We start from the raw sequence: 144,179 nt of genomic DNA on the forward strand, positions 1-144,179 counted from the left end.
GTACCTGGATTGTTGGAAAAAGAGTTAAAGACAACGGGTTTGATGAGAGATACGTGGAAGGAGTTGGGAATCCGTAAGGTGGCCGGGAGTTTTAATTTGTAGGCCACTGGATTAATTTGCCTGAGGATTTCGAAAGGACTGATGAAGCGAGGACCTAACTTGTAGTAGGGTATCTTGAGCCGTACATGTTTGGAAGAGAGCCAAACCTTGTCTCCCGGACAGAATTGAGGCGGATCCAGACGTCTCTTATCAGCATATCGCTTCATCCGCTCGGAGGACTGAAGAAGTGCAGACCTGGTATTCTCCCATATGGTAGAAAACTCGCTGACAAGAGACTGCGCGGCAGGGTTGTCCACAGAGGCGGAGACGGGAAATGGAATCCGGGGGTGCTGGCCAAAGACAATAAAGAACGGGGACTTGGAAGAGGATTCGCTCTCGTGGTTATTATAAGAGAACTCGGCCCAAGGAAGGAGGTCCACCCAATCAGAATGGTGGGCATTAACAAAGTGCCAGAGATAGCTGGTAAGGATCTGATTGATCCGCTCCACTTGACCATTGGACTGACGGTGGTAAGCGGAGGAGAAGTCCAGGGTGACGTCCAGCAGTTTACATGTGGCTCTCCAGAAGCGTGAGGTAAACTGAACCCCTCGATCCGACACGATGTGGAGGGGTAGGCCATGGAGACGGAAGATATGGCGAATAAAGTCCTTAGCTAGCTCAGGTGCAGACGGAAGACCAGGCAGGGGAATGAAGTGGGCCATTTTAGAGAAGCGGTCCGCGACCACCCAAATGACAGTACGCCCAGCAGAGACAGGAAGATCGGTAATGAAGTCCATAGCGATGTGTTGCCACGGGGCAACAGGTATGGGAAGCGGCAGGAGATGACCAGCTGGTAAGTGTCTGGGAACTTTGTTGCGGCCACAAGATGAACAGGCAGAGACGAAGTCTACCACATCCTTACTCAGGGTAGACCACCAGTAATGCCGGGAAATGAGTAGGAAGGTCTTCTTTTGGCCGGCATGGCCAGCTAGTTTAGAAGAATGACCCCAGCGAAGAACCCTCTCCCGGTCTGGAGGTGCCACGAACGTCTTGCCAGGTGGAAGACGAGTCAAATCCAAGGGGGCCACATTCATCACCTTGGAGGGGTCGATAATGTGCATAGGCTCCTCTTCTTGGTCGGAGGACAGGAAGGATCGGGACAAGGCATCAGCTTTGACATTTTTGTCCGCCGGGCGGAAATGAAGGATGAAATCGAAGCGGGCAAAGAACAAAGACCACCGGGCCTGACGTGGATTAAGTCACTGGGCATTTTGGAGATATGGCAGGTTCTTGTGATCTGTATAGATGATCACCGGGTATAGAGCCCCTTCAAGCAGGTAACGCCACTCCTCCAGCGCCAATTTAACGGCAAGCAGTTCTCGGTCTCCTATGGAGTAATTGCGCTCAGAGGAGGAGAAGATTTTAGAGAAAAAGCCGCAGGTTACCATTCTCCCGGAGGAAGACTTCTGGGTGAGCACCGCTCCGGCTCCAGAGGAGAAGGCATCCACCTCCAGGTAGAACTGTTTGTTGCAGTCCGGACGGTGCAGCACAGGGGCAGAGGAGAAGGCTTGTTTCAGGGAAAGGAAGGCCTCCTCAGCTTCGGATGACCATACCTTGGGATTTGCTCCCTTATGAGTGAGCGCAGATAAGGGTGCAGTCCATGACGAGAAGTGAGGAATGAAGAGACGATAGTAATTAGCGAAGCCCAGGAATCGCTGTATTGCCTTCAAGCCCTCCGGACGGGGCCACTTTAGGACAGCAGAGAGCTTCTCGGGATCCATTCGCAAGCCTGTCTGGGAGATAACATAGCCCAGGAAAGGAAGAGAGGTCTGCTCAAAAAGGCACTTCTCGTATTTAGCATAGAGGTGGTTCTGGCTGAGCCTAAGCGGGACCTGACGAACATCCCTCCGGTGTGTGGGAAGATCCGGAGAGAAGACCAAGATGTCGTCCAGGTATACCACCACGCAGGAGTAAAGAAGGTCACGGAAGATGTCGTTGACCAGTTCTTGGAAGACGGCGGGAGCATTGCAGAGACCAAAGGGCATCACACGGTACTCATAGTGTCCGTCCCGGGTATTAAATGCTGTTTTCCACTCGTCTCCCTGACGGATACGGACGAGGTTATATGCTCCGCGTAGATCCAGCTTGGAGAAGATCCTGGCGCCTTTAAGACGATCAAATAACTCAGAGATGAGCGGAAGGGGGTATTTATTTTTAACCGTGATCTGATTGAGTCCTCTATAGTCAATACAGGGACGAAGCGAGCCATCTTTTTTTATGACAAAGAAGAATCCGGCTCCAGCCGGGGAAGTAGACTTCCGGATGAATCCCCTGGCCAGATTCTCCTCTATGTACTCAGACATGGCCTGGGTTTCTGCTGCAGACAACGGATAAATACGCCCACAGGGTGGAGTGGCACCAGGTACCAGGTCGATCGGGCAATCATATGGCCTATGAGGAGGCAATGTCTCTGCTTCCTTCTTACGGAAGACGTCAGCATAGGGCCAGTAAGGAGCCGGAAGACCGGGTAAATTAGCTGGGATAGGTGGAGGACGAACCGGACGAACCGGAACCAGGCAGGTCTTATGGCAGGCCGGCCCCCACTGGAGTACTTCACCGGAATGCCAGTTCAACACGGGTTCATGTGTCTGGAGCCAAGGTAGACCTAGCAATAGGGAGTGGGAGAGTCCGGACAACACATGGAAGGAGATTACCTCAGAGTGCAGAATTCCCACCTGCAGGGTTATGGGTTCCGTGACGAGCAGGATGGTCACCGGAAGGAGTCTTCCATCCACGGAGGCGACTGACAAAGGTTCAGCCAGAGACTTGGTGGGAATACGGTATTTCTCAACCAGGGACTGAGAGATGAGGTTTCCAGCGGATCCAGAGTCCAGGTGGGCGAGTTCAAAGTGACAGTTCTCTCCCCAGGAGATAGATACAGACAAAGTCAGGGTTGGAGAGGACTTATTTTTGTCTAGGGCGACCTCTCCGAGCGGTCCTAGACACTGGAGTTTCCCGACCTCTCCGGGCAGGAACGAATCAGGTGCTCCTTACTGCCACAATAGAAGCAGCTCCCCTCGGCTCGGCGTGACTCTTGGCGAGATTTGACCAACTTGGTCTGGTCGATCTGCATGGACTCGGGTGAGTGCGCCTGGGCAGTGACAGAAGAGGAGACAGGTTTCTGGCAAGTAGGAGCTAGGCGGGGGAACCTTCTCTCACGGGTGGTCTCTTTGGTACGTTCTTGAAACCGGATGTCAATCCGGGTGGCCAGAGACACCAGGTCATTCAGGGTGGTAGGAATGTCCCGACCGGCGAGCTCATCTTTAATCCGACCGGAAAGACCCTCCCAGAAGACGGACACCAGGGCCTCATTATCCCAGGCAAGCTCAGAAGCGATGGTGCGGAACCGTATGGCATATTGACCCACGGTGAGACTCCCTTGGCGGAGACGTAGCAAAGAGGAGGCAGATGAGTTCTTTCGTCCCGGTTCATCGAAGACCCCTAGGAAAGCAGTGAGGAAAGACGACAGGTCGGACACCAGGGGATCCCCTCTCTCCCACAGAGGGTTAAGCCATGCCAGTGCCTCCCCAGCGAGATGGGACATGATGAATGCCACTTTGGCTCGGTCGGAGATAAACTGGTGGGCCAGGAGTTCAAAGTGCAGGGTGCACTGGTTTATGAAGCCCCGAGCTTGAGCGGGGTCGCCTCCGAAGCGAGGAGGTGCAGAAAGCCGGGGACCGGGGCAGGATGCCATGGTATTGGTGGGCAGCGGCGCTGCCGAGTTGCGAGTCATGACACTAGCGGTGGTTGCTGGTGGAGCAGTCAGAGTGTCCAGGCGAGAGTTGACATTCCGCAGGTGGCTCAGGATGGACTCCTGTTGGGACCCCTGACGGGACAGTTCATGGCATAGGTCCGAGAGCGAGGGAGATTGGGTGCCACCGGGTTCCATGGCCCGAGCAAACTGTAACGGGTCTGGGAGGTGGAACCTCTGAGCAACTATACAAGGGGGCAGTCCTTGTAAGGAAGCGGGTGGCTCCCAGGGTAGACGGGCAGGTACTCACGGCAAGTGACAGGGACAGTCTCTGGGTAGAAGGGCAGGTAGTCACGGCAAGTGACAGGGACAGTCTCTGGGTAGAAGGGCAGGTAGTCACGGCAAGTGACAGGGACAGTCTCTGGGTAGAAGGGCAGCAGACAGGTGGCTGGTGAGCGCTCCCAAGTGAGCGGGCGAGAGTCTCTGGACAGGCAGGTGGTCACGGCAAGTGACGGCAGAACCTCCAGGTAGACTAGCAGACAGGTAGCAGGTGGACGCTCCCAGGTGAGCGGGCAAGAGTCTCTGGACAGGCAGGTGGTCACGGCAAGTGACGGCAGAGCCTCCAGGTAGGCTAGCAGGCAGGTAGCAGGTGAACGCTCCCAGGTGAGCGGGCAAGAGTCTCTGGACAGGCAGGTGGTCACGGCAAGTGACGGCAGAGCCTCCAGGTAGGCTAGCAGGCAGGTAACAGGTGAGCGCTCCCAGGTGAGCAGGCAAGAGTCTCTGGACAGGCAGGTGGTCACGGCAAGTGACAGCAGAGCCTCCAGGTAGGCTAGCAGGCAGGTAGCAGGTGAGCGCTCCCAGGTGAGCGGGCAGGCTGGTCCATAGACAGACTGACAGGTGTCGGAAGGCAGACCGTCGGACCGCAGGCTTGCAAGCAGGTAAGCGGATAGCAGGCAGGTATCAAGCAGGAAACTGGCAGGTGACTTTCAGGTAACAGGCAGGAATCTGGCAGGTGACTGGCAGGTAACAAGCAGGAATCTGGCAGGTGACTGGCAGGTAACAGGTAACGGGACCTGAGGGCTGAAGCAGAGTGAAGGCTTTGCAACAACATTGCTCGAGCACCTCCATTTTGGAGGAGGTGCCTTATATATGGAGAGGTCCTCCGGCCATTGGCCGGGGACTCCTTAGGACGGCGCGCGCGGCCCCTTTAAGAGAGGGGGGGCACGCACGCGCGCGCCCTAAGCACAGAGGCCGGGAAGCAGCGCGCGCTGCCAGCAGAGCGGGAGGAAGCCGCCGGGCACGGAGCAGAGAGGTGAGGGGAACGGCGTCCCTGCCTAGCAGGGGGCAGGGACGCCGACGCTACACCAGGGCTTATTCATACTTGTGTTTGATTTTATCATGTTTCCGTATTGTGTTCTGAACTGTCTATTTCTCATCTGTATTTTATCTGTTTTCTGGATTGACTATTTTTTGCAATCTTGGAGGGATCCAGATAAAACATAATAAATACATACAACACAGACCAAAAGTTTGGACACACCTTCTCATTTAAAGATTTTTCTGTATTTTCATGACTATGAAAATTGTACATTCACACTGAAGGCATCAAAACTATGAATTAACACAGGTGGAATTATATACTTAACAAAAAAGTGTGAAACAACTGAAAATATGTCTTATATTCTAGGTTCTTCAAAGTAGCCACCTTTTGCTTTGATGACTGCTTTGCACACTCTTGGCATTCTCTTGATGAGCTTCAAGAGGTAGTCACCAGAAATGGTCTTCCAGCAATCTTGAAGGAGTTCCCAGAGATGCTTAGCAATTGTTGGCTCTTTTGCCTTCACTCTGCGGTCCAGCTCACCCCAAACCATCTCGATTGGGTTCAGGTCTGGTGACTGTGGAGGCCAGGTCATCTGGCGTAGCACCCCATCACTCTCCGTCTTGGTTAAATAGCCCTTACACAGCCTGGAGGTGTGTTTGGGGTCATTGTCCTGTTGAAAAATAAATGATGGTCCAATTAACGCAAACCGGATGGAATAGCATGCCACTGCAAGATGCTGTGGTAGCCATGCTGGTTCAGTATGCCTTCAATTTTGAATAAATCCCCAACAGTGTCACCAGCAAAGCACCCCCACACCATCACACTTCCTCCTCCATGCTTCACGGTGGGAACCAGGCATGTAGAGTCCATCCGTTCACCTTTTTTGTGTCGCACAAAGACACGGTGGTTGGAACCAAAGATCTCAAATTTGGACTCATCAGACCAAAGCACAGATTTCCACTGGTCTGCTGTCCATTCCTTGTGTTCTTTAGCCCAACCAAGTCTCTTCTGCTTGTTGCCTGTCCTTAGCAGTGGTTTCCTAGCAGCTATTTTACCATGAAGGCCTGCTGCACAAAGTCTCCTCTTAACAGTTGTTGTAGAGATGTGTCTGCTTCTAGAACTCTGTATGGCATTGACCTGGTCTCTAATCTGAGCTGCTGTTAACCTGCGATTTCTGAGGCTGGTGACTCAGATAAACTTATCCTCAGAAGCAGAGATGACTCTTGGTCTTCCTTTCCTGGGGCGGTCCTCATGTGAGCCAGTTTCTTTGTAGCGCTTGATGGTTTTTGCAATTGCACTTGGGGACACTTTCAAAGTTTGCCCAATTTTTCGGACTGACTGACCTTCATTTCTTAAAGTAATGATGGCCACTCGTTTTTCTTTACTTAGCTGCTTTTTTCTTTCCATAATACAAATTCTAACAGTCTATTCAGTAGGACTATCAGCTGTGTATCCACCTGACTTCTGCACAACATAACTGATGGTTCGAACCCCATTTATAAGGCAAAAAATCCCACTTATTAAACCAGACAGGGCACACCTGTGAAGTGAAAACCATTTCCGGTGACTACCTCTTGAAGCTCATCAAGAGAATGCCAAGAGTGTGCAAAGCAGTCATCAAAGCAAAAGGTGGCTACTTTGAAGAACTTAGAATATGACATATTTTCAGTTGTTTCACACTTTTTTGTTAAGTATATAATTCCACATGTGTTATCATAGTTTGGATGCCTTCAGTGTGAATGTACAATTTTCAAAGTCATGAAAATACAGAAAAATCTTTAAATGAGAAGGTGTGTCCAAACTTTTGGTCTGTACTGTACATGTAGACTATGCAAACTTGGCACATGCATTTTTCATTTCCATCTATTGACTTTTATAAGCTCAAAATTGTACCCATGGGATCAGTTAGAACATTTTGCATATTAAAGAAGAAAGCATCTGAATAAAAAAAATGTGCAATAAAAAAAATGGAAATTTTAATAAAGCCATTTAAAAATTATCAGCTTTATCAATGAAAAAAGAAAAACAATTAACACTGTTCTCTAATATAAGCAGTGTGACGGCCCCTTGTGCAGTAACAAATGAAATGTTCCCCTTTCACTACATAACTAGAGGTACCATTTAGGAATTCGGAAATCAGAGCCCAAGAGTTGTGGCCATAGTTGTGGTCATCTACAACAATTTTACTAAAACAGCTCAGCGGAAGTTTTAACAAGAGGGATTTTTTTATATTTTAGAGGGACTAACATTTTAATTAGTTACATCATAATAGTAGGGATACAATTCTTAAAAAATATATATCCAGCCCATAAACAGTCCAGAATACAAAAACTTTGCATATTTTATTTATTTATATTTACAAGTAAAAAGATACAAAAATATTTTGGTAACAGCTTATCGTGTTTCGCATTTAAAAATATTGTAATCTTACAAAAGATTTTCAAGGCATCAAAAAGGGAGGCAAAAATACTGCATTTATTTTTAATTCAGATGCACATGGAAGCAGAAGGGGTTCTATCTATTTTCCGTTATATGTCTGTTTTTTAATGGAAAAAGTCACTTATCAATTACTAATACCTCGACAATCATCTACATCAACCAAGGAATACTTTGTTTCATGTGTCTTTGACTTTTGCATACAGTTTGTACAAAATTTTGCCTGGATTTGTACAATGCAGAACTACTGTATCATGGTATAAGCATATTTGTTCTGTGCTGCGATTAAACATAGCGGGACCGATTCATCAAGACTGGCATAGAGCAAGCTAGCGCTGCACAAGTCTTAGCAGAATACAGGGCGCCAAGTTCGTTAAGAGGTGAACGCCACTTAATAAATTTGGTGCATCTTCTAAGTGGTATGTACCTCCATGCATTGTGCCAAAAATCCTACTAGTAGCATTTCTGGCATCAAAAACACTGGCCCATTTAATGAATTTGGCTGGGACGGGGCCACTCTTATCTCCCACCTAGTCTACTTCCCAGCGAAGCTGATCCAAAGTGGCGTGAAAACGTCAAAAGTCGCAAAATTTTTGCACAACTCCGTTTTGTGCAAACAATGTTGGGGCTTTTTAAAGCTTTCTAAAGCGGCCCTAACACTTTATGTATAGTCACATTCTTCTAGTTTTATTTTTGTGACTATGTAAACTTTTTTATGACAGTTTTCGGCTTCAGATTGAATATAGTGTCTGAACGTTCATTAGGCCTACCAGGGCCGGACTGGCCATTTGGAAAATGCCAGAAGGGCCTATACGGTCGTGGGCCGCATTGGCTGCTATGCTGTTAACAGTATCGGCATCCTCAAGATGCCGATACTGTTAACAGTTGTGATGGTGCAAAAAGCCGCCGCCTCCATCACTTACCCAGGAAGGTCACAGGCTTCCTCTCTGTTTGCGGCCCGTCGGAGGCCAGCACCAAACAGTGTATGTTGGCTGTGCAATAACGTCACATTGCACTGCCAGCAACCACTGCGAGAATAGATAGAAGAGGAGACAGATGCTGAGGAAGAGGAGGAGTCTGGATTAGGTGAGTATAAGGATTTTTATTTATTTTTAGGGTGCTGTGGGTTGGACCATCATATTATATAAGGGGCTGTTGGGTGGACGATCTTGATTTCTTCCAGGCAGGGTAATATTAGTAATATATCCCCATCTGGGGCTCGGGGACAGGGACTGCATGGGGCTGTGTGTTTTCAATTGCCAGAGCTAAATTTCAGTCCCAGTCCGTTCCTGAGGCCTACTAAACACCCTATCAAAATACTTACATACAGCCTATGTGGCACACAACTGGCAGCACACAGGGAGAATTCCAGCAGGTAAGGAGGTGTTAGACGAAAAGGCTATAGATTTGTAGACAAAAGGGAAACTTCTAAAATATATATTATATAAAATTTTACATGAAACCTTTGATATATTTTTTGACATACATTTACCTGGATACTTGTGTTTTATTACATATCTAAGTACAAATACAGAAGGTATTTTCCAGCAAAAGTGCAAATGAAGATGTAAAACGAGTCTAATTATTACCAGGTGAATAAAGTGTCACTGGCTCTGAAAGGCTTCTGAAGACCCCCACACACATTAGACTAATGTAGGCTGAACTCGGCAATTTCATTGCAATTGTCCAACAGTCTATTATGTATGGGGTTTTCCCGAGACTTCCCAGACAGATGATGCCAGAGAAGAGAAGGATCCTTTCGTTCTTCCTGAAGAAGCCATCAGAGGAGTCTGGCAGCTGCTCTCATGTATGGATGCTTACATTTTACCACAAGCACATAGCATTCCTTATACAACCCTGTATGTCTTCCTTCTTCGAAAATAAGTAATCACACTGTAAGGATGATTTTCTGTGATTTTACATGACTTACTGTATTAAAAAGGGATAATATCTAATATGTAACAAAATATATAAAAACTAAACAGCAAGCAGATAAATATTGTACAGCAGAATAATATCACGCTTTGATAATAGGAAGGAATATAGGCTGATATTTGTGGTCAATATTTATTTTCCATAGGAAAGTAAACTAACCAGACCTATAAAGATAATGGAGCAGTCACAATACAATAGCGAGTAACTTGTCAGTTGTTGATGTTGAAGGGTTAAGGTATATAAGTATTACTCGATTTACAAAAATTCCTAAGAATTTATCCTATTCATTAACAAAAGAAGAATAGCATCACCGTGACATAAATAAAGAGGCAAGTGATTCTGCCGTCAAAGCACGCCATAGCTCCTTTCTCCTTAAAATGAGCTTTGGACGAGCCTTCTTCATATTGCCTACTGGGCCATATGGAATGAATAAAGGACACCTCCTGTGACCAAGTTGTTACATTGGGACTTACTTAATTATATAAAAGAAAGTCCTTTAAGGCTTTTCATATTTTATGGCGGTACATAAAACATGTAGTACCATGGCACATAAATGTAAGAATATATTACTAAACTACACCTCCATACCAGTCTCCAGTTTGCTAACACATATGATAATAAACATTTCCAGTAAACATGAATGTGACTCGTACTACTTGTTACTTCTGAACCTTATAGGAGTTTTGAAAAAAAAATCTGAGAAAAACTTTATTTTTCCCAGCTCCTAATAAAAGTTTCATAAATATAAAACATCTCTTTATTTTCTGTCTATCTCCAAAGAAATATACTAAAGGTGGGCTCCAATTCCACAAATTTATGTTGAACCCTATTTTGTTTAAGTTGCTTGGTGATTGATCTATTCAACTATATGAAAGGACTGATGAAATGAAATTGGCCGATGTCTTAGAATGCTCGGTAAGGCACATAGGATCTATAAAAAGTACTAAATATACTTTGTGCAGGAGAGGTACTTAAGGATTCTGAGCCCCGGTGTAAAATCTTTAATAAGACCTTTCATCAATCACGAGCCATTTATAATACTGGTGTTTTCTTATGTGGCAGAGGAGTTTCAGACCCTACTCAGGCACCATGTGTATGACTGTTACTTCTGCACCCCTTACTCATTTTGTGCAATATTCTGTATTCCAGAGTCTACTTCCAGACAAGAAGCTAAGGGCTCATGCTCATTTGCGTTTAAATCTGACGAGTGTAATCCATTAAAAAAAAAAATCAGATTGCACTCTGACTAATGTTATTGAATGTGTTCATCTACAATTTTTTTCTCAGCTCGGATCGGATTGAGAAAAAAAAAAATCGCAGCATGCTGCAAGTGGCTGCGTATATCAGACGAAACTCGGCAATGCAAGTCAATGGGTGAGAGAAAAAAAACGCACGACACATGGACCATGCAATTTTTACGCACCCATCTCATAGGAAACCCGACATTTCATCAGCTGAGTACAGTAAATTCACAGCATGAACAGTCAGAATAGATATATAGATAGAAAGATGTCATTGAGATATATAATTAGCGCAGTGCGTGTGTAGCTTACTGTACATGTATTTAGCTAATAATTAAATAAATAAAAGAAAAAAATGGTGTGTGGTCCCCCTTATTTTTATTAACCAGCTGAGAGAAAGCAGACAGCGGAGAGCTGGTCTTAATAGTGTGGGAAAGGGGCAATAAACATGGAGCTTCCCAGGCTATTAATATCAACTTACAACTGTCTGCTTAGCATTTACTGGTTATTAAAAAGTGGGGACCCCTCCAAAAAAATGAGATGGGGTCCCCTCTATTTTTAATAACCAGCAAAAGGCTAAACAGACAGCTGCGGGCTGATATTAATAGGCTGGGAAGGGGCCATGGATATTGGCCCCCTTCCAGACTAATAACACCAGCCTGCAGCCACCCCAGAAATGGCGCATTCACTAGATACGCCAATTCTGGCGATTAGCCTCGGCTGTTCCTGTTTGCCCTGGCTGGTGTGTTGGCAAGCGGGGTAGTGGTTTTGAGGTTGATGTCAGCTTTGTAATGTCAGCTGACATCAACCCCAGGGATTAGTAATGGAGAGGCGTCTATAAGACACCCCCATTACTAACCCCGTAAATTTAAAGCAAAAAATACATAGAGAAATGTCCTTTATTTGTACAAAGTACTCCCGACACCCTTTACACATTTATTACCTTTAACAAATCAAATATTCCAAAGGGGTCCACCGTAAATCCATCCCATGTCCCACGACGATCTCCAACTCTGCTATATCTGGATGGTGTGTCCTCACACTGCGAGCAGTGACGTCAGTAAGGTTACCACAAGCTCATCGGATATGAACTGCGATAATCTTAGTGACGTCAGTGCTAGTTACTGTAGGTGCGTTCTCATGTTACTGTCAGTGTGTTTTGGATGGCATGCTGAGCGATCACATTACTCATCTCACCGCTCACATCATCAGGATGTAGCAGAGTTGGAGATAGTCGTGGGATGGATTTACAGCGGACCCCTTTGGAATATTTAATTTGTTAAAGGTAATAAATGGGTAAAAGAGGGTCGGGGAATGCTTTGTGCAAGTAAAGGACTTTTCTCTGTGTGTTTTTTGCTTTCACCTTACAGGGTTAGTAATGGGGGTGTCTTTTAGACGCCTCTCCATTATTAACCTTTGGGCTTGATGTCAACTGACATTACAAAGCTGACATCAACCCCAAAACCATTATCCCGCTTGCCAATGCACTACGCAAGTGGGAGGAGCCGAGGCTAAGCGCCAGAATTGGTGCATCTAATGAATATGCCATTTCTGGGGCAGCTGAAAACTGGTGTTATTAGTCTGGGAGGGCCTATTAATATCAGTCGGCAGCAGTCTGTTTAGCCTTTGCTGGCTATTGAAAATAGGGGGGGGCGCGACGTCATTTTTGGGGGGGTCCCCCCTTTTTAATAACCAGTAAAAGCTACGCAGACAGCTGTGGGCTTTTACTAATAAGCTATTAAGATCCACGGATCGTGGCCATTCCCGAGAATAATAACACCAGTCCCCAGCTGTCTGTTTTCCCTCAGCTGGTTATTAAAAATAAGGGGGATCCCACGCCATTTGTTTTTTTTAATTATTTATTTAATAGGTTTAAAAAGGCTAAACACCCTTTAGTGCCACATGACAGGCAATAAAGGTTGCTAGTTTATTATACGTAGGGGGCTTGTGACATTAAATATCTACAGGACATCTATCTACATATAAGATTGCTTTATTACTTAGAAAACTAGCTTGAAATGACAGAATTACTGTATGTAAAAGGTGATGTTAAAAATGGATTGCATACGCATGTCATACAGATGCTATTTCATAAAAATCGTATTGCACTTGCATGACACTCGTCCTACTTTTCAGGAACAACATCTTTTATTTACGCTGATAAGTTTGAACCCTTAGCAGAAGTCTAATGGGTACCATCTTTAGTCAGACACTAGTATCACATTTCAACTTGCCCTTTTTATATATTTCTCAAAAAATTCCATTCCACTTGGGGCAACAATATACTTGCACTTTACATAATAAATAATCGTCCTGCAGAACATCTTCCATAAAAGTAGGTAGAAGAGTGCACTGCATAGCTGCTTTGTGAATGAACAGTAAAAACAATTCTGTCCACATTGTCCTGATGTCTAATCCCTGTCATCCCAGACCGTCTCATGTTCATAGTCTTAGATGTAAAGCCTTTAAAATATATTCCGGTTCAACCCTAATATGACATCTGCACGTTTCCATCTCTATCAATTGTCAGTCGGCACAAAAGGATATAAAGGGCCCAGCCTGCAACTAATATCCAGTCTAAATTATTGTACTTCAGCAAAAGTTTTTGTAACATGTCTACTTGTGCCTAGAAATCAGAATCTGTATCCATTAGCTCTGCATCCATCAGGTTTGCCCTGGAATGCATTGGGGGAATCCCTGCTCTTCTAGTTTGAGTTCTGTCAGTATGGTGCCCGTTCCCCATATTATATGGATGGGGATTCCCATTTGAATACTGAAATTTTCCATCATGCTTTGGTTGAGGGATGAAGTGAACATTGCTATGCTCAGGAATGGGAAACTCATCAACCGAATAGGGATGAGACATTAAATTAGTGTGAGCATATCTTCTATATCCATGGCGGTCATCATCTATGTTCTCAACATGGTATAGACTACCCTGTAGAGGAGGCCATCTCCTGAATTCTCTGTATGATCCTGGAAGAACCTTTTCAATTTCTTGAGGTTCTCTAGACCTAGTCACTAGACCAGGTTGAGCAGGAAGCTTTGGAAGACGTGGCACAGCGGTTGATGTTCGAGGTGGATAGCTTTCCATGCCCCTTGTTTCCTCTACTGGTCTGATCTCTTTCTTCCTTCTCCTTTTCTTCTTCTTAGTCTTCTTTTCTAGACCGTAAGGATTATCTGCCTCTACCAGCCACATGTTTTCTCTCTCTTCAGGAGGTACTAAAAAAATACAAATGTTTTTAATCACCTATAGAAGGCTGGAAAAATATTTTATGGTTGGAAATACTAAAAAGTATGATTCACATAAAGATAATAAAATTTTATTTTAGATTAAAAAGTGTAATCACAAAAAACTAAGCTAGAAGAGAAACAAACATTGCAAATAAAAAAAAATAGTGTTAATATTATATAATACGATATCACTATAATGTTTGATGTCAGAATATCAAAGTTTAAAAAACTGAGAAACAGTGAAACCACTTTGAGAAAAGTGCACTGAATATTGGTATTTTATAGAAAGGCTATCTAAAAGAATAGATCAGTACAATATCTACAATCCTATATCTTTCCAAAAGATAATCTGCTGCCTCTATCAGACAGCTGTCACCTAGCCAACCAGTTCTCCTGCTTTGCACTGATGAGGGGCAAAAAAACTGAAACATGTGTCTGCAAATAGAGTTATCAATTTGGTTTCTTATCCTAAAGGCCCCCATACACATTAGACTAAAGTCGTCAGAACCCGGAGAGTCCGGCTGACACTCTTGATCATCGGGAACGATGTCGATCGAGCATGTCTGATTTCGGACTGCCGAACACTTTGTTGTCTCGGAGTTAAGCTGCCAGCAGAGGTGAAAAAGGAGGAATTGACACCAGATAAATACATTTTTAAAGTTGTCGTCTAAATCTGCACTTGCAGCATTCCAAGAAAGTGATTGTAATCACTTTCTTTATGGAACACTAAAGGCTAAGATTAAAAATGAACAATGATTTAAAATAGGCCTCAAAAATCTAGACAATGATAATTCTGGAAAGATATCAATCTTTCTGGCACATGTAGCTGTGCATGCAGAAGCTACAAAATAGCGATAATGAAAAAAATTGTAGAACAAGTAATAGTTGTTTATTACCTGGCGTTGCCACTGGAGTTACAGACACGTCCTGTGGTAAAATGGCTCCTCTTCTAGCCACCATCTTTGTGACATGCTGTGCCCATGCAGAAGACATGTCAGCTGATGGCTCATTGATATCAAAGTTCAAACCAGCTGAGGAATAAAAAAATAAAATAAAAAAACCAGAATGTTAGTCTAAAAAAAAAACCAGTGGCCGGTGTTAAAGTTGCAAGATTTCTATTTTTTTAATTGCATGGCAAAAATAAAAAAATATATATACAATTAACACAAAAATCAGATATTTGATTTAAACAACAGGTTATTTTCTGATAATAGCTTCCCTTCAAGACCAGACAGTTAAGCAATTTTTACGCTGGTAATCACTACACATTTCTCGTTTGCTAAACTGTAGAAAAATTTTTGGGCCATATGCCATTTATTATGTCTTTTTTTTTAAAATACTAACATAACATAATTTACTCTTTCTCCTTGTAATCTTTAAAGGGGTTGTCCACTACTAGGACAACCCCTTCTCAATCTGACTGTTTGCCCCAGTTAAAATAAAAACACTCACCTCCAGTGGTGTCGACGCTCGCGTTCCGGGGGCTCACATGAGGTTGGTACATCACGAGAGCCCTGCGCCCAGTCAGCGATGGCAGCATTGTCCCTGCCTTCAGACGAATAAGTAATGAAGAGGAAGTCAGAGCTGTGGCTGGCCACTCACTTCCTCTTGATTACTTATACGTCTGAAGGAAGGGCCAATGGCGCCAGCGATGATTGGGCGCAGGGCTCGGTGTCAACACCGCTGGAATGGCGCCAGCATTGGAGTCGAGTAAAAAGGTACACTCACATGAGCATATAACTCGGACAAGTGCTATGCCGAGCATGGGAGCGTCCAAACATTGGACTACAGTGCAGTCTGACATCCGCGGCCTCAGACAACAGAGAAGATGGAGAAATTAAGTTCTCCATCTTCTCTGCACCTGTGATGCGATTCTCACATGCAAGAGAATCGGATCACAGTAAACTGACACTCCGCTCAATCTCTGATCAGAATGTGGTCTGAGTGTCATTAGCACAATCGGCCCCATTCTCTTGCAGAGAGAAACATCGCTCCTGTGACCTCAGCCTAAGTGTTTGTACTTTAATCGGGACAAACATTCAGATTGAGAAGGGTTGTCTTAGTAGTGTACAATCCCTTTAATCAAGGGGTGAAGTTCAAGTCTTTTGACTGACTGACTTACATAAAACCATGAAAATGGTGTACTTACCAACTGGTCCTTCATGGGATACTGTATGCAGACTAAAGGAGAGCTCCTTCTCAGGGTTGTTAAGTAACTCCTTCCGTTTGGAAAAAGCCTTTGCAATCATCTTACTTTTCTTGATTCGCTTGGGTTCATCATCACTGCGTCCCAAAATCCTGGCAAGCATTGACATAAAAATCATAAGTATTCCAACCAAACACCTATACAAATGTTACATGTGGTTATATTGCTTCATAAACAGCTTTCTTTATGTAATGTTATATAGCCAAGCTAAAAGGGGTTTACCGACTGCACTCACCTATTCACAAGATATCCCCTGAGGGTACAACCATTGGAACCCCCACCGATCTCAAAATCCCGTTTGTTCATATAGGACTATTTGCTTCTATGGGCCTGAGAGAGATAGCCAGAACGCGGTGCTAGAAGTGAACGGAATGGGGGCTACATATGTGCACTTGTGCTATATTCACACAGGGGACTTTGGGACACCGGTCTTTGAGGGATTCATGGATCATACGCTTATCAACTATTCACGCAAATGTATAAAGTGGGAAACAGTTTTATCTCCATTTTTACCTAAATATCAGACAAGCAGAATGAAATAAAAATATGTACTTTCTCTTAGGCCATGGCCCCACTATCAGTATTTGGTCAGTATTTTTTCTCAGGAGTGGGAGCCAAAACCAGGAGTGGGTGATAAATGCACGGTGCTGAGCCCACATGTTTTTGGGCACATGACAGCTGACATGTACCCCTAACAGCCATGGGTGGAAGCGCGATCCACCTGCGGCTGTTAACTAGTTAAATGCCGCTGTCAATCTCTGACAGCGGCATTTAACTCGCGCTTACCGGAAGCTCATCACTATTCCCGCCCATCAGCGACCATGTCACATGACCGCAGGCCAAAGATGGGTTGGCATGACAACCCAGGGTCTACAGGAGACTCCTGCGGATGTCATTGCCTGGATGCTATGGGCACCGCCCAGCAGTCAGCACTCATAGCAAGTGAGCATTTTTGCTACACACAGCAGGGCTGAAGCCCTGCTGTATGTAGCACAAGCGATCTGATAATCACAGCTTCTAGTTTCCCATGGTGACTATTGAAATGTGAAAAGTAAAAAAAAAAGTTTAAAAATATTAAAAAATGTAAACAAAATATAAAAGTTTAAATCACCCCCTTTCACCTCATTCAAAATAAAACAATAAAAAAATCAAATATACACATATTTGGTATCGCCGCGTTCAAAATCTCCTGATCTATCAATGTATAAAAATAATTAATCTGATCGGTAAATGGCATAACAAGAAAAAAAAGCAAAATGCCAGAATTACATTTTTTTGGTCGCCACAACACTGCAATAAAATGCAATAACAGACGATCAAAAGATCGATCCCACCCCAAATTGGTATCAATAACAAAGTCAGCTTGGCACGCAAAAAAATAAGCCCTCACCCAGTCCCAGACCCTGAAAAATGGAGACGCTATGGGTCTCGGAAAATTACAATTTTTTTTGTTGTTGTTGCAAACTTTGGAATCTTTTTTTCACCACTTAAATAAAAAAGAACCTATACATGTTTGGTATCTACAAACTTGTAATGACCTGGAGAATCATAATGGCAGATCAGTTTTAAAATTTAGTGAACATGGTAAATAAAAAAAATTGTGAAATTGCACTTTTTTTGCAATTTCACCGCGCTTTGATTTTTTTCCCCCATTTTCCAGTACACAATATGGTAAAACCAATGGTGTTGTTCAAACACAAATCGTCCTGCAAAAAAACAAGCCCTCACATGGCCATATTAACGGAAAAATAAAAAAGTTCTGGCTCTGGGAAGAGCCCAAGGTTGTAAAGGGGTTATAATCTATTTGTGAGCCCATTGCCAATCTTACATTTACATCATTTTGAAAACATGAGAAATTGAAATCTGTATGTGTTTCAGTAAACTTCTGATCTCACCTGCACCAAGCTCTCTTCCAGATAATTATTGTGGCTTTGGTCCACACCCATGTACTCATAGATATACCAGTACCAAACATGGCAAAGAGGTTAATCTTCTCTACAAGGAGGCTGGGCCTGTTCTTGATTTCACACTCAGGAATTGGCTTGTTGGTCTGAGCAGCAATGGTCACATTGGCTTCACATCTGAAAAACCGTATATACAAGCATGGGAAAAGCCGCCTTAACGGATGTCATATGAAGTCACCTGAGTGGCAAAATCCCAAATATATTGTGAATTGACTAGCTAATTTCGATACTTACAGGACATATTCACGGAAGCTCCGTTCCCACTCAGCTTGATTGAAGAAGTCATAGAAATGACAGCTAAATGTAATGAGCACAAAACCAAATGCCAGAAATCCAAATATTCCTAGATTAAAAGAGATACGGAAGTGCATTAGGTATGGGACAATGCTGGGATATATATCCAGTCATTCCACCACAATTATCCCAATTTCCTATGAGGTGGAGATCCCAAGTCTGCTAAATAGCATATCCACTCATGACACTATTAGCCCCTGCTCAGAGGGGTATCATTATGAACTTCATGATCTTCTATATTTAAAAAAAAAAAAAGTCCTTGTAAAGAATTAACTGGGGCACTTTCATAACATCCCTGTGCTTGTACGGGTGACGTCATAAGTCATCTATATATGACAGAGACCTCCAAATCACAGTAACTAGGCAGACATGGTTGTGGTGTTGGCAGACATGGGTGTGGTGTTGGCAGACCATGATAATGAACATTGAGTATTTAATGAGTATTTGGTCAGTATGTTACATCAGTATCTGAAGCCAAAACCAGGAGAAGAACAATCAGAGGAAAAGTATAAAAGAAACAAGTCACCACTTCTGTATTTATCACCCACTCTTATTTTTGACTTACAAATACTGATGTAAAAAACTCAAATACTGAACGTGTGCCCAAGGCTATGTTCCCACGATGAGCTTTTGGTGAGTTTTTGGTGTTGCAGATTTTCTGCACCCATTAAGTCAAATGGGTTACTTGGTTGTCATTAAGATTTAAAAAGAGAAAACACAGTAGTTTGACAATAAATGGCTTCACCCAACCAATAACCATGAATGGAGAAAAAGTTTTTTCGTTATCATTCATATTCTCTGAAACAAGGCCAAGAAAGGAAAAATTCTGCCGGGGTAAGTAAACTTTTGAGCACAACTGTATTTGGCACAGCTCCAGGGTTACAAGGTTTATGTAATGGAAAAAATGTTACGAAGTGAGGGAGAAATGGCCAATTCACAGCTGTCTGGCCTACTAGCAAGGCAATAGTCCCATGCAATAAGCGATGGGAGGTTTAGTTATACCAAACTTGAGCACTTGGCCATGCCATATTTTGTACAGCAAAACTTTGGAATTTTTGTATTAGAATATTTTTAAGTCAATCTAAAAAGAAAAAGATATGACAGAAGGAAATTAGAGACACTACTACCCTACTGCTAAACCAAGCTTTCTTATACATTAAGATATCTGCTTTCTGATACAGAAAGAAACAACTATATTTTAATATACTGTCTACTGCAAATGTGTCTGCCTGTAGCCGCACTTCCAGTTAGACCGCCAAACTTGTTTTAAAGAAAATCTTTATTCCCGCTGCTTCCTTGAGTATTTAATTTTTTTGTTTGTTTTTTACATCCACCCTAAGGTTCCAGAGATATGGCCCTTTATATTCAGTGGTTCTTTTTATGGTCTTTACCAATGAGGCGTTGCTCACAGGATATTTATCCAGAGACTTCAGTGAAGCACACCCCCTTGTAAAAAACATAAATAAAAAAAAGTCCCATATCTCTGGAACTGTACTGCCGAATTAGAAAAAGAAAAAAGAAAAAGAAAAAAAACCCTATTATTATATATAGCATGTTTAGAGGAGCAGCAAGAACAATCAGCAAAAACTGGTCAGATTTCACCTGGTGACAGGTTCTCTTTAAATGGTATTTACCTACTGATTACCCCTATTGCTGACAGGTTCCTGTTATTCTGCAGCAAGAGGCATGTGGTACTTATAACACGTACTCTCCGCACAACACCACATCTCTGCATGAAAATTTACTGTAACAGACCATATATTAATTGAATTTAAAAGGAAAAGCATTACCTAGCCGCAACATGGTTTCATTGATTTTACTGGCCGCTTTCTCACTAAGTAGTCCAGGGTGCTTACTCTTAATGGAAAACAGTGTCATCACACCTAGAAGAGAATGGATGTCCAGTAAACAGAAAATCTCCATTATCACATGAATATCTCTATACAGTCCATTAAGAGACAGGCTATATAATATATTATATAAAAGCATATATAAAAATGCATACATATATATACATATATATATATATATTATATATATATATAGTTATACATTATGTTCTTTCCATCCGCAGAGCATTTCCATTAAAAATCAGCAGAAAATATCAGTTCTCAAGTCATTAAATCTGAACAACAACCAATATTGCTCCTAGTTTCCTTATTTATTTCTTATTGCTTATTCATTATTCGCACAATTGATTTTTCGCAGCTTTACCTGTTCTATTTCATGTATTCTTACCTCTGATAAGGAAGTAACCTCCGACAATTAAGACAACCCCAATTGGAGCCAAAACAAAGCCAGCTCTATATCTATAGTTTTTGTATCCCACAAAGCAAATACCGCTCACAGAGTCACCATCCACCTGTAAGGCACAAACACAAATATCCCAAGTGTCTTCTTCAGATATTTTTTACTGTTATGGTTAGTATTTTATATCTGGCTTCATTATTATTTAGAAAACAATTATATATCTATTCTATGTCTGTAGTCTTTGTTTAAAACTTGCATCATGGAATGTCTGACTAAGATACTGGTTTCCTTTGAATTCCCTGACAAGAAGGTTTACGATGGGCCACGGGAAGTGTGTTATCACTGATAGTCTATTTCGGTTCCCTGTTCAGTTGTATGTAACAATTGTAGTTCCGTTTTGTCTAGCTAATAAATATGGTGAGTCTTAGCCGTCACAAACAGACTCTACCTGCTGACAATGCATGTCACATGTATTTTGTCTCTCTCCCTTCATCGATTAAGTATTTTAATTTGAATCTCACTAGCAATGTGAAGACCCTTTGCTGTCTATTCCAAAGTTCTCCCTAAGAAAGAAGGGTCAACACAACATTACTTAACTCTAGCATTTTATTACTATAGTATACAAAGATATACATATATGCATAATTAAAGGGAATCTGTCAGTAGTATCAGTTCTCCTAAGTCGTCTATATTGGCATGTAGGTCATAGGAAGCTGAATAAAATGATATTTAATAGTAACTGTGAAGACACGGGGTCTTCCGTGGGCTGAACACTACTCAGACAACACGGTGAGGGTAAAACAGTGCGGCAATACTTTTTTGAACCACAGAACAGGCAATAAACAGAACAGTCCCAGCAAACACTCAAGATGGTACAACATTACACAGTCTCACCCTTCCACTGGCAAGCCGAGAATAGAGCAGCTGCTACTTTGGGACTTCCAGGGCCAACTACCTCAACCAGTGGGCCCCCGCTTTTGGCGAGCCTCCACAGACAGAGGGTAGCGGTAAGCATAGGAAGCTGACAGTCCATCAAGGTACAAGGCCAGAAGACCCGAGGGTCTGACCCTGGCCTCTTTGAGAGTTTCCCTGGCACCAGATGACCGGCTGGTCCCAATCTGGATTCTCCAAATGTCTCCATGGGTTTCAGGCGACCGGAGGGTCCCACCTGGCAACCCCAAACAACATATCCATGGGGCCAGGTGACTTCATCGTCCCAACCTGGTCTCCCCAAATGTATCTACGGGTTCTCTGATGGTCAATGGAGCAGATCTGTATCCTTCCAGTCAGGGCTGTGTACCCTTAGGCTGGAATAATGTAGAATCCAAATCTGTGTCTCTCTGGATAAAACCATGCTACCAAGCTGATTTCCTGAAGAGTCTGTCTGATCTTTGATTCTCCTTGTAAAGTTTGTCTGTTACAGAGGCCTTGTTCCTTAAATAATTCACATTTGTTCTTTCAAGTGCACATCCACAGGGCAAGGATTAGGGATGATATTATTCCACAGGACTCAAGTCTCATTGTTTGAGCTTTTTAATAAATTTACATAGTTAGTATAACAGGGGCTCTTTAAATCAACATCTAGATGGCTTTAGTACAATATGCAATTAACATAGTAACAAACATCATTGTTTCACAACCAAGAGAAGTCAACATTCAGGTTTATACACATAATAGTATGTCCTTCTTGACCAGCCACAGAAAAACACATACTTTGAAAAGTCAACACAAACACAATAGTGTATTTCTCTTGACTTAACAAATCTAGACATCTAGCTGATTAGGATAAGAAAGCTGTTTTGTCACAGTTTATTATAACTTTATTTAATAGTAAGTGCCACAAAATCATGTCCCCAATGCATATGTTAAATAAAGTTGAATAAAATGATACTTTGATATCTGCGATCTGATGTTTTATTCCCAAGGAATCCACGTTTTTCTTAATATGTAAATGAGCTGTTAAATTCTAGGACACTGATCTCCCTGAGAATCTTCCTGCAGAGCTTATTTTAAATGAAAGGGAGCATTACCGGTGTGAGACATTTAATGACTGACAGTCTGCTGTCCTAATCTACATGCCTCACACTGGTAATGCCCCATCTAATTTAAGATAAGCTCTGCAGGAAGATTCTCATGCAGATCAGTATCTGCCCATAGATCTTAATGGCTCGTTTACATATTTAGTAAAATGTGGAATTTCTAGAATAAGACATCTGATCGCAGATATTAAGGTGTCATTTTATTCAACTTCCTATGACCTACATGCCCATATAGACGGCTTAGGAGGGTTGATACAACTGACAAATTCCCTTTAAAACAGAAAAAAAGTACTGACAACTCAGGATTCCATAAATGTGACAATGTAGTACATAGAGTACATATGACACCATAATAGCACATGTGCTAGAGCATGCCATGATGGAAAAAAACATCTATGAGGATCTTATATGGGACACATAGAGCATACAGTAGATCTTGTGTGCAGTCCTGTTGATGAGACAGAAAACTGTATGTTTGTGATTATGATTCTACAATGCCATCTTGTGGTCATTGTGGGAAATACACATTGATACTTAGGAACTCTAGTGCACCCAAAAAGGGAAGTTGTCCTTAGAAATGAATAAAGCATTTTGCATCACACTTATGTCAAAGAAAATTATAATTTGATTGATTTGCATTATTTGTTTGCACTACGTTTTTTATGCTTTTAAAATTTGGTGGAGAATGCATTTCCCTTAAATTGTAGTCTCACACTTTGTGAAATAGAATAGTGAAATAGATTAGTGGTCTCCAAAAATAATAAAATCAAAAGCAACGTAGCCAGAAGAACTCATCATTTCCCTGACTGTACCCCACATACTGGAAACCTGCACATAAGGAATATTTGTGTGAAGTCATTACTGCTCACTTTGTGAGCACGGGAGTATACTCAATCCATGTCAGGCCTCATTCAGACGTCCGTGTTTTCTACATGGTATTTATGGATAGAACATGTGCCTGTTATAGTCTTTGGGACTGTTCACGTGTCCGTATTTTGTTTTGCAGACTAAGCATTAGCAAAAACAGGGACATGTCTGTCACCGAGTCACCGATCAAACTGACCCATTCAAATCAATGAGTGAAGAAATGGACAACACACAGATGTCTTCCTTCAGTTTGTCATCCAAGAAATTTCTGTTTTTCACTGTTTAATGGATAAGAGGAGTTTGAAAATGTATTTATTTTCCATTCTTATATTTCAATTTGTCCATGTTTTTTTTTGTGGACCAAGTGTCCACCAAAAAAAGGTAACAGGAACCTGTCCAATTTTGATCCAAGACACGGAACAAAATCACATGTTCAAGCTTTTGGGTTGGTGAAAATCTAGGACCGAACGATGGTGCCGTCCTAGTCACATCTGTGTGCTGACTGTTTTCACTGTTTGCTAGGAGAAGCTTGAGGGACCGCCAGCGATGTTAATTGAGTAAGAGATACCTCCTGCAGCGGAGCAGTTGGTGCCACTGTTCTAGCGATGTTGGTGCCGCTGTTCTAGCGATGTTGGTGCCGCTGTTCTAGCGATGTTGGTGCCACTGTTCTAGTGATGTTGGTGCCGCTGTTCTAGTGATGTTGGTGCCGCTGTTCTAGCGATGTTGGTGCCACTGTTCTAGCGATGTTGGTGCCACTGTTCTAGCGATGTTGGTGCCACTGTTCTAGCGATGTTGGTGCCACTGTTCTAGCGATGTTGGTGCCACTGTTCTAGCGATGTTGGTGCCGCTGTTCCTATGTGACCAGATCTGTCCATCAGTCTTGACCCATTGAAAACCTCACATGAGGAAACTGCTTTCTTATTGGAGGAGACTGATGGACAGGTCTGGTCACATGCTCCTCAGCAAAATCAAGTACCAATGGTATTTCCGGGAACCATCCCAAGGACAAGTTGTTCACCAAAGTTTGACACGCAATTATGTTTGATATAAATGTCTGCCAAGTACCATATATTGTTTTACGTAAACTTATCCCTTCCAACACAATATAAAAACCCAGTATGTCTATTAATAAACAGAGATTCTGCTGAGACAGACACGTGTGTCTGTCTTACTGAAACTTCATTCCTTGAGATCTCAAGCAAATCCTAAATCTACCTGAGAGACGTAAGATCCCATCTCTAACACAACACATCTGTTAAAGTAATTATAATGTGGCTGACCCCGTTATCTCATTCTGCAGCCAACAATAGACAGAGTAATGCAGAAGCCATAGGAGGAAAATGGTGCTAAATGTTTAATTAAACCCAATTGCTAAAATTATTTTCAGCCCCAATTGCATGCATTTAAGAAAATAATATTGTCCCCAAAGGTGGACAACCCCTTTAAGGTAAAATCACTACAGTCGAAATCCCACCCAACTGCAGCCAACCCACTGGCAGCCCGCCAATTAATAAACTGAGTTGGCGGGGTTTCAGTCGCTTCAGTTGCCAAGAACATTATTTTACCCCCAGTGAGCCATTCAGAAACTGCAACGGCTCTCACTGGGGTGCGAGGGCCCATCATTCACAGAACGGAGACAACTCTTTGTACCAGGTCATTCATGAACGACCCATACCTAATTATCTAGTCTTACCTGAGCTACTGCTAGAATAGCCACAGTCAGCACAAAGGGAATGGACCAAGTGATCAAATGGAAGTATGAGGTCTTGCCAGAGAGTGGCTGGTGAGTGGTGCCCAGGGCTTTGAAAGATGTATGCCAAGCGTATGTCAACATGACAAACCAGATCACCCCAGACATCATGGAGTAGTAAACAATGACAAATATGATCACACAGGACAGAGTTTCATTCGATCTAAAAAAAAAAGTTACAAAGAGCATGAGATTTTACACTTGTTCCACTTTCTAGTCGCATTCATGTAAAATATCACAGTAAGATGAAGTTCTAGACCAGTAATATGGCATCACACAACCACATAGACCATGCGAACATCAGTGACTTGTTTTCTCCAAGAATCAAGGTCGTTAACTCAGAAAACAGAATATTGCTCTCCAGCTGTTTTTTTGGGACTACAACCTAAATTATGCCACTGTGTGGGCATACATCTCCCATAGTGTTTTTTGCTTCCATTAGGTAAATTAAGCCGTATAAACACCTTTGCTGTACAGTGGCTTGCAAAAGTATTCACCGCCTCTGCATTTTTTGTGTTGCGCTACCTCATAACCTGGAATTTCCCTGTTTTTTTTAAGGTTTGCATCAGTTCATGGAAAGAACATTCATACAACTGTGAACATTTGGTTTTCTTTTTATTGTGAACCAAACAACAAATAAGACAAAATAACTGAAAACTTCAGTGTGCATAACTATTCACTCCCTAAAGTCAGTACTTTATTGGGCCTCCTTTAGAGGCAATAACAGCTGCAAGCCACTTTGCATAAGTCTCTATGAACTTTCCACATCTTGCCACTGGGATTTTTGCCCATTCCTCAAGGCAAAACTGCTCCAGCTACTTCAAGTTGTATGGTTTCCTCTGGTGTACAGCAATCTTCACTTCTGACCACAGATTCTCAATTGGATTAAGGTCTAGGCTTTGAATAGGCCACTCCAAAACATTTACACGTTTTACCTTAAACCACTCGAGTGTTGTTTTAGCAGTGTTCTTTGGGTCATTGTCTTGTTGGAAGGGGAACCTTCATCACAGTATCAAATCAATGACAGACTGAAACAGGTTTTGCTCAAGAATATCTCTGTATTTTGCAACATCCATCTTCCCCTCGTCTCGGACCATTTTCCCTGTCCGTGCAGCTGAAAAACATCCACACAGCATGATGCTGCCACCACCATGTTTCACCGTGGGGATGGTGTTCTTGGAGTGATGAGCTGTGTTGGTTTGGCGCCAGACATAGCGTTTACCTTGGTGGCCAAAAAGTAAAATTTTGGTCTCACCTGACCACAGCACCTTGGGGAGTCTCCCACGTGTCTTTTGGCAAACTCAAAACGAGCCTTACAATTTTTGTGTGTAAGTAAAGGCTTTTTTTCTGCCCACTCTTCCATAAGGGCGACCTCTATGGAGTCTACGGCTTATAGTGGTGGTACGGACAGATATTCCAGTCTCTGCTTGGGAACTCTGCAGCTCCTTCAGGGTTACCTTTGGTCTCTGTGATGCCTCTCTGGCAGTAGTGTTGAGCGAACGTCCTCGGATGTTATCCGAGTATCTTGGGTGTGCTCTGATAATATGTTTGAGTCCCTGTGGCTATATGTTTTGTGGCCATAGGCAGCCGCAACACATTCAGAGATTGCCTGTTTGTTAGGCAATCCTGGCATGTGCTGCGGCTGTCTACCACCGCAAAACATGTAGCCGCAGGGACTCAAACATATTATCAGAGCACGCCCAGGATACTCGGATAACCCCCAAGCAAGCTCGGATAACACATTATCCGGGCATGTTCGCTCATCACTATTGGGCTGACAGACTGTGTGACACTTAGATTGCACACAGGTGGACTTCCTTTCACTAAACGTGACTTATGAAGGTTACTGCTTGCACCAGAAATTTTAGGGGCTCCATAGCAAAAGGGGTGAATACATATGCACATGCCAATTATTAGTTATTTGATCCCATACATTTAATTTATGCCTACATTTTTCTCACTTCACCAACTCAGACTATTTAGTGCTGATGCATCAAACACAAATTGGATTACAAAAATATTTCAACACAGGTTGTAATGTACCAAATAGATATAAAGCCAAGGGGAGAGGGTGAATACTTTCACAAGACACTGTATATGCCTAGACCTTTTGTACACTCTACCTAATAAATTTGGTACAACCCACTAAAAGTATTATGCCATTTTTTTTGTTATCCAAACATACGCATTTAACATTTGAGAGAGTTTTTTTCTCAGTTTGAACATATGTGAGCCATCACTTGATCATGTTAGAGCGTAAACTGATTCCTGAGGTCCCCAATAATGAGAAGCCCTCCAATCACTAGGACAGATTGGTCTTAGTACATTTAGAGAATAATTGAAGCAGCAAGTACATATCTGCTGTGACACTGGCACTCTATTCAAAGTCTATGGGATTTCCAAGTGCTGTACTAAATATCTGTCCCAGCCCAAAAGACATTGAATGGAGCGGCAGGGTACAGCACAACCAATTCTTCTCTATTCACTCTATGACTATACTGATTAATTTGGGTCCCAGCAGTGGGGCCCCAGGCAATCAAGGATTTATCACCTATTTTATGGATCAGAAGAAAAAATCAGGAGCGGATTTAAGAAAAAGAAGAGGTATAAATGTTTCCATTATATAGGTTACTCCTAGTTTTGGATTACAATATTTCTTATAAAGTACTGATCCAAAACTGAAGTGCAAATGATGTCTAGTACTTTATATTGATAGCTTATTCTTAGTATAGGTCATCAATATCAGATTGGTTGGGGTGCGACACCTGGAACCCACCGATTAGCTGTTTGTGGTGCCGGTAGCGACCAGATGTGATAAGTTGTGAAGCGGAGCAGCATAGATTCCTCAACTGTAAAGTGGACTGCAGTCGGATGCTGTAGATCCACCACTATTCATTCGAATAGGGGCAGATGTGCAGTCCCCGGCCATGGTCACTATACAACTGATGGACCTATGCTATTCCGCTCTTCAACTGATCACATCTGGTCGCTACCGGCATCACAAACAGCTAATCGGTGGGTTCCAGGTGTTGCACCCCCACCAGTCTGATATGGATGACTTATACTAAGGATAAGCCACCAATATAAAGTACAGGACAACCCCTTTAATCAGTTTACCATTTATCCTTTCCAATTAGAAGTGTACTGAATTAGAAAACATTGAAAAAGAAAAAATAAACAGAATTAATCTTACGTGGGTTCTCCAAGTCTCATGGTGCCATCTCCACGGCAAACTATTTCTTTCCGGGCACCATCCATGAATTGTGCTAGCCACCCAATACTGCCCATGAAGAAGCAGGCATTGACATAAAATAAGATAACTGCAGGGTATCTGTTGGAATTTTTCCAATCTGAAAGAAATGTAGCCTGCCAAAAAAAGAGAAATAAATTAGGAATTTTATTCTCAATCAATGATGATGAGTACTGCAGAAACCTGTAAATCTGGAGTATGAATAAAGCCTATTTCACACAACTGTAATATGGCCATATTTTAGCATCTGCATTATGGCCACAAACAAGACCTTCCCGTCCACAGTTTTTTTTGCTGATCTAGCTTGGTTCGGTAGAATATTGGTTCAGTCCGTCCAGGTCTTGTGGCTATAATATGAATGCAGCTGCATTAGAGCCACATTAAACTGGCTTTAGTGTGTAGTAAAAAAGGATCAGTGGGTTCTACTGACCATCAGCTTACCAGAGTAAAAAAGGTGAAAAATATAGTGAAGGAGCTGAATATGGCGATGTAGACGTGCATCTCCCGATGCTCCTTCTGAGTAAACAGTGGGTTCTCACACTGAATACCACAGCCTTCCACATCCTCGTACCAACTTTTAGGATTGTCTGTGCGGACAAGTGGGGCCTCACAACGGCCAGAGCTGTTGAACTTGATGTTTAACACCTCGTTCTACAAACAAAGGAGCAGAGACGTTAAAGCCAAGCAGATGCACATACATTGTGTGCACAATTATTACGCAATTTGTATTTCTGAAAATTAATGTTACTATTGAACAACTACAGTGCTGTCAAACAATCCAAAAAGTTAATAAACCTGATTTAAGAAAATAAAATGTAGGTTTTGTTTTTATTAGGAGAATATCTATGTGTGCAGAATTATTGGTCAACTAATATCATTATTCTTTCATCTTTAAGGCTTTTACTGGCTAGCCAAGCAGTGGAGACTTCTATTCATGCAATGGAGCATTGTCCTGCATAAAAATCATGGTTTTCTTCAAAGATGCAGACTTTTTCTTGTACCATTGCTTGAATAAAGTGTCTTCGAAAAACTGGTAGCTGGTTTGGAAGTTGATTTTGAGTCCCTCTTTAACCCGAAATGGTCCAACTTGATCATCTTTAATAATACCATCCCAGAGCACTACCAACCTCCACCTTCTGGCATCTTAGTCGAAGTTAAGGTTTACTGATAAAGCCACGGTCTCATCCATCTGGTCTGTCAAGAGTCACTCTCATCTCATCAGTCCATAAAACCTTTGAAAAATTTGTCTTCAGATATGTCTTGACCCTGTATTGACATTTCCACTTCTGTGTCTTGTTCAGTGGTGGTTGGGTTTCAGCCTTCCTTACTTTGGTCATGTCTCTGAGCACTGAACACCTTGTATTTCCGGCGCTCCAGGGAGGTTGCAGATCTGGACTAGGACAGCACTGGGTTACAGGCCGTTTGACATTTGATTCTTCTCAAATCTTGTTTTGCAACCATGTTGACTATTTTAATACAACTTTTGATGGTTCTGTGATCATGCCACAATATCGTAGCAAATTTCAAGACTGCTGCATCCCTCTGTAAGATTTTTAACAATTTTTGACTTTTCAGGATCAGTTAAACTTTTTTTGTAGTGCATTTTGCCTAAGGAAAACCAGCTGCCTAATAATTCTGCACACCTTGATAAAAGGAGTTGTATCCTCAGGTCTCATCTTCATCTTCCCTTTAAACCACAAATACACATCACCTGATCTGCTTCATCCAATAGCCATTCAAGTTCATACAGCTTGGAGATGGAAAATATGCAGAAAAATGAGGATATGGTCAAAATATTAAATTGCCTAATAATTCTGCACACAGTGTAGATATGATATCTTACGTCAATGCATCAGACTATCATTAAATATAATAAAGATTTCAGCAACATTTTATAAATAATTATCAGTAGGAAAATTAGCAAAAAAAAGGTATTTTGTATATTGGATGTTCAGAGACTTAAAACATCTCATGTTCCTGGAGATTTAATTTTTTACATTTTCTTTCTTTTAGCTCCTGCATTTTATTGTAGTGCTGCCTGTCCAAGAGATGGAACCCTGCAAACACACTGAATTAATCTTCTCCATGCACTGATTTTGCTGGAAGGCCATCACTTTTGATTGGGATCCTAGTGGTCACATCCGCACCAACTATGGTCTCATTAAGATGTCCGTGGGTCATGCACGTGTTCTGTGTTTTTCACAGGTGGAACACATACCCATTATAGTCTACGGGGCTACTCTTACATCCATGTTTTTCTGCAGACTGAGCGGTCCGCAAAAAGGTAACATCAACATCTCTGTTTGTGATCTAAGTCTTGGATGACAATTACCAATACAAGTCTATGGATCCATGAAAATCACAGCACTCGGATGGCATCAGTGTACAGTCCATGTGCTGCCCGTGATTAACATAGTAATGAACAGGAGAAGCTTTGCAATTTTTTTTTATTTCATTACTTTATTTTTTTGTAATTTTATTTATTTTTTCATCATTGGAAATCACTGATGAGTCACTGATGATAAAAACTGACATACTGACCAAACACTGATGAAAATGTGATCCAAAACACTGATGAACAACAGTCCATGTTTTTACCTGGGACATCTGAATTTGGTCAAAGGGTGAATTTACACTTGCCAATTTTCATAAATGGGCTTTCCCATTTATTTATAAAAATAACTGTTTCCCAATAACCAACCAACTAACAAATAAACAAAACACTTGTTCGTTGGGTGAAATGATTTTTAAGCTTCTGGGCAGTGCATCATCTTGTGTAAACATCATCCTGTGTTGCGGAGAACACTGACAGTCTATGCACTCATCTATTACAAGTGCTTCTCATTAAATTAGAATATCATCAAAAAGTTAATTTATTTCAGTTCTTCAATACAAAAATTGAAACTCATATATTATATAGAGTCATTACAAGCAGAGTGATCTATTTCAAGTGTTTATTTCTGTTAATGTTGATGATTATGGCTTACAGACAATGAAAACACAAAAGTCACTATCTCAGTAAATTAGAATAATTAACAAAAAAACACCTGCAAAGGCTTCCGATGCATTTAAAAATGCCCCTTAGACTGTTTCAGTAGGCTCCACAATCATGGGGAAGAGAGCTGACTTGACAGATGTCAAGAAGGCAGTCATTGACACACTCCACAAGGAGGGTAAGCCACAAAAGGTCATCACTAAAGAAGCTGGATGTTCATGACGCGCCCCCTGGGCCTGTGTTGTGCAGGGAATACCCGGAGCCGGATCGCTGGGGGTTGTAGTCCTCGTGGCGATGACCCGGTCCGTGCCCAGGGTGGTCAATTCAGTGGCAGTTTTAGTATTGTGATAACAAATGTCCGACTACGCCACCCGTGTATTGCGGTCAGTGGGGACCGCAGCTGCGCTGCAGACCGCTGAGGCTGATGTTGTATGCGCAGCCAAGTATGGGATAAATCCCCACGGGAGAAGTATTGCCTCAGGGCAGCTAGTGTGGATGATGAGAGTGATGGTGTGAGCGTCCCAGTACTGATGGTGCTGGTGCGGCGATGAAACACAGAGACGTGTGGTTGCAGTTTCCAATGCTTTACTCACAGTTGTGATCCGAGTCACTTCTGCAGGGAATGAACAAATAAAGTAGCACACTGTAACACTGAGTATATAGATATGAAATATGAATAGCTTAACTGCTGTAGAAAATAGAAATAAATGAAAAAAATTTTTTGAAAAATTTTTTTTGCGCATGTAAATATGAAGTATGGAAAATGAATAGCATTACTGCTGTAAATAAATGAGAAATCTTAGCGCATAAATTGGCCAATTCATGTGTACCTGACAGCCGCGGTAAGGCGTTTCTCGATGTCAGGACCTATAATGTGAATACCTCTCTAAGAGACCTCCGTCTGCTTATGTATGGGAAAGACAGACCCTGATGCATTTAAAACCACCTGCGGCATGGGGGTGGGGGTGGAGTGCTCAGTCAACGCTAAATCTAGTAACAAAGAAAACATGTCAGGACCTATAATGTGAATACCTCGCTAAGAGACCTCCGTCTGCTTATTTGGGGTGGAGTGCTCAGTCAACGCTAAATCTAGCGTTGACTGAGTAAGCGTTGACTGAGTAGTAAGCACCTGTTCACACCTAGTTTTTGTAGTGGAAGTGCCGTCATTTTCTTTGTTACTAGATTTAGCGTTGACTGAGCACTCCACCCCCACCCCCATGCCGCAGGTGGTTTTAAATGCATCAGGGTCTGTCTTTCCCATACATAAGCAGACGGAGGTCTCTTAGAGAGGTATTCACATTATAGGTCCTGACATCGAGAAACGCCTTACCGCGGCTGTCAGGTACACATGAATTGGCCAATTTATGCGCTAAGATTTCTCATTTATTTACAGCAGTAATGCTATTCATTTTCCATACTTCATATTTACATGCGCAAAAAAAATTTTTCAAAAAATTTTTTTCATTTATTTCTATTTTCTACAGCAGTTAAGCTATTCATATTTCATATTTCATATCTATATACTCAGTGTTACAGTGTGCTACTTTATTTGTTCATTATATATGGAGGTAGCTGCTCTTAGTAAGCACCTGTTCACACCTAGTTTTTGTAGTGGAAGTGCCGTCATTTTCTTTGTTACTTCTGCAGGGAATGACTGCCCAAGCCGTGCTGCGTCCACCAGGCAAGGGGCTCGACCAACTCCCAGGCAATTCCGGAGCGTGGCACAGGGCTCCCTTCTCTTCCCTTCTCTGGCCGTCCTCACCAGTGACCCACCTTTGTCCAGCTCCCTCGGGCCTTCTCTTGGCGAAACCTACCTCCAGTTTCCTTGACCCTATGTGGTTTGCTTTCCTGGTGGATGTAGTGAGGGGTCGCACCAAGATGTGGTCACAACCTCCGGTCTTTGGCTGAGGAATCTGTTGCCTCCACCAATTTGGGTTCCGGTACCCTGCTCTGCCAACCCTTCACCCACAATCTCCTGGGCCTTTGGGGTTCCTTCTGCCTTCGTGTCTCTGGGCCTTTCTCTGTATTCCTGTTCCTTGTTTCCTTTCTTTCTTCCTTTGCTGTTCCTTCTCCTCTCTCTCTCTCTCAGGCCCCGGCCTCCTGACAAGGCCTGCCCGTGGAGCAGAGCCCATGCAGCAGCTCTGCTCCCTGTCACTTCTCCTCCTGACTGGACTGACTACTCTAAGATGGTGCCCACCTTATATACCTCCTTCTAACACCCGAGCCCAGGTGACTAGCAACCAATGGGCTCCTACCTATGCCCAGAGACCCACCCCTATCTGCTCCTACACCACTGGGTTTTCCTCCCCCTCCCCACTCCAGCCAGGGACAGAAGCTGTCGTGCCTGCACTTCTGTGGGAGCACCGTTGAGCTGTCCCTCGGAAATGGGGTGTGTGTGGTGCATGCAGCTAAACGAGTCCTGGTCCACACTCCATCCTTACCCGGGAGTGGAATATCACACCTCTGGTTTGAGGTGCAATACCCCTGTAGCAGCCGAGCCCTCGGGGTGCTACATTCACAGAGTGCTGTATCCAAGCATATTAATGGAAAGTTGAATGGAAGGAAAACGTGTGGTAGGAAAAGGTGCACAAGCAACCGGGATAACTGCAGCCTTGAAAGGATTGTTAAGAAAAGGCCATTCAAAAATTGGGGGGAGATTCACAAGGAGTGGACTGCTGCTGGAGTCATTGCTTCAAGAGCCACCACACACAGATGTATCCAGGACATGGGCTAAAAGTGTCGCATTCCTTGTGTCAAGCCACTCATGACCAACAGACAACGCCACAATCAGTGATGGTTTGGGGAGCCATGTCATCTGCTGGTGTAGGTCCACTGTGTTTTATCAAGACCAAAGTCATCGCAGCCGTCTACCAGGAAATTTTAGAGCACTTCATGCTTCCCCCTGCCGACAAGCTTTTTGGAGATTGAAATTTCCTTCTCCAGCAGCACTTGGCCCCTGTCCACACTGCCAAAAGTACCAATACCTGGTTTAAAAACAACAGTATCACTGTGCTTGATTGGCCAGTAAACTCGCCTGACCTTAACCCCATAAAGAATCTATGGGGTATTGTCAAGAGGAAGGTGAGAGACACCAGACCCAACAATGCAGACGAGCTGAAGGCTGCTATCAAAGCAACCTGGGCTTCCATAACACCTCAGCAGTGCCACAGGCTGATCGCCTCCATGCCACGCCGCATTGATGCAGTAATTGATACAAAAGGAGCCCCGACCAAGTATTGAGGGCATTTACTGAACATACATTTCAGTAGGTCAACATTTCGGATTTTAAAAACATTTTTCAAGCTGTTGTTATAAAGTATTCTAATTTACTGAGATAATGACTTTTGTGTTTGCATTGGCTGTAATCCATAATCATCAACATTAACAGAAATAAACACTTGAAATAGATCACTCTGTTTGTAATGACTCTATATAATAGGAGTTTCACTTTTTGTATTGAAGAACTGAAATAAATTAACATTTTGATGATATTCTAATTTAGTGAGAAGCACTTGTATTAATCATTCTGTGTGCATGGGAAGTGCGGTTGGCCTGTGTCAGCAGACGACTGTAAACCCACCCTAATCCTGAAAATGATCGGGTTGCCGCACAGTGGGCACGAGATTTCTATAAATCTCATCCACTTTGCTGGAACTCTAAGGAGACGTGTTATTTGTGCAGCAACAATATGCAGTGGCAAAAACTCACCCAAAACCTCATCGTGGGAACTTTACCTTACGCTACGCTCCCACAATGAGTATTTGGTGAGTTTTTCATGTGGCAGGTTTTCTGCACCAATTAGCTAAATTCCATTACTTGCATTTATTTTATTGCGTTTTTATTACTTTTTTGCAGTTGCAGTTTTTGTCTATTGTTGGCGCGTCATCTTTTAAATTAAGCTGCTTTGCTTTTAATACTTCCTGGTATTTGGCTTTGACAGAACTTGATTGATACAGTTATGTGTTAATTACATGCACTTTTAGCGCGTTTCAGCAGCAGAAACGCCCCAAAAACTCATGTGTGTTTTACCTGCATAAGTATGGCTTTTCTGCATAAAAAAGAAAATTGTCTCTTTTGCGCCAGTTTTTTCTATTTCATTTGTCATTTTAATTATTTTTCTTTCAATGAAAATCACTGATGATAAAAATTGAAAAACCGACCAAACACTGATGAAAATCAGATCCAAAACACTGACTAGTAACAGTCCATGTTTTTACCTATGCGAAAAATCAGGGACGTCTGAATTTGGGTGAATCTGGGTGAATTTATACTGACCAATTTTCATGAATGAGCTTTCCTAGTAATGGCTTTAGGAAATCACTCTTTAGGTTAAGCTTCCACTATCATTTTTTGGTGAGTTTTTGACGCTGCGTATTTTTGCTGAGCAAAAACGCAGCATCTTACACTTCCAGCAAAGTGGTTGGGAGTTACAGAAATCTCAGGCCCACTGTGCTCTTCATTTAATTCAGCGTAAACTGCCCTGCGGTGTGTGCTTGGAATCTGTAACATCGCAGTTCTCTTGTGGGCACGCTGAGTTTGATGCACAGACTTTCCCCATAGAATTGCATTAGATGCAGAAAATCCGCAGGTAAAAAAAAAACTCATGCATTTTTTGTGTGTTTCCACTGTGGAAACTCACTAAAACCGCCTGTAATCAGCACATGACTGCATCAATGAAGTTTTGTCAAAGCCGTTACTTGGAAGTATCAAAGACAAAGCAGCTTTATTACAACATGACATACCAAAAAGAGGTAAAAACGGCAGCGTCAAAACCGCACGCAAAAAAACGCAAAAACCTAATTGGTCCAGAAATGCTACAGAAAATCTGCAACAACAAAAACTCACCAAATACTCAATGTGGGAAAGTAGCATAAAGAGACTTGAAACCCCCATTTGTAGACAGCACTTGGTCAGATATTATCCTCACTTATAGGTGGGACTGACGAGACAGTGGTCCTCCCTCTGGAGCAGTGCTACATTGCATTCTTGTCACATAATGCAGGGGGAGATATGGAAGCCTATCAATGTAATCTACTTCTTTTAGTATGGATTTGGCCAGTAACGAGGACCTTTCACTTGCCAGAAATATATCATTTCTTTACCTAGTCTAAATGCCATGATTCTCCTGAATATGACATTGCTGTTTTTATTTTTCTTGCTTCATCCCAGAGTTATGACTCCATCTTTTCGGTATGTAAATTGTATCTTGTTAGCCACATGGCATGTTCCTCAAAGAAGTTTTGAGGATCACAACCCCTTGGTTAACAAGGCTACTTTACATATAGGTAAGATGGGGCCATACTTCGGGAATGGAGAGGCTCAAGAACAAAAGAAAAACAACACCAGATTCAAGTGCCAATTCCACCAGGTTAAAAAAAAAATTACATATTTATGGAAAATGACATATCCGCCCTAAACATCTTTCATTTATTTTTCTTTGTACATTGTGGTTTACTAAAATTGCAATGAAACATGTTTGGAAATATACATATACATAACATTTAAAAGGTAATCTGTGACCAGCGACACATCAATGGAATCAGGGTCTCAGCCCCTACATCATGATGCTGTCAGATTACATAGAAAAAAAACTGCTGACAGATTCCCTTTAAACAGCTTATAAGTATTTGCTTACCGGACATCCCTCAGGAAATCGATCCGTGAAGCACTTTAGAAAATCAGGCCAGCCCCTTTCACGTTCCACAATAGCGCAAGGTCCACGTGTAGCAAGACAAAGACCTTGACTTGGCAGCTCCACTTTGCCCGCTTCGCACTTCGGCATGTACACAGCACATAGCAGGGGTTGTATGGCCTCCCAGCAGCGAGGGGCGTTCCGTAGCCCTGTATACAACAGGAAGGAGGGGGTTCAACTGGAGACCGGTGCACGGACTCAATACGGCATCGCGAGTGCAGAAAAGGAGGAGGTGTCCAGCACTCAGGTGAGTAACAGCCAAGCTCTATTCTTCCATTGAAAGCAAGTACAGAACAAACATGGACAAGAGCAATTCCAATCCGACGCGTTTCGGATACACGTGGTATCCTCAGCTGTGCCTACGACTGACAGCACCACGTGTATCCAAAACGCGTCGGATTGGAATGGCTCCTGTCCATGTGTGTTCAGTACATGCTTTCAATGGAAGAATAGAGCTTGGCTTTTACTCACCTGAGTGCTGGACACCTCCTCCTTTCCTGTATACAAGCAGTACACATTTATACATAGCTCAGTGTCACCAAAGAATTGCATATACTTTTCATGCACAGACATTTTACTCACGTCATGTCCATACACTGAGGTACACTCAAAAAAAAGCGATGCAAAGTTGTAGATAGCAACGTGCAGAAAAATACTGTTGTTTTGAGGTGTGACATATGGAGAAAAAAAATTATATATATACAGTATATACACACACACATACATATTTAATACGGATAAAAACATCCAGGAACAAAACATCTTCATTTAGTGGCGATTTGATTGCAGACACATTGGGTGGTTTTACCAGGATTGTATTTTATTCCAGTTCTGGCAGAGGCGCATGCCAGTTGTAAGAAGCACTTAGGTCATTAAGTGGTGTGCGCCTCTTAATGAATTAGGTCCATCTTACTCCAGTGGTCCCTTCATTAATACTAGCATGCACAACGGGCCTGAATGCCCCAGAATTCTAGCTTGATTTGTGCCACCTTTAATGGCAAATACCTTGCAACACGTGTAACGTGTGTTAGACATGTTTTTCAACCTGCTTGACCATTGATGTGGACTACCTTAAAAAGGTATAGTAGAGCAAAAACAGATCATATGCCAAAAACTAGCATCATTTTCAGTATGTGAACAGGGGTGAGATAACACAGATGGATCCTCAGCCGTTTAAGAGATATGTAGGAGAGATTCAAGTATATCCATAAATGCAGATGAAGCAATTTCCATCTCTGTAGAGAGCAGAAGCAAAGGAGATTTTTGTATGGATAAAGTGTGAATATGTGCCAGAAAAATAGCTGTAAGAATCTTGGGTGTGGTGCAGCAGATCATCAGGTGGATTAGATATGTTTCAAAAGTCAAAAGATAATTATGTATAACTAGATGGTGGCCCGATTCTAACGCATCGGGTATTCTAGAATAGGTATGCGGCCGACCGGGAGCAATCAGCAGAGCGGTATTTAAATTTGGCGCCAAAATCGCTGATTGGTCGAGGCCGGCAACCGCGACCAATTAGCAAAGCGGTGTTAAATTTTGGCGCCTATATCGCAGATTGGTCACGGCCGGCGGTCGCGACTAATCAGCAGAGCGGGGTTTAAATTTGGCGGCAATAATGCTGATTGGTTGCAGCCGGCGGTCGCGACCAATCAGCAGAGCGTTATTTAAATTTGGCGCCAATAATGGTGATTGGTCACGGCCGCGACTAATCAGCAGAGCAGTGTTTAAATTTGTCGCCAATAATGCTGGTTATTCGTGACCGGTAACCGCGACCAATGAGCAGAGCGGTGTTTAAATATGGCACCAATATCGCTGATTGGTCACGGCCGGAGACCGCGACTAATCAGCAGAGCGGTGTTTAAATTTGGCACCAATACTGCTGATTGGTCGCGGCCGGCGACCGCGAGCAATCAGCGGACCGTTGTTTAAATTTGTCACCAAAATTGCTGATTGGTCGCGGCCGGCCACCGCGACCAATCAGCAGAACGTTGTTTAAATTTGGCGCCAAAATCGCTGATTGGTCGCGTCTGCCGTCCGTGACCAATCAGCAGAGCGTTGTTTAAATTTGGCGCCAATCTCGCTGATTGGCCGCGTCTGGCGTCCGCGACCAATCAGCAGAGCGTTGTTTAAATTTGGCGCCAATCTCGCTGATTGGTAGCGGTCGGCCGGCGGCCGCGACCAATGAGCAGAGCGGCGTTTAAATTTGCCGGCCATCTCGCTGATTGGTCGCGGCCGGCCACCGCGACCAATCAGCAGAGCGGCGTTTAAATTTGCAGCCTATATCGCTGATTGGTCGCGGTCGCCGGCCGCGACCAATGAGCAGAGCGTCGTTTAAATTTTCCGCCGATATCGCTGATTGGTCGCGGTGGCCGGCCGCGACCAATCAGCAGAGCGGCGTTTAAATTTGCCGCCCATCTCGCTGATTGGTCGCGGTGGCCGGCCGCGATTAATCAGCAGAGCGGCGTTTAAATTTGCCGCCCATCTCGCTGATTGGTCGCGGCCGGCCACCGCGACCAATCAGCAAAGCGGCGTTTAAATTTGCCGCCCATCTCGATGATTGGTCGCGGCCGGCCACCGCGACCAATCAGCACAGCGGCGTTTAAATTTGCCGCCCATCTCGCTGATTGGTCGCGGCCAGCCACCGCGACCAATCAGCGTCGTATTAGTGTGGGCCCGGGAGCGGCGCTGCTTGTGCGGCTCCTTCTGCTGCGAGAAGCCGGGAGATGAGCGGCTACTCGCAGCAGAAGCATCCCGACAGGCGGCGCCGCTCCCTGGTCCTCCGTTCACACTAGCTGTCGGGAGATCAGCGGGCCAAGTCGCTGATCTTCCGACGTTAGCCGCATGGAGGTCAGCGGCGCCGGTCGGGGTAGTTGTGCTCATCTCCCCGCTGCATCGCCGCTGACCTCCGTCCGCCAGATGAGCCGCTAAAAGCCGCCATCTTTTTTCAGAAATCCCGCGGCGCCGATAGGCCGCTGCCGGACCAATGAGCGACGCGGGATTTCCAGGACAGACAGACAGACAGAAAGACAGACAGACAGACGGGATAAGACAATTATATAGTAGATTCCCCAGTCTAAGGCTGTGTTCACACGATGCGTATTTCATGCGTTTCCGCGGCGTTTTTGCAGTTGCGTAAACGCCGCGGAAACGCATGAAAAACGCATGGTAGAAGGGCAGCAATGTTCCCCAATGGAAATCCGCATGTGCTGTGCCCATGATGCGGATTTTTCCGCAGCGTTAACGCTGCGGTCAAAAATCCGCAGCATGTCAATTAATTTTGCGGAAACGCGGCGATTTCGCCGCCATTGACTTGCATTAGAACGCGCCAATTCCGCAAGACAGCATTTGTACTTGCGTAATTGGTGCGTTCTAATGTGCGGATGGTACCCGGGTGTGGAGGAGAGGAGAGTCTCATCCACACCCAGGTACCATTGAAAAAGCTGTAAAAAGAAGAATAAAATAAAAAATAAATGTATTCTTACCATCTGTCGGCCCGCGCTGCGCTCCCGCTTGGTTCCCGGCACTTGCAGTGAGTTGTAGGACCTGCGGTGACGTCAGAGTCATGTGACGGGTCACGTGACGCTGACGTCGGCAGGTCTTTCAATTCAAAGTTGCCGGCAGCCGGGAGAACGGAGTGAGCAGGACAGCGCGGGCCATCGGAGGTAAGTATATACACTCTCTCGGTTCACACTGTATAAATCCATGCTGTTTGCATGGATTTATACAGTGTGACCTAGTTATCAAGCACTTTCCAGGTGATGCTAACATCGCCTGGAAAGCGCTTGTCAATCTGCATGCGGAAACGCATGTGAATCTGCATGTGGATCCGCATGTATTCTGCAGGAAAAACGCATGCACAATCTGCATGCGTTTTTTCTGCCAGGGAGATGCAGAAATGATGCAGAAATTTTCTGCTTCATTTCTGCATCGTGTGCACATACCCTAAGGATAGTGACATGAGGAAGGTGGGAGGGGGACAGGGTTCTACCAAAGGGGCATATCAGCAACAATATAGCTGTAGGAAGGAATCATCTCAGCCAGCTTCAAAACTTGAACAGATCATTTATGGATCGTTAGTATTTACTGGAGTATAAAACAGGCCATTTCAGCACAAACCACAATGTACGAGGGCCTAACCAAGAGGAATTCTGTATGAGGGCGCAGGTCATTTAACAATCTAAATTTAAAATAGTACCTTAAATCAAGCCATAAAAGGTGTGGGGCTTAGTAAAACTACACTTAAAAGTGGGCGTTTTTGCCTGCATTTTTGGCAGTTTTCGGGGACAATTCTCGGAAGTCCTGTCAGTGGGGCTTAACTTTCCCAAATTTTGGTGGTTAACTGTTTGCAAGTATATTATTTAAGGAGAATTAGAACAAGCATGTCAGGGGTGATGTCAAATCCTCTTTGATACCAGGATTTGTTTGCTTCTGTGTGGATTTTGTATCATACTATACATATTTACTGTATGGATACTGTACAGAAAGCCCAACATTTTACAGATTAATTCAATAATTTGTCTTTACAATTGACTCAGATACTGAATCAGCTCTGATCTTTGAAAATACAATGCTATAAGAGCTGGAATAATAATAATCTTTTTATTTATATAGCGCCAACATATTCCGCAGCGCTTTACAATTCAGACAATTTACAGACATTATGGACACTGTCCCGAATGGGGCTCACAATGTAGATTCCCTATTAGTATGTCTTTGGATGATCGATGATCGCTATTTCTAGAGGCAAAATGAAAGCACTGCGCGGACTTCCCCCCTGAGTAGCAGACCTGTGCGTTGTGAATAATGTTCGCTGCAGTACTATCGGGAGCCAAGAACTCCAACCCATCAAGGAACGAGCAACTGTGGATTCAAGGATGTCACTTACAGGAAAGTGCAGCAATGTTTGCAGATTAGACTGAACTAATTGGTTGAAGTCTTACTTTGAAGGATTGTATGTATTTATAGGGATCAGCAAATTGTGGTATATTTGTGTGTTTATGACTGGTATTCAAATAAGCACTCCAAAATTTTATGCTCAATAAATGACAATTTCCATAAGCCTCGTCATCACTTGTAGTAAAAGTGGTATCAATTCAGCCAGTGATACGAAAAGAAAAGTCTTCTCTGCTCGGCAGTAAGGCTCAAAGCCGCTAGTCAAAGGTTAATGACCGCAGCACTAATTGCAAGCATGGCAATCAACAGTTTGGGAGGAAGTAAGCCACATCTCCTTCAAGGTGGATCTCTAAGTTGACCTAAAGGTGTTCTCAAAGGGAAGATAGGTGCACTAGAGTTCTAGTCCTCTTCCTCGCTGAAGAGGCAATTTGCTTATTCGAATTCCAAGAAGAGCATGCATGGCGTATAAGTCTCCTCACTCTGACATGCCAGGCCTGGCCTGTCTCCACAATGAGAAACGTGAGCCCTTAGATCCCAAAGGGAATTAGTCACAGAAAGAGGTATTCTCTGTGTTAGCCTGCACAGGGCCAAATGTCTGTGTCTGTAGACAGTCATGAAGCAAGAGCGGTGGCTGAGTGTAGGTTCAGGCCACTGTATCATACTGATAACAGCAGAAGTGCAATGACGAGTTCTGTGGTCATATTGAACGCTAAGCATGGCTCTTCACTGCAAAAGACGGCAGTAAGGAGTGGGTTACACTGTGAGAGGAATCTAACTGGTAATGTTTCTCCTTGTGGAGAGTGACAAGCCTGGTATGCCAGTGTAAGGAGGCTTATAAGCCATGCAATGCCCTTCTGGGAGAAATATGCAAATTGCCTCTTTAGAGAGGAAGAGGACTTGAACTCCAGTGCCACCTATTGGAAGTAGCAATCCTAAAAGTCAATATTGACTCTCTAATGAGCCTTGCCATGACCCTTTGCTAGAGTAAAAAGCCTAGTAAAGAGCAAGGGGTCACCATAGTATAACCTTACCCAACAAGAAATCAATACTTTAAAATAAGTAATACATGCCACATTACACATACTCTCACATAATGAGAGAAGAAAAAATAATCTTTTCAATAATGATGTTTCGTTTGGCATCTGAAACTCCTATGTACATAGCCATATACAGTAGGGAAAATAAGTATTTGATACACTGCCCAATTTGCAAGTTTTCCCACCTACAAAGAATGGAGAGGTCTGTAATTTTTATGGTAGGTACACTTCAACTGTGAGAGACAGAATCTAAATAAAATCCAGAAAATCACATTGTATGATTTTTACATAAATAATTTGCATTTTATTGCGTGAAATAAGTATTTGATACAATGGAAAAACAGAACTTAACATTTGATACTGAAACCTTTGTTTGCAATTACAGAGGTCAGACGTTTCCTGTAGTTCTTGACCAAGTTTGCACACACTGCAGCAGGGATTTTGACCCTCTCCTCCACACAGATCTTCTCCAGATCTTTCAGGTTTCGGGGCTGTCACTGGGCAACATTGAGTTTTAGGTTCAGGTCATGAGACTGGCTAGGCCACTCCAGGACCTTGAAATGATTCTTACGGAGCCACTTCTTATTTGCCATAGCTGTGTGTTTCGGGTCATTGTCATGCTGGAAGACCCAGCCACAACCCATCTTCAATGATCTTACTGAGGGAAGGAGGTTGCTGGCTAAAATCTCGCGATACATAATCCCATCCATTCTCCCTTTAATATGGTGCACTCCCCTTTGCAGAAAAGCACCCCCAAAGTATGATGTGTCCCCACCATGCTTCATGGTTGGGACGGTGTTCTTGGGGTTGTACTCATCCTTCTTCTTCCTCCAAACACAGCGAGTGGAGTTGATACCAATAAGTTCTATTTTGGTTTCATCTGACCACATGACCTTCTCCCATCATCATCCAGATGGTCATTGGCAAACTTCAAATGGGCCTGGACATGTGCTGGCATGAATCGGGGACCTTGCGTGCCCTGCAGGATTTTAATCCATGACGGTGTAGTGTGTTACTAACGGTAATGTTTGAGACTGTGGTCTCAGATCTCTTCAGGTCCATTGACCAGGTCCTCCAGAGTAGTTCTGGGTTGATTCCTGACCTTTCTCAGAATCATACTTACCCCACGAGGCGAGATCTTACATGGAGGCCCAGACTGAGGAAGATTGACTGTCATCTTGTGTTTCTTAAATTTTCTAATAATTGCATCAACAGTTGTTGCCTTCTCAACAAGCTGCTTGCCTATTGACCTGTAGTCCATCTCAGCCTTGTGCAGGTCTACAATTTTGTCCCTGGTGTCCTTAGAGAGCTCTTTGGTCTTGGCCATGGTGGAGAGGTTGGAGTGTGATTGATTGAGTGTGTGGACAGGTGTCTTTTATACAGGTAACAAGTTCAAACAGGTGCAATTAATACAGGTAATGAGTGCAGAGTAGGAGGGCTTCTTAAAGAAAACTAACAGGTCTGTGAGAGCCAGAATTCTTGCTGGTTGGTAGGTGATCAAATACTTATTTCATGCAATAAAATGCAATTTAATTATTTAAAAATCATACAATGTGATTTTCTGTTGTTTTTTTTTTCATTTTAGACTCTGTCTCTCACAGTTGAAGTTTACCTACAATAAAAATTACAAACCTCTCCATTCTTTGTAGGTGGGAAAACTTGCAAAATCGGCAGTGTATCAAATACTTATTTTCCCCACTGTATGTAATACCATTACAGTGAAATCTGTCATGGCTCATTTGTGGCTTGGGATCTCCAGTTTCTCTCTCTCCTATATGCAATGATCTTTTAAGCTGATTTATGACCCAATCAAAGTTGGACTTTTCCTTACCATCTATTTTTTGTGGTAACATGTAGCTAACAATACTTTTTTTTTACCTGCCCCCCTCCCAAAAAAAAAGAAGTTTCCTGATCTAAAGCTGATAGATATATGAAAAATGGACAAGTGTGTGCCCAATAGAAGTTGGCCGATACTGTACAGCAGTTCTTCACAAATTTATAGGCACCTATATGCCACATAGCTTGTAATGTAATACTTAGTTGCTGAAGGGAATTTTGTTGATACACTTATTCAGACAGCTATAAGAATTTTTTTGTTTTCATGGTCTCACACTCATAGCCACAACAGCCATACCTTTTTTATTTTCACATAAGCATAGGTACGTGACTTCTTGTTTTTTGAAAAATTAAGCTATACGTTTATACTAACTTTTAGTATGTGTTAAATGCATTAAAAAACCTGTTACACTGTTTTTATTTATGCCATTTACCAATCACCACGAACAAGCTGTTCATTGTATTGTATGAGTTGTTACAATACTAGGGATACCAAATATATCTACTGTATGTTATTACCAGTTTGTCATGTTTATTTAAAAAGGTTTATTACAAAAATACATTTATTGTAATTGTTTTTTGCACCATTATTTTGTCAGGGTAAGAAAGAATATATATTTTTCCACTTTTATACTTTTATACTTTTATACGCTTTGCTTATGTACTAACCACCATTTTGTGTCCTATAACAATAAGCTTTCCTTGCTACGTGTTACTTAGATCGAAACTTATGCTAAGATGGTGCCAGTATCAGCCAAGCACCTGTTTCAGAGAAATGAAACCAAAACATCAACTGACTGTTGTCTGCCCAGAGACTGAGTTAAGGAGTCGTGGACCAATCAGGAGTGGCTGGATACTAGACATTTATGGCTTACCCCGCCCCGAACACTCCCTTTCCCCTCCCCATTATGTAGTGTATTTAGGTTTGTGCATGCGGAAATAAAGACAGAACATTGCTGAGATCGTGGCTTGCCAGTAGCCTCTGAGCATGCTCTGAGTTTGAACCAGCTTGTTGTCTGACTCATTCTTTGAATGGTTGACCCATGCTCATAGCCTTAATTTGGAGTGACTGGAGGACGAGTGGAATGTCGCTACGACCCCGACAATTTTTTCTATTTAAACTTTTACCGACTTCTTTTTTACCTATAGTTTTAATTCAGGGGTGCATAAAATTTTTTGTTCCAAGAGCCAGATTGCCATACTGAACCAATCCCAAGAATTTTTTAAAGGGGTAATTACATGAATACATCACCAAAACCACCATCACTGCATTAATATATCATCGGAATCAATTTTTGAGTATTTGGAAAGGATTCGGAGAGTTTCTGCTCCAAAAAAATCAGTTTGAACAATCATCCCCATAATCTCAAATCTCTACGTTCTACAGTGGTGGCCAAAAGTATTGGCACCCCTGCAATTCTGTCAGATAATACTCAGTTTCTTCCTGAAAATGATTGCAATCACAAATTCTCTGGTATTATTATCTTCATTTAATTTGCTTGCAAGGAAAAAACACAAAAGAGAATGAAGCAAAAATCAAATCATTGATCATTTCACACAAAAAACTCCAAAAATGGGCCAGACAAAAGTATTGGCACCCTCAGCCTAATACTTGGTTGCACAACCTTTAGCCAAAATAACTGCGAACAACCGCTTCCGGTAACCATCAATGAGTTTCTTACAATGCTCTGCTGGAATTGTAGACCATTCTTCTTTGGCAAACTGCTCCAGGTCCCTGATATTTGAAGGGTGCCTTCTCCAAACTGCCATTTTGAGATCTCTCCACAGGTGTTCTATGGGATTCAGGTCTGGACTCATTGCTGGCCACCTTAGAAGTCTCCAGTGCTTTCTCTCAAACCATTTTATAGTGCTTTTGGAAGTGTGTTTTGGGTCATTGTCCTGCTGGAAGACCCATGACCTCTGAGGGAGACCCAGCTTTCTCACACTGGGCCCTACATTATGCTGCAAAATTTGTTGGTAGTCTTCAGACTTCATAATGCCATGCACATGGTCAAGCAGTCTAGTGCCAGAGGCAGCAAAGCAACCCCAAACATCAGGGAACCTCCGCCATGGTTGACTGTAGGGACCGTGTTCTTTTCTTTGAATGCCTCTTTTTTTTCCTGTACACTCTATGTTAATGCTTTTTGCCAAAAAGCTCTACTTTTGTCTCATCTGACCAGAGAACATTCCTCCAAAACGTTTTAGGCTTTCTCAGGTAAGTTTTGGAAAACTCCAGCCTGGCTTTTTTATGTCTCGAGGTAAGAAGTGGGGTCTTCCTGGGTATCCTACCATACAGTCCCTTTTCATTCAGACGCCGACGGATAGTACGGGTTGACACTGTTGTACCCTCGGACTGCAGGGCAGCTTGAACTTGTTTGGATGTTAGTCGAGGTTCTTTATCCACCATCCGCACAATCTTGCGTTGAAATCTCTCGTCAATTTTTCTTTTCCGTCCACATCTAGGGAGGTTAGCCACAGTGCCATGGGCTTTAAACTTCTTGATGACACTGCGCACGGAAGACACAGGAACATTCAGGTCCTTGGAGATGGACTTGTAGCCTTGAGATTGCTCATGCTTCCTCACAATTTGGTTTCTCAAGTCCTCAGACAGTTCTTTGGTCTTCTTTCCTTTCTCCATGCTCAATGTGGTACACACAAGGACACAGGACAGAGGTTGAATCAACTTTAATCCATGTTAACTGGCTGCAAGTGTGATTTAGTTATTGCCAACACCTGTTAGATGCCACAGGTAAGTTAAAGGTGCTGTTAATTACACGAATTAGAGAAGCATCACTTGATTTTTCAAACAGTGCCAATACTTTTGTCGACCCGCTTTTTTAGGTTTGGTGTGGAATTATTTCCAATTTGGCTTTAGGACAATTCTTTTTGTGTTTTTTCATTGATGACAAATTAAATGAAGATAATAATACCAAAGAATTTGTGATTGCAATCATTTTCAGGAAGAAACTGAGTATTATCTGACAGAATTGCAGGGGTGCCAATAATTTAATAAGTTAGACATTATTCCATTTCATTTGAAAAAATGTATTCACTCAAAAATGTATGGCAGCAACACATCTCAAAAAAGTTAGGACAAGGGTCATCTCTACCATTATGTAGCATCTCCTCTTATTTTTATAACAGTCTGTAAACATTTGGGAAATGAGAAGAACAATTGCTTGAGTTTTATAGAGGAATGTTTCTGTAGGATTCTAGATGCTTAACAGTCCTGGATAGAGATGAGTGGATTGCTTTGATGGACCCCGGTCCATGGTGCAGGGCAGTAGTCTCTAGTCATGACAGGAGCTGTGCGAATTTCCTTACCCAAACACCACACAGATGAAGTCTGCCAGCCTGAATAATCATAAACCAAGCCTGAGATACCGGAAAGTAAGCAATCCGCTCATCTCTAATCCTGGCTCTTGTTTGCTGGATTTATCATTTCATAATGCGCCAAATGTTTTTTATTTGTGAAAGGTCTGGACTGCAGGTGGCCAGTTCATCACCCAAACTCTTCTACTGCGAAGACATGCTGTTGTGATGGCTGTAGTAGGTGGTTTAGTCTTTTCTTGCCATAGGCACTAATGCAGCCCCATCCTATCAGAGATGCAAGTTTTTTTACGTATGCTGATAACAAGCTGAATGGTCCCTCTCCTCTTGTGTTTGCAGCACTTGTGGTGCCATAAAGAATTTCAAAATTTTGATTCATCTGACCATAAGACAGTTTTCCAATTTGCCTTGTGGCTTTCTCAGCGAACTATGTCCACAATGATTTCTAGAGGTATTTCTGACTCCAAGCAGTGATTTGCACAACCAAATCATGCCTGTTTTTAATGCAGTCCTGCCCAAGGGCTCGTAGATCATGATCATCCAATAGTGACCATCAGTTTTGTCTCTTGTGCACATGGATTTCTCCAGAAACTCTGAATCTTTTGATGATATTATGTGCTGCAGATGGTGGGACATTCAAAGTCTTAACAATTTTACGTTGAAGAATATTTTTTGGAAATTGTTCCACAATTGTTAGATGCAGTTGTTCTTAGATTGGTAAACCATTGGACCATCTTTGCTTGACTCTGCCTCACTATCATGCTCTTTTTATACACAGTCATGTGACTTAGTTGAAAATTGTCCCTCAAGCTGTTTTCATCAGTATTAGGGCTCGCTCACACTGGAGTATAGTACGGAGGAGCGCAATGTGAGAAAATCTCACATTTCACTCTGACCAATGTTATTCAATGAGGCAGAGCAGATCTGAAATTTTTTTCTCATGCTGATCGAGTTCAAAGTCGACTTTTCCTGAACTTTGCGGTTTCATGCAAAATTTAAACATTTTGAAATTTAATTTGCGGTTTGCAAAAAAAAAAACATTACTAGGCACCACGTCCCATACTGCTGAAGCATCAGTGAGCGGGCTAATGTCATTTAGCGTTGCCACGTGGGTTTCCCCATAATGCCCTGCAGCTATGACACCTTATGGATTATCATACCTTGTACAGAGGTGGTCAGTACCTGGACCATCACAGATCAGTGGTTTCCAGTGGAACACAGTTTGTATTTTCCATTTCCAAAGTCACTGGTTCTCTCGCTTCTGTAGTGTGTAAGCTCTTTTAGTCAGGGGTGTCATTTTTCTCTTTCTCTAGCTTGGAAAGTGTAAGCTCTTATGGTCAGCTATCTCCTCTCCTCCACGTGTATTTTCTGAGCAATTACAAGTTACAGTATTGAGATTTGTACGATGAAAAATCATTGACGTCTGATCGAGGCCTACGTGACACCCTAAGGCTAGGATTACACCATTTTTTAAGACATTCAAAAACGACAAGTTTTTCAAGGGGACTTCAGTTCAGGAAATGCTCCTTTATTGGGGAAGGTTTTTTTAGATCTTCTCTTCCTGAAGGGGCTTTGAATAATTTTGGAAGAGTTTTTTGCCATCTTTTAATTTTACATTGCCTAATTTGGAGCGGATCACATCAAAGAAGTGACATACATTTTTGTTTGTTTTTTTGTTACACCAGGCATTTTTCAATGTAAAAAAGTAGAAAAAAATTCCCAAATGAACAGCAAAATGCACTTCTTATAGAAATGAATAGGAAACGTTTTCCAAGAATTTTTAGACCACGTGCACACGTTCAGTATTTGTAAGCCAAAATCATGAGTGGAACAACCAGAGGAAAAGTATAATAGAAACACGTCACCACTTTTGAATCTTCAGCCACTCCTGGTTTCGTTTTAAAAATTATGAGGTATAAATCTCACCAAATACTCAACATGTGAGCTTGGCCTTAAAGTGGCTTTTGAAGAAGATTTTGGAAAGGATGTGAACATTGCCTATTTCAGACCAGAGTGTTATATGTGTGCTGCCGTGTTGAAATAAGATAGCGCACAGAATAGGGTTATTGAATAGGGTTCTTCAGAAGACAGTTTCTCTCACATAGACCAAGTGCCTTGTAGAAAAAAAAATAAATAATAATATTGCAGCATCCACAGGTCTGTTCGGTATATTTAATGAGAATCGCCCGCTCAAGTCTATGAGTGCGCAAAAAATAAAAAATAAAATCCCATAAGGATTATCTGTATTGCATCTGTTTTTTTCATGGGTATATTGCAATTATTATCATAGGAAATTGTATTTGGCCTTTTAAATTTTATTAATTTTTGATGTACAAAACAGATGACACACAGATGGCATATGGATGAAAACTGTTCCTTTTTCCTGGATTAAAAACTGACTATTTTTCAAACACACGTCTGAACCCGGCCTTATTCACACACTGCAGATCTTGATGCAGAAAGTTCTGCACCTGTTGAAATTCACTTGAATGGAATCAATTAACAATTCTGCAACATAATCTGCAAAGTCTGAATTCTTTCTCAGGCTATGTGCGTGACGTGCCCCCTGGGCCGTGGGGTACTCGGTAGCCGGGCCGGTCGGTGCTGGGGATGTCACGGTGGCAGTGACCCGGTCCGTGACCCAGGGTGGTCAATTAGAGATTAAAGAAAAGGGGAATAAAGTTTTTAGAGATAATGTTCGTGACGCCACCTGTGGCATGCGGCCACATGGGGCCGCCGCTGCGGTGCAGATTCACTGGAGCTGATTGTGACGCAGCAGAGTTGGTTCAGCTCTCCACAGGTAGAGCTAAGCTCCAGGGCAGGCAATGATATATTGTATGAGGTAGATGTTGCTGGTGCTGTGTAGTGCAGGGCTGGTGATGGCGCAGCAATTAATCAAGGACACAGCGGGGTGCAGTTTTCAGGTTTTTGCTCACGGTTGTTCAATTCTCCAGGTTACAATGGCCAGTGAGTAACCTCCCACGTCATCCTGTGTCCTCCGGGGTAGGGGTTCAGAAATCTCTCAAGTATCTCAGGAGTACTTAAACGGGACCCCGTTCTATGTACCTTTACCGGTCGTCTCACTGCGTTGGCTCTCGCCCTCCTGCCCTACACCTCACAATCAGTGTCCCAAGCCAGTGGCCTCGGCCTTGTCGGGTGATGTGCAGTCCCCTGGACCGAATGCGACCACCTTTTCAGCGATGTAATTGGGGATGTTGGCTGAAGCACCTTGAAAATACAGTAGCCTCCGGTTGTCTAGCTGAGCCTGGTTGTTCTCCACTAGTTAGGGGCCGGTCCCTTTCTGCGGCCTGATCCCTCTACGTCAGCGTGAATTCGGGTGCACAGGTGACCTCCGCACTCACCACGCCCCTGGGACCCCCTCTGTTCCTCCTGGAGCCCTTCTCATTGCTCCTCTCTTCTCTCTTTCCTTCTCCTGGGCCTCTCTCACTGGGTCCTGCTCCTTTCTCCACTCCTCCTGAGCAGAGCTCCTCCTGAGCTCCTGCTACCAGCTCTCCCTCTTCTGTACTATCTGCTTCTAGATGGTTCCCCCTTCTTATACTCCTACTCTCTGTGCTCCACTGATCTACTTCCTCCACCCACCTCCTCTACCTAGTATCACCCTCCAGCTAGGGACCAGGGACTGTGCTCTCCCTTAGGAGTAATCTCGCCCTTCCCTACTGAAGTGGAGTGTATTGGATGTGGGTGTGTGGGTCCCAGGTAGTACTCCCTCCTTACCTGAGAGTGGGGTACCACACCTATGGGTGAGATGCAGTACCTCTGTGGCGACTGAACCCGCAGGGGCGCCACATGCGCACATTCAGTATTTTATTGCAGAAATTTCTGCATGGTTTCTGCATCTCTTGGCAGCAAAAACACTGCTTTTTTATGCATGTTTGATGTCTTTTTTTACAGCAATGAATGTTTTTAGGAGATAAATAAAGATATTTGAAAAAAGAAACATGGGACATCGCTTTAACCCTTGGATTACGGTCGGACCTGGGGTGAGTATATTGGTTAATTTAAATAATTAAAAAATGTGTCTGTTTTATTTCAAATAGTGTTTTATTCTAAGTGCATGTGTTTATTTAACTCTTTACTTACAGGTTTAGTAATGAGGGTATCTGTTTGACACCTCTTTATTACTAAAGATAGGATTAGGTGTCAGCGACACCTAATCCCATTAACCCTAATCCCATTACTCCTAATGCTGCACTTGTTTTGTCAGTACATGTGGATCTATGACATGACATTTCAATCGGTTAAAATCTGCAGCGGAGACTAGCGTTTATAAGACGCCCCAATTACTAACCCCGTAGTAAAGCGGAGACTAGCATCTATAAGACGCCCCCATTATTAACCCCGTAGTAAAGGTTTGGAAATAAAGACACGGCAAGAATAAAGTCTTTAATTTTAAATAAAATTCAATATGGTTTTAATAATATAAGAATAAATAAGGCCGTTATACTCACCTAACGCATATCCCCCCCTAAATCATTTATTTAAGAATAAAAAACAACCATATCCCTCACCTGTCCGACGTGATGACATATTCCACAGTGTCCCATGAAGATCTGGGTCGCTTCTAGAGCAGTCACATCAGCAATCACCGGTATGACTGTTCAAGAGAACAGCACTCTATGCACTGACAGGAGTGTATTCTCACGCAGAGGTGCAGTAAGTGAGGTCACCGGAGCTTGTCAGCTGATCATCAGTTGATTGAACGCCAGTAACTGCCGGGTGATCGGATCGCCGTGGGACACTCTGGATTATGGGGGTAGGTGAGTATAAAGTGTTTTTTATTTTAATATCAATTTATTTTAACTTTTTTTTTTACACTGAGCACAGAGGCCGGCTGAAGAGACTACTTCTACCATCAGTAGCGCCTGCTCCCGCTATTATCAGCGGGAGTGACCGTATGTTGATGGGAGGAGTAGTTTCCCCCGTAGTCAATTCTTTGTGCATTTTTGATTCATTGACTTGAATTGAGTCAGTCAAATAGGCAGCAGAAATCCGCAGCAAATCCACAATTATTTTTATACCTGCGTTTTTGCTGCGGATATGATTGACTCAATTGGATATGACTGACTCAATTGAAGTCAATGGGTGAAAAACGCTGCAAGAACGCACAAGGAATTGATATGCTGCAAATTTAAACTTAATGACAGTCCTGAAAGGAAAATTCTTGATCATGTGTACAGTACTTCAGGATTGTCATTGCATTAGCTGGCACAAGGATTCCCTAGCTTTATTGTCCCAAAAAAAACCTCGAAATTCACCAAAAACGCGCAGTGTGCACACAGCCGCCTAAAAGTGCAACTGTTTGTATCCAATCATCGCCCCTCGTAAGCATGTCGAGCAACTGGATGACAAGAAACCAAATGCTCATCTGTCTTTGACCACATTGTTTATGCAGACAGTAAATTGTTTTTCTTGACAGCATATACCCTGGTGGTCAGTCTCTTTGTGGCTGATAACATGGAACAATAGAATGTAATCAACTACACAGAAGTCTGAAAGTATGGGCATAGTAAAGTACGGATTTTAACTCCATGCATATAAAAAAATAAGTACAATAAATAATACTCCTTAAAGGAGTTGTCCAGGTTCTTCATGAAAGTCTTTAGTCACTCTGACTGCATACTTGTAGATACTCACATCGCGCGCTGGGAGGATTCTCTGGTGCCAGCGGAGAAACATAGTGGTTATGTGACTGCAATAATCTGGATGTGCATACTGCCGGCCACATTCAATTAGACATGCACGGCCTCGCTCATTTCACTTGTATTGATCAAGGTTGCGCACGTCTAGAAGGAATGTGGCCAAGAGTATGTGTATCGCATACTTGCAGTCACATGGCCGCTCAGTCTCGCCACCGGAGAATCCTTACAGCGCGCGCTGTGCGTGATGTGGGAATTTACAAGTCTGCAGTCACATAGAGTGACTGAAAAGTTTCATGGAAAACCTGGTCAACCTCTTTAACATTTATATTGCCACACCATAAGGGAAAAGTCGTGGAATTATGGATATCACATGATCGATAAATATGTTAATGATATGCAAATTCTGAAAAAATAGAAACAAAATTTCAAAACATCTCAATTTAGTCAGTATCAAGAATGGGTGCCACGTACAGAAATATGTCCACTTACACACCTTGTCATGCTATCAATAAGATTATTAATGGTGTCTGAGAAATGTTCTGCTATGTTGAATACACTTGGGCGCGCAAATTCTCAAGATCCACTACTGGCAGCTCCCTTTGCAATTTCCAACCAATGGCATCACAGAAGTGTTTGATGGGAGGCAAGTCTGAAGAACATGCAGGCCATGGTAGCACGTTTACGCCTGGCAGGCTGCTCACAGTTGAATGAGCAACATGCAGTCTGATGTTGTCGTGTTGAAACCAGCTTCAGGGACACTTTGAAGAAAAGATCAAATCACTGATTCCACAATTGATCCATTCTGTACTGCAAATTAAATTGGACATCACATGCCAAGCATAAGGCGTCAAAGCTAGTGATGAGCGAGAATTAAAATGCTCAGGTACTCATTGCTCGGGTCGAGCAAATTGGAATGCTCGAGTGCTCTGTCCTAGTAACGAGCCCAATGTAAGTCTATGGGAAACTCGAGCAATTTTCCGGCGGCTCCCCCGGCGGTCTGCAGAGGGCCTAAAAACTGTCCAAATCGATGGGAACCGTGCTCAAATGACATGGGAACAGCATGGGGAAGACCCCTGGAAGAATTTCTGACTCCCAGGTCACTGTTGTCAATAATGTTGTCAGAGTATTACGCCACTGTTATGGACTCACAATAAAACAGACAAAAACAAAAACAAAATGGATTTTCCTGGGAAATATGTTAAGGAACATCCTTTCCAGGGTAATGACTTGTGTATAAGGCAAAATAAATAACCAAAAACAAAAATGCTCCTCCACACCTTGGGTTATGCTCACACGTAGCGTTTTTGATGCGTTTTTGCACTTTTGCATTGCTTTCAACCGTGACAAATGCATTCACTGGGAAATGTCATTTTAACATTTTACAACCTTATCTGGCCATGTGGTGTGTGAAGCATCATCAGACACATCCTGTTTCATTTATGAAGGAGGGATTGTGAAAGTCACAAACACTATTTTTACAGCCTTACTATTCTTAAAGGGCCAGCAGTCGGCTATGCTTTGTTGTTCCCATTATTAAAGAGTGGGTCTCCTATACTGTTATTGAATATGCAGTGACTGCAAGGGCTGCCAAAAATTTGGACGTACCCCAATACCCCTTTGAAGAGACATAGAGGAGGGTCTCAGTAAAAAAAATGTTTCCATTATACAGGAGTAGGTCTCCTATAGTGGTAATGCTGTTACTGCAAGGGCTGCCAAAATGTGGGAAAAACCCCACCCACTAACAATTTAAAGACACATAGAGCTGGGCCACAATAACGAGTATGACATGTTCCCATTAGAAAGGAGAGGGTCTGCTATACAGTTATAGGGTATGCAGTGAGTCCAACTGATGCCAAAATGTAGGAAAAACCCCAATAACAATTTAAACACACATAGAGCTGAGCAATAGTAACGACATGTTCCCATTAGAAAGGAGAGGGTCTGCTATCCAGTTATAGGGTATGCAGTGAGTTCAACGGCTGCCAAAATTTAGGAAAAACCCCACTAACACTTTAAGCACACATAGAGCTGGGCCACAATAATGACATGTTCCCATTAGAAAGGAGAGGGTCTGCTATACAGTTATAGGGCATGCAGAGAGACCAACGGCTGTCAAAATTTAGGAAAAACCCCACAAAAAAATTAAAGACACATAGAGCTGGGCCACAGTAATGACATTTTCCCATTAGACAGGAGAGGGTCTGCTATCCAGTTATAGAGTATGCAGTGAGTCCAACGGATGCCAACATTTAGGAAAAACCTCACTAACAATTTAAACACACATAGAGCTGGGTCACAGTAACGACATATTCCTATTAGAAAGGAAAGGGTCTATTGTACAGTTATAGGGTATGCAGTGAGTCCAAAGTCTGCCAAAATTTAGGAAAAAACACACTAACATGGAACGGCTGCCAAAAATTTGGAGGAACTCCAATGCCCCTTGCAAGAGACGTAGAGGTCGGAGGGCCTTCTGAAAACATTGTTCCCATTATTAGGAAGTGGGTCTCCCATACTGTTTGCCTATGCAGTGAATGCAATTTCTGCCAAAAATTTGGAGGAACTCCAATGTCCCTTGCAAGAGACGTAGATATGGTGATATGGTAGATATGGTGGTGATATGGAGGAAGATGTGGAGGATGAGGAGAAGGAGGAGGACAAAAGCAAATAGACAAAATCAGGAAGCGTATATCCCATGTCTGGGTGTGAAGACAGAGGTGAATGGGAATAGAGTTAGACCTCCCAAAAAAAAGACACTGTATTTGAGTTTATGTTACGCTGCTATCATTTGGTGGTGTTGAGAAGTCAAGCCCAATCCAACCCCTGGTGCATTTTCATAAGAGTCAGCCTGTCACCATTTTCAGTTGACAAGCGGATGTGCCTATCGGTTATAATTCCACCGGCGGCACTAAAAACCCACTCTGACAAAACACTAGCGGGAGGGCAGGCCAAGACCTCCAAGGCGTAGAGAGCCAGTTCATGACACGTGTCCAGCTTGGGAACCAAATAATTATAAGGCACAGAGGAATCACGGAGAATATTGGTACGGTCGGTAAGGTACTCCCTCATCATCTTCCGAAACTTTTCCCTCCTCGGGAGAGTATCCTGCGCCTCAGTGCCTGTGCGATGGGAGGGTCTGAGAAAACTGTCCCAGAATTTTGACAGTGTTCCCCTGCCTCTGCTGGATTGCATTTGTGTCTCTCTCGCCTCTACTCCTTGGTTGTCCAACGAACTGTGAACTCTGCTGCCAGCGTTTTCAGATGGGAATTTTTTAAATAATTCCGCAACAAGGGCCTTCTCATACTGCACCATATTATTAGGCTTGTCCTGCAAGGGAATAAAAGACAGAAAGTTCTCCTTGCAGCATGGGTCTAGAAGTGTCAACAACCAGTAATGACTGTCACCCAAAATTTGGACAACACGAGGAAAGGCAGCGTAACATAAACTCAGCCATGTGTGCCAGACTGCTAACACGCAAGACTTCTGTGTCCTCACCAAGAGGACGACTGACCATGCTCTCCTCATCATCCTCCTCCTCTTCCCTGTCCTCAGGCCATCAACGCTGAACAGACGGTATGACAGTTGTGCACATAGTACCGTCTATAGCGCAGGAAACTAGCTCCTGTTCTTCCTCCTCTTCCTCACTGTCACCCATTCCATGTTGGGATGAGAGGCTGGGCTGTGTGTAATCTCCTTGTATGGTTCCATGCTCCATCTTATCGTGCTCCGCCTGCAATGCATCCTCTTTAATTGTGAGCAGAGAGCGTTTCAAAGAAGTGGGATGGTGATGCTAATTATGGCGTCATCGCCGCTCACCATCTTGGTGGAGTCCTCAATGTTTTGGAGGATAGTACAGATGTCTGACATTCATGTCCACTCCTGAGGTTTTATGTGTGGAGTCTGACCTGAATACCGACGGCCTTGTTGATGCTGGTAGTCAACAACAGCCCTCTTCTGCTCACAAATCCTTCCCAACATCTGCAATGTAGAGTTCCAACGCGTGGATCAGTCGCAGATCAGTCGGTGAGCTGGAAGCTGCAAACGCTGCTGAAGCACGGCAAGGGCGGCGGAAGCTGTTGCTGACTTTCTAAAATGGGCACACACGTGGCATACTTTGACAAGCAGATCCGGTTAGGTTTTGAGAAACCGCTGAACCACGAGGTTAAGCACATGGGCCAGGCATTGTACATGTGTGAGCCCGCCTCAGAGCCGCCACCAGGTTCCGGCCATTGTCACACACGACCATGCCTGGCTGTAGGGTCAGCAGTGTCAGCCACAGATCTGCCTGCTCTTTCAGAGCTGTCCACAACTCTTCAGCGTTGTGCGGTTTGTCACCTAATCATATTAGCTTCAGCACAGCCTGTTGCCCCTTGGCCGAGGCAGAGATGCAGTATTTCCAGCTTGCGACTGATGTGGTCATTTCGGAGATGGAGGCTGAAGAGGAGGAGGTGCAGGAGCTGTAGAATGTGGGGGCAACCCAGGGCCCACAATCCTCGGCGTCGGGAGGACGTGTTTCGTCCCAAGGTCCGACTGGGTCCCAGCTTCCACTATATTAACGCATTGTTCTGTCAGCGAGATGTACCATCCCTGCCCACAAGCACTTGTCCACGTGTCCGTGGCTAGGTGGACTTTCCCAGTAACTGTGTTGTTGAGGGCACAGCTAATGTTGTGGGAAGGCACACCTGGAGAAATACTGGCGGCTGGGGACCGAGAGACGGCCACCGCCACTAGGTTGCGGAAAGCTTCCGTCTCCACAAGCCTAAAAGGCAACATTTTGAGTGCAAGCATTCGCAAAATGTGTGAATTTAGTAGTGTGGCCTGTTGGGCGTTGGCTGCGTATTTGCGTTCCAAGGACTGGGGTAGGGACAACTGAACGCTGCGCACAACAGCGGAAGAAGCAGTGGTGTCACCGGCAGACACTGTTTCTGGACCCTGGATTTCGGCCCACTTAGTCGGGTGCTTTGCTGCCATGTGCCTGATCATGTTGGTGGTGGTCAGGCTGCTAGGTTTGCTACCCCTGCTGATGCTGGCCGGGCAGGTGGTGCAAATGGCGTTTTTGGGGTTATCTGCAGAGTCTTTAAAAAACAACTAGACTTGGGAAGACCTAACAGTTGTACTGGCAACTTCTGTCGTGTTGGCGTTACGAGGAACGCTTTCCCGCCTTTACCACACTGCTTCTTCCTGCCTGTTGTGGTGCTACGCCTCCCTCCCTCTGTGTGCTGCTGTCCTCGCTCTGTATGTCCCCCTGCCAGGTTGGGTCATCCACCACCTCGTCTTCCACTTCCGCACCCTGGTCCTCCTCCTGACTTTCTGGCAATTGTGTCTCATCATCAACATCCACCTCTTGCGACAGTAATTGCACTTTCCCACCGTTGCCTTCGTGTGACCGTGGCTGCTCCAATATTTGGGCATTGCTACACACATTCTCCTCTTGACTCGTTTGAAGTTGGCCGGGTGAGAGGCCCGAATCTATAAATGGAAAAGTGAACAGCTCTTCTGAGTGTTCAAGTGTGGGATCAGTTGTCTCCGGGCACTCGGCATGGTGGGAGGAAGGAGGATCAGGGTGAGGAATATGCGGTCCAAACTCACGGCTACTGAGACTTCACCGTGTGCAAGACAGGGTGGTGGCAAAGTGACTGGAAGCATTATCTGCTATTCAACCAACAATCTTTTGACACTGCTCTGGGTTCAATAGTGGTGTACTGCGGTCCTCTAGGAATTGGGACAGGAAGGTCGAGTGACAAGATGTGGGTGTTTGTTGTGGCACAATTTCAGCTTGCCCACGAATACGTCCTCGGCCTCTGCATGTACCATCACCATCACGTCCATTTCCCCGTCCCTTGCCACGCACCTTGCCCATTATAAATGGAGGACAATATTTTCCACGTTCACGAAAAATGGCTGATTTTGGAATGCAGTTATATGTGATACGTCTGACAGAGAACCACGGTTTTAAATAGCAGGCCTGTAATTTACTAATATTATTCTACACAGAGACCTAGTGTGAATAGCTTGACCGACACACTGCAACAAAATGGAAGGCAGAAATGGCTGATTTTAGAACACTGTTATATGTGATATGTTTGACAGAGAACCACGGTTTTAAATAGCAGGCCTGTAATTTACTAATATTATTCTACACAGAGACCTAGTGTGAATAGCTTGACCGACACACTGCTACGAAATGGAAGGCAGAAATGGCTGATTTTGGAACACTGTTATATGTGATATGTCTTACAGAGAACCACGGTTTTAAATAGCAGGCTTGTAATTTACTAATATTATTCGACACAAAGACCTAGTGTGAATAGCTTGACCGACACACTGCAACGAAATGGAAGGCAGAAATGGCTGATTTTGGAACGCTGTTATATGTGTTATGTCTGACAGAGAACCACGGTTTTAAATAGCAGTCCTGTAATTTACTAATACTATTCTTCACAGAGACACAGTGTGAATAGCTTGACCGACACACTGCAACAGAATGGAAAAGGAGACAAATATTTTCCATGTTCAGTTCAAATTTCTGGATTTTTATCGCTGAAATACGGAACAGATCTGGCTTTATTCTGCAGTGAGAACAAGCAAATAGAGCAGAAAAATAGTGTACTCTGGATTGCTTTTTAAGCAAATAACCAGGATTAAGATGAAAAAAAATTTGCCCTGGTCCCTAATATCTGGTGCTATGTCTACATATATCTGAAATTATTACAGACATGTAGACATATAGTGCAAGAGGACTTTCAATGGACCCTCTTGCACTATATGCACTGCAGTCTGCCATATACACTGCCTGCCTGCCTAACACTGATTATATGCAGCTGGATTAGTCCTCAGTAGGACTGTTAGTTCAGATGGATATACAGGGTGGTCCAAAAGTAAGTGGACAGAAAGTGTAATAAGGTTATGAAGGGGGAGATTTATCAAACATGGTGTAAAGTGAAACTGGCTCAGTTGCCCTTAGCAACCAATCAGATTCCACTTTTCATTCCTCACAAAGTTTATAGTCGAAAACCAAAAAGTGTCAGTGATTTGAAAAAATACATTAGAGATGCATTTCAAGAAATTAATACCCAAAGAGACTTGTGCAAAAAAGTTTGTCGAAGCGTAAGAGGCGACTTCAAAGCTGTGCAAATTGTAATGGAAAACAGTTTCAGCACCTGCGTTGATAAAATTTAAGGGCTTTTGTATTATTGTTCAGAATAAAATGTAATTGTCAATGTTATGCTTGTGTTAGTAAATGTAATTTTACATATAAATCAAAATAAATATTATTTTCTGGCCACCTACTTTTGGACCACCCTGTATATATATGTATATATGTTGTGGAATACCTATACTAACAGGACGTTCCATGGACCCTCTTGCACTATATGCACTGCAGTCTGCCACATACCATGCGTGCCTGCCTAACTCCTGCTATTACCACTGAATATATGCAGCTGGATTAGTCCTCAGAAGGACTGTTAGTTCAGATAGATATATATATATATGTTGTGGAATACCTATGCTAACTATAAACAAGCAAATCTCTCCCTGACTCAGCAGCACCTTTCCCTGCTCTGCCTGTTTCCGGCTTAGACTGTGACGAGCATAGCGGCGTCAGGTCTTATATACACCTGATGACGCTGTGCGGCCAGCCAATCACTGTAATGCCACAACCAACATGGCTACAGCATTACAGTGTGTGGCAGGCAATCCCTGCATGTTCATTGGCTCTCTAAAGAGTGCCAAACATGCAAGGTGGGGACCCGAGTTCCTGCCTCAGCAACACGGAAATACTCGCTGAGCGCCGAGCTTGTCGAGCACTGTGATATAATAATCTTTATTTTTAAATAGCGCTAACATATTCCGCAGCGCTTTACATACATTATCGTCGCTGTCCCCATCAGGGCTCACAATCTAGATTCCCTATCAGTATGTCTTTGGAGTGTGGGAGGAAACCGGAGAACCCGGAGGAAACCCACGCAAACACGGGGAGAACATACAAACTCCTTGTATGTTGATGCTCGGGCGAGTACTGAGCAGTGGTGAGCACGTTCGCTCATCACTAGTCAAACCACAAAAAAGACCTTTTATTATACCTCCATACTGAGACGTCTAGTCCGATGGGCATTGCTGGTCTTGATTCGGCACCTACTCTCTCGTCGCAATCGCTGTCCTCCTGCCCTGCTCATGTAAATGGCACGTCCTAGGTCATCCACACAGTGTCTCCCAATCGCACTCCTTCACCATGCGCTGCTGAGGGCAGAGAAAAGCACTGTAGTGCACATGTGCAAACTTTACTTCCAGGTCATCGGCGCTCCTTGGCCTTTCCCAGCACATGCACATTACAGTACAGTCATGGCCAAAAGTTTTGAGAATGACACCAAAATTATATTTTCACATGATCTGCTGGTCTCTGGTTTTTATTAGTGTTTGTCTGATGTTTATATCACATACAGAAATATAATTGCAATCATATTATGAGTACCAATAGGTTATATTAACAGTTAGAATGAGTTAATGCAGCAAGTCAATATTTGCAGTGTTGCCCCTTCTTCAAGACCTCTGTAATTCTCCCTGGCATGCACTCAATCAACTTTTGGACCAAATCCTGACTGATAGCAGTCCATTCTTGCATAATCAATGCTTGCATTTTGACAGAATTTGTTGGTTTTTGTTTGTCACCCGTCTCTTGATGATTGACCACAAGTTCTCAATGGGATTAAGATCTGGGGAGTTTCCAGGCCATGGACCCAAAATCTCTATGTTTTGTTCCATGAGCCATTTAGTTATCACCTTTGCTTTATGGCAAGGTGCTCCATCATGCTGGAAAAGGCATTGTTGGATGCCAAACTGCTCTTGGACGGTTGGGAGAAGTTGCTCTTGGAGGACATTCTGGTACCATTCTTTATTCATGGCTGTGTTTTTACGCAAGACTGTGAGTGAGCCGATTCCCTTGACTGAGAAGCAACCCCACACATGAATGGTTTCAGGATGCTTTACAGTTGGCATGAGACAAGACTGGTGGTAGCGCTCACCTCTTCTTCTCCGAATAAGCTGTTTTCCAGATGTCCCAAACAATCGAAAAGGGGATTTATCAGAGAAAATGACTTTGCCCCAGTCCTCAGCAGTCCACTCCCTGTACCTTTTGCAGAATATCAGTCGGTCCCTGATGTTTTTTCTGGAGAGAAGTGGCTTCTTTGCTGCCCTCCTTGAAACCAGCCCTTGCTCAAAGAGTCTCCGTCTCACAGTGCGTGCAGAAGCACTCACACCAGCCTGCTGCCATTCCTGAGCAAGCTCGGCACTGCTGGTAGTCCGATCCCGCAGCTGAAACAGTTTTAAGATACGGTCCTGGTGCTTGCTGGTCTTTCTTGGGCGCCCTGGAGCCTTTTTGACAACAATGGAAGCTCTCTCCTTGAAGTTCTTGATGATGCGATAGATTGTTGACTGAGGTGCAATCTTTGTAGCTGCGATACTCTTCCCTGTTAGGCCATTTTTGTGCAGTGCAATGATGGCTGCACGTGTTTCTTTAGAGATAACCATGGTTAACTGAAGAGAAACAATGATACCAAGAACCAGCCTCCTTTTAAAGTGTCCAGTGATGTCATTCTTACTTAATCATGACTGACTGATCGCCAGCCCTGTCCTCATCAACACCCACACCTGTGTTAATGGATCAATCACTAAAACGATGTTAGCTGCTCCTTTTAAGGCAGGACTGCAATGATGTTGAAATGTGTTTTGGGGGTTAAAGTTCATTTTCTGGGCAAATATTGACTTTGCAAGTACAGTAATTGCTGTTAAGCTGATCACTCTTTGACATTCAGGAGTATATGCAAATTGCCATTACAAAAAATTAAGCAGTAAACTTTGGAAAAATTACTATTTGTCTCATTCTCAATACTTTTGGCCATGACTGTACTTCTGCACTTCCGATCATGCACAGTGCACCTCTCTTAAGCTGGGACATGTACACCCAGCTTCAGAGACTCAATGCTGTGAGGGAACAAAACTGCACACATGCACGAAATTTGTATTGCCTTTTGTAAGTCATGTTATCACGCCCACAGGGATGTGATAACATGCTAAGTGGGCCGACTGGTCTGGGGAAACTAACGTCTCATCCACTAGTCAAAGGCCTCATTTACATATCATAAACGGACTTTAGAATACTTTTTCTAAAGATCTGTTTATGTGTCCAATGTAATAAAGGGACTGTTAGGCAGAGAATTTAGATAGTGAGGCTATGTGCCCACGATGCAGAAATGCTCAGGATTTTTTCCTGTGCGTTTCTGCATCTCCCTGGCAGAAAAAAACGTATGCGGATTGTACATGCGTTTTCCTGCCAGGGACATGCGGATGTGAAGCGTTCTTCACTTGCATTTCCACATGCGGGTTGACAAGCGCTTTCCAAGCGATTTTAGCATCACTTGGAAAGTGCTTGACAACTTGGTCACACTATATAAATCCATGCAACCGGCATAGATTTATATACTGTGACCGAAAGAATGGTAAAAAATAAAAAAATAAATCTATACTTACCCTCCGATGGCCCGCGCTGTCTTGCTTCACCGTCCCGGCTGCCGGCAGATCGCCTTACACTGAAGGACCTGCCGATGTCAGTGTCGCTTGACCCGTCACATGACTCTGACGTCAGTGCAGGTCCTTCATTCCATCGCGAAGTGCCGGGAAGCAAGGTGGAGCGCAGCGCGGGCCGCCAGAAGGTAAGTATATATTTATTTTTTATTTTATTCTTTTTTTACAGCTTTTTTAATGGTACCTGGGTGTGGATGAGACTCTCCTCTCCTCTACACCTGGGTACCATCAGCACATTAGAACGCGCCAATTACACAAGCACAGATGCAGTCTTGCGGAATTGGCGCGTTCTAATGCAAGTCAATGGCGGCGAAAACGCAGCACTTCCGCAAAATAATTGGTAGTGCTGCATTTTTTTCCGCAATGATAATAAGCAGCGGAAATTTCCGCAGCATGTGCACAGCACATGCGGATTATCATTGGGGGACATGGCAGGCCTTCTACCATGCGTTTTTTAAGCGTTTCTGCAGCGTTTTTGCCGCTGTGGAAACGCTTAAAAAACTAATCGTGGGCACACAGCCGTAGATACAACTGCTGGGGGCACGTGGGACATGTCTGGTTCCCTTTAAAGATGGTGGCCATACTTTATATTACCAAAACTTATTGACTTTAATCGTGTGACCATACTTGGCACTAAATAAATTGAGATGTTTTGAAGATTTTGTTTCCATTTTTTGAGGAATTTGCATATTATTAACATGTCTATCAATACTGTGATCTCCATAATTCTACTTTTCCTTCATGGTGTTGCAATTTTATTGTTGAGGCGTGTAACTAGCATGATTCATGATGGAAACCATGACACACATCATTTTGTTCACATTTGCTTTTTAAATTGTTTTTATGTTCAATCATAGCTTAGAAAAATGGGATGTGTAGCTGTATGTTCTATCATAGTGATGGTCTTTTTTTGATGAAACTTGCGATGAAGGTTCCTTAAGAAGCCTCCAACACAAATCTGTATCGAGACTGAATGTTGTCTGTTGGGTTGCAATGGCATGTGTTGAGAAAGATTCAGCAATTTGGTATAATTTCAATTATACATGTAAATCACAATGCAAGTGTGAACAGAGACTTATAAATTCTTCTTCCTGGAAACACATGGTCATAAGCATTTCACAGTGACGCCGTCCATGATGAGGAGATAGTAAAGAGACTGCCAAGTGCTTGTGATCAGCAGTTTCCATAAACAACTCATTCAATGGAGAAAGTTTATGTGTGGCCCGCTCCCCTTCCCCCCCAACACACAGGACTAACACCAAATAATTTTCATACAATGCCCAAAATCAAAGAGAACATTACGTTAGGAAAAGCCCTTAATTATCTACAGCAAATGGGCAGAATGAACGAACAAGTAGAGCAGCTGCGAATGGCAAACATTTTTTATTGCAAGTAAAAATAAAATGAATAATAAGGGAGTAAGTATAGTGGGTCAGAGGTTGCAGATGGGCCCTGGATCTTGGGGGCCCAAAATGTCCCTGTGCCCCATATCAAAAGGCTAATAATAAATAAATAATGACAATGCTATTAATGAATTCCAAAAATAGGCAACTATAACAGCAAGTCCTAGACGATGTGTCAGAGCTGTCTCTTGCTCTCTAAGGCTGTGTGCCTACGATGCGTTTTTTAAGCGTTTCCGCAGCGGCAAAAACGCTGCAGAAACGCATGCATGGTAGAAGGCCTGCCATGTTCCCCAATGATAATCCGCATGTGCTGTGCACATGCTGCGGAAATTTCCACTGCGGATTATCATTGCGGAAAAAACGCAGCAATACCAATTATTTTGCGGAAGTGCTGCGTTTTCGCCGCCATTGATTTGCATTAGAACGCATGTATTCCGCTTCACTAGATAAGCACATGCGGAATACATGCGTTCAATGTGCGGATGGTACCCAGGTCTAGAGGAGAGGAGACTCTCCTCCGGACCCGGGTACCATAGAAAACTGTAAAAAAAAGAATAAAATAAAAAATAAATATTATACTTACCTTCTGATGGCCCCCGGTCTCCTTGTCTGTGCTTGCCGGCAGATCGCGATGGACTGGAGGACCTGCGCTGACGTCATAGTCATGTGACGGGTCACGCGACGTGTGACGTCGGCAGGTCCTTCAGTGTACCGCGATCTGCCGGCAGCCAGGACGGAGTGAAGCAAGACACCGGGGGCCATCGGAAGGTAAGTATAGATTTACTTTTTATTTTTTACCATTCTTTTGGTCACAGTATATAAATCCATGCCGGTTGCATGGATTTATATAGTGTGACCAAGTTGACAAGCACTTTCCAAGTGATGCTAAAATCACTTGGAAAGCGCTTGTCAACTCGCATGCGGAAATGCATGTGAAGAATGCTTCACTTCCGCATGTCCCTGGCAGGAAAAACGCATGTACAATCCGCATGTACAATCCGCATGCATTTTTTTCTGCCAGGGAGATGCAGAAACGCTCAGGAAAAATCCGGAGCATTTCTGCATCGTGGGCACATAGCCTTATACAACCCCTGGCAAAAATTATGGAATCACCGGGCTCGGAGGATGTTCATTCAGTTGCGTAATGTTGTTGAAAAAAAACAGATCACAGACATGGCACAAAACTAAAGTAATTTAGTTTTGTGCCATGTCTGTGATCTGCTTTTTTTCAACAACATTAAACAACTGAATGAACATCCTCCGAGCCCGGTGATTCCATAATTTTTGCCAGGGGTTGTATTACATCTAAATCAAGACACCAGACAACTTTTTTCTTCAATCACAGTTATTATTTGAATGTAGCTCAGACATACAATCCAATGTACATATATATATATATATATATATATATATATATATATATATATATATATACAAAAGTCATTTCACATAGGCGCACACGCTACATTAAGGGTACCCTCACGCTAACATATGAAAAATCGGTCCCGTTCTCATTCAGAAAAGTGGACAATTTTTTTGTCACTTGTCATCCGTATGCATTCCGTTTTTTTACTCAGTAGCTATCATTCTTTCACAGGACCATTTACAGTTTCCTATCTTACAGAACTGTAATATATCCGTAAAAATAGGATGCCATACCGAGTCCATATGGCATCCGATTTTTTTCTTGCACTGTCCGATTTCGGAGTCAAATCACAGCATGCTGCAATTTTTCTCATGCCAAATACAGCCGAGAAAAAAATGCAGATCTGCACAACCTTACTGAATAACATTGGTCCGAGTGCAATCCGTTTTTTTCTCAGATTGAACTTGTCCGAGTTATACGCCAGTCTGAGCAATCCCTAAAGGGGTTGTCCACTACTCTGACAATCCCTTCTCAATCCCTATGTTTGCCCCTAGTAATATAATAACACTTATACTTACCTACGGTGTCGGCACTGGCTCTCCCGTAACTTTATTATGTCACGCTACCCCTGCGGCCAATTAGCGCTGACTTCACTCTCCTCTCCTATGGACCTAATTAACATCCGGAGAAAGTGAAAGGGCAGTCGTAGCTCTTTCTCTGGATATCTTGATTTGTCCGAAAGTTAGGAGAGTGTAGCCAACGCTGATTGGCCGCAGGGGTAGCGTGACATAACAATGGCACGCCAGCCCTGGGAGAGACAGTGCCGACACCACTTGAATGGCGAGGTAACAGGGTGTGATTATAGGTGTAATTATTTTACTAGGGGGAAACATATGGATTGAGAAGGAGTTGCCCGAGTAGTGGATAACCCCTTTAAGCCGACATTACTGTAGGTCAATAGGAATAAATCCTGCATGTTGAGATGCTGTGGTGGAAGAGTACGACACCTGGGCGATGTTTTGGGTGCAACCTTGTTTGAAGAAGATAAAGGTTACCCCCGAAACGTCACAGAGGTGTGTGGGTGTCTTATTCCTCCACCACAGCATCTTAGCATGCAGAATTTATTCCTATTGACCTACAGCAATGTTGGATTAAGGTAGCAGTGTGCGCCTACGTGAAATCTCTTTTATCTCTCTATATATATCCAGCAGCATAGCTACCGGGGGGGTAGACCGGATGGTGGCCCACCCAGAGCTACGCTATTGTAACTGTATCGGCGTGCGCAGAAAGCAGATAAAGTTACACTCTGGGGCAGAGCAAGGAGACTTGATGTTCCTGCACTGCCCGGCGGCCACTATGGAGCCCTTGAGCAGGAGGGCGGGGGTCCCTGGTGCCAGCATCAGGCCCCCCACCCGTCACCGCAAGTTCAGTGATGAGAGAGGGAGCGCGATGCTCCCTCTCCCATCAGTCCCCCTCTGCGTCTGACGTCACTGACGTCATCACTTGGTGCCCGCTGTTCTGAAGATGTGCGGGCGCTCGGAGCAGCGGGGGAACGAGGAGGAGAGGTGAGTATTGTGTATATTTTTTTTCCTATGGGGGCGGATTATGCTACAGACTCTGCCTATGGGGGGGGATTTTGCTACAGACTCTGCATATGGGGGGGATTATGCTACAGACTCTGCCTATGGGGAGAATTATGCTACAGACTCTGCCTATGGGGGGATTATACTACAGATCCCTGCCTATGTGTGGATTATACTAGAGACTCGGCCTATGGGGGAACATGCTACAGACTCTGCCTATGGGGGTGGGTTATACTACAGACTCTGCCTATGGGGGTGGATTATTCTATAGACTCCGCCTATGGGGGGGAATATGCTACAGACTCTGCCTATGGGGGGATTATACTACAGACTCTGCCTATGGGGGTGCATTATATTATGTACTCTGCCTAGGGGGGCGCATTATACTATATACTCTGCCTATGGGCGTGCATTATATTATATACTCTGCCTATGGGAGTGCATTATACTATATTGAGGACTATCTGGTGCATTATACTATATGTAGGCTATTTATACAGTGTGGGGATTACAGTTAGGGTCATACAGTGTAGGAGATTATGTGGGGTCTTTGCACAGTGTGGGGGCCATCATACAGAGTGGGAGATAATGTGGGGTATTTGCACAGTGTGGGGGCCATCATACAGTGTGGGAGATAATGTGGGGTCTTTGCACAGTGTGGGGGCCATCATACAGTGCAGGAGATAATGTGGGGTCTTTGTATAGTGTGGGGGCCATCATACAGTGTGGGAGATAATGTGGGATCTTTGCACAGTGTGGGGGCCATCATAGAGTGTGGGAGATAATGTGGGATCTTTGCACAGTGTGGGGGCCATCATACAGTGTGGGAGATAATGTGGGGTCTTTGCACAGTGTGGGGGCCATCATACAGTGCAGGAGATAATGTGGGGTCTTTGTATAGTGTGGGGGCCATCATACAGTGTGGGAGATAATGTGGGTTCTTGGCACAGTGTGGGGGCCATCATAGAGTGTGGGAGATAATGTGGGGTCTTTGCACAGTGTGGGGGCCATCATACAGTGTTGGAGCCATCAGTTTGGAGGCTACTAAGGGGTCAATATACTGTGTAGGGGATACTATACAGTGAGGGGGCATTATACTGTGTATAGGAGAGCATCATCCTGAGTATAGGGGAGCTGTACATGGGTGGAGACTCAGGACATTATTAAATGTTAAGTGGGCACTTATCGATATGGGGAACTCAGATTATTGTGACTGTCAAAGTGGCACACAGAAGGCGCTATTACTTTCTAGGAGGCAAAATGTGGGCACTGTTTTCTAGGACACTTACACACGGCATTACTATATTCTAGAGGTTTGGTTTACCATCTAGAGAGCACACAGCAGGTGCAGTAATAGGGACACATACAGCAACAGAGGCTCAGCATTGGGGTATCAGCAAGATGAGGAGTTTCTGCAGGTTGGGAATAGATGGAGACAGGGCCTGAAATGTAAGGAGTCAAATGTGTCTTTGTTGTGATCTCTGCAGACCTGAGACTGAGTCCTGGATGGAGAAGTCGTCATGTCGGTCTGGGCCAGATGGGAAAAGTGAACAATTTAATCAGAAAGAACGTCAGCTGTAAGTTACTATATATAACTGTACTGTGATCTCTTATATGTTCTGCAGGACTGGCATCTATCAATATATGGTCACCATGTGGTGGTAATATCAGTACTGGTCTTTGTATAGAGATTATTTTCAGTAACAGCGCTGTCATCTGCTAAAGTTCTCCTACATCCACTATCTGGGTGCGCCACCATAGTTGTAATCAGGGTTACCTGGTTAGGGACCCACTCAGAAGTTTTGCCCCCCCCAACCGAACATAACCCTAGCTACGCCTCTGTATATATCTTTATTGGATTGTATTTCTGAGCTTTGTTCAAATAATAATTGTGATTGAAGAAAAGAGTTTTGGGCGTCTTGATTTACATGTAATAATATTAAAGACTCATGATAGCAGGGGGACCTTGTTGTGGATTTTGCATTGGGGCCCACGAGCTTCAAGTTACGCCACTGATGATAGGTTGTTATAAGGCAGTGCTGCATGTCAGCATAGTAAACAAGGTGCCCCCTTCACCACCACCGGAAGTGGAGAATCATCCTACTTTACAAGAGGGAGATCAGCACAATTACTCAGTCATTGCTTAAGTGTACCTCACTCACTATATCACTATACACTCACACACACAAAAGAAAAAGAACAAAAGTCACAGAAGTAACAGGATCAACCTATACATAAACACCAAATCAGTTAGTTTACTCTTACAAGTGTATATTGAAAAAAGATAGAGAAACTTCAACCGTTCCGCAAGTAATTAACAACTTACAGCCAATTAACTTAGCAAACATCTGGCCATGGTCAACCAGTGCAATGACCATAATAGCGATAATGAATGGAAATGGTGGTACTTACCAGACCAGAGCAGAGGTTTATCATGAGCATCTTCCTGAGAATTACCTTAGCAAACATCTAGCCATGGTCAACCAGTGCAATGTACAATAATGGCGATAATAATGAATGGAAATGGTGGTACTTACCAGACCAAAGCAGAAGTTTATCGTGAACTTCATCCTGAGACAAGGAGTCTTCTGCAAGGATTGTGGAGGTCAATGTATAGGGTAAAGTAGATCCAAGGCACACGTTATATTTGAGGGATTCACAAGTGGTTGTCTTCTTGCATCTATCCATGTAAAAAGACTCATTGAACTGAACCTCTCTGGATCCAGAAATGTAACCGAAAAGCCAAAGCCCCATCATGTAGTACATCCACAGCACCATGGAGGAGGACATCTTTGCAAGAGAGAAGAAGGGGGAGGATGAGAAACTCTGTAAGACTCTCCAGACTGTGTGGCTATTGCATTCAGTACAGCCTGGCTTTGTCTCCTCTTCAGCAGGATGGGTGCACTTCTATCCCCCTCTCCTGCAGCCTGCCCTCCTCCATTTTCCTCCCATTTAACAGAGACGATCCCAAAGCACAACTTTTAGGAGTACAACTTCCATCTAGCTAAAATGCCCCACAAATCACTGAAACATGCAACTTGTTTAGATCCTACAACCCATTCCAGTCCTGATCCAGAAAACTTACAGGAAAGGGCAGGATAGGAGTGAAAGAATGTAATCTGATCCCAGCTATGCCTCCTCCTCCTCCTCCTCCACTCTCTGCCTTCTTAGTTTTGCATGTCACACTGTCTCACATTTTAGGAAAGTGTCTTTTATGCCACAAAGGATCTAGTGCCCAATGCAGAAGGAAACTTCCAGCTTTGTGGCTCATCCTAAAAGATATCTACACTCATTCCAATTAACATCAATTTTAGATTAGTTTAAAGCTAGAACTCTCCTGTACTCAGCCCCTTCCACAAATATTGTCTTTTGTATACATTTGTTAGCAAATACTCTGAAGTTCAGAGTCACCGCAATGTTCCGAAGGCTAGATATTCATTATTCATAGATCTAGCATATTTTACACAAGTTCATGGGGCAAGAAAGGGATTTGTAGGGAAAGAAGCAGAATGTAATCTGATCCTGGCTATTGCTGTGCTGTGGATTTCTCCTCCTTCAGTCTCTGCCTCCAAAGTTTGCATCCGACACTACTTCACATTGGCTTCTCAGTCACAAAGGGGTCTAGTGCAATGTCCAAGTAATAATACGCTGAAATGCACCAAGAAGGTTCAGTGCACTTACTTAGCCGCACAAGTGTATAAAGAAAATCGCCCAAGGTTCATCCAGAAATCATGGACGATTTTGTTCTGTCATCAGTGTGCAATCCGCTTTTATACAGCAGCAGTTATTAAAAAATGTACAAAACTATGTATAGTTTCCTATGTTAAAGAATTGCAATCTATAATAATTGGATGCTATGCTGTGGCTCCAAATGGCACCTGATTTTTTTTGCCCACCCTTAGGCTGAGTGCCCACGTAGCGTTTTTCAAGCGTTTATGCTGCGGAATTTCCGCAGCATAAACGCTTGTGAAACGCTAGGTAATCCGCACCCCATGGTCCCCAAGGGGATTCCGCATGTTCTATGCACATGCTGCGGATTTTTCCGCAGCGTTTATGCTGCGTACAAAAATCCGCAGCATGTCATTTAATTTTGCGGAAGCGCAGCGGAACTCCCGCCATTGACTTGCATTGAGACGCATAGAAACCGCGACTGTACATTTGTACAAGCGGCTTCTATGCGTCTCTATGTGCGGATGGTACCCAGTTCTGGAGGAGAGGAGACTCTCATCCAGACCTGGGTACCATTGTACCTGTAAAAAAAGAATAAAATAACAAATAAAGTTTATACTCACCTGTCCGGCGTCTTCTCTCTGAATGCCGGCATCGCTTGAGGACCTGCGGTGACGTCACAGTCATGTGACCGCAGGCCCTTCACCGCTGTGTCTCGCGATATGCCGGCATCCAGGAACCAGACAGGAAGCAGCGCTGCAGCACACGCCGGGGCATCGGGGGTGAGTATAGCTTTATTTGTTTTAATTTTTACGGTTCACACTGTATAAATCCATGCTGTTTGCATGGATTTATATAGTGTGACCTAGTTGTCAAGCACTTTCCAAGTGATGCTATCGCCTGGAAAGCGCTTGTCAATCTGCATGCGGAAACGCATGTGGATCTGCATGTATTCTGCAGGAAAAACGCATGCATAATCTGCATGCGTTTTTTCTGCCAGGGAGATGCAGAAATGCTGCAGAAATTTTCTGCTTCATTTCTGCATCGTGGGCACATAGCCTTAGACTTGAATGGGCGCGTCTCATCCGACACACTGAAGAAACTAGTGCATGCTCTAATTTTTTTCACAAGCAGATTTGTATCATGAAAAAAAATCACTCATCTGCACTGCCCCATCGAATAACATCTGAGTGCTGTCCATTTTTTAAGGACAGCACACGGACCAAAAATACGGTCGTGTGAACTCAGCCTTAGACCTCATTCAGATGTTCATGTTGCATGTACTTGTATACTTTTTTCACAGATACATGTACTCATAATCTATGATGATATTCACATGCCCGTGTTTTTTCACTGACTGTGTGTCCGTGCAAAACACTCGGAGAAATGTCTGTTGTATTTCCAGGAGTACTTTGTACAAACAGGGGAGTTGACCCCCTTTTTTGAGGTAGGCATTTCATTTATATAACTTCCCACAGTCAGGTGTCTGACCAGTTGAGGTTTTAATACTAGAGGTTAGGACCATCCCAATTTGGGTGCACCTTATCGCGGTGGGATGGCTTTTACGCTTTTTTTTTTATCATAAACAGTGTTTACTAAGTATCCTGTGTTATTTATATGCACTATTACTATTTACTTACAGCAGGATATATGCTCATTTTGTTTGTAGCTTAGGTTTTGTCTGTTAAATGGTCAGAGTGTGGACATGCTCTTACACGTTGCATGTACACCAACTTGTGCTGCGGCTCATTTCTTTGGTTTTGCTGTAGTTTCTTATACTTTGTACAAACTGGGCTTGAGCTAGGCATTTCATTAACAAAGCTTCCCATGGCCAGGTGTCTGATCACTCGGACCCTAGTCCTGCTCTGTCCCCATCTACACTGAAATCATCTGACACATGGTTAGGTTTTAATACTAGAGGATAGGTCTTCCCGATTGGGGTACACCTTGTCGTGGTGAGATGGCTTTTATGCTTCCATTCATTTGAATTGCCACACTGAAATACTATATTACAGCCACAGCAAGGGAAATTTATTGTAGATAAAAGCAGATTACACAGAGTTTGCTGAGATGGCTTCAATATACAGTAGAATAGTTTGCTATGTGGAAACCTGCCTGCATAGTAGGTTCTATATCATTTTTAGGTTTTTGGCCTGCTGACAAAAGCACCATCACCACCATGTTTGAGTTCTGATTTCTGACTCCATGTCTTACTACTTACTACTATGTAATGAAAAGTTTACAGAAAACACAAGTCTATCATAGTCTTCACTGTGACAATAATAAATCACCTCTAGTGCCAGAGAAGCAGCAATATACAATTATGCCTAAAATAATTGATACAACTGCATATTTCCACAGTTAGTGCTCTGTTTTACATAGGGGATTGTGAGAGCAGGCGGGTACAGCGGAATGTCAGAGAAGTACAGTAGTCAGGGAGGCACACAGATTCCTCCGGCTACTGCCCCAAGTGCCTCACTCAGCATGTAGTAGGTACTTCACTCGGACAACATATTGGAAATAGTATTTTGACTATGTGTGACCACAGGACAAGCATCTGTTTAACCCATTCCCGACAGCATTTTTTTTGTTTTCGCGCTTTCATTTTTTTTCCTTGTGCCATAAATTTTGACATTTTCTATCGACATACTCAAATGCGTTTTTTTTTTTTTTTTTGCAGGACAAGTCGTAGTTTTGAATGACATACAATATTCTAATTTGTTTTTCGTGCTTTGTTCTCACTGTGCTCATTGTGTGATAACAATGACCTGACAACATTATTATTTGGGTAAAAATTATTTTCCTTTGGGCAAAACCAAACTTACACTTTTTTTTTCATTTTTTAGTGGCTAAAAAATTTCAGAACTATGTAAAAAAATATAATATGTGTTGCCATTTTCTTAGATCCATAACTCTTATCCATTAATGGACCTTTGTGAGGGCTTGTTTTTTGCAAGCTGAGCTGTTATTTTTAAACTGTTTTGGGATACATAGGACATCTCTATTACTTTTTATTTCAGGTTTTATGGAATGTGCAGTGACCAAAACAACGCAGTTTCTGCTTTGATTTTTCTTTTATTCTTAATTTAACTCATCGGTTAAATAATATCGTTGTGACTTTATTATCGTCAAGACAATATCGAATATGTTTCTTTTTTTATTTTTAACATTTCTTTATTTTTAATTGTGAAAAGGTGGTAATTTAAACTTTCAGATTTTTACATTTTTGTTTTAATTTTTACTGTATTTTTTAGTCCTCTTTGGAGATTTGAATCTATGACCATTTGATCACTTGTTCTATAATACTGGAGTATTGCAGTATAGCCATGTTTGAAAGTTTTTGAATGCTTCAGAATTTTCCATATTTCTGCATAAATTTGATTTAAAACAACATCAGATTTTCCCACAAGTCCTAAAATTAGATAAAGATAATCAAATAAAAAATAAGTGAAACATACTAGTATTTTTTGTTTTTTAAATGAGGAAATTGGTCAAATATCACACGCCTGTGAGTAGCAAAAGTAAGTGAATCTTTAAGATTAGAAGATAATTTAAGGATTAAATTAGAGTCTGGTGTTTTCAATCAATGGGATGACCATCAGATGTGAGTGGGCGGCATGTTTTATTTAACAAACAGAAATCTATTAAAGTCTGATCTTCATAAAACATTTGTTGAAGAGTATCATGGAACGAACAAAGGACATTTCTGAGGTCCTCATAAGAAGAATTGTTGATGCTCATCAGGCTGAAAAGATTACACAATCATCTCTAAAGAGTTTGGACTCCACCAATCCACAGTCATGCAGATTGTGTATGAAAGGAGGAAATTCAAGACCATTATTAATCATCTCTAAGAGTGGTCAACCAAATAAGATCACTTCATAAGCAAGGCGTGTAAGGCTGTGTGCCCACGATGCGTTTTTCAAGCGTTTACGCTGCGGAATTTCCGCAGCGTAAACGCTTGGGAAACGCTTGGTAAACCTTCGCCCATGGTCTCCAATGCAATTACGCATTTTCAATGCCCATGCTGCATATTTTTCCGCACTGTTTATGCTGCGCTCAAAAATACGCAGCATTAATTTTGCGGACACGCAGCGTAATCGCTGCCATTGACTTGCATTAGAAAGTGCCAATTTTGCAAGACTGCATCTGTACTTGCGTAATTGGCACGTTCTAATGTGTGGCTGGTACCCAAGTCTGGAGGAGAGGAGACTCTCCTCCAGACCTGGGCACCATAGAATCTGTAAAAAAAAGAATTTAAAATAAAGAATAAAGTTTATACTCACATTCCGATGTCCTCCTGGTGTTTTGTCCACGCTGTCCTATCTCTTGCAATGCTCACGCTGTTGTGAAGGACCTGCCATGACGTCACTGAGTCATGTGACCCATCACATGACTCAATGACGTCACCGCAGGTCCTTCACACCACTGCGAGCATTGCAAGAGACCGGACGCAGCAGAGATGACACTGGGAAGACACCGGAAGGTGAGTATAATCTTTTTTTTTATTTTTTACCATTCTTATTCTTTTTTTTAACTATTACTTGGTCACACTATAAAAATCCATGCCGGTTGCATGGATTTATATTGTGTGACCAACTTGTCAAGCACTTGCTCAAAATCGCTTGGAAAACTGCTTGAAAAAACGCATGTAAAAACGCTGAAAAAATGCTTCTCTCTGGCAGAAAAAATGCATGTAAATCTGCATGCGTTTTTTTCTGCCAGAGAGAGGCAAAAAAGCTCTGCATCAAATCTGCTACATGGGCACATAGCCTAATAGTCTGTGAAGGTCACAAAGGAACCCAAGGTAACCTCAAAGCAACTAAAGGCCCCTCTCACATCTGGAGGACACTAAACAACAATGCTGTGCATGGCAAGATTGCAAGAACAAAGTCACTGCTCTCCACAAAGAACATTACTGCCCACGTGTAGTTTGCTAAAAATCACCTGGATAAGCCAGAACACTTTTGGAATAATGTTTTGTGGATGGACGAGACCAAAAAATAGCTTTTTTATTTTTAAATGAGAAGTGTTGTGTTTGGAGAAAGAAAAACACTGCATTACAGCATATAAACCTCATACCAAGTGTGAAACAGTGTGATGGAAATATCATGATTTCTGTCTATTTTGCTGTATCTGGGCCAGTATAGCTCGCCATCATTAATAAAACAATTAATTCTGAACTATACCAGCAAATTCTAATTCTGATTATATCAGAAAATTCTATAGAAAAATGTCAGGACATCTGTCCATGAGTGGAAGCTCAAGAGAACATGGGTCATGCAGCAAGATAGCGACAAAAACCATGGAGGTTGCTCTAAGAGATAATGGTAAAAGAAGAATAAAGTTAAAGTTTTTGAATGGCCAAATCAAAGTCCTTACCTATATCTTACAGAAATGTTGTTGAAGAACCTGAAGCGAGCAGTTCATAGAAGAAAACTCCCCAACATAGCAGAATGGAAGCTGTTTTGTAGGGAGGAAGGAGCTAAAATTCTTCCAAGTTGAAGGGCTGGACTAATCAAAAATTTCCAAAAATGTTTAGCTGCAGTTATGGTTCCAGAAGGGTGTTAACAACAGATACTGAATGCAAAGGTTCACACACTTACTCCACTCAGAGACATCTGATATTGTATCATTTTCCTCATGTAAAAAAATGACAGTCTAATATTTTTTACTTAGATTTGCTTCTCTTCATCTACTTTTAGTGATGTTGTTTTAGGTCAAATATATGCAGAAATATGGAAAATTCTGAAGGGCTCACAAATTTTCAAGCGGCATTATATATATTACAGTTACTGATCAGCTATGATGCTGAGCTACACGCCACACAACCGGCACCCACTAAGTATGGAATAGGTTTAGTGCCCGAGCCTTCTCCATACACCTGTACATAGGAACTTGTACATTCTATGCCAAGAAATAGTTAACTGTCTATGGTTGGATTGACACATGCAGATTTTATAAACCAAAATTAAAGAATATATATATATATATATATATATATATATATATATATACAGTACAGATGAAACGTTTAGACACACCTTCTCATTTAAAGATTTTTCTGTATTTTCATGACGATGAAAATTGTACATTCACACTGAAGGCATCAAAACTATGAATTAACACATGGGGAATTATATACTTAACAAAAAAGTGTGAAGCAACTGAAAAAATGTCTTATATTCTAGGTTCTTCAAAGTAGCCACCTTTTGCTTTGATGACTGCTTTGCACACTCTTGGCATTCTCTTGATGAGCTTCAAGTGGTAGTCACCGGAAATGGTTTTCACATCACAGGTGTGCCCTGTCAGGTTTAATAAGTGGGATTTCTTGCCTTATAAATGGGGTTGGGACCATCAGTTGTGTTGTGCAGAAGTCTGGTGGATACACAGCTGATAGTCCTACTGAATAGACTATTAGAATTTGTATTATGGAGATGAGGGGGCCATGCATACCAGGATTGGGGATGAGGGGGCCATGCATACCAAAATTGGGGATGAGGGGGCCATGCATACCAGGATTGGGGATGAGGGGGCCTTTCATACCAGGATGGGGAAATTTACCAGTAGTTGCTGCATTTCCCATCCTAGGCTTATACTCGAGTCAACAAGTTTTTTCTGGTAAAATCAGGTGCCTCGGCTTATATTCAGGTCGGCTTATACTCGACTATATATGGATATATGTGTGTGTGTATATATATACAGTACAAACCAAAAGTTTGGACACACCTTCTCATTTAAAGATTTTTCTGTATTTTCATGACTTTGAAAATTGTACATTCACACTGAAGGCATCAAAACTATGAATTAACACTTAACAAAAAAGTGTGAAACAACTGAAAATATATCTTATATTCTAGGTTCTTCAAAGTAGCCACCTTTTGCTTTGATGACTGCTTTGCACACTCTTTGCATTCTCTTGATGAGCTTCAAGAGGTAGTCACCGGAAATGGTCTTCCAACAATCTTGAAGGAGTTCCCAGAGATGCTTAGCACTTGTTGGTCCGTTTGCCTTCACTCTGCGGTCCAGCTCACTCCAAATCATCTCGATTTGGTTCAGGTCTGGTGACTGTGGAGGCCAGGTCATCTGGCGTAGCACCCCATCACTCTCCTTCTTGGTCAAATAGCCCTTACACAGCCTGGAGGTGTGTTTGGGGTCATTGTCTTGTTGAAAAAGAAATGATGGTCCAACTAAACGCAAACCGGATGGAATAGCATGCCGCTGCAAGATGCTGTGGTAGCCATGCTGGTTCAGTATGCCTTCAATTTTGAATAAATCCCCAACAGTGTCACCAGCAAAGCACCCCCACACCATCACACCTCCTCCTCCATGCTTCATGGTGGGAACCAGGCATGTAGAGTCCATCCGTTCACCTTTTCTGCGTCGCACAAAGACATGGTGGTTGGAAGCAAAGATCTCAAATTTGGACTCATCAGACCAAATCACAGATTTCCACTGGTCTAATGTCCATTCCTTGTGTTCTTTAGGCCAAACAAGTCTCTTCTGCTTGTTGCCTGTCCTTAGCAGTGGTTTCCTAGCAGCTATTTTACCATGAAGGCCTGCTGCACAAAGTCTCCTCTTAACAGTTGTTGTAGAGATGTGTCTGCTGCTAGAACTCTGTGTGGCATTGACCTGGTCTCTAATCTGAGCTGCTGTTAACCTGCGATTTCTGAGGCTGGTGACTCGGATAAACTTATCCTCAGAAGCAGAGGTGACTCTTGGTCTTCCTTTCCTGGGGTGGTCCTCATGTGAGCCAGTTTCTTTGTAGCGCTTGATGGTTTTTGCAACAGCACTTGGGGACACTTTCAAAGTTTGCCGAATTTTTCAGACTGACTGACCTTAATTTCTTAAAGTAATGATGGCCACTAGTTTTTCTTTACTTAGCTGCTTTTTTCTTGCCATAATACAAATTCTAACAGTCTATTCAGTAGGACTATCAGCTGTGTATCCACCAGACTTCTGCACAACACAACTGATGGTCCCAACCCCATTTATAAGGCAAGAAATCCCACTTATTAAACCTGACAGGGCACACCTGCGAAGTGAAAACCATTTCCGGTGACTACCTCTTGAAGCTTATCAAGAGAATGCCAAGAGTGTGCAAAGTAATCATCAAAGCAAAAGGTGGCTACTTTGAAGAACCTAGAAAATAAGACATATTTTCAGTTGTTTTACACTTTTTTTGTTAAGTATATAATTCCACATGGGTTAATTCATAGTTTTGATGCCTTCAGTGTGAATGTACAATTTTCATAGTGATGAAAATACAGAAAAATCTTTAAATGAGAAGGTGTGTCCAAACTTCTGGTCTGTACTGTATATATATATACTGGTTGGGCCACCCTTAGCAGCAACAACTGCAATCAAATGCTTGCGATAACTGGCAATGAGTCTTTTACAATGCTCTTGAGGAATTCTGGCCCACTTATCTTTGCAAAATTGTTGTAATTCAGCCACATTGGAGGGTTTCCGAGCATGAACCGCATTTTTAAGGTCATGCCACAGCTTCACAATCGGATTAAGTTCAGGACTTTGACTAGGCCATTCCAAAGTCTTAATTTTGTTTTTCTTAAGCCATTCAGAGGTGGACTTGCTGGTGTGTTTTGGATCATTGCCTGCTTTATAACCCAAGTGCGCTTCAGCTTGAGGTCACGAACAGATGGCCGGACATTTTCCTTCAGGATTTTTTGGTAGACAGCAGAATTCATGGTTCCATTTACCACAGCAAGTCTTCCAGGTCCTGAAGCAGCAAAACAGTCCCAGACCATCACACTACCACCACCATATTTTACCGTTCGTATGATGTTCCGTTCTTAAAATGTTATTTTTTTATTTTTAAAAAGTGTTATTTCTACGCCAGATGTAATGGGACATACACCTTCCAAAAAGTTACTTTTGTCTCGTCGGCCCACAGAGTATTCTCGCAAAAGTCTTGGCGATCATCAAGATGTTTTCTGGCAAAACTGAGATGAGTCTTTATGGTTTTTTTTGCTCAGCAGTGGTTTTCGTCTTGGAACTTTGCCATGCATGCCATTTTTGCCCAGTCTCCTTCTTATGATGGAGTCATGAACACTGACTTAACTGAGGCAAGTGAGGCCTGCAGTTCTTTGGATGTTGTTGTGGGGTATTTTGTGACCTCTTGGATGCGTCGTCGCTGCGCTTTTGGTGTAATTATGGTTGGCCGGCCCCTCCTGGGAAGGTTCGTCACTGTTCCATGTTTTCACCATTTGTGAATAATGGCTCTCACTGTGGTTTGCTGGAGTCCCAAAGCTTTAGAAATGGCTTTATAACCTTTCCCAGACTGATTAATCTCATTTAATTTGTTTATCATTTGTTCCTGAATTTCTCTGGATCGCAGAATGATGTTTAGCTCTTGAGGAGCTTTTGGTCTACTTCACTTTGTCAGGCAGGTCCTATTTAAGTGATTTCTTGATTGAGAACAGGTGGGGCAGTAATCAGGCCTGCGTGTGGCTAGGGAAATTGAACTCAGCTTCCTAAAGATGTGATAAACAACAGTTAATTTATGTTTTAAAGGGGGGGATCACTTTTTCACAAATCAGGCCTGTGCGTGGCTAGGGAAATTGAACTCAGCTTCCCAAAGATGGTTTTATAAAGTCTGTTTTCCAGAGGCTTGGCGTCCAGGGGACGCCAAGCAAACCCCTCCTATCTGCTTACTATTCCACTAAATCACCGCCTCTGTGCTAAATTACCATATTCCCCCCCTCCCCTGCACGTCACAGGGCCCTGTAACAGGCCCTGTGACGTGCCCTGCTCTGCCTCCCCTCCCGTGCATGCGCAAAGCTCCGTCCCATGGAGCGCGCTTTGTTTCCCTCTGGCCCCGTTTGGCTGCATACTGTGCCGCAGCCTTGTATTGCGCAGGCGACGGTGAGTCACTGAGACTTCCACTCCGCTGGCAGTACACAGCTAAACGGGGCAGGAGGGAAACAAAGCGTGTAAAACTTTCACGAATCCCACTGATAATCATCAGTATTTCCTGAGGGACTTTATTAACTGTAAGTCCACTAACGTTGTATATGCATTAGTGTGCCCCTGCCTGAAAGTTTATGTGGGGCAAACGTCCCAGGAGCTTCGCAGGAGAGTGCAACAAAATGTTTCCAATATTAATTTGGCTGACTTGGACTTGAAGAAGGGCAGAGCAATTTCCTCAGTAGCTCTGCACTTTCTTCAGTTCCATTCTGGCAGTCCAAAAAACTTGCGTGTGGCGGGCTTACAAAAAAATGAGACCCCACTCACAAAAATCAGATTACACCAGTGATCTATTGAGATCAGAATCCAGGTGGATTTTTGTTCTTGACTCGGTGGCCCCCAGGGGTATAAATGAGGACTTTTTATTCACTGGCTATTTGGCCTAATACCTTACTCGTATAGTATTCCTCACTTAATTGGTACCCTGTATAGTTCTGTTTGCGGTTCCTCCACTCCCTGTGACTGACTTGTGCATTTCCGTCCGTTTCGTTTTAACCAATGATTTCTTATATATCCTTTTGAACTGGTCTCTCCAGCAGTGTAAAAATTGTAAGTACTATTAGTTACGAGCATCTCTTTAGATGCATACATGCAGCCCCATGTATAGCTGTATTCTTTATACATGTCCGCATCTACTCTGCTCTGCCATCCTTGTGGTGGTCTCTATATACACTTGTGTGGTCCTGTTTGTCATTTGGTTGTCTGTTTTCTGTCGGTCTGATGTTGTCTGTTATTTGTTGTCTATGTACTGTTTGTTTTGTGGTTGTCTAATGTGGCCACAAGTCTATGTGTACATATGGTGGGATGCAGCTTTATATTGGACCACACACTATTGTTTTTCTGATCTGGTCCTCCCTCATCCCTTCAGTGCATTTATGCAGCTAGCACTTGGCTTGATTCCTCCTTCACCGATAATTTTTGTAGCGGACGCGCTACTTCCGTTTTTTGCTTTCCACTATAAGTTGGAACGCAAGACTTTCCCTCTGTTGCGACTGCGCGATGGAGGTGTTTTTGCCTGAGACACATGACGACAGAAAGGGGGGCGTTTTCCACTAACCGGACATGAAGTATTGCCTACTTCCGGTTGCGTTCCACCACGCGACTAAGGTGGAACGCATCTGAAACAGGAAGCGGCTGCTTGGCGTCCCATACGGACGCAGAAATCATATGGGGCCATGGACCCTCACCTGAAAAGAGTCACATCAAATCGGACACAGTATTTAAGAGCATATGTGCCCACTTACAATCTACCTCTGACGAAGCTGCGGTCCAGCAGCATAACGCGTAGGGTCTTCAGTACCGTCATTCCTTTAACACATTTCTACTCATGACATAATTACTCAAGGAGACCTGGCTCATTACTTGCATTTGTGCACATCATGTCACTCATCATTTTGATTAGATGGTATGTTTGACAACCATGTCGTGTATTATGGGCAATTATAAATGGTGCTCAGTATACCTGTGGCTCTAAGGGGATTTATTGCCTTGGGTTACCAAACTGATACCCTCCCCTTTCTGATATTGTGTAGTGCAATGTTTTGAATACTTTTAAAGGTTTTTATTCTACGTACTGTTGTCGATAGTCATTTATAAAACTACAATAAAGATTTGGCTATATTTTCTTTATATTTTTGTGGGTGTGCACAGTTCTTATACCCTGTGTCTTGTTCTTCTACTATTGTTTCCTGGTTATATAAGATAATTGTAGCACCCCGCCACACTCACTTATAGCAGTGCCCACCCTCCCTTCTTGTTTTGAATTGTCACTCAGTATGTCATGCGAGTGCAATGTGAGTGCGCAATTTTTTCCCCCTCCTAGCATGCATATGTAATCAGTATGACATGCGTATGCAATCCATCTGCAAGCTGGGAACTAACCAGCTTCACTGTGTGCGGCCGGAGCTGCTCGTCACAGCGCATGTGCGGCTCCCAGAGCTACAAGTGCGGCTGGCCATGACATACTGCGCAAGCGCGCCATACTTATGTCAGCGCAAGCTGGGAGCAGAATTCAAATGGCGTGGGCAGCGTTAACCCTGACTAAATTGGAGGAATCACAGGTGGCACCGCAGGAGTCCTGTTGCCACAGTGGCATTGCCTCCCTCACAAGGGGTGATGCCATACCTGGAAGCAAGGAAAGGTCCCCTAATCAAGTTTACCAGCATTAAACACTTTCCTGGCTCCAGACCAGAAAGGGGAGCTCCTCCCCTTAGCAACTGGAATCTGGAGGCGGGGTTAGTGAGTTGTCAGTTGAAAGGAGTTGAAGACAGGAGAGCGACGAGGAAGGACCTGGGGAGTGGAGCTGTAAGCCAGCTCACCCCAGAGAGAAGCGCAGAAGAACCGGACACCGGAGTCCGAGGTTGTGGGGCACTGAAGGCCCAGCAGCAGAAACCGGCGAGCAGGAGACTGCAGGTCTCCTGGCCCCATCAGACGCCCGGCGACACAGCAGCACCATAGGGCCCAGCACCGCCACGTGGGAGCGACACTCCAAGAAGGCCCGAGCTGCCTGCCATACGGGTGAGGAACAGACGTTTTACTCAGGGACGAGGGCCGCAGCATAGCTACAAGCAGCAGGACCAAAGAGATTAGCGCAGAGGGAAGGCCTACAACTTCACCTGGCGAGGTGGATCCGCAACTTGCTTCCAGGCCGCCCGGACCTCTACTACCAGCTAGTACCCACGCCCCGGTCTGCTTAACAACCGCAACCGCCTTGGGTCACGGACCGGGTCACTGCCACTGTGACATCTCCCAGCATCGACCGGCCCAGTTGCCGAGTACCCCACGGCCCAGGGGGCGCATCAACTTGGCGTCATGAACAGGATTAACGAAGCCCGGTATAACCGGGTACTGTGTGCCATAGACTTTACTGAACTGTATCATCACGTCATTTGCCGTCAGCCGAGGGGAAGCAGGAGGCCCCGATCCGGAACCGCCGGGTAAGCGATCCCTCTTGCCTGCAGAGCAGCATACTGGTACGTCAGCAGAAACCCAGGACCTGGCTGAGGTCCACTAGGGGGGAGGAAGGTGCCCAACCTGGGAGAGGATTCAGCCGCGGGCGCGGCCGCCGCTTCTGTAATGCCGTTATCAATGCCATATATACCAAGGGCGGCGTGGTTGCCCCAGTACTCAGGGGAGTCGCACACACTGAGCGACTTTGAGGAGAGACTGCGCAGTTTGTTTAAAGTGTACCCCTGTCTGAGGAGCAAAAAGTCAGCATCCTCATAGGCCAGCTAATCGGTGCAGCTCAGAGAGAGGTGAAGTCCTGGCCGGGCAGGGACAAAGGCACTGTTAAGGAAATACTGGCCCGGTTGAAGGATACCTTTGACACCTGCACAGCAGCAGAAATTAAAATAAAGTTCTACCGGTGCAAACAACGGGTGCAGGACAGTGTACGGGACTATGCTCTAAACCTGCAAGAGGCGCTGCGGGCCATTAACCCTAGAATGCATGACCATAAAAATCTACATTTTCACATACCTGGGGCCTATACTGTATGCTATATACAGTACAGACCAAAAGTTTGGACACACCTTCTCATTTAAAGATTTTTCTGTATTTTCATGACTATGAAAGTGTACATTCACACTGAAGGCATCAAAACTATGAATTAACACATGTGGAATTATATACTTAGCAAAAAAGTGTGAAACAACTGAAAATATGTCTTATATTTTAGGTTCTTCAAAGTAGCCACCTTTTGCTTTGATGACTGCTTTGCACACTCTTGGCATTTTCTTGATGAGCTTCAAGAGGTAGTCACCGGAAATGGTTTTCACTTCACAGGTGTGCCCTGTCAGGTTCAATAAGTGGGATTTCTTACCTTATAAATGGAGTTGGGACCATCAGTTGTGTTGTGCAGAAGTCAGGTGGATACACAGCTGATAGTCCTACTGAATAGACTGTTAGAATTTGTATTATGGCAAGAAAAAAGCAGCTAAGTAAAGAAAAACGAGTGGCCATCATTACTTTAAGAAATGAAGGTCAGTCAGTCTGAAAAATTGGGCAAACTTTGAAAATGTCCCCAAGTGCAGTTGCAAAAACCATCAAGCGCTACAAAGAAACTGGCTCACATGAGGACCGCCCCAGGAAAGGAAGACCAAGAGTCACCTCTGCTTCTCAGGATAAGTTTATCCGAGTCACCAGCCTCAGAAATTGCAGGTTAACAGCAGCTCAGATTAGAGACCAGGTTAATGCCATACAGAGTTCTAGCAGCAGACACATCTCTACAACAACTGTTAAGAGGAGACTTTGTGCAGCAGGCCTTCATGGTAAAATAGCTTCTAGGAAACCACTGCTAAGGACAGGCAACAAGCAGAAGAGACTTGTTTTGGCTAAAGAACACAAGGAATGGACATTAGACCAGTGGAAATCTGTGCTTTGGTCTGATGAGTCCAAATTTGAGATCTTTGGTTCCAACCACCGTGTCTTTGTGCGACGCAGAAAAGGTGAACGGATGGACTCTACATGCCTGGTTCCCACCATGAAGCATGGAGGAGCAGGTGTGATGGTGTGGGGGTGCTTTGCTGGTGACACTGTTGGGGATTTATTCAAAATTGAAGGCATACTGAACCAGCATGGCTACCACAGCATCTTGCAGCGGCATGCTATTCCATCCGGTTTGCGTTTAGTTGGACCATCATTTATTTTTCAACAAGACAATGACCCCAAACACACCTCCAGGCTGTGTAAGGGCCATTTGAGCAAGAAGGAGAGTGATGGGGTGCTACGCCAGATGACCTGGCCTCCACAGTCACCAGACCTGAACCCAATCGAGATGGTTTGGGGTGAGCTGGACCGCAGAGTGAAGGCAAAAGGGCCAACAAGTGCTAAGCATTTCTGGGAACTCCTTCAAGATTGCTGGAAGACCATTTCCGGTGACTACCTCTTGAAGCTCATCAAGAGAATGCCAAGAGTGTGCAAAGCAGTCATCAAAGCAAAAGGTGGCTACTTTGAAGAACCTAGAATATAAGACATATTTTCAGTTGTTTCACACTTTTTGGTTAAGTATATAATTCTACCTGTGTTAATTCATAGTTTTGATGCCTTCAGTGTGAATGTACAATTTTCATAGTCATGAAAATACAGAAAAATCTTTAAATGAGAGGGTGTGTCCAAACTTTTGGTCTGTACTGTACCTGAGGAATACCTAGAGTTTCAAAATTCTAACTAAAGTAATCTTGCAGAAAATAGAAAACAATTAACAGGGCGGGCCTGCGAGGCCCCAGGTATGCGTTCTAGGGTTAAATAGGTAGACCCCGACAGTGTGCGAGACGAGGACAGATTGCTAACTGAGCAGTTTATTGAGGGGCTCCTGTCTAACGCTCACCGCAACTTAAAGACCGAGCCATCCGGGTGCTGCGAGAACCAACCCCAGGTGACACTGCATCCCTCCGGCGCCCAGCTATCACATACCACCAGGAGGTGGCGTCCTTTTCCCCGGCACCTGTGGAGGCTGGCGCGCAGACCTTAGATAATGACCCGTCTGCAGACCTATGCCTTCAGGTCCAGGAGCTGACCAAAAATGTGGCTACACTAACCAAAACCGTGCAGGCCATGCAAGTGTCTCCAAAGGAAAAGATCCAGCTGGCCTCCAGTCCAGATGATGTCCCGTGGTGACGACAGAGAAGAATTCCACCGACCAGAAGGAGGAACAGCGATCGCTACGACCAGGACGGACAACCCATCTGCCGCCGCAGTCAGAAGGCGGGGCACTTCGCGAGATTCTGTAATTTAAACGAGCAACCCCTGGGGCAGAGGGCCAACCCCCAGGAGTAAGACGACCAGGCCCACAAAGCTGGCGAGACAAGTACGTGGGAGGCCGACCGGTCCTACCTGTCGTGCTTGATGGCATCCCGATGAACGCAATGCTGGACACTGGTTCCCAGGTGACAACGATGCCATATATCCTTTTCAAACGATACTGAACTGATTCAGACATTACCCGCAGTCCAGATGAACATCTTAACATCTATGCCAGCAATGGTCAGCCCTTGCCTCAGGTGGGGTATAACGAGGTGACCATAAAAGTTGGCCGAGTAGAATTGCCATCATAAGGAATGATTATTGTTGATATTGATCGCCGAGAAAGTCATCCTATAATAACCTTAGGCACCAATGTGATAGAAAATTGTCTTGGAGAAATTATTGTTTTGTTGCAACAGGTCACAGAGACTGCCAGTTCCAATCAGCAGCGAGTTCTGCAGAAGGAGATCAGAGCCCTGATGCAGAGACAGCAGGTAGAGCTGTCTGGAAGAGAAGTTGGCAGTGTCAGAATGAGTGATCCATTCCCCATTGCAATGCCCCCTAGGAGTGAAATGATAATATGGTGTCAGGCAGCAATAGGTCTCAGGGGTCAAGATTATCAGGCCCTGGTAGAACCCGTGTACTCTGATAGTAGGCCCACCATCTTGACAGCCAGGGGTGTAGTCGATGTCCGCAAGGGGAGAGTAACAATACGCATCCTGAATTGTGGGGAGAAAGAGGTCCATTTACCCCGGTATGCTACCCTTGCTAAGCTGTTCACTGTCAGTAACAACGCAATAAAGGCAGTGGAACCCTTGCCTCCATCCAAACCGGCGGGGGATAATGGCTCCAAGGGGCAGATGGAGGATTGGTGTCAGAAGCTACAAGTGGGCACTGACTCCACCCCTTTGCATCAAAAGCATGGAGTGTACCGGGTGGTCCAAGAATATGAGCGAGTCTTTAGCAAACACCCACTAGACTTTGGGCAGGTAAAAGGGGTCCAACATCATATCCCCACAGGAGATCATCCGCCCATTAAAGAGAGGTACAGGCCTGTACCCCCAGCTCACTATCAATGTGCCAAAGGAATGTTACGGGAGATGAAGGAGGCTGGGGTGATCAGAGATAGCTGTAGCCCCTGGGCAGCTCCATTAGTTCTCGTTAGAAAGAAATATGGTACAATGAGGATGTGTGTTGATTACAGGCAAGATAACCCCATTACACATAAGGACGCCTACCCATTACCCAGAATTGAGGAATCATTAGCAGCACTGAGATCCGCTAACTATTTCTCCACGTTGGCTCTCACCAGTGGGTATTGGCAGGTTCCCGTGGCAGAGGCGGACAGAGAAAAGACCGTGTTTACAACACCAATGGGCCTCAGCGAGTTCAACTGCATGCCATTCGGGCTCTGCAATGCCCCAGGAACCTTCCAGCAGTTAATGGAGTGTTGCCTAGGACACAAAAACTTCGAAACTGTCCTGCTGTACCTAGATGATGTAATTGTCTACTCAAAGACATATGAAGACCACCTGGAGCACCTGGCCGAGGTGTTCGAAGTCCTATCTGGTTTTGGCCTGAAGTTAAAGCCGTCCAAGTGCCACCTGTTGAAGCCCAAGGTGCAGTACCTAGGTCATGTGGTAAGCGCCGAAAGTGTAGCACCAGACCCTGAAAAAGTCACCGTGATCAAGGACTGGCCAAGACACTCCACTATCAAGGAAGTGCGGCAGTTCCTCAGGCTGGTGGGCTACTACAGGAGATTCATCAAGGGTTTCACCAAGATAGCGGCACCCATGCAGGACCTCCTAGTGGGCCAATCCAAGAAGGCCAAAAACCCGAATAGTCCGTTCAAGTGGAGTAAAACAGAAGAAGAATCCTTCACTCAACTGAAAGTGGCTCTTACGGGAGACGAAGTCCTGGCCTACCCCGACTATGGCCAACCCTTTACACTCCATACGGATGCCAGCAACGTGGGATTGGGAGTGGTGCTGTCCCAGGTACAGCAAGGCAGAGAGAGAGTGATTGCCTACGCCAGCAGGAAGCTCCGGCCCACGGAAAGGAACCTCGACAACTATAGTTCCTTCAAGTTGGAGTTTTTAGCCATAGTCTGGGCTGTAACAGAGTGCTTCAAACATTACCTCGCCTCCATATTTACAGTCTTCACGGATAACAACCTGCTGACGCAGCTGGAGACTGCGAAGCTTGGTGCCCTAGAACAATGATGGATGGCTCGACTGTCCAACTACGAGTTTACCATCAAGTATCGGTCGGGGCATAAAAACACTAATGCTGATGCGCTGTCCAGGATGCCCAACTTGCCAGATGGGGGAGAAGACCCGGAAAAGAGCTGGAGGAGATAGAGATACCCGCTTTCCATCGTCACGGGGTGACCCAGTGCTCCCACTGTGTGAGGAACAAGCACTCCGCCAACAGAGAGGCCACGTTTAACCCATTGCCCCACCATGGATGGGCAGAGACGCAGGATAGTGACCTGGCTGTCCACCTAGTCAAGGAGTTGCTGACACAAGCTGACTCGCACCCTGATCCAGATGCCCCACCGGAGACTCAACAGTTGTGGAAGAAGGGCAAGCTGTTCATCTACGAGGGAAAGCTGTGTCGAAGAAGCATCAACTCCCAGACACACGAACTGGTCTGGCAGGTGTGTAGCATGAACATGAAAAATTGCTATTTTATATTTCAAATCCATATTGAAATAACATAGGAACTAGACATGTCAGCATTTCTAGGTATCTTACCTCAGTAGACTAGGGGTCATTAGTCCAGACATACTAAAATATAGCTTTAGTTTAAGTTTGATAACAGTCTGAGGTTTAATCTTTATTACTGAAGGGAATTAGCCTTTTGTATACACTGTGTTTGCTAGAACCAGAGACAGACGATTTCACAAAATTGTAAATAAGACTACAGGCATATGGCTTAAGATGGAGACGCTTATTGTAGTACCAAAAATATAAGTGGCTATCTGAAACCCATTATGATGTATCCAACCTTTAATTAATATTCTGATTATATATTCTGTGTTAAGGTATACTTTATCTGTGTATGTATCTCACTGATACATAGCTTCTTAACACAATATACTGTCTGGGAAGAAAACCTTGTTTTGATTTATAACAAGGTATAGGATTTACTCTTATCATATGTAAACATTATGACAGAAAAATGGTCCGTGAACAGGTCTTGTCCGGTATTGCTTATCTGTGATAGCTGGCTACTGTCACAGGATTGGAATACTGGACAACAACCTATGAACTTTCATGCTTACGTAATATTAGGTTGGGTAAGCCTTTTTCTAAAATGTATAAAGCTGTTGAAGAATTCAGTTATGGCAGAAGCATTGTGGACCTGTGAAGAGGACGCTCTTTACAGTGTAGGACCTAGGACGCATTCTCTGCCCATCGCTGAACGCTTCTCCAGCTGAAGTTTCCGGACAGATGATGTACATGCTACTAGGGAAATCTATTTCTTCTATCTAATAGTAAGTATGTAACCTTTATAAGTATTTAACCTTTGTAACCTTTAATCTACAAAAGTGTACGCAATATCATAATATCATACTATTCCTTTGATACTGTATTTTATCTTTCAAATTAACTGTTATAAATAAAATTGCGTTATATTACAAGTGGTTGCCTTCTTTAAAGCCGTATCTGAACCTTATTGCTAAAAACTTGGCAATACACAGGTGGTAGTCCCGAGGCGGGATGTGCCAATGGTCTTAGAAGCATACCACAATGGAGCAGGACACTTCAGGTGGAAGAAGTTGGAAGCCTTGCTACGTGAGCGATTCTACTGGGCTGGCATGAGGAAAGCAACGAGAGATGGTGTCGAGAATGTGGTCAATGCAACCTGAGACGGAAAGACCGTGATAGCCAGAGGGCTCCCCTGCAGCCCATAATCACCAAACAACCACTTGAACTGGTAGCCTTGGACCACGTTAAGCTAGCCCTAAGCCGGTGAGGCTATGTGTACACTCTCACCATAGTAGACCACTACTCCCAATTCCTGGTAGTAGTGCCAGTGAAAGATCAGACGGCTCAGACGGCAGCCAAAGCGTTTCAACAACACTTTTGTCGCCCGCACGGTTACCCTGAATGAGTGCTCACCAACCAAGGTCCAGCCTTTGAAGCAGAAGTGTTTCAAGAATTCTGTAACTTGTACAGCTGCAAGAAAATAAGGACGACGCCATATCATCCCCAGACCAATGAGTTGTGCGAGAAGATGAACCAGGTGGTGATAGACCTGTTGAAGACGTTGCCTCTTGAAGAAAGTAGCCTGTGGCTCGAGAAGTTACCAGATTTGGTGGACCTACTGTATATAACCACGTCCCGGTGAACTCCACCAACTGTACACCTGCCTACCTGATGAGAACAAGACCTGGCAAGCTACCCATTGACTTAGACATGGGAGTATTAACACCTGAAACGACATCACCAGATGCAGACTGGGATACAGAGCGGCAGCAACAATACCGCAAGGTGCAAGAATGTGTGGAGAGAAGTTTGTCCCAGGCGAGGCAGAGGCAGGAGAAAACTTACAATCAGCACGCACCTGCAGTTCCCTTGTCACCTGGAGAACAAGTACTCAAAAAGAAGAGACGAGTCCACAAATTAGATGACCAGTGGGAGATTGAGCCATACACCGTCTTACCTTGAAATTTCAATAACACCAAGGTGTGCCTCATCAGTAAAGATGGAGGGGAAACTTCAGCGGCAGTGTCAAGAGACCACTTGAAGATATGCCCTGATCAGTTGAAACACAAAGAAGAAGACCAAGACAACCCCCAGCACACAGGAAAGGTGGAAGAAACGGTCCAAACAATCCTTGGAGAATTTCCCCAGTCTTGGATGCAGGTGAACCGAGCAATCGTGGTACTTGTCCTGACCTCTCTCCAAGCGGCCTCACCGGAAGCTGCAGAGGCTCCAGAACAGCAGAGAGATCAGTCGGCCCCAGAAACAGATGCTTCATCAGCAGTGGAACAAGAGAGTCTGCCCCCTGCTAGCGGCGAATCTGTCATACCCATGGTGAGTCAAAGAGATCGTAGAACACTACTAAGTCTACCAGTGTTACCTCAGACTAACCGTAGAGTAGTCCACACTGAGCCCACCACACCAGCGGTAGACACTAGAGACCAGGGTAGGTCAGTGACAACAAATGTACTGCGTAGATCAACCCGTAATACTAAAGGTCAGCTCCCTGCCCACTGGAGGAACTAAAGTGTAAGAGTATAAAAATGTAAAGTATATAGTTGTTAAACTTATGGACAATTGGACCACAGAACTAGGTGTGGTCAGGACAATGTTGAATATAGTTAATAATTGGCCTTGAAAATAAACCGCAGGCGTAGCCGAAAACCAGGCCTACCGACAGAGTACCCTGAAGCCACGCCCAGGGACGATATACAAAGTGGGTTGAGGCGGTTCCCATCAACCAAACTTCAGTATCCGGAAAAAAGACAATTCCTGGATAATGGCGTAAAGACTAAGCGCCGCAGTGACTGCTACCAATTTTTGTTGGGTTTTTGTAATTTTTGACTTTTTGAGATTTTGTGAACTATTTGTAATGAGAATTGTTATCGTTGTTAATTGTTAATTCTAAAGTTGTCCTCAGTCCGGGAGTGCTGAATTTAACTAGGGGGGAATGTGGCACCCCAGGAGTCTGGTTGCCACAGTGGCATTGCCTCCCTCTCAAGGGGTGATGCCATGCCTGGAAGCAAGGAGGGGTCCCCTAATCAGGTTTACCAGCAAACAACACTTTCCTGGCTCCAGACCAGAAAGGGGAGCGCCTCCCCTTAGCAACTGGAATCTGGAGGCGGGGTTAGTGAGTTGTCAGTTGAGAGGAGTTGAAGACAGGAGAGCGACGAGGAAGGACCTGGGGAGTGGAGCTGTAAGCCAGCTCACCCCAGAGAGAAGAGCAGAAGAACCGGACACCGGAGTCCGAGGTTGTGGGGCACTGAAGGCCCAGCAGCAGAAACCGGTGGGCAGGAGACTGCAGATCTCCTGGCCCCATCAGACGCCCGGCGACACAGCAGCACCATAGGGCCCAGCACCGCAACGTGGGAGCGACACTCCAAGAAGGCCCGAGCTGCCTGTCATACGGGTGAGGAACAGACGTTTTACTCAGGGCCAAAAGAGATTAGCGCAGAGGGAAGGCCTACAACTTCACCTGGTGAGGTGGATCCCCAACTTGCTTCCAGGCCGCCCAGACCTCTACTACCAGCTAGTACCCGTGCCCCGGTCTGCTTAACAACGCAAGTAAAGATAAGAGGAAACCGCCATTAAGTTGTGGACTGGTCATTATTTGCTCCATCACCTGCATTATACCGCGTGAACCACATCTACCCTATAGTATCACTACATCCTGCCCTGGAGCTAAGCTCTGCCTGTGGAGAGCTGAACCAACTCCAGAGGATCGGCACAATCAGCTCCAGAGGATCGGCACTGCAGCGGCGGCTCCATCTAGCCTCATACCACAGGTGGCGTCACGAACATTATCTCTAAAAACTTCATTCCCCTTTTTCTTTTCCCCTTTTATTGACCGCCTTGGGTCACGGACTGGGTCACTGCCACTGTGACATCTCCCAGCATCGACCGGCCCGGTTACCGAGTACCCCACGGCCCAGGGGGCGCGTCACACACCCCTGTGACTAAGCGAGCAGGTATGATATAAACATATAAAGTGGTTTTTACACTTTATTTTAGCGCCGATTTTAAATCGTGTTAGTGATCCACATTGCATCACTAACAACGCAATGGGGGCAGTTAAGATACTACACAGGACATGTCATGTTCCCTTTAAAGCTAGTTTACAAACCTAATAAAGCAATGTTATATATAGAAATAGATAGATGATAGAAAAATATTAGATATATAATAGATAGAATAGATAGATATTATGCACATATATACTGCTCAAAATATTAAAGGGAACACTTAAACAACAGAATATAACTCCAAGTAAATCAAACTTCTGTGAAATCAAACTGTCCACTTAGGAAGCAACACTGATTGACAATCAATTTCACATGCTGTTGTGCAAATGGAATAGACAATAGATAGAAATTATTGGCAATTATCAAGACACACTCAATAAAGGAGTGGTTCTGCAGGTGGGGACCACAGACCACATCTCAGTACCAATGTTTTATGGCTGATGTTTAGGTCACTTTTGAATGGTGGTTGTGCTTTCACACTCATGGTAGCATGAGATGGACTCTACAACCCACAGAAGTTGCTCAGGTACTGCAGCTCATACAGGATGGCACATCAATGTGAGCTGTGGCAAGAAGGTTTGCTGTGTCTGTCAGCGTAGTGTCCAGAGGCTGGAGACACTACCAGGAGACAGGCCAGTACACCAGGAGATGTGGAGGGGGCTGTAGAAGGTCAACAACCCAGCAGCAGGACCGCTACCTCCGCCTTTGTGCAAGGAGGAACAGGAGGACTGCCAGAGCCCTGTAAAATGACCTCCAGCAGGCCACAAATGTGCATGTGTCTGCACAAACGGTTAAAAACAGACCCCATGAGGGTGGTATGAGGGCCCGACGTCCACAGATGGGAGTCGTGCTCACAGCCCAACACCGTGCAAGACGCTTGGCATTTGCCACAGAACACCAGGATTGGCAAAGTCGCCATTGGCGCCCTGTACTCTTCACAGATGAAAGCAGGTTCACACTGAGCACGTGTGACAGACGTGACAGAGTCTGGAAACCCCATGGAGAGCGATCTGCTGCCTGCAACATCCTTCAGCATGAAACAGTTGGGGAGTGGGTCAGTAATGGTGTGGGGTGGCATTTCTTTGGAGGGCCGCACAGCCCTCCATGTGCTCGCCAGAGGTAGCCTGACTGCCATTAGATACCGAGATGAGATCCTCTGACCCCTTGTGAGACCATATGCTGGTGCGGTTGGCCCTGAGTTCCTCCTAATGCAGGACAATGCCAGACCTCATGTGGCTGGAGTGTGTCAGCAGTTCCTGCAAGATGAAGGCATTGAAGCTATGGACTGGCCCGCCCGTTTCCCAGACCTGAATCTGATTGAGCACATCAGGGACATCATTTCTCGCTCCATCCACCAACGTCACGTTGCACCACAGACTGTCCAAGAGTTGGTGGATGCTTTAGTCCAGGTCTGGGAGGAGATCCCACAGGAGACCACCCACAACCTCATCAGGAGCATGCCCAGGCGTTGTAGGGAGGTCATACAGGCACGTGGAGGCCACACACAATACTGAGCCTCATTTTGACTTGTTTTAAGGACATTACATCAAAGTTGGATCAGCCTGTAGTGTGTTTTACCACTTTAATTTTGGGGGTCTCTCCAAATCCAGGCCCCCATTGGTTAATAAATTTGATTTCCATTGACGATTTTTGTGTGATTTTGTTGTCAGCACATTCAACTCTGTACAGAACAAAGTATTCAATTAGAATATTTCATTCATTCAAATCTAGGATGTGTTATTTGAGTGTTCCCTTTATTTTTTTGAGCAGTGTATAATTTCACAATCCCCCTACATATAATAAACTTGTACCCTTTAGTTCCTTTCATGTGGCACTAAAGAGTGTTTAGCCTGGTTTAAATAAATAATTTTTAAAAAAATGACATTGGGTATCCCTTATTTTTGATAACCAGCCAAAGTAAAGCAGACAGCTGTTGGCTGATATTATCAGGCTGGGAAGTTCCCTGGTTATTGGGCCCTTCTCAGACTAAAAAAACTAGCCCTCAGTCACCCCATAAGTGGCACATCAAATGAGATGCTCTAATTCTGACGCTTTGCCTTCGTTCTTCCCGATTGCCTTGGTGCGGTGGCAATCGGGGTAATGGGGCTTGGGATTTATGTCAGCTGTGATTTGTCAAAAATCACAGCTGGCATCAAGCGCTGGTGTTGGTAATGGAGAGGTGTCTAATAAAAACACACACTATCTAACATTCTAGAGGGTTCTGGCTGTGAATTTACTGTACTTGGCTGATGAAATTTACTGGTTCCTTTGAGATGTGTGCAAGAAAATGAACAGCATATGCATGGTCCGTGTGCCATCCGATTTTTTTCTCGCATCCTTTGACGTGCATTGGTGAGTCGCGTCCGATATACGCGGCTATACACAGCATGTTGTGATTTTTTTCCTCAGCCTGATTCCAGCTAAGGCAAAACTTGCAGATGAACACTGCCTCATTGAATAACATTGGTGCAAGAGCAATGGCAGTTTTTATCACATTGCACTCGCTGATTTTATACGCAGGTGTGGGCGAACCCTAATAGGGATGTTAATGTGTTCTACTAAGTAAAGTAGACTGGAGAATCTATGAAAATCCCCTACAGTATATTTTCAGCCAGACACATTAATACAGTTGCTGTGATTGACTGTTTCCTCCTACAGTAACTGTTTAAAGTAATACAGTACTGTTTACAGCACTGTCAGCCAGCTGAGCGTTGTCCTACATACTGACCAGCGTCAGCATAGAGTACAAGAACTCTCAGCATCATTGATGGTGTATAGAGGAGTAAGAATAAGGTGTGGTATAGTACATTAATATAACTAATTCTGCTAAAACATTTAGTGTTAAAACTTTCCTGTATGCTAGGGTCACATGACCGTATTTTCTCTCATCAGAGAGTATAGGTTTGATTATGCTAATCACACTAAATCAGAGTTTGAAAAAAAAAATGTCTCTATCTTTTCTATTCTTTCAGTCCATGAAAATCGGACTGCACTCGGATGTCATCTGAGTGTGGTCTGATGTTTTCCGTGGACTTGCATGGCTGAGTGCGATCTGATTTACGGATGCAAATTGTGCATTCTGCGATTTCTTCCTCGGACAAACTCAGTCCAAGGAAAAAAATTGGTCATGTTCACGACCCCATAGAATAACATTGGTCCGAGTGTGATCCGATGTTTGTCATCTTGTGCTCGGACTGAAAATTCGGTCATCTGCACGAGCCCTTAGACTGTATGATCCGTCACCCTTCTTACAAAATTTAGCTAAAGAGATACAAAGTAAAACAGAAAACATGTCATAAGGAAAAATGTTTAATGTGTCTAACAAAATGCACCAACTTTACCATACAGTGTGCGCAAATGTAGTAATAAATCTCCCCCCTAATATCTTATGCAGGCTCTGTCTCCTGTGATCCCTCAGTACCGGGCCATCACTTTGTGGCTACTATTGTAGTTATACATTTATGGATTCCAGGTTCAAGATTTGGAGCAAATATATTTCAACTTTTTCAAAGTCATATGAAGTAGAGAAAACGTCTGTTCATTTTACAAGTGACACACTTGGTAAGTCCTGCAACATATCAATTAGTTATTAAAACTTCATGTAAAATTTAAAAAAGGGACAAAAATTACTACATTATTCATCTGTGTATGCAAAGTTTTTAGGTCTCTGAAATCTACCAAAAACGCCATTATTTAAACAGGATATCAGGAGGTAACATAGTAACCCATAAACTCTGAATTATTATCGGAAGTAGATGTAGAAATTCAACACCATTTATTCTACTGTGCTGTTAAAAAGCATTTGACCCCATTCAGATTCTGCTCCTTTCTGTTGCATAGGTGTCACACTGTATTGCTTGTGATTATGTTTTTTCCAAGATTTAACATTGATGAAAGTGTGATTTGTTGAAGTCCAATCACTAAGACTTTAAATGATCATGAGACTAAGTGGTCCCCAGGGCCGGCCTTTGGGGCGTGCCAGCTGTGCAACTGCACAGGGCGCCTCAAACTTGAGAGTGAAGGGGGGCGCTGCGCTGGCTCCCTCCCCGTCGGTATTTTTCTTATGGAAGAGCAGAGAGGGAGCGCCCAGCGTTTCTTCTGTGCTCAGGCGCCGGCGCCCCCTCTCTGCTCTGAAATGTCCGGCCGGGACCCGGGCGCGCTGCACTCTCTCCTCCTCACACACTTACCCCCAGCGCTGGAGACAGTGCGGGAGGCGCCGCCTGCAGCATCTCTCGTCTCCTTCCATTGGCGCGGGCACGGCACTGTGACGTCACACAGCTCAGACACAGTGCCGCGCCGGGGATGCTGCAGGCAGCTCAGCTACAAAGTGGTGGTGACTGGTGAGTGCTGTGCTGCTGAGCCTGATATGATGAACAAACTTGAATAAAGACGTTAACAATAAGGTGCAGACAGACAGACATCCCCCCAATGTCCCCATTGCCACCCTGTGAGTCAGCCATTGCAAAACTACGACTCCCATCATAAATGGACAGCCTTTGTTGGTAGAAGATCAGTTCCCTGACTATCTGTTCTTTGTTGCTGCATTATAATAAAAAGATGAAGAATATTTAGAATATTTAAGTTTCAATAATAATAGTGTTATTATTATATACATTTTTCAGTTTAATTATGGGCCCCAAAAAACTATCAGGAGCACAAAATCGAAAACGAAAAGCACTTAAAGAAGTTGAAGACAAAAAATGTGCAGAGTCTTTCAAAAAGCTTTTTCAGAAATCCAGCGACCAATGCTCTTCTAAAGAGACAGCTGCAGAACAATATGAAAGTGTAGCGACACATAGAGAAGGTCCAATAGAAATCGATTTGGATGAACCTTCCACGTCAGGACAATTTTCAAACCCTGATGGCTCTCTAAACGATGAATCAGAGATAGCAGAGGATCCTCAATTTTTAGAAAATTTAACTGAAAATGTTGAAAATCCAGAGGAACATTCTGCAGCTGACACAGGCACTGGTCACCAGGAAACTGATATCCCAGAATTTCCAAGCAATCAAGATCTAATACTGATTGACACTGATCCCGCTCTATGGCCTTCATTGACTACCAAAGTTATAGATCATGTTGTGGAAACTGGGCCTGTTCATATAACAGATATGGAGTTTAAAAAAGATTCAAATGACCGTCACTTTTCTGCTAAATTCTATAAGAGAGTTTTGGTTAATGGACAACACTGCAAGAGACAGTGGTTGGTTTACTCAAAATCTGCAAACAAAGTATTCTGCTTTTGTTGTAAATTATTTGATAGAAAACCAAGGTCATCTCTTGCTTTAGATGGATCTCAAGACTGGCAACATATATCATCTATATTAAAATCACACGAGTCCTCACCAAATCATTTTTTAGCAGAACGTAAATGGTTGGAGACTCAGGTTCGGCTCAAGACGAATACAACAATAGATTCCAACATGCAAACTCTTATGAATAGAGAAAGACAACACTGGAGAGGAGTGTTGGAAAGGCTTGTATGTATTATTCAATTTCTTGCAGAACGCAATTTGGCATTCAGAGGAAGTTCTGATCGTCTTTTTACCCCCAATAATGGAAACTTTTTGGGGTTTGTGCAGGTACTTGGAAAGTTTGATAGAGTGATGTCAGAACACCTGCATCGTGTTGTCTCCAAAGAAATATCAGACCACTATTGTGGTAAAACTATTCAAAATGAAATTATTGCTCTGATGGCAAGCCAAGTCATTAACCACATTGTAACGCGCTGCAACCAGGCTAAATATTACTCTATAATACTAGACTGCACCCCTGATTTAAGCCACAAGGAGCAAATGTCATTTACCATTCGCTTTTTGGATGAAGTATGTGGCATATACACAATTAAGGAACATTTTATTGGATACAAAAATGTTGTAGACACAACAGGAAAGGGATTGACCGATGCCCTTCTTGACTTTCTGAGTGAGAAAAATTTAGATATTACTAATTGTCGTGGTCAAGGCTACGATAATGGTGCCAATATGGCAGGAAAACACAACGGTGTTCAAGTTCAAATTTTAGAGAAAAATTCTCGTGCTGTCTTTGTACCATGTGGATGCCATTGTCTTAATCTTGTGGTTGGAGATGCAGCAAGATCTAGTAAAGACTCAAAGGACCTTTTTGGTTTAATCCAGTGTATTTATGTTCTTTTTTCTGGCTCTGTTAAAAGGTGGAAAATCTTGACTGACCATATTTCAGGTCTGACTTTGAAACCCATGTCTACTACAAGATGGGAATGCAGAATAGACTGCCTTAAACCCTTTCGTTATCATTTAGGAGACATACATGAGGCACTAATTGCACTATCTGAGGAAGAGAGAGTTGAGCCAAATGTATCTTTTGAAGCCAAGACTCTTGCTCAGAAGATTACGGACTTTAAGTTTATCATGTCGTTTATCATTTGGTATGACATATTGTTTCAAATAAATATCGTAAGTAAAGCCATGCAAAGACAAACTTCTGATCTCAGTACAGTGACAGAACTAATTCACAAGTGTCTAGAATTTATTAGAAACTTTCGTGAAAAAGGATTTGACATGGCACTGCAGAGTGCAAAGGAGATTGCTGAGAATTTGAATTTGGAGCCAGTGTTTAGGCCAGAAAAGCGCATCAGAGTGAAGAAAGCTAGTTTTAGTTATGAAGGACGGGACGAAGCAATAACAGACCCGCAATCTAAATTCAAGGTAGATTTTTTTTTCGTTTTAGTAGACACAGCGTCAGCATCATTGGAGGAGCGCTTCAAACAATTAGAAAACCATAACGGAGTATGGGGATTCTTATACAACATAAAAAATAATAGTTTTTCTAGAGAAGACCTGACAAGAAGTTGCCTAAATCTACAAGCTGCATTGGTTAGTGGAACTGAATCTGACGTAAACGGAGAAGAGTTGGCCCAGGAATTCTACCACATTCAAAGTCTTTTACCTAGTGATACCATAAATCCTCTTGATGTGCTAAACTTCATAAACAAAAATAGTCTGACTGACACTTTCCCCAATCTGTGGGTAGCACTTCGTATTTTGCTGACAATTCCTGTCACGGTGGCTTCAGGAGAACGTAGCTTTTCCAAATTAAAACTGATAAAAACTTACTTGAGGTCGTCAATGTCAGATGACAGACTAACAGCTTTAGCAGTCCTGTCCATTGAAAATGACATTCTTCAGAGTCTGGACATGACCACCACTATCGATGAGTTTGCAAGAACAAAAGCCCGAAAAGTTATTTTCTAAGCACATTCATTTGGGACTCTTTGCAATGCACTTTGAATGTGTATTTTATGGTTGAAATTGATTGTTTCAGAAATAAAAATTGTACCTGTTCAAAACACTTTATACTTTATAATGACCGTCTGTTCAACTTTTGTTGCTTGTTATTACTTGATCATTTGATTAATAAAAAATGCACTTGTTGTTTTCACCTACATGAGTTTAATTTTTTTTCTTTGGGGGGGGGCGCCAAGAGGGATTTCGCACAGGGCGCCATATACCCTAAGGCCGGCCCTGGTGGTCCCCATCATAATTTTACGAGCCACAAACAATATGCACTTGCACATATGCTGTGGCCAATATACAAATATATATACAAACACTATGTAACAGTAATTAATCAATTTATGAATTCCAATATAGTTACACACATAAAAAATGTGGAGGTATGTAGTACATACATCTGCACATTAACTTACTGCTATAGGTGTCTTGGCTATATCTTATATTTTTGAATTATGCATTGTGGTAAATGGCTCCTCCAAATTCTAATTGTAATCAAAAATGTAAATTAAAATCCATATGTTGTTTGTGTGTAGCTATAGTGGAAATCATGTTTTCATTAATTGCAGAGTGCTGTTGCATAGTATTAGTTTACACATTGCTGACCTTAGAGGGGTTGTCCACTACTGGACAATCCCAGCCTAATCAATTCAGGAGCACAATTAAAATAAAAACAATCTATAGTCTCCTCCTGTAGCGGCACTATTCCAGTGATGTCGGTGCTACTATTCCTAGCGGTGACGTGACATTGTTGTGTCATATGCCGGCTCCGGACAATAAAAGACCACCATGATGTAATATTGATGAACTGCAGGCATAGTGCGGCCACTTATTGGCTGCAGCCTGCACGTGACACAACAAGTCGGATCAATCCCTGTGAACAGCAGTGCCGACATCACTGGAAGGGCTTCACCACCTTCCCCTATGGCTGCTGCTCTCTGCTGTGTTCCACATTGGGTGTTAAAAATGGCCCGTCGTGCTTCCATAAAACCATGACACACATCTGCGTCTCGGTATTAAGACTCCTTGTTCTCTTTGTTTTACTGTGTACCACTACCTGCTCTTGGTCTGCTTCTGCCTGCACTGTCTTGGACTTTCCTTTGTCCTGTCCGCTTGCAGCCTTCAGTGCTCCAAGTCCTTCCTCCACACGTGCTGTCCTGTCTCCTATTACCCTGTGGCCTCCAGTGCTACAAGTCCTGCTTCTGCATCAATGCCCAACATCCGTGTGCCCACCCGGACCTGGGGCTTTGAGGATCCACCTCACAAGGGGAGCCCTAAAAATGAATATATACTGCTTTTATTTTAATTAGGGTCTTGAATTGATTAAGCTTGGGTTGTCCAGAAGTGGTTAACCACTTTAAAGAGAACCTGACAGTATGATTTTGAAATGTAAAATAAAGACATGGCTCTAATAACGCGGTAATACTGACTACATTGATACCTTTGGTGAAGAAATCCGCTTTGTTGTTCTTCTGTAATCAGCATTTGAAGTTTGCTACTAATTAAATTTCGGTGCACAAGGGCTGGACTGTGCACTGGGTCTTCTCCTCCCTGTCTGTGATTCCCCGGCCACTTCGCCTGTCTCCGATCTTTGATTGACAAGTTACTGCCATTCAGGGGCGGACACTGATTGCTTGGGGCCCCTGTGCAAGAAATGTGTCTGGACCCCCCACCTTTTATGGTGACAAAGCTACTGATGTATATATAGCCACACACACACATATACCTCTTACATAGCCTCCTCTATTATGTATATTGCCATCCCTTATTACACAGTGCCCTCTCTTGTTATGTACAGCACCGTCCCTTACATATTGGATTATTTATAGCCCCCTGTCTTCATTATATACCGTCTTCTCTTCTTAGATACAGTATATAATGCAATAACGGCTGATGGAGCATGGGAAAGCTTCTTTTCTGATGGAGGAGCTGATGGACTGGTCTTCTAATCACCGGCTGCTCCATCAGCAGTCATTTTATATCTAACAAGAGACGACTATGTAATAAAAGAGGGCGCTGTGGCTGAGAAAAATAACAAGAATATGCTATGTAAGGGACAGCACTGTATATAACAGCAGAGGAAGCTAAATAGTAAGAGACGCATCATATATAGCTAGAGAGGATGGTACATAATAAAGGAGGGTGTTATACATAATAAAGGATGAAACTATATAACTAAGGATGGCGCTATACATAATAAGTGAGTACACTATATACTAAGGGACTGTGCTGTACATAATAAGGCTACATTCCTGCATCTGTGTGCAGTGTCGGAGTGCAGCCCGCTTTTACAGACGCATTGAGCATGTCCTATGCTGATCCTCAAAATCGGATCAGAACAGGACATTCTCTGACCCTCACGGATCTCATTCTCAGATCCGTGATTTTCAAGGATGTGTGAATGTATGTATAAAACTCTACGAGTCCGTGGACCATCCAATAAAAAAATCTAGCAGCACACGGACATTTCACACAAATGTGAGAATGCAGCCTAAGGGATTTTACAGATAACATTATCACTCCAAGTCACACAGTGCAGATAAAGAATAATATTTACATCCAGGCACTTACCGATGACGTCTCATCTGATCAGAGTCGGTTTCTGCTGTTTCTTCTCCATCTGATCAGACCTTCATGTCGACATCTCCCAGCCATGACTCGTCTTGTCACGATGATCAGTGCAGCCCTAAAAATAACAAGGTCACATATATTGTATATATACATGTCTCCCCCACACTGCGCCACTGACTACACATATGCACCCCCCCATTAATATACTATTAGCCACTTAGTAATCAAAATATAAAGTAATAAGCAGCACTATGCCCCCCATTAACTATAATCTCCACCAGTCAATAATATAAATTATTCAGTATCTGTGACTATCCCATAATAACTATAACGCTATGTGCACACGGAAAAATACAAGGCTTTACAGTACAAGCAAAATGAAAACCCATCATTGCTCTCTCCCAGCACCCCAATCATTGCTCTCTCCCAGCAACCCCCATCATTGCTCTCTCCCAGCACCCCCATCATTGCTCTCTCCCAGCAACCCCGTCATTGCTCTCCCCAGCCCCATCATTGCTCTCCCCATCCTCATCATTGCTCTCCTCATCCCCACCATCCTCATCATTTCTCTCCCCATCTCCACCATCCTCATCATTGCTCTCCCCATCCCCACTGTTGCTCGCCCCATCCCCATCATTGCTCTCCCCAGCCCCATCATTGCTTTCCCCAGCCCCATCGTTGCTCTCATCAGCCCCATCATTGCTCTCCCCAATGCCACCATCCCCATCATTGCTCTCCCCATCCCAACCATCCTCATCATTGCTCTCCTCATCCCCACCATCTTCATCATTGCTCTCCCCATCCCCACCATCTTCATCATTGCTCTCTTCATCCCCACCAACGATATCATTGCTCTCCCCGTCCCCACCATCCCCATCATTGCTCTCCCCCACCTCCCCTCATTCTCCTGTTCCACTCCCCAGCGTTTCAGAAAAAAACAACTTACCTCTCAGCCTGCTCCCCTGCAGCATCCTCATTGCCGGCAACTTTCTCCCTCACCCAGGCGCATGCTGTATGATGACATCATCAAGCTGTGCTCCTCTGTGTCAGAGAGGAAGCGCAGGGCAGGAAGCAGAGGACGGATCGCTCAGCTCCGCTGCTATTTTCCTCCTGTCAGCAGCGGAGCTGGAGGCAGCGATGCTGAGGGATCATTCCCTGCCCGCCGCACATGAGAGGACAATCTGGATATGGGCCCCCTGGAGCTTCGGGCTCCGAGAAGCAGGCCAGATTACCCTCAATATTAGGGCCCCATATTAGTGCTCCTCAATAGGGGCAAGGGCCCCACTGACCCTCCGTGCCCCAATGCAGCTGCACAGGCTGCATCGGCGGTATGTCCGACCCTGTTTCCATTACTCCACCATATATCCTAGTTTTGCTCCCCCAGTTTGTTCCCTTATGAGGAGACACTAAATTTAGCTGAGATTATCGAGGAGGGCTGCTCCGTAAATTTTCCTTTCTAAAGTTTTTTTTTACCTTCGGTGTTTGTTGTTGATGTGCTCTTACAGTAATTGTAATACAAACCATTTAGTGTAACAGATATTCAATCACAGGGGGAATCTGGAAGCAAGGAATTACTTTTTCACAGCACTGTACATTCTTCCCTTATTCATGTGGGTTTTCTGTCACATTCCAGAAGCACCTTGATAACGTGCTTTCTATAAGATTACCTGCACCCTATGTTGATTGTCTTGAGGTAGGAAAATAATGGTAACCTCTTCTGAGTATCAAAGACTGCTGTAAATGTAATCATAAAATAACATTCTGTACAATGTTTCATAATATATCTACAGTAAGTCATGGAATAAATCCTTTCTGAACTTTTCCTAAAGTTCACATTTTATCAATCTAGCCTATGATTTTTGCTAAAAACACATCTGTTACATATGCTAAAGGGACTCTTTCAGCACAGAATGACTGTTCAAATCAAGTACAGGTGCCTGGTGCATTATGGCTGGGCAAATCATTTAAATATACCTTCCCCTCCGCTTGTTTTGCATATATATCCACCCATCTTTGGGTCTATGAAGCCAGAGCTGCCAATCAAGGAAGAGGGGGTGGAGATTGAGGGAAAACAAGCAGGTGGGAAGCTGTATTTAAATGATCGGCCCTGCTGTGAAACACCGGCTGGCTGGACTTAATCCCTTTAAACTATACTTAAACTATACATTATATTATTTTTCACATTTTAAAATTACATTTTTAAACAAATCTAGTTTATTCCACATCTGCTTTATTCTATCAGGTGTAGGAAAACTTTGGGTCACTGACCAACCCACTGCAAAAATTGCCAGACAGTAAGATTGGTCCTGGCCCTTACAATATTATTCTTTCAACCATTCTGTCTTCTTGGGCACAATAGCAGTTAAATAAACACCCTTTTCATGGGAATTTTTTGAGGATAGCATTTATAAAATCAGCTCTTTTCTAAAACGATTTTGATATATGAAACCCATTTCTAGTCAACCATGGTATATTGCCTTCTTGTTGATTACTAGGAAAATTGCTCTGAACTACGACAGTATAGATGTCTTGGCACCACTTCTCCACACAGCATTTGTTTTCTCTAGAGAGCTGAACACATTTATCTTGCTGGTAATCCACAACTTTTGCGAAATTGTGTCTACATTTATGATTCCCTGAAGAAGCTTTCAGCGAAACACACGTTGGAGTGTGAGCTGGAAAAGCAGTAACAAGTTATATTATGAAATTAGATCAGTATTATCTCTTTATATTGTTATATATAGAGTTTATGAGGTTGGCCAGGGCCTTTGTGTCTCAGCTGACTACTCTAAGGTAGGTCCCTATTGGCTTCTCTCCATCACTATCCCCACAACTGACAAGTCTCTCCCTATCTCTGTGTATAGGCAGAGACCTGTTAGCCACATAGATCGGGAAGATATATAGATGGAGGAAGCCAAAGGGAAACTGCACCAGACTAGTCAGCCACGACATTTAGTTACATACTACTTCTAGTGAGTTACTGCTACTCAGTTTTCTTTTGAATGTATTTTGGTGTTTTTACTAATTTTGTATTTCAAGGGATGGTAGCCATTTTTGGTAATTACATTTTAGTGATGAGCGAGCGTGCTCGTTTAACCCTTTCGCCAGCACGCTCGGGTGCTTTCTGAGTATCTTCTGCGTGCTCGTATATTAAGTTCAAGTCCCTGCATCTGCATGATTTATGGCTGTTAGTCAGCCTCAACACATGCAGAGATTGCCTGTTTGTTAGGGATTCCTTGCATATGTTGAGGCTGACTAACAGTCATAAATCATGCAGATGCAACAACTCGAACTTAATATACGAGCACGCCGAAGATACTCGGAAAGCACCCGATCGTGCTCGGCAAAAGGGTTAAACGAGCACGCTCGCTCATCACTATTACATTTAAAATGGATCTATCACCATATTTGACAAAACAAACTGCATACATTGCTACATAGATCTTTTAGATCTGATGAGTGTGCTTACTTAAAAAAACATGTGAGAATGGATGTACAATCCTGGTATGAAAATTAGCATATTATGAGTGAGGCTAAAGAGTAAAATAGTTCATGAGTCGAAATGTAGTGAGTTTCCACTAAGCCTGCCTGACACTTTAGCTTGTACTGAGCAGTGTGAGATCTCAGCAGCAGGAGGGAGGAGGAACACTGAGGAGTTATCAGTCAAACTAGGAGGGCAGAGATTGAGTTAAACTTTCATAAAGGATTATACCGCCATTCTAGCATGGATCTTTGAAGTAAAAACTTATCAGGTCTAAGAGACTTATGCAATAATATATGCAGCTTGCATTGTAAAATCTGGTGACAGATCTGCTTTAAGGTGGTGCTTCAGAAGAGAGATGAATGAAGTAGACCAGTAGCACTTTCAGAAGGATGCTCAGAATTTTGCGCGCTAACATTTTTTTCAGATCACACATATTCTTATATGATAAAGTTGTGATTAGAGATTTTTGCATTTAGTATTGAACTTGGTTTTAGTATATATGAAACATCCCATAATGTTTCATATATACTAATGCTTTATTCTGCATTTCAAATAGCACATGAAGTACCATGACTATGCTGTTCTATCAAAGGTCCCAAAAAAACCTGCATAAAATATTTGTTGAAATAGGAGACTATAAGCTTATGTCTATATAGTACAATACATCAGAGACATCCTTCAGAGGTATATGTTAGGAGGACATCTTCCCAACATACAAAATCCAGTATCCCCAATGTACACTGCAAAGTGTGAATAGACCCTTAATAGTATATAAAACATGATTCCTATCTCTCTTTGAAATCCTGTGAAAGTAGTGTATGTTTTTTAACAGGACACACAAATAGTTAGTTTGGATTTTTTTCTAGACTGATTATATCTACATTAATATTCTTGATGAAACTCTGACCATTTTAGGGACTAATATGAACGCGTACACTCTCCATTGTTAAGGTCATTGGTGAGTGCACCGCTCCAGCTTTCAGGAAAGCATGGCTCATAACATTAGCATTGTTAAGCTGCATTTACAATGAAAGATAATCATGAACGATAATCCTTCAGTGTAAACAGGCTGTTTATCACCCAATGAACAAGCAAAACACTCCATCATCCGGGGAAATGATCTTTTGCACAGTGCATAAGATCATCGTTCTCGGCAGCACATTGTCCTGTGTAAACAAGACTTGTGCTGCCAAGAAAAATGGCAGCCTATGTGCAGTCAGTGATCTATTAGACCGCTCAGAACATCATTTTCTGCCTGTGTAAACAGGCCATTAAACGACCGTGGATCAATAAATGTTTATAGTCTATGAACTGTTACACACTTTCACAACCCTTATTTCATTGTTCTATAGGTGTTAAAAAATAGACCTTTTACTGAAAATAGATTCCCCGCTCCTGATGAAAACATCTTACTTTGGTATCTGTTCTATTAAGTGTGCTGGGTTTTATTGCACCTTTTATTTTTCTAGTAGAGCTACTCCTGTTCTGCCAGCAGTTCATGGGAATGGATGCTATATAATACAATATATTCCCTACAAAGAAAACGCCTGGCTGATTGCTTCTTCTCTGTCAAAACCAGCCAGCTGTTTCTGGACATGCAAAAATCATCCGATCACAGTGGGGCTGCGAACTAAAAGGGGTTATTATAAATGACTATTTGTTTCTTTATATTCTTGGAATACATTGTGCATGTCATCTTGTAACACCTTGCACAATACAAAAAGCGTACTGTGTGGTAAGCAAAATTGTTCCCTAATCTAATCTTAACTTTGATCAGACCTAATCTTAATTCAATTTTTGGAGCTTTTCCCACTGAAAGCTGTCTTTCTAGGGTGAATACATTTATGCCCAAAAATGACAAAAGGTATTCTCGAAGTGATACCTTTATTGGCTAACCAGAAAAAATATACCTGTATATGCAAGATTTTCAGAGGCAACAGCGGCTCCTTCTTCAGGCGGGATTGCAATAAGTAATAAATTTGTAATATGCTTGAAGAAGGAGCCTCTGTGCGCTCTGAAAGCTTGCATATATATTTTTTATGGTAGCCAATAAAGGTATCACTCTGACAATACTTTTGTCATTTTTAGGCATTAAAGTATTTACATAGATTTTTCACAGTACCACAATATAACTTTGTATTGTACATTAGGGGTGAATACAGTTTTCACAGTACACCTTAATACTGTGGTGTTGTATTATTTAGTATAAGTGATCAGTTGATTACAAGTTCCAATTCTCTAAGGGGATTAAAAAATAAAGGAAAAGAAAAATATTTTTTTAAAGATAAAAAAAAAAAAAAAATGTGACACTCCTTTCTTCCCCCCATTTAAAAAAAAATATTTGTTATATGTTGTGTCCATAAAAGTCCTGTTTATCAAAATCTAAAATGAAGTAAGCCCTGTGTCATAATGATAAAAAGAAATCAAAACACCAGAAATGTGTATCCTCTCTAAAAAATGCAATAAGTAAAAATGTACCCCAAATTGATGGAAAAATAAAAATGTTACGGGTCTCGGAAAATGGCGAGACAAACTGGATTTTTGTTTTTCAAACTTCTGAAATTGTTTTCAACAGAAAAATGGAAAAGTTATGGCTGTTGGAAGAAGTGGAGGGAAAAATGCAAACATATAAACGAGCACTGGCTGCAGAGGTGTAACATCCCTGGCGGCGTGTTTGCATAGTGCACCACCTCCCACTATGCAAGACCGCAATCTTACCTGTCAGTCCAGCCATCAAACCTTGCTCCAGTTCATGCTGTGTGCATGTCTCTTGACTGACTGCTTAGGGCGGTGGCCCGGTTACTTCCTGATTCTTATAGCTGCTGTGGGCGCACCCCTAATGCATCTCCAGCCTATTGCTGTGAGTCACTGGATATTTAAACCCCCTCCACCCAGAAGGAGGTGCCTGAGCAACACCTTCACTCAGTTAGTCTTTGCTACTGAATTGCCAGGTCCTGTCCTGTTCCTAGTCTGTTTCCGCCACTCTGGGGGCTGCATACCCAGACCTGTTATCTCTGACTTCTAATCTGTTTCCGCCACTCTGGGGGCTGTATACCCAGGCTCGTTCTTGTATCTCATTGCAGTAGCAGTTCCTGTCTCTATGTCCGTACCTTCCCTTTTCCTGCAGTATCTGAACCTGCACCTAACTCAAACTCGTTGTCTCTGTACTTCTGTTTGTGAGTTTTGTGTCCACTCGCTACTTCATAGGAAGTACCTTGTGTGTATCTGGTTCTGCTTGTCCCTTTTCCCTTCCTCCGTATCTTCCTCCTGTGTTCTAGCCATCCTCCTGTATTTTCCAGTCTGTTCCATGTGAACAGAGCCCTGTCCTCTCTGCCTGCACCTTCAGCCCTGTTCGGCTCTGCTTGCTCACCGCGCCAGTGGTTTCTCTCTGCTCTGACTTGCCCACCGCTCCGGCGGCTTCCCTCTGCTCTGCCTTACCCACCGCTCTGGCGGCTTCTCTCTGCTCTGACTTGCTCACCGCGTCAGCGGTTTCTCTCTGCTCTGACTTGCCCACCGCTCTGGCGGCTTCCCTCTGCTCTGCCTTACCCACCGCTCCAGCGGCTTCTCTCTGCTCTGCCTTGCCCACCGCTCCGGCGGCTTCTCTCTGCTCTGCCTTGCCCACCACTCTGGCGGTTCCGCTCTGCTCTGCCTTGTCCACCGCACCTGCGGTTTCGCTATGCTCTGCCTTGTCCACCGCACCTGCGGTTTCGCTCTGCTCTGCCTCATCCACCGCACCTGCGGTTTCGCTCTGCTCTGCCTTGTCCACCGCTCCAGCGGTTCCTCTCTGCTCTGCCTTGTTCACCGTTCCGGCGGTTTCGCTCTGCTCTGCCTTGCCCACCGCACCTGCGGTTTTCGCTTCGCTCTGCTTGCTCACCGCACCAGCAGTTCCTCTCTGCTCTGCCTTGTCCTCTGCTCCGGCGGTTTCGCCTTACTCTGCTTGACTATCGCATTTGCGGCTCTGAACCTGTCTCCCAGTCTGTACTGGACCCTATCCAGCCTGTGCTCCAACCTGCTAGTATCTCCCTGTCTGCATACCAGCCGTGCTTGCCAGTGCCCACCTGTCTGCAACCCAGCCATGCTTGCCAGTGCCCACCTGTCTGCATACCAGCCGTGCTTGCCAGTGCCAACCTGTCTGCATACCAGCCGTGCTTATCAGTGCCCACCTGTCTGCATACCAGCCGTACTTGCCAATACCCACCTGCCTGTATGCCAGTCTAACCTGCTTGTTCCTGCATTCCCCGGTGTGGGTCAACAACTGTGACCGAGGTCTGACCTGGAGTCGCACCTGGTCCCTCTGCTCGGTTCCTCCTTGGTCCACGGAGTCGACTAAGCCGCCGTGCGACCTTGGTCGGATCGGGTTAATACTTAGTTACGCCCCTCCAGGCACTCCTCGGTTGTCACAAAAGTTTGACTGCAGCTATAACGCCAAGGGTGGCACAACCATTTTTTAGGTTTAGGGAGGCTAATTACTTTTTCACATGGGTGACATTGGTTTTGAAGAAATCTTTATCTTCAATAAACGGAATGATCTTGTTAAAGCGGCATTTTGTGGCTATTCATGTTCTTTATCTTATAGTAAAATTAAGTCAAAGATCTTAAACATGTAAACATGGCAAATTAGCAAAATAAGAAGAAATCAGATACTTTTCCAAGCCACTCGATGGGCAACTTAAATGAGGAAAATGTTCAGAAAATTACATGGAGTCCTTCTTCCCCAAAACTCAAATTAAACTACTTGTACCATCACATAGGGAGCTTAGCCCCTATAAAAATCATAGCTGTCGTATAAATTTGACTATTTTTGTTTATTAAATAAACTGTTTTATTATACATGCAAATGAGGGATCATTGGGGCACCCAGAGTGTGGCCAAGGGCTCAGTGCACCATTCCACCCCCTCAATTGGCATCCTCTGCAACCCCACCCCTCCCCCTCATTAGCTTGATTGACAGTGCTTGCTTGCCCAGAGTGAGTGCTGCCTGAATTTAATGTGAACAATGCTAATTGAGGGGGTAGAATGGTGCACTGAGCCTTTGGCCACACCAATGGTGCACCAAGGACCCCTCATTTGCATATGTAATAAAATGGTTTTTTTTTTTATGCAAAACTAAGGTAGTGAAATCTATACTACAGGTAGGATTTTTATAAGGGCTAAGTCCCTTATATGACTGTATAAATGGTTTAATTTGTGTTTTGGGGATGACAGACACCTTGTAAAGTTTAAGATGTGAGTGGATGTACACAAATAGGCCATGCCAACTTTTGATATGTAAAGTCAAAGTGATGCTTACTGATGATTTATCATGCTCATAAATAAAAAACGAGGTAAAGCTATTTGTATTTTATAACTTATGTACACATGATAAAAGTACTGATACAAGAACTACATATATTTGTATAGTTGCATTATTGCATCCCTTTCTTTCTGATCAGAACCTTAGTGTATGTGCACACTGAATGTCAAAATGACTTTCCGTGCATATATTCAGGGATTTTTTGTTGCTTTTTTAACTGCTTCAGGTTTCAGCCGAAAGCATCAAATAGTGTGTACACAAACCATAAGAAGGTGTTTGCATGACATTGGGTTATAAGCCACACAGGTGTTCAATTCACCTACCACCCCTGCTCTCAAAAGCTATCATGGTGCAGAGTAAGATGGCAATGAAGGCTGTAATGAAGGTCTATCTACTTCAGCAATGAGTCCTGCTTTTGTTGTGGGTACACCGAGAGCCTGAAATTGTTCTGGTGATCATATGGGCAACGCTTTGAAGAGTCCCTCAAGGTGGAACGTAAAAGTGTTCCAGGAGCCATTTTCCAACATAACCAAGCCAGGCCGCATGTTTCTAATGCTATTTTGAGCAGCCTGCCTGGCCCAAACGTGCTACCATGGCCTGCAACATCTCCAGAATTGTCACCAATCAAGCACATCTAGGACGTCATTGCTAGGCAATTGCAAAGGGAGCTGCCAGCAGGAGATCATGATGATTTGCATGCCCAAGTGCATTTATCGTGGCAGAAGTTTCCTCAGGCAACCATTAATACTCTTATTGATAGCATGCCAAGACGTGCAAGTGAATGTATTTCTGCACGTGGCGCTCATACTTGATAACGAATAATTTGAGATGTTTTGAAAATGTTGTTTCCATTTTTTCATCATTTGCATATCATTAACCCCTTCACGACCTTGGGATTTTCCATTTAGTTTTTTTACTCCCCTTCTTCCCAGAGCCATAACAATATAGCTATGTGAGAGCTTGTTTTTTTGCGGGACGAGTTGTACTTTTGAATAACACCACTGATTTTACCATATAGTGTACTGTTTTTTTTTCGTTACCATATTAACTAAATACTAAAACTGACCTGGCAATATGATTATCCATGTCATTATGAGTACGCAGATAGCAAACATGTATAGGTTGTTTTTTATTTAAGTGGTGAAAACAGATCCATTTATAAAAAAAAAAAAATACAAAACAAACAAAAAGAGTCGCCATTTTCCCAGACCCGTAGAGTCTCCATTTTTTGGGATCTGGGGCTGGGTGAGGGCTTATTTATTTAAGCGCCGAGCAGACATTTTTATTGATACCATTTTCTGGTATATACGATGTTTTGATCACCTGTTAATGCAATTCTGGCTTTTCGATTCTTTTCTCTCGTTACACCGCTTACTGATCGGATTAATTTAATTTATATTTTGATTGATTGGACATTTCTGAACACAGAGATACCAAATAGGTGTATTTTTTTATTGCTTTATTTTGAATGGAGCAAAAGGGGGATGATTTGAAATTTTCTATTTTTTATTTCATTTTTTAAATTTTTTTTTTCTACTTTTTACTTGCCTCAATAGTCCCCTTAAGAGACTTAAAGCTGCAATCATCTGATCGCTTGTGGTACACATAGCAGGGCATCAGGTCTGCTATATGCAGCAAAAATCATCATCTCCCGTGGCCGGCTTTCATAGATCTGCAATGACAAGCACGGGGTCTTCTGCAGACCCCCGGGTGCCATGCCAACCCATTGGTGCCCTGCGATCATGTGACAGGGGTGCCAATGGGCGGGGTTTGTGACACGCTTCCTGTAAGCACGAGTTAAATGCTGCTGTCAGTGATTGACAGCGGAATTTAACATGTTAACAGCCACGGGTAGATCGCAACTCCACCCGGGCTGTTAGGGCCACATGACAGCTGATCAAATCAGCTGTCATGTGCAGGAATAGATGTGGGCTCAGCGCCAGAGCTCGCAACAAAGGGAGGGACACGACCTATGACGTACCTATACATCATAGGTCGTGAAGGGGTTAATATGTCTATCAATCTGGTGATTTCGATAATTCCAAGACTTTTACTTCTTGATGTTGCAACATTAAAGTACCACTCCAGCGTTTTTTTTTTATTGCAGTGCTGGAGTGGTGTTGCTAATGTAATCTATACCTAGTCTCATACTTACCTGCCGTTGTTTTTTTCTGTAATTGGCGCCGCTCTGGTCGGTTTCCAGTAATTTGTGACCTGCCGGATTGCTCCAGTGTTTGCTTGCTAGGCGATCCGGAAACCACAATTCAATGTAAGTTTATGGGTGCCAGAATGAGGCCAGAACGAGACTCTCATAGACTTACATTGAGGGCTTGTGACCGTTACCTCTGACTTCCAGTCAGTCAGAAGTTGACGTCACAAGATGACTGCGCGGAAAAGGAGTGACGCCAGGAACAGCTGAAGACAGCAGCTGGTAAGTTTAATACTAGGGTCAAGGAACTTAGATTAGTAGCACCACTCTGGTGCTGAAATAAAAAAAAAAGTGGTGCTTTAGGGTTCAGGCGTGCATATATACACAGAATATTTTTCATAAATGTATTCATTTAAAGCACCCTCCAGCCTGTTTTTTATTGCACTGCTGAAGTGGTGTTTTAAATGTAAGTCCAGTGCCCCTTGTCATATACTCACCTTCCTCCACCTTCATCGGATTCCCCGCCGCTCTGGTCCATCTCCTGTGGAAAATGATCTGCCAACGCGCTCCAGTGTATGATGGAGCTTGTCGGAGGTCACTTTTCAATACAAGTCTATGAGACCCTCGTTCTAGCTCTAATAGACTTGTATTCAGATCTTGTGAGAAGAGCTTCTTTCTTCCAGCTGTCAGATGCCACGGGACCGGAGCAGTGCTGAAAACCGGGGAAGACGCTGGAGGGTGAGTATATCACCGGGGACAGGGGGGCTTACACTTAAAGCACCACTCCAGCACTGAAAAAAAAGCAAAAAAAACATTGGAGTGATGCTTTAATTAATGTTTCAGAAAAGACAACAAAAATTCTTCTCCTGACGCTCTCTAAATACAGCCATAAAACTTGCCTCATAGATGCAAAATTTACTACTTTTATGTCTCATCTTGAAATGATGCCTTCAGCAAGTTTAAAAAAGACAACTAACCACCATAAAATACTAACCACACCCATACATGCCAGGAACATCAGGAGCTGTGTTTTCTGGCCAACACTATAAAGCAGCTTGGCAAGTTCAGGAACCAAGACATAGCGAACTGTCATAAACTGAGTTGCCAGGAACACCCTGAAAGACCTACCAGAGATGCAATACACGGCATATATTCGTTCCAAGTGTAGGAGTGATGGAATGTCTCACACTCCAGAGTCCACATACTGAATTTGAATATCATGAAAAGCATCAATGTACTATATGCCACATCACAAGTTTTACAGCAGTCAGATTAATGAGGAAACAATATAAAACATAACTTTATGAAAGAAGTATAAGTTTCAAATACAGATCGGATGAACATTGGGCTCTACATTAAAGAGCACCTGCATATGAATGGATTACAACTCAATTCAACCTGTGGATTTTACAGAACTCTAATACAGCACCCAAAGGCATGCAAAGTTTTAACACCTCACAGAAAAAAAACGTGGTATCTTCCATTGAAAACCATACTACGAATAAAAGATTGCTCCATCTGAAACCATGCTCTCAAAAAGAGAGTGCGCCATCAGTTTGCATGCTCCGATGGAGAGATTACTACCTCAGATGCCATACTCTGAAAGAGAGATTGATCTATTGCAGGGGTTGTCAATGAACTTTCCCGAGGGGCCACACGAGAGATATTCATGGTCTATTATGGAGGCTAGACCAATAGGCTGAAATTATTTCAGCTCAGTATTACTATTAACTTATTAATTATAATTATTTTATATTAATTGTATCACTTAATATTGAGCAGAATTAAATATGCTGACACCTCCCTATCTACTGTATGAGCCCACACACAGCCCCCAGTATACAGTATGAGCCTCCACATAGCCTCTCTATATACAATATGATTTACCATATAGCCCAAACTATATACAGTAAGAGCTCCCATATAACCAGCCCAGCCCCCACACAGTCACCCCATATACAGTACGAGCCTTCACTCAGTCCCCTTATATACAGTATGAGCATATCATCCCTATATGAGCCCCCACACAGCCCCATATATATAATTGGATCAGGTGCAATATTAGGTTTAATTTTGGTATTATTGCTTAGCAGCCCATTCGTTTGTTTGTCTTAAATAATCCTGATGTTCCCTTTCCCATAGTTGGTCTAATGGTAACTGCCCTTGGCTTCTGTGTGTGTTCTTTCTTCAGATATGTACTTCCATATCATGGGTATTTCAGCTTTCCCTCAATCATATATGATTTGCTGGCCATGAGGCTTGATTTTAAGCAGTTTCTTGTTTATATTTTTACTGTATGTTTTGTTTTCATTATAATTCAGTTTAATAAAGATACATTTTTTATCATCAGCATACATTTCTTCATTTTGCCTGGGTCAACTGATAGACCTAGGATTGTGTTTCCCATATATAGTATGAGCTCCCACTTAGGCTCCATATACAGTATGAACCTACACAGCCTACTTTATCCAGTATGAGCCCTCACATAGCCTTCCTATATACAGTATGAGACCCCACATAGCCTCCTTATGTAGAGTATGAGCCTCCACATAGCCCTCCTATATATAGTTTGAGCCCCCACATATACTCCCTATATACAGTATGAGTCCCACAGTGTCCCTATATATAGTATGAGCCTCCACACAGCCCCCTATATACAGTATGAGATCCCACATATCCTTCCTATACATAGTTTGAGCCCCCACATATCCTCCCTATATGAGCCCCCACACAGCCCCTATATACAGTATGAGCTCCCACCTAGCCTCCATATACAGTATAAACCTAAACCGCCTCCCTATATACAGTATGGGCCCTTACATAGCTACCTATATATAGTATGTGCCCCCACATAGCCACCTATATACAGTATGAGCTCCAACATAGTCTCACTATTTACAGAATGAGCCCCCACATATACTCCCTATATACAGTATGAGTCCCACAGTGTCCCTATTTACAGTATGAACCCCCACATAGCCCTCTACATACAGCATGAGCTCCCACATAGTCTCCCTATTTACATTATGAGCCCCCACATAGCCCCCTATATGTATTATGAGCCCCCATACAGTCCCCTATTTACAGTATGAGCCCTTATACAGTCACCCTATATACAAAAGGAGCCCCCACATATCCTTTCTATATAGATTATGAGCCCCACAATGCTCCTATATACAGTATGAGCCCCCAAATAGCCCCCTACATACAGTATGAGCTCTCACATAGCAACCCTATATACAGTGAGCCCTCCACATAGCTCCCTATATACAGTATGAGCCCACACACAGTCCCCGTATACAGTATCAGCCACCACATAACACCCTCTATAGAGTATTAGCCTCCACATAGCCCCCTATATACAGTATGCGCTCACACATAGCCTTCCTATATACAGTATAAGCCCCCACATAGCCCCCATATATACAGACACACATCCCACACACATTCACACATACAGTATATTAAAAAAAAAAAACACATACATTACTTCCATTCTATCAGCGCTCTGCTCCTGTCTTTGCTGTGTACACTGATGCTCCCCACAGCAAACATGTTTGCTAATGTCATTGCATCTGCTGTCTCACTCACACACACTGAATGGTAGAAGGAGGACCGGTGGTTCCCTCCACTATTGTGTTAACTGCGGTGATATCGAGATGCCGGGTGGGGAAGGAGGCCGCTTGTTGGTCATCATGGTTGGCATCATCCTTATTTTCACTCTGAATGTCAGACTCATCCTCTACCTGTGCCAACTCAACATCTCCTCCACATCTACCTGCTGCTGCTCCTTCTTTCTCTCTTCTTCTCCAACTCCTCCATATCCTGCTGCATTTAACATAGACGTTGAGGATCAACAACAGTCACAGGGTGGCAATAAACATGTACAAGTTGCTGATCTTCCTCCATTCCCTGTTGCATTTTGGTGTTCTTTTTCCAGGATAAAAATAAGAAAGCTGACATCTTTGATGCCACAATTGCCCCTATTGACATATTTTATAGCCTCTTCAAAGGGCTTCAGAAGGCGGCACGCATTTCTCATGAGCTGCCAATGGTGGATCTAAAAGTAACTTATCCTACAGTTTGGCTTCTGCATGACATAGTGTGACACTGCCTTACGTTGCACATGCATTCATACCAACATCTGCAGTGTCAAATTCCACTGGGTTGCGACGTCACAAATCAGGCAAAGCTAGTGTGGCACCCCAGGGGTCTGGTTTCCACAGTAATAGCAATATTACGTCTGAGAGCAGGTGGGAGGTCTCCTGGCCAGGAATCCTATGCATGCCACACCTCCTGCCCAGTCCTGGGAGGGGAAGAACTTCCCCTATATAAGACTGGGGCTGAGGCAGGGTTAGAGAGAAAGAGGAGAAGAGGAGTCCCAGACAGAGACATAGTCTGGTCTGGAGAGGAGCAGCTATAGGAAAGAAAGATCAGGAGCTCAGTGGGAGCAGTGCTAAAAGGAGTCAGGGGCTGGAAGCTGTAGAGCTCGCCCTGATTGAAGAGTTCTCACCGGACCCGGAGTCCGAGGCTGTGGGGACTAATCCTTACCCAGCAGCAGAAACCGACCGGCAGGGGATTTCAGGTCCTCTGGCCAAGAAACCCGAAGGCACGGTCACACGCAAGGGACCAGCACCGCCGTCGTGAAGCGGAAGCTACCAGAAGGCCCCGAGTCACCGGCCATACGGGTGAGCACCACACGGTACACTCAGGGACGTGGGCTACTTTTACCCGCCTCTAGCAAAGTAGCCAGAAGAGTACAATTAGTTGGGGAGGCCTACAACTCCGCCTGGCCAGGGGAGATCCCATCTGCTCACGGACTGACCAGGCCCCGATCGCTAGCCAGTACTCCGGGAGGGTCTACCTTTGTCTTCAGTAAAGACCCTGAACTACACCGCACCGTCTCTGAGTGGTTCCTGCTACCTGCATGCTATTCTGCTACCCCCTTCAAACACGTCGGCTGCCCTGAGGCCATACCCCTCCCGTTGGGGGTTATACCATCTACGCTGCACAATCGTACCACCGGCCTCAGCGGTCTGCCCTGCAGCGGCGGCCTCATAGCCGCATTCAACGGGTGGCGTAGTCGAACACCGTACCATCTTCTGCTAAACTCTGCCACTCAGCTTGACTCCCTGGGCACGGACCGGGTCACCGCCACGAGACTACTACCCCTATCAGATCCGGCTCCGGGTAGGCTCCCGCGTGCGCAACGCTGCGCGACTCAGGCCCAGGGGCGCGTCAACTTTGGCGTAGTCGGCAGGATTCCGTGCCCGTAACCACCGGGTACTGCGTGCCTGAAAGAAGACTGTTAAACTTACCTGTGGTGAAGATTCCCGCCATCCGGCGCCATCTTTTGCCTTCTTCCCGCCATCCGTGAAGTTTTCCCGCCATCCGGCGCCATCTTCTGCCTTCTTCCCGCCATCCGTGGAGTTTTCCCGCCGTTGGACGCCATCTTGAAGACGCCGCGCGGGAAGAAGAGGGGCGTGGACTCTGAAAGCGCGCGAGAACTGAAGCCCCGCCTCGCGTCAGGACGTTGCGTAAGGTCCTGGAAGGAGCCCAGCAGACGCCGACGTCACAGGAGCGCGACGGAAGGTCCTCAACCCTGACGATCCACTGCGGAACCGCGGCCTACGGAAGAGGATCATCGCAAGGTAGGCCACGGTCCACTAGGGGGGAGGAGGATGTCGGATACGGAGGAGAGCTTCACTGCCACAGCCACCGCCAGCGCCGCCGCTGCTGCGGTCATGCCTTTCACCATGCCCTATATCCCGGGGGCAGCCTGGCTACAACAGTACTCAGGGGAGTCACATACCCTGAATGACTTTAGAGAAAAGCTGGATAGCCTCTTCCAGGTGTACCCCCTCACAGAAGAGCAAAAAGTGAGCATCCTGGTGGCCCAACTAACCGGGGCAGCCCAAAGGGAGGTAAAGTCCTGGCCACCTGGGAGGAGGACTGTCGCAGGGATATTAACCCGGCTGAAGGACACCTTTGATACCCGCACCTCAGCCGAGATTAAGCTTAGATTCTACGGGTGCAAACAGCGAGCACATGAGAATATAAGGGACTATGCACTAAACCTACAAGAGGCCCTGAGAGCCATTAAGCAGACCGACCCTGACGGCGTGGGAAACGAGGACAGGCTGTTGACCGAACAATTTATAGAGGGACTATATTGCAATGCCCACCGAACCCAGTTGCGGGCAATGGCCTTACAGGATCCTCATCTGGACTTTGCGCAGTTCAAGGACAGAGCCATCCGGGTGCTCCGAGAACCGGCACCGGGTGGCGTTGTGACCCACAGGCGCCCTACTACCGCTTACCACCAGGAGGCGGCGCCCTTGTCGGCAGGGCCTGTGGGAGCTGACGCGCAGGCTTTGAACAATGACCCGGCTCCAGACCTGCACCATCAGGTCCAAGAGCTAGCTAAAAGCGTTGCTGCGCTAACCCGAACTGTGCAGTCTTTACAGGTTTCTGCTCCAGGGAAGATCCAGCTGGCATCCGGACCGGAGGACATCCCGTGGCGTCGACCAAGGAGGACCCCACCGGCCAGAGGAAGACCCAGCGACCGATACAACGAGGACGGACAACCCATCTGCCGCCGCTGCAATCAACCCGGACATATGGCAAGGTACTGTCCTTTAAACTGGCACAACCTGGGGTAGAGGGCCAACGCCTAGGAATAAGATCACCAGGCCCATCGAACTGGCGTGACAAATACGTGGGAGGACGTCCAGTCTTGCCTGTGGTACTGGATGGCATTCCTATGAGTGCCCTACTTGACACCGGGTCACAGGTCACCACCATCCCGTACGTGCTCTTCAAGCAGTACTGGAATGACTCGGATATAACCCGCTACCCTGACGACGACTTGAGTATCATTGCCAGCAATGGTCAGCCCGTGCCACAGATCGGATTTAAAGAGATGACCATTAAAATCGGTAGAGTCGAACTGGCAGCACAGGGACTGATCATTGTAGACATTGACAAGCGCGAGAGTCACCCAAAGATAACTCTAGGAACTAATGTGATTGAAAATTGTCTTGCAGAGGTGATTTTCATTTTACAGCAGGTTGCCAAGAACGCCAGCTCCGGCCAGCAGCGAGTGCTCCAAAAAGAGATCCGGGCACTGATGCGGCGGCAACAGGTGGAACTCTCCGGTGGTGAGATAGGAAGCGTGAGAATGTGTGACCCTTTCCCTATTGCCATGCCCCCGAAAAGTGAAATGATGATTTGGTGCCGGGCAGCTATTGGTCTGAGAGGTAGAGATTACCAGGCAATGGTAGAACCAGTCTACTCAAACAGTAGGCCCACCATTTTGACGGCACGGGGGGTGGTTGATGTACGCCATGGGAGGGTGCCCGTTCGCATAATAAATATCGGGAAGAGGGAAGTATACCTGCCCCGGTATGCCACGCTAGCCAAATTGTATACCATCGACCAAAATTCTGTACAGTCAGTGGAACCCTTGCCTCCATCTCCCCCAGAGGAAGGTAACGGCTCTAAGAAACCAATGGAGGACTGGTGTCAGCAACTACATTTGGGAACTGACTCCACTCCCTCACACCAGAAACAGGGAGTCTATCGGGTGGTTCAAGAGTACGAGAGAGTGTTTAGTAAACACCCGTTAGACTTCGGGCGAGTAAAGGGGGTAGAACACCACATCCCCACGGGAGACCATCCTCCCATAAAGGAGAGATACCGACCCGTACCCCCTGCACACTACCAACACGCCAAGGGGATGCTTAGAGACATGAAGGAGGCTGGAGTAATCAGGGATAGCTGTAGCCCCTGGGCAGCTCCGCTAGTCTTGGTTAAAAAGAAGGACAACACCATGAGAATGTGTGTAGATTACCGGAAAATCAACCGTATCACACACAAAGATGCGTACCCCTTACCAAGGATAGAGGAGTCTTTGGCTGCTTTAAAATCTGCTAACTTCTTCTCCACTTTGGATCTCACTAGCGGGTACTGGCAGGTTCCTGTAGCAGAGGTGGACCGGGAGAAGACCGCATTCACCACCCCGATGGGACTTAGCGAGTTTACCTGCATGCCGTTCGGACTCTGCAACGCACCAGGAACCTTCCAACGATTGATGGAATGCTGTCTGGGACACCGAAACTTCGAGACGGTCCTGTTATACCTGGACGATGTCATCGTCTACTCCAAAACCTACGAGGACCACCTGAAACACCTGGCAGAAGTGTTCGAAGCCCTGGCAAACTACGGCCTAAAGGTGAAACCCTCCAAGTGTCACCTCCTGAAACCAAAGGTGCAGTACCTGGGACACGTGGTGAGTGCTGACGGAGTGGCTCCCGACCCTGATAAGATCACCGCAATTAAGGAATGGCCAAGCCCCTCCAGCGTAAAGGAAGTGCGGCAGTTCCTCGGGTTGGTAGGCTACTACCGAAGATTCATTCCCGGTTTCACCAAAAAGGCAGCTCCTATGCAGGACCTCCTGATAGGCCAGTCCAGGAAGGCCAAGAACCAGAAGCCACCCTTCAGATGGGAGAAGCTGGAAGAAGAGTCCTTCCGCCAGCTGAAGATGGCCCTCACGGGGGATGAAATCTTGGCGTACCCTGATTACAGCCAGCCCTTTATCCTCTACACCGACGCAAGTAACGTCGGGCTAGGAGCCGTACTGTCCCAGATCCAGCAGGGGAAAGAATGGGTAATTGCTTACGCCAGCCGAAAACTGCGACCCACCGAAAGAAACCCTGAGAATTACAGCTCATTCAAGCTAGAGTTCCTGGCAGTGGTGTGGGCAGTCACTGAACGCTTTAGGCACTACCTCGCCTCTTCCCGGTTCACCGTGTACACGGATAACAACCCGTTGACACACCTGGATACGGCAAGACTCGGTGCCCTGGAGCAGAGATGGATGGCCCGCCTGTCCAACTATGAGTTCACGATCAAATACCGGGCAGGACGCTCCAATACCAACGCGGATGCCTTGTCCAGAATGCCAAACCTACCGGACGTAGGGGAAGATCCAGAGGAACTGGAAGAAGTTGAACTCCCCGCGTTCCACCGTCATGGGACTATCCAGTATTCCCACCGTGTAAGGGGTAAGCAATCCGCTACGTTCAACCCCTTACCTCATTACAACTGGGCGGAAACGCAAGACAGTGACCGCGCCGTCCGACTGGTGAAGGAGATGCTGACTCAGCCAGATGCTCGCCTTGACCCAGATGCTCCGGAGGAAACCAAGCAACTGTGGGCTGAGAAGAGCCGACTGTTCCTTTACAAGGGGAAGTTGTGCCGAAGAATGGTTAACTCCCGGACGCATGAACTGATCTGGCAAGTAGTGGTGCCAAGAAGAGACGCGGCTATGGTACTGGAGGCATACCACAACGGAGCTGGGCACTTCGGATGGAAGAAGCTGGAGTTCCTGCTGCGCGGGCGGTTCCACTGGGTAGGCATGAGAGGAACCATCGAGAGGTGGTGCAGAGACTGTGGCCCATGCAACCTAAGAAGGAAGGACCGTGCCAGTCAGAAGACTCCCCTGAAGTCCATCGTCACCAGGCAGCCGTTGGAACTGGTAGCCTTGGATCATGTAAAACTGACCCCCAGCAGAAGTGGCTACGTCTATGCGTTAACCATCGTGGATCACTACTCCGGGTTCCTGGTTGTAGTCCCCGTCAAGGACTTAACGGCTCAAACAGCAGCTAGAGCCTCCCAGCAGCACTTCTGCCGTCCACACGGATACCCAGAGCAGGTGCTGACGGACCAGGGACCTGCCTTTGAAGCGGAAGTCTTCCAGGAGTTCTGCACTCTGTATGGCTGCCGGAAGATAAGAACAACACCCTATCATCCGCAAACCAATGGGCTCTGCGAGAAAATGAACCAGGTGGTGATAGACCTTTTGAAAACATTGCCCCTGGAAGAACGCAGTCTGTGGCCTCAGAAACTGCCTGATCTGGTGGACCTATACAACCACATCCCTGTAGGTTCTACCAACTGTACCCCGGCTTACCTAATGAGAGCAAGACCTGGTAAGCTGCCTGTTGACCTGGATATGGGAGTCCTGACACCCGAGGACACTTCACCAGAAGCAGACTGGGACACAGAGAGGCAGCAGCAGTACCGGAAAGTACAGGAGAGCGTGGAGCGAAGTCTCTGTCAAGCTAGAGAAAGACAGGAGAAGACTTACAACTAGTATGCTCCCGCTGTTCCCCTGGTACCTGGAGAGCAGGTCTTGAAGAGGAAGAGACGGCTCCACAAGTTGGACGACCAGTGGGAGAAGGACCCGTACACCGTACTGCCCTCAAGCCATGAGAACCCGAAAGTCTGCACAATCAGTAAGGATGGAGGAGAAACCACAGCCATTGTATCCCGAGATCACCTGAAGAAGTGTCCCGAACAGCTACGGAACCCTGAAGAAGAACAAGAAGACCCTCGACCCGCAGAGGAAAGGGAAGATATGGTCAGTACTGTGCTCAGAGACTTCCCTCGGTCTTGGACTCAAGTCAATGGCGCTGTTGTGGTACCCATCCTCACCTTCCTCCAACCAGCATCTCAAGTACCTACGGAGAAACAGGTAGAGCTGGAAGAGCAGCCGGTCCAGGAGGCAGAAGACCCCACACAAGCAGACCAGGAGGATCAACCCTCTGCTTATAGTGAGCCTTCCGTGCCCCTAGTGAGCCAAAGAGCTCGTAGACAGCTGCCCAGTTTACCTTTGACAGCCCCTACACCCTGTAACTCAGGACCAGTCAGTCAGCTCCGTAGGTCTACTAGGGTCACTAGAGGCCAGTTGCCCGTACGTTGGAGGATTTAAAGTGCTCAAACTGTTTTATTTGTATTTACCTGTTTATTGTTGCTTGTGAATAATTGTGTATTTCTAGTTATTTTATAGGTGTCGTTTATGGATTATCCGGAATCCTTTGTACATATGTTTGGAGCGTAACCCAGGAACGGACTAAAGACTGTTAAAGACTCGGGGCAGGACAGACCCCTACCTGGTTACGACTCCCTGTTCTTTGGTGGAATGGACACCCTTGTTTTCTTCAAAAACTGCACCCGGTTGCGGACACTCCGTGACCATCCTAATGTGTTTTTCTTTATTGTACTGTTTCTGTTTATAACTTGTTATGTTTACAAAAGTATGTTTAGTCCCGGAGTACTAAATTTCACTAGGGGGGAATGTGGCACCCCAGGGGTCTGGTTTCCACAGTAATAGCAATATTACGTCTGAGAGCAGGTGGGAGGTCTCCTGGCCAGGAATCCTATGCATGCCACACCTCCTGCCCAGTCCTGGGAGGGGAAGAACTTCCCCTATATAAGACTGGGGCTGAGGCAGGGTTAGAGAGAAAGAGGAGAAGAGGAGTCCCAGACAGAGACATAGTCTGGTCTGGAGAGGAGCAGCTATAGGAAAGAAAGATCAGGAGCTCAGTGGGAGCAGTGCTAAAAGGAGTCAGGGGCTGGAAGCTGTAGAGCTCGCCCTGATTGAAGAGTTCTCACCGGACCCGGAGTCCGAGGCTGTGGGGACTAATCCTTACCCAGCAGCAGAAACCGACCGGCAGGGGATTTCAGGTCCTCTGGCCAAGAAACCCGAAGGCACGGTCACACGCAAGGGACCAGCACTGCCGTCGTGAAGCGGAAGCTACCAGAAGGCCCCGAGTCACCGGCCATACGGGTGAGCACCACACGGTACACTCAGGGACGTGGGCTACTTTTACCCGCCTCTAGCAAGGTAGCTAGAAGAGTACAATTAGTTGGGGAGGCCTACAACTCCGCCTGGCCAGGGGAGATCCCATCTGCTCACGGACTGACCAGGCCCCGATCGCTAGCCAGTACTCCGGGAGGGTCTACCTTTGTCTTCAGTAAAGACCCTGAACTACACCGCACCGTCTCTGAGTGGTTCCTGCTACCTGCATGCTATTCTGCTACCCCCTTCAAACACGTCGGCTGCCCTGAGGCCATACCCCTCCCGTTGGGGGTTATACCATCTACGCTGCACAATCGTACCACCGGCCTCAGCGGTCTGCCCTGCAGCGGCGGCCTCATAGCCGCATTCAACGGGTGGCGTAGTCGAACACCGTACCATCTTCTGCTAAACTCTGCCACTCAGCTTGACTCCCTGGGCACGGACCGGGTCACCGCCACGAGACTACTACCCCTATCAGATCCGGCTCCGGGTAGGCTCCCGCGTGCGCAACGCTGCGCGACTCAGGCCCAGGGGCGCGTCACTAGGAGTGTATGCTTTGCCATGTAAAACTTGTTGAAATGAGTACCTAAACAAAGCCACCACATTCCTCCAACAGGTATATTTCTTAAAGAAATATTGTACAACTAAATTCAATATGTTTGCTATACAGGGAGCATGAGCTACTTTGGCCATCTGTAAGGCAGCGAGAATATTCTGTGCAATGTTGCTCACGATAATTCTTACCGATAGGTAGTGATGAGCCATCCAGCAACAGATTTGCTGCTTGATGCAGAGCAGCAACTTGTCCACTATATTGCTTTCGTCCCTAAGGCCACGGGTCCACTATCAGTATTTGGTTAGTATTCGGTCACTATTTTTCTCAGGAGTGGGAGTCAAAACCAGATGAGGAACAATCAGAGAAAAGGTATAATAGAAACAAGTCACCAATTATGCATTTATCACCCACTCCTGGTTTTGGCTTCCACTCCTGAGAAAAAGTACTGACTGAATACTGACCAGATACTGATAGTGGGGCCGTGGCCTAATGTTCACAAGCTGTATAACTTAGTTGACACTACTTTACTTTGCAAGAACGAAAATAATGAGGGAGGTTTTTGGAATCAATGTTGAACCCTGTTGCTGGGAAAGGGGTCATGTCTTTTTCAGTAAAATGTGGTGGAGATGTAGGGGACAGATAACCGCCACCTGAAGGGGGAAACAGACATAGCTCCTAATCGCAGAAGTTCACCCCTTTCTGCAAAAAATAATGGCAATTGGGCATCGTCCAGTGAGGTTTAGTGAACTCCATCATTTCTCAAAAGGCAGCTGACTCCACTAAGTAGTTTTGGCAGTGACTGTCTTACCGGCAACTTGTCCAGGTAAGAGTTTAGTTGGCAGATATAGCAGATAACTGGAAGCATATGCCTGTTTCCTTGACAAACAATCACTGATTGATATCTTGCGGTGCACAGAGGAATACTCACACTACAATAAGAAGTAGTGGTGGATGACAATGATGACACTGACAAGATACTTCTTGAATATGTGGCCTGGCTGACAGAAAGATGAGCATGACGAGAAGGGGAGGAGGACAACTTGAGGCTTGCTATGAATGCTGTCTGGCTTGTTTTTCATAAATGATCAAGTAATGTTGCTTGATGTGCTGATGGAAAGCCATAGTTCAAAGTATATGTAGGCTAGAATGTCCATGGCATTTTTTCCTCCTGCAGAACCTACAAACTGCCAAAGAACTGTCTGTTGACAACGTGCAAAAGACCTCTTACACACCAAGTTCCCACAAGTAGAACTCACCACCATAACTTGAGATTTCAGGCGCAATTGCACCGCCTCCACCGACAATAGGTGTGGCACCACCAGCTCCAGAGCCATCCGCACAAGGAGCTGATTTTGCCCTAGATGACCTTTTACCTGCACATCATCTCCATTGTGTATCGCTGAGACCAACACCCTTTTCCTTTGATTACATCACCTTATTGACACCACTATCTGGTGTCCAGGTCTTGTCTACCACAGAATCATCATCGTTATCCTTGACTCCACTGAAAGTTGCCTCTGTCTGGAAAATATCCTGAGCGCCTTCCCCTCTCAAAATTTGCCTTGTTTCATAGTTTTACTTCCACAGCCAGTGCTCCTACCACCTCTGAAAGCCGGAGGAGTGTCAGCTCCAGTAAGGGGGGAAATAGGAGAGCAGGGCAGGCCAGGCAGGTGCTGGTAGTGGGGGACTCAATTATTAGGGGAACAGATAGGACAATCTGTCACAAAGACAGGGATCGTCGAACAGTGTGCTGCTTACCTGTTGCTCAAGTCCGGCACATCGCTGATCGGGTTGACAGATTACTAGGAGGGGATGGTGAGGACCCAGCGGTCATGGTGCACATTGGCACAAATGACAAAGTTAGAGGTAGGTGGAAGGTCCTTAAAGATGATTTCAGGGAATTAGGCTGCAAGCTTAAAGCAAGGACCTCCAAGGTGGTATTCTCTGAAATATTACCTGTACCACGTGCCACGCCAGAGAGGCAACGGGAGATTAGGGAGATAAATAAGTGGCTCAGGAACTCGTGTAGGAAGGAGGGGTTGAGTTCCTGGAGAACTGGGCCGACTTCTCAGTTGGCTACAGATTCTACGCTAGGGACGGGCTGCACCTCAATGGGGAGGGTGCAGCTGTGCTGGGGGAGAAAATGGCTAGAAGGTTGGAGGTGTGTTTAAAGTAGGGATTGGGGGGGAGGGTATTCATTTTATAGGTGGGGAAGATAGTGCAGATAGTGACCTTGGCACAAATAAAGAAATTGGGGGTGGGGTTGGAACAGTCAATATAGTAAGAAGGAATAGAGGTACAGAGAGATACATAAAATGCATGTACACTAATGCCAGAAGCCTCACCAACAAAATGGAGGAATTAGAATTAATTTTGTTGGAAAATAATTATGACATGGTGGGGATATCTGAGACATGGCTGGACGAAAGCCATGACTGGGCAGTTAATTTACAGGGCTATAGTCTGTTCAGAAATGACCGTACAAACAAGCGAGGTGGGGGTGTGTGTTTATATGTAAAATCATCCTTAAAACCCATCTTGCGTGAGAATATATGTGAATCTAATGAAAATGTAGAGTCCCTGTGGATGGAGATAAGGGGAGGTGGAAAAAATAATAAATTACTGATAGGGGTTTGTTATAAGTCTCCAAAAATAATGGAAGCAGCGGAGAATATCCTCATAAAGCAAACAGATGAAGCAGCGACTCAAGGAGAAGTCATTATTATGGGGGACTTCAACAACCCTGAAATACATTGGGGAACAGAAACCTGTAGTTCAAGCAAAGGTAATAGGTTTTTGACAACTATGAGAGACAATTACCTTTCACAACTGGTTCAGGACCCAACAAGAAGGGGGCACTGCTAGACCTAATATTAACCAACAGGCCAGACCACATATCAAATATACGAGTTGGGGGTCACTTGGGTAATAGTGATCACAAAATAATAAGTTTTCATGTATCCTTTATTAAGATGTGTAGTAGAGGGGTTACAAGGACACTAAACTTCAGGGAGGCAAATTTCCAACGGTTGAGAGATGATCTTAGTGCAATAAACTGGGATGATATCCTGAGACATAAAACTACACAAAGCAAATGGGAGACATTTATTAGCATCCTGAATAGGACCTGTGCACAATATATACTCTATGGGAATAAACATGCTAGAAATGGGAGGAAACCACTATGGCTAAATAGAGCTGTAAGGGGCGCAATAAGTGACAAAAAAAAAGTATTTAGGCTGTGTGCCCACAATGCGTTTTTTAAGCGTTTCCGCAGCGGCAATAATGCTGCAGAAATGCTTAAAAAACGCTTGGTAGAAGGCCTGCCATGTTCCCCAATGATAATCTGCATGTGCTGTGCACATGCTGTGGAAATTTCCGCTGCGGATTATCACTGTGGAAAAAAAGCAGCACTACCAATTATTTTGCGGAAGCGTGGCTTTTTCGCTGCCATTGACTTGCATTGGAACGCATGGAATCCACATCACTGGATCTGTACATGCGCATTCCATGCGTTTCAATGTGCGGATGGTACCCGCGTCTGGAGGAGAGGAGACTCTCCTCCGGACCCGGGTACCATAGAACCTGTAAAAAAAAGAATAAAATAAAAAATAAATATTATACTTACCTTCTGATGGCCCCCTGTGTGCTTGTCTTCGCTTGCCGGCAGATCGCGGTGGACTTCAGTGTACCGCGAGCTGCCGGCAAGCCAGGACGGATCGAATAAAGACTCTGGGGGCCATCAGAAGGTAAGTATATATTTCTTTTTTTTATTTTTTACCATTCTTTACGGTCACATTATATACATCCATGCCGTTTGCATGGATTTATATAGTGTGACCAAGTTGTCAAGCACTTTCCAAGTGATGCTAAAATCACTTGGAAAGCGCTTGTCAACCCGCATGTGGAAATGCATGTGAAGAACGCTTCACATCCGCATGTCCCTGGCAGGAAAACGCATGTACAATCCGCATGCGTTTTTTCTGCCATGGAGATGCAGAAACGCTCAGGAAAAAATCCAGAGCATTTCTGCATCGTGGGCACATAGCCTTAGAGAACTAAAGCAAGTAGGTAGTGATGAGGCATTAAATAAATACAGAAAATTAAATACATTTTGTAAAAACCAAATCAAGGCAGCAAAGATTGAGACAGAGAGACTCATTGCCAGAGAAAGTAAAAATAATCCCAAAATATTCTTTAACTACATAAATAGTAAAAAACTAAAAAATGATAGTGTTGGCCCCCTTAAAAATAGTCTGGGTGAAATGGTGGATGAGGATGAGGAAAAAGCCAATATGCTAAATGATTTTTTTTCAACAGTATTTACACAAGAAAATCGCATGACAGAAAACATGATTAGTGATGACAAAAATTCTCCATTAAATGTCACTTGCTTAACCCAGCAGGAAATACGGCGGCGTCTAAAAATCACTAAAGTTGACAAATCCCCGGGCCCGGATCGGATACACCCGCGAGTACTGCAGGAATTAAGTAACGTCATGAATAGACCATTATTTTTAATCTTTAAAGATTCCATAATAACAGGGTCTGTACCACAGGACTGGCATATAACAAATGTGGTGCCAATATTCAAAAAGGGGACAAAAGCCGAACTTGGAAATTATAGGCCGGTAAGCTTAACCTCTACTGTGGGTAAAATCCTGGAGGGTTTTCTAAGAGATGCTATACTAGAGTATCTGAAGAAAAATAACCTCATGACCCAATATCAACATGGGTTTACGAGGGACCGTTCCTGTCAAACTAATCTGATCAGTTTTTATGAGGAGGCAAGTTCCGGACTGGACCAAGGAAATGCAGTGGATGTTGTGTATTTGGACTTTTCAAAAGCTTTTGATACGGTTCCACACAAAAGGTTGATACATAAAATGAGAACAATGGGGATAGGGGAAAATATATGTATGTGGGTTAAGAACTGGCTCAGTGATAGGAAACAAAGGGTGGTTACTAATGGAACACACTCAGACTGGGTCTCAGTTAACAGTGGGGTACCACTGTTGGGCCCGCTTCTTTTTAACATATTTATTAATGACCTTGTAGGGGGCATATAGACAGGACCGGCGCCAGCACCAGGCGCACCTGGGCAAGTACCGGGGCCCTGAGCAGGTGGGGGGGCCCACTTGCCGTCGGGAACCCTACCGCGTTATGGGACCCGTGAGCGGAGGAGAGCGGTGTCAGCGCCCACTTCCCCCCCGCTTGCTCAGGGCCCCGGCACTCCGCAGCAGCTCCGGTCTCTTCCGCATCCTCTGACTGTGACGTCTCACAGCAGAGGGCGCAGTGACGTCTTTCTACCGCTCCCTCTTCTGAGCCGTCACAGAGCAGAGCGGGAAGACGCCGGCACAGGTTAGGAGTCCGGAGCAGCGACAGCAGGTGAGGAGAGGTGAGGTGAGTATTTGATTTTTTTTAATGTATGGAGGCATGGGACATTATAAGGGAGGGGGGAGAGTGACATACTGCATGGGGCATTATAAGGAAGGGGTGGAGAGGTGACATCCTGCATGGGGCATTAAAAGGGGGGGTGACATCCTGCATGGGGCATTATAAGGAAGGGGTGGAGAGGTGACATCCTGCATGGGGCATTAAAAGGGGGGGAAGTGACATCCTGCATGGGGCATTGTAACATACCTGGCGGCGTCCTTGCATGGTGGTCCATCTCCCACTGTGCAAGAGCGCGCACTTGATCTCCAGTCCAGAATGTCTCTCTGGCTTCCCTCCATGCTGTCTGTTTGTGTCTGTTTCTGCTGCTTAAGGGCGGCGCCCGATCACTTCCTGCTTTTTGTACCTGCTGTGGGTCACACCCCTTGTGCGTCCTCAGCCTATTGCTGTCTGTCACCTGGTATATAGCTCAGCTGCTCCCATCTATCCCTGCCTGAGCATAGTGTTTCATTCAGTGTGTGCTTTCACTCTGAAGGTGCCAGGTCCCGTTCTTTGTCTCCTGTCTTGCGGTATCAGTTCCCGTGTCTGAACTGAGTCCTGTCTATGTCTCCTGCCTTGCGGTATCAGTTCCCGTGTCTGAACTGAGTCCTGTCTATGTCTCCTGCCTTGCGGTATCAGTTCCCGTGTCTGAACTGAGTCCTGTCTATGTCTCCTGCCTTGCGGTATCAGTTCCCGTGTCTGAGCTGAGTCCTGTCTTTGTCTCCTGCCGTGCGGTATCAGTTCCCGTGTCTGAACTGAGTCCTGTCTGTGTACTCTTGCCTGCTGCCTTTCCTGGAGGCTGTATTTCCAGGCCTGTCTGAACACGCTCCTAGCCTGTTCCTCCCGCCTTCTAGGGGCCGATTACCTAGATCCGTTCCTGTATCTTGTCTGTCCTGTCTGAACACGCTCCTTGCCTGTTCGTCCCGCCTCTCTGGGGGCCGTATTCCCAGACCTGCTCCTGTGTCCCGCTGCAGTGTCGGTCTCGTCCGTACATTCAGTTCCAGTCTGTACTCTCTCCTATCTTTCATCTGTCTTTTCTCTATGTCCGTTCCTTTCCTTTTTCTGCAGAGTCTGAACTCGTACCTAACTCCTGCCTGTTGTCTCTGTACTCCCGTTTGTGAGTTTGTGGTCCACTCGCTACTTCACTGCAAGTACCCTGTGGGTGTCTGGCTCTGCCTTTCCCTTCCTGTCTGTTCCGTGTGAACAGAGCCCTGTCCCCCCTACTCAGCCTTGCCTGCTCTGACTCCTTTGCTCACTGCTCCGGCGGTTCTAGCCTGCTCTGACTCCTTTGCTCACCGCTCCGGCGGTTCTAGCCTGCTCTGACTCCTTTGCTCACCGCTCCGGCGGTTCTAGCCTGCTCTGACTCCTTTGCTCACCGCTCCGGCGGTTCTAGTCTGCTCTGACTCCTTTGCTTACCGCTCCGGCGGTTCTAGCCTGCTCTGACTCCTTTGCTCGCTGCTCCGGCAGCCTTGCTCCGCTCTGACCCTTTTGCTCGCTGCTCCGGCAGTCTCGCTCCACTCTTGCTCACCGCTCCAGGCGGCCTCGTCCTGCTTTACTCTTGCTCACTGCTCCGGCAGTCTCGCTCAGCTCTTATCCTTTGTTCACCGCTCCTGGCGGCCTTGTCCTGCTCTACTCTTGCTCACCGCTCCAGGCGACCTTGTCCTGCCCTGTTCTCGCTCACCTCTCTGGGCGGCCTCACTCTGCTGTGTTTGTCCGCCACATCTGTGGTTCTGTTCCTGAGTCCCAGTGTGTACTGGGTCCTATCCCGCCAGTGTCCCTACCTGCTAGTGCCTCCCTGTCTGCACTCTAGCTGTGCTTGCCTGTACCCCTCTGCCTGTATTGTTCCTGAGTCCCAGTGTGTACTGGGTCCTATCTTGCCTGTGTTCCTACCTGCTAGTGCCTCCCTGTCTGCACTCTAGCTGTGCTTGCCTGTACCCCCCTGCCTGCATACCCGCCTGCCTGCATACCAGTCGTGCCTGCCTATACCCACCAGTCTGTGTGCCAGCCTACCAGTCTGTTCCTGTATTCCCCTGTGTGGGTCAACAGCCGTGTCCGGGGTCTGTCCTGGAGTAGCACCTGGTCCCTCTGCTCGGTTCCTCCTTGGTGCACTGGCGTCGTATGCCGTCGTGCAACCCTGGTCGGATCGGGTGAATACCTAGTTAAGCCCCTCCAGGCATTCACTCTCCGGCACGGTCCAGTGGAATCACTACAATCACACGCACACGCCGCTCAGCCCGGGCGTGTGCATTACAGGCATTATATGGGGGGGAGAAGTGACATCCTGCATGGGGCATTATAAGGGGGGGGTGACATCCTGCATGGGGTATTATAAGGGAGGGTGACATAATGCATGGGGAATTATAAGGGGGTGACATAATGCATGGGGAATTATAAGGGGGTGACATTCTGCATGGGGCAATTTAAGGGGGGTAACATCCTACATGGGGAATTATATGGGGGGAACAGCCTGCATGGGGCATTATAAGGGGGGGAACAGCCTGCATGAGGCATTATGTGGGGGGAACAGCCTACATGGAGCATTATGTGGGGGCACAGCCTGCATGGAGCGTTATATGGGGGCCAGTATCCTGTATGGAGCGTTATAAGGGGGCTGGTATCCTGTATAGAGCGTTATAAGGGGGCCAGTATCCTGTTTGGAGCGTTATATGGGGGCCAGTATCCTGTATGGAGCATTATATTGGGGCCAGTATTCTGTATGGAGCGTTATATTGGGGCCAGTATCCTGTATGGAGTGTTATATGGGGGCCAGTATCCTGTATGGAGCGTTATATGGGGGCCAGTATCCTGTATGGAGCGTTATATAGGGGCCAGTATCCTGTATGGAGCGTTATATGGGGGCCAGTATCCTGTATGGAGCGTTATATGGGGGCAAGTATCCTGTATGGAGTGTTATATGGGGGCCGGTATTCTGTATGGAGCGATTCGCCGGTTTCTGAGGTATTGTGGAATTTATAATAGATATCTGTCATGTAATGTAAGAAGTGAAATCTTTGGCATTGTACTATATATATATTTCTCTGTGGTATCTGTGCATCATCAATCGTGGTATGTGTTAAAGGGGCCCACTGAGACGCTTTCGCCCGGGGCCCACAAAAACCTGGAGCCGGCCCTGCATACAGAGTAATATTTCAAAATTTGCAGATGACACTAAACTCTGCAGGGTAATCAATACAGAGGAGGACAATTTTATATTACAGGAGGATCTATGTAAACTAGAAGCTTGGGCTGATAAATGGTAAATGAGCTTTAATGGGGATAAATGTAAGGTAATGCACTTGGGCAGAGGAAATAAAATGTATAATTATATGCTTAATTGTAAAACACTGGGCAAAACTGTCACTGAAAAAGACCTGGCTGTATTGGTGGACGACAAGCTCATGTTTGGTGGCCAGTGTCAGGCAGCTGCTGCAAAGGCAAATAAAATAATGGGATGAATTAAAAGAGGCATAGATGCTCATGAGGAGAACATAATTTTACCTCTATACAAGTCACTAGTGCGACCACACTTAGAATACTGTGTACAGTTCTGGTCTCCAGTGTATAAGAAAGACATAGCTGAACTAGAGCGGGTGCAGAGAAGAGCGAACAAGGTTATTAGAGGACTGGGGGGTCTGCAATACCAAGACGGGTTATTACACTTGGGTTTATTTACTTTGGAAAAACAAAGGCTTAGGGGTGATCTTATTACTATGTACAAGTATATGAGGGGACAGTACAAAGACCTTTCTACTGATCTTTTTACTCTGAGGCCTGAGACGGGGACAAGGGGGCATCTTCTACGTCTGGAGGAAAGAAGGTTTAATCATAATCACAGACGCGGATTCTTTACTGTAAGAGCAGTGAGACTATGGAACTCTCTGCCACATGATGTTGTAATGAGTGATTCACTACTAAAATTTAAGAAGGGCATGGATGCCTTTCTTGAAAAGTATAATATTACAGGTTATATATACTAGATTCCTTGATAGGGCGTTGATCCAGGGAACTAGTCTGATTGTCGTATGGAGTCAGGAAGGATTTTTTTCCCCCAATATGGAGCTTAGTGTTTGCCACATGTTTTTTTTTGCCTTCCTCTGGATCAACATGTTAGGCTAAGGGTTGAACTAGATGAACTTAGTCTTCCGTCAACCTTAAAAACTATGTTACTATGTTACTACTCACAGAACCGGTGACACAGTCCTCCAGCCCCATGTCATACGAGTACAAAGGCTGACTATTGATTTTTTCCAATAAATCAATTGAAATAAGTTGTTTTAGTGAAGCATCTTTGTTTACCCCCAGAGTGCTGTGGTTTAGGGAACTAAGGGTCAGGACAGATGCAAGTGTCATTGATGGAAGTGAAATTTTGCTATGAACAACATTAGGTGATATGGAGATGGAAAAGTTGAACTGAGCAGAACTGACTCAGGCTGATGTTATCACTGTCAGAGGTAACATCATCCTGCAGTGTCTGAGACGAATGATGTGGCATATATTCCATTACAACCCCAACCTACTTCCTCCTAATACACTAGCTAGAGGCAAAGAAAGGCAAGTGTGACCTGGTGTCACACAAGGTGTAGGAAAGAGTAAGTGCAACACGAAGGGAAGGGGGAAAAGGAGGCCCAGACGCTAGGGAAAAGGGGGAGTGGAGACCTCCTAGGCTGATCTAATATCACCCTGACTCCACTAACGTCCCTATATTGGCTCTTTACCAATCACCACACGCGAACCTGGCCCTGTCTTTCCCTGGCATATGGCCCTGGCTAGGGAAGTTAGGGGGATGAGCACTAGTTGATCCCCACTGACCACTACAGACAAACAAGGGAAGATAGCTTAGCTTTAGTCGACTTCAGAGAGATGAACACCCATCCTCAAAGCTCCAGAGAGGAAGAAGTAATGCACTTGCTCCGAGCCTTCACGAGGGGTAATGTGAGTATCGCCGGCACCTCCCTCAAGCACACAGCAGGTATTTATACACCCAGGCCAGGGAGTTAATTAGCCAGAGGAAGGTATGCTCTAAAAAGGTGTCTGTAATGCTAAAACGTAGAGATCTCCTGCAACCAACCGCAGGGCGACTGTCTGTCACTTTTGACACACCCGTGACACTTGGGTTTGGATGGCTAGTGCCAGCAATAACGCTAGTGGCTCCCACAGTTTTTGCCGTGATATGTTTTTTTTTTCTCGCACACTACCATGTCCATTACCATGTTCATTAACACATGACCACCATACATAATATAGTTATGTTAATCAGATTATTTGGTATTTACATGTACAATGTAGAAAGATATTGAGATTTTCCACAATACAAGTTTTTTTGCAATTGCTCATCAGAAAAGGGGCACACATGAAGGCATATTTTCCATGATATGAATGCATAGTGGAAAATATCCAGAATGTAATTTATTTTCTCAGTAAAGTAAAAAAGCTATAATGCTAAATCTGTGTTTTTTGGTGCTCAGTAAAGCGCTGTGTACCTGGTGCTAAGAAACATTCATCTATAATAACGTACGGCTGTTTTTCTGCTCTCTTTGCAGAATTCCTAACATTCTTGCCATTTGCAAGGGTGAAAGTCGACCCAAAAAGCATTTCTTCAGCACTGGCAGTGTGGGGTAACACGGGTGTTTTTCTTTTTCCTTCTTTTGGCTGCTTTCTGCCCTGCTTGCTCCAAACATAGAGGATTAGGACCAAGAGCAGGAGGCTGTGTGTGGTCTTCTCTGCATCCCTTCCCTTGTACCTCCTCCTGTCTCACAGGCCCAGCCCCCGCCCTCACAGTTAAGTCATGGTGAAATATTTTAACTCTTTGCTGAATAAGAAACTTTATATATTACCCAGTTATAATTTTCCTCAGCTATCGCTTCTATCCAGCACATGTAGACATCTCATACTGCCTGCCGTAAGGGATTCTAAGAAAATGATCAGGATACACATCGTTGTGTGAGAATTTCCTTTTGTAGTTGCCATGAGAACCCAAAGAAAGTACAACTCTGAATACTGAATAAAAATTCAGAAATCTATAAAAAAAATAAATAAAATATTTGTTTTTTGTCGCCATTTTCTAACACCCATAACATTGTTATTTTTCAGTTGATTGAGCTGGGTGAGGGCTTATTTTTTGTGTAATGAACTAATGGTTTTATAATCAGTAGTGTAGCTACCAGGGGGCGACAGAGGGGGACCCCGGGCTCCGCGCTCAGAGGGACCCTACTGGAGCTATGATACCCAGCATGCCAATACAGTTAAGCCCTGCGGTAGTGCAGGGAGACATGTTCTCCCCGCACTACCGCTCTCCGTTCAGTAGACTGTAGGTTGCTTCAAGTCTGTGGTCTATGCATGCATAGGACGTCAGTGTCACCGCGCAGTTACGTCATCGCGTGCGTCGGCGCTTTCACAGTGCTTTGCCTTGCCTCTGAACTTGTCAAGATCCTGGGTTAGGTGAGTATTTCATTTTTTTTAAATTAAAACTTGAGGGTGGGGGACCCTGAAACAGTGTGGGGACCCTCATACATTTTGGGTACTAATGCAGAGGCCATAGTACAGCTTGTGGACAAATGCAAGGGCCATTATTCAGCTTGAGGACTAATGCAGATGCCATTATAAAGCTTGGGGACTAATGCAGAGGTCATTATACTGCTTGGGAACTAATGCAAAGGTCATTATACAGCTTGAGGATTAATGCAGGTGCCATTATAAAGCTTGGGGACTAATGCAGGTGCCATTATAAAGCTTAGGGACTAATGCAGGGACCATTATACAGCTAGAGGACTAAGGCAGGCGCCATTATACAGCTTGGAGACTAATGCAAGGGTCATTATTATACAGCTTAGGGTCTAATGCAGGGGCCATTATACAGCTTGGGTATTAATGCAGGGGCCATTATAAAGCTTGGGGACTAACGCAGGGGCCATTATACAGATAGGGACTAATGCAGGGGCCACTATACAGCTTATGGACTAATGCAGGGGAAATTATACAGCTTGTGGACTAATGCAGGGGCCATCATACAGCTTAGGGTCTAATGCAGGGGCCATTATACAACTTGGAGATAAATACAGGGGCCATTATACAGCTTGGAGACTACTGCAGGGGCCATTATACAACTTGAGGACTACTGCAGGGGCCATTATACAGCTTGGGACTAATGCAGGGGCCATTATACAGCTTGGGACTAATACAGGGGCCATTATACAGCTTGGGACTAATGCAGGGGCCATTATACAGCTTGTGGACTAATGCAGGGGCTATTATACAGCTTGAGGATTAAGGCAGGGGCCATTATACAGCTTGGAGACTAATGCAGGGGCTATTATACAGCTTGGGGACTAAGGCAGGGGTCATTTTACAGCTTGGGGACTAATGTGGAGTCCACTATACAGTTTGGGTACTACTACAGGGGCCATTTTACAGTGTGGGAGCTAATGTGCAGGCCATTATACAGCTTAGGGACTAATGCAGGGGTCATTATACAGCGAGGGAGCTAATGTGGGGGCTATTATACAGCTTGGGACTAATACAGGGGCCATTATACAGCTTGGGACTAATGCAGGGGCCATTATACAGCTTGGGACTAATACAGGGGCCATTATACAGCTTGAGACTAATGCAGGGGCCATTATACAGCTTGTAGACTAATGCAGGGGCTATTATATAGCTTGAGGATTAAGTCAGGGGCCATTATACAGCTTGTGGACTAATGCAGGGGCTATTAAACAGCTTGAGGATTAAGGCAGGGGCCATTATACAGCTTGGAGACTAATGCAGGGGCTATTATACAGCTTGGGGACTAAGGCAGGGGTCATTTTACAGCTTGGGGACTAATGTGGAGTCCACTATACAGTTTGGGTACTACTGCAGGGGCCATTTTACAGTGTGGGAGCTAATGTGCAGGCCATTATACAGCTTAGGGACTAATGCAGGGGTCATTATACAGCGAGGGAGCTAATGTGGGGGCTATTATACAGCTTGGGGACTAATTGAGGTGTCTTTATACAGTGTGGGAGCTAGTGTGGGGTGCATTACACCGCTTGGGTGGTATTGTGGGGGCCATTATACAGTTTGGGAGCTAATGTGGGGGGGCATTATATAGTTTGGGAGCTAATGTGGGGGCCATTATACAGTTTGCAAGCTAATGTAGGGGCCATTATACAATTTGGGGGCCAATGCGGGGGGCTATAATACAGTCTGAGGGATACTGTGGAAGTCATTATACTGTGTTGAGGGTGAGCGGTAGGGACTTCATACTATGTGTAGGGGAGCTATGGGCCCACCATATTGTGTATAGCGGAGCTGTGGGCCGACTATACTGTGTATAGGTTAGCAGTGGGCACACCAGCGGAGATGTGGGCCCACCATACTGTGTATAGGGGAACTGTGGGGCCACCATAATGTGTATAAAGGCGCTGTGGGCTCATTATACTGTGTAGAAGGCAGTTTTGGGAACATCATATTGTGTATAGAGGAGCTGTACACTGGAGGACTCAGGGGACATTATTAGATGTTAAGTGGACACTTAAAAAGCATTATTGTTATACAGGCTCTCAGAGTACTGTGACAAATGTGCACAGGGGGCTTTATTACTTTCTAGGGGCAACATGTGGACACTGTTTTCTAGGGCACTTGCACAGGGTATTAATATTTTCTAGGGGGCAATTTTACCATTTAGAGGGCACAAAGGAGGCATTATTACTATGTAAGGGGTACAGTGGTGGACATTATTATATGGGGCAGTCAGAGGAGCCGTCACTGTACCACACAGCAGGTGCAGTAATAGTGACATACCAGCAATGGCTCAGCATTGGGGTATCAGCGGGATGAGGAGTTTGTGCAGGTTGGGAATAGATGTGGACGGTGCTGGAAATGTGAGAAGTCAAATGTGTCTTTGCTGTAATTTCTGCAGACAGGTCGTGGCTGGAGAAGTTGTCCAGTCTGGGCCAAATGGAAAAGACGGGAAATGTGAACAATTCTATAAGAAAGAACGTCAGCTGTAAGTCACCATCTAGCGCTGTACTGTAATCTCTTATATGTTCTGCAGCAATGGTATCTACCACTTTATGGTCACCATATTGTGGTAATATAGATCTTGGTCTTTGTAGAGATTTTTTCCAGTAACAGCTTGGTCATCTGCTGAGGTTCCCCTATACCCACAATTACGCTGTGCTACCATAGTTGTAATTAGGATTACCGGTTAGGGGCTCACTCAGATATATCGCCCCCCACTGAGCAGAACCCCTAGCTACGCGTCTGAATTTATTGATACTAATTTGGAGTAGATATGACGTTTTGATCTGTTTTTACTGCATTTTGTTAGGGAAGAGTGGTGACCGAAAAAACGGAATTCTGTCATTTTGATTTTTTTTCTCATTATGGCGTTTACCAATCAGGTTATTTAATTTTATATTTTTATAGATCAGGCTTTTACAAACATGACAATACCAAACTTTTTTTTTATATATATACAGTATATATATTTTTAATGAGGGAAAAGGCAATGATTTAAGCCTTTATGTATATATACAGTATAGACCAAAAATTTGGACACACCTTCTCATTTAAAGATTTTTCTGTATTTTCATGACTATGAAAATTGTACATTTGCACTGAAGGCCTCAAAACTATGAATTAACACATGTGGAATTATATACTTAACAAAAAGTGTGAAACAACTGAAAATATGTCTTATATTCTAGGTTCTTCAAAGTAGCCACCTTTTGCTTTGATGACTGCTTTGCACACTCTTGGCATTCTCTTGATGAGCTTCAAGAGGTAGTCACCGGAAATGGTCTTCCGACAATCTTGAAGGAGTTCCCAGAGATGCTTAGCACTTGTTGGCCCTTTCGCCTTCAGTCTTCGGTCCAGCTCACCCCAAACCATCTCGATTGGGTTCAGGTCTGGTGACTGTGGAGGCCAGGTCATCTGGCGTAGCACCCCATCACTCTCCTTCTTGGTCAAATAGCCCTTACACAGCCTGGAGGTGTGTTTGGGGTCATTGTCCTGTTGAAAAATAAATGATGGATGGTCTAACTAAACGCAAACCGGATGGAATAGCATGCCGCTGCAAGATGCTGTGGTAGCCATGCTGGTTCAGTATGCCTTCAATTTTGAATAAATCCCCAACAGTGTCACCAGCAAAGCACCCCCACACATCACACCTCCTCCTCCATGCTTCACAGTGGGAACCAGGCATGTAGAGTTCATCTGTTTACCTTTTCTGCGTTGCATAAAGACACGGTGGTTGGAACCAAAGATCTCAAATTTGGACTCATCAGACCAAAGCACAGATTTCCACCAGTCTAATGTCCATTCCTTGTGTTCTTTAGCCCAAACAAGTCTCTTCTGCTTGTTGCCTGTCCTTAGCAGTGGTTTCCTAGCAGCTATTTTACCATGAAGGCCTGCTGCACAAAGTCCCCTCTTAACAGTTGTTGAAGAGATGTGTCTGCTGCTAGAACTCTGTGTGGCATTGACCTGGTCTCTAATCTGAGCTGCTGTTAACCTGTGATTTCTGAGGCTGGTGACTCGGATAAACTTATCCTCAGAAGCAGAGGTGACTCTTGGTCTTCCTTTCCTGGGGCGGTCCTCATGTGAGCCAGTTTCTTTGTAGCGCGTGATGGTTTTTGCAACTGCACTTGGGGACACTTTCAAAGTTTTCCCAATTTTTCGGACTGACTGACCTCATTTCTTAAAGTAATGATGGCCA

General features: G+C 44.4%; 1 protein-coding gene across 1 annotated transcript; it reads right to left on the reverse strand.

Annotated features, from left to right (window-relative positions):
- Nucleotides 1-7,509: 7,509 nt before the first annotated feature.
- On the reverse strand, nt 7,510-72,071 carry SMO (smoothened, frizzled class receptor). Its single transcript, XM_073652527.1, has 12 exons — nt 71,488-72,071; nt 37,208-37,413; nt 29,019-29,228; nt 28,521-28,693; nt 25,271-25,490; nt 20,660-20,783; nt 20,212-20,304; nt 18,362-18,470; nt 18,059-18,244; nt 16,107-16,255; nt 14,854-14,988; nt 7,510-13,945 (listed from the first exon to the last, which is right to left on the reverse strand). The coding sequence occupies exons 1-12, from the start codon at nt 71,738-71,740 to the stop codon at nt 13,350-13,352; spliced, it is 2,454 nt and encodes an 817-aa protein (XP_073508628.1). The 5' UTR covers nt 71,741-72,071; the 3' UTR covers nt 7,510-13,349.
- Nucleotides 72,072-144,179: the final 72,108 nt, after the last annotated feature.

Source organism: Phyllobates terribilis, unplaced genomic scaffold, assembly GCF_046119375.1.
Source record: "Phyllobates terribilis strain yellow unplaced genomic scaffold, ASM4611937v1 Scaffold_11__3_contigs__length_659146591, whole genome shotgun sequence".
Taxonomy (NCBI): domain Eukaryota; kingdom Metazoa; phylum Chordata; class Amphibia; order Anura; family Dendrobatidae; genus Phyllobates; species Phyllobates terribilis.

What these genes read in the sequence shown, in the direction of transcription:
- SMO (XM_073652527.1), bottom strand. Translation starts at nt 71,740, where the DNA reads ATGTCCTCCTCCATGGTGCTGTGGATGTACTACATGATGGGGCTTTGG. An exon ending in GATTTCCTGAGGGATGTCCG is followed by an intron (nt 29,229 to 37,207) that starts GTAAGCAAATAC and finishes CTTTGTTTGTAG; the next exon opens with AACGAGGTGTTAAACATCAA. An exon ending in AGCTTCCGTGAATATGTCCT is followed by an intron (nt 18,245 to 18,361) that starts GTAAGTATCGAA and finishes ACGGTTTTTCAG; the next exon opens with ATGTGAAGCCAATGTGACCA.